Raw genomic sequence first — 144179 nt, forward strand, 5'->3', positions numbered from 1 at the left:
AGGACACTGGACCCCGGCTTGTTGGTAACAGGACCGGATGGTCTGGACGATCCACCTGGATAAAGAAGCAGAAGAGGCCGGCCAACTCTTCTTGGGTCCCGCAAAGCAAACAAATAAAGAATCTGATTTCCTAATATTCTTTGTACGCTGTAAATAATATAATAAAGCCCTCTTGATATCAAGAGAATGCAAAGTCTTTTCCGCTGGGGAAGAAGGCTGAGGAAAGAAAACTGGTAAGGAAACAGTCTGGGATAGATGGAATGTGGAAACCACTTTAGGCAAAAACTCAAAGCTGGGTCTCAAGACCACCCTGTTTGGGAAAAATTGAATAAAGGGAGGAGAGGCCCTAAGGGCCGCCAGCTCACCCACTCGGCGAGCTGAAGTTATAGCCACTAAAAAACAAACCTTCTTAGTTAACATAGAGAGAGAGGAACCGTAGCCATAGGCTCAAATGGAGACAACATCAGTCTGGAAAGCACCAAAGATAAACACCATTGGTCAATTTTCTTAGGAACCGGGGGAAACAAATTGTTAAGACCTTTTAAGAACAGTTTGGACGTGTAATGCGAAAAAAGAGGGCCACCCTCTACCCACATATGGAAGGCAGAAATGGCGGCCATATGTACCTTGATAGAAGACGCAGCAAGGCCCGTCTCCTTCAGCATCAACAGATAGTCCAACACCTTGGGTAAAGGAGCTGAATGGGGACGCAAACCCTGAGCCTTAGCCCAAGCAGAAAAACGGTACCACTTGCAAGTGTAAGCATAACGGGTAGAGGGCTTCCTAGCACCCAGCAGTACCTTCAAAACCTTACTAGAAAAAACCACAACAGTGGCTTGATGAGCCAGGCCGTTAGTTGAAGCCTGTCGGGATCCTGGTGAGGAATCCCGTTGTGGGTCAGCAGGTCGGGTACAGGGGGGAACCGAAACCATGTGTCCTGCGAGAGGAACATGACCGTTGAGAACCAAACCTGTCTGGGCCAAAAGGGAGTTATCAAAATGCAACGGGTCTTGTACAACTGGAGCCGTTTGACCACTCTCACTAAAAGGGATAAAGGCGGGAAGGCGTAGAACAATCCCTTGTCCCAAGGGATCGCGAAGGCATCCCCTATGGAAAGAGGGTCGAATCCCGCTCTTGAGCAAAACACTGGAGCTTTGGTGTTGTCCCTGGTTGCGAACAAATTCACGTCAGGAAAACCCCAACGAAGAAACACCTGCTCTAGGCAAGGCCAATCCAGAGACCATTCGTGATGAGGAGTGAAGTTCCTGCTCAGATCGTCTGCTAACACATTTCTGGAACCTGCAATGTGAACTGCCTGCAAGGTAACGTTGTGATAATGAGTCCAATCCCATATTCTTGTAGCCTCCCTGCACAAAGATTGGGAGACAGTACCCCCTTGTCTGTTGATGTAACACAGAGCCGTGGTGTTGTCCGTCTGTAGGAGAACACGCTCGTCCCGCAGGAGTTCTGCCAAAGAGAAAAGAGCATACCGGATAGCCCGTAACTCCAACAAATTAATATGTAGGGCAGACTCAGACTAAGACCACTGGCCTTGAGCCGAGCAATCGTCACAATAGGCACCCCAACCCAATAAGGACGCATCAGTAGTAACCACCTTAGTGGGGACAAAGACCCCAAATGGGACCCCAGAAGCAAAATTCTCATTCTTAGACCACCAGGTAAGTGATCTAATGACCACTCTGGGGATGGAAAACTTCCTAGACTGTGCATGAACGCAAGGATTAAAATTCTGAACAAACCAATTCTGTAAGGGGCGCATGCAAAGCCTAGCATAAGGAACCACAGCTGTAGTGGAAGCCATCAAACCCAGGAGTACCTGGATGTCTTGTGCAGGCTGGAAATGGACAGCTTGAAAACTAAAAACCAGTTTCTTTAAGGCTTGACGCCTGTCATCAGGTAAGAAAGCTCTACCGAGTGAAGAGTCCAGGACAACTCCTATGAACTGGGTAAATCTAGTGGGCGTTAACGTAGATTTCTTGAAATTAACTAGAAAGCCTAAGGTCTGCAACAAATTGTAGTCTGGACCTGAGTATGTACCAACTCAGAAGTAGGGGCGGTAATAAGCCAGTCATCAAGGTAAGGAAAAATGGAAATACCCTGAGATCTAAGGGGAGCTACGACCACCGCCATACATTTAGTAAATACCCTAGGAGCTGTAGAAAGACCAAACGGGAGCACAGTGTACTGGAAGTAACGACCCCCAGCCTCGAATCGGAGATATTTACGATGCTCAGGAGATATTCCAATATGGAAGTAAGCATCCTTCAAATCAATCACAGCAAACCACCAACCAGGGTTCAATAAAGAAAGGACATGGTTTACTGTCAACATCCGAAACTTTTTAATAACCAAAAACTTATTCAAACATTGCAGATCAAGAATGGGCAGCAGGCCCCCATCTTTCTTTGGCACTGAGAACAATCTGGAATAAAACCCAAAACCCAGTGAGTCCATGGGCAAAAGTTGAACAGCCCCTTTTAAAACCAACTCCTGCAAAGCTTGACCTAACGAAGGTAACGGCAAGTGAGAAGGGCAAGGTGGAGATGAAAGAGGAGGTAACACAACAAACTCCAAACCATAACCAAACTCAATTATGTGTAAAACCTAAGTATCGGTAGTGATAACTTGCCAGGCCGACAAAAACGGGGCCAGGCGATCACCAAACTGAACTGTGGAGGGTACCCCCTCCCCCTCTAGTCAGAAAGCAGATTTCTGGCCCTGCTTGGGAGACGAAGGCTTGTGCCCCGAATTGCAAGACCTATTACGGCCACGTCTGTTCTGCTGGTAGGGTTGGTAAGGCTGGAAGGGCTGGTAGGGCCTGTTCTGCCAATACTGGGGTTGGTATTGCCCTTGCCGAGGCCCCCGATTTTGAGACTGGCGATCTCTGTAGGCAAAATGAGGACGCTGGTAGGTAGAAGGAGGAGGAGCCGAAACTCCCATGTACCTGGCCGTCTGCTTCTGAGCTTTCAGTTGTTTTAATGTTTCATCCGTTGAAGTAGCAAACAAAGTTTTGCCGTCAAATGGCAAGTCCTCAATATGATTTTTAACATCGTGCGAAAGGTTAGTCGACCGGAGCCAGGAAAATCTCCGAAGCGAGACAAAGGCAGCCATAGCCCTTGCAGCACAGTCCGAGCCATGGCGCCCAGCATTCATTTGGTTACCAGCCAACTTGATGCCCTCACCCATCACCACTCTAGCCAAAGAGCGTTGTTCATCAGGCAAAAACTCCATAAAGGCGCTCATTCGGTTCCATAAGTGACCTTGATATGCAGCCATAAACGCCTGGTAATTGGCTATACGGAACCCTAGGGCATCCGCAGTGTAGCCCTTTCGACTATGAATATCAATTTTCCTACTGTCCTTGTCCACAGGGGTAGAATTGATACCCTGGCGATGCTTAGCTTGGACCTCTGCAACTATCATAGAGGAAGGAGGAGGGTGAGAGAACAAAAACTCACAATCAGAAGGTTGAATTCTATCAATGTTTTTTACCTTCCGCGAAGTAGAGGAGCAGGTGGAGGGTTTTCCCCAAACTCGCTTAGCATTATCCATAAAGTCTGACAACACAGGCAAAGCGATAGTTAGAGGGGCGTCCAAATAAATAGGCGCCAGGATCTTCTCCTTCGGCTTAAGCGCAGAAGACGCAATGTCAACTTCCAAGGACTTAGCCAAGCGCAACATTTGGTCAGCAAAACCCCGAATATCCTCATTGGGGGAAAGAGGGAGACCACAAAAAGCCTCATCTGGGGATGGATCCGAGGGAGTCTCAGATCCAGGATCAGAACGGAGAGCTACCGAGTCCTTATCAGATTCTGATCCACTACCGTGGGCAGAAAACTGGGAGTCTCCAGCCGGACCTGGAACCAGAGGGGGACCTTGGAACGGAGCAGACCATGGTACCGGCTGCTGTTGGTACTGCGCTGGGAACCAAGACACACTATAAGGGTTCCATGGCACGGAGGTCTGCATCGGCCATTGCTGAGGCCACCAAGCTTGTGGACCCATGGACTGCTGAACTGGCACGGATCCAAGTGCCTGTGCAGACGTAGAAGGTTGGTTTGGAGCCGAAGACACAGGAGGCCAAAACGTGGATTTCGCCAACTCTAAGTCCGAGATAGAGAAATCAGGAAAAGCCACCTGGGAACCAGGAGATTCGGAGCCCAACTGTGGCGAGGGGGGTCCTAGGAGGAGGTGGAGTACCGGATTCCTCCAACCCAGTCGGATCCGTAGCGCTTGGAACCGAAGAAGCCGCAGCAGCGGTCTTAGTGGGCTTAGTAAGCTTCTCAGGCTTATCTAAGTGCTTTGTCTTGCGCTTAGCTTTCTTGCCCACAGGTTCAGTGGCACCTTTCTTGGGAGCTTTAGAATCAACAGAAGCAGTGTGCTTGCGCCCTGAAACAGGTGGATCCATAGCCATGGAACCAACAGGCTGCAATGTAGTCAAAAGCTCACGCCCGGCTGAAGAGGTCGAAGCTGGCGTCTTTGAGCCTAACAAAGCTTTTTCATAGAGCCAAGACTTGAGTTTGTCTGCTCTGGCATTTCTGGCTCTGGGTGTGAAGAGAACACAAATCGTACAGGCTGCCATATTATGGCCTTCACCCAGGCAATAAACACAAAGAGTGTGCTCATCGGACTTTGGCATCTTAGAGCCGCACTTCTGACATTTTTTAAAGACCGCGGACTCTGAAGGCGACATTTTAAACTGTGAGCTGTTTTACTTCAGAAGAAAATGGAAATACTTCACCACAGATCAGTCACAAAGACTAGCGAAGCTGGAAAGGTCCTTTCCCGAACGGCGGCAGAGAAAGAACTGAGGGAATACGGGGCCCCACTTCTAGAGGGCTCCGTTTTCGGCAGGAAATCGGACGCATGCGCAGATGGGCGGCGCCTATTCTAGCCTTTAGAAGCTATGGAATCTTCCCGGCGGCAGGTCTGCACGTGCGCAGTCCCCACAATGTGGGACTGCACAGAAGCCTGTAGACGAACCTCAGTTCAGTAATTGTGGGTAAGCATTTGTCATTTCTGGGCCAATGATGGGCAGAAACTTTCACCAGATCAAGCCATACTGGATTGTTCAGGAAGACCAAACACATTGGAGATAAGGAGAGAGCTTCTCTCACCATACAGAGATCAGCCACAGCAGCTGAGACTCTTCCCACCAGGAGCTTTTCAGCTGTGCCCCCTTCCCCGATGTGCTTTAGATGGGGAGGAGCTATGGCTCCGTGGTATAACACAGATGGCCAAGTCTCTTCAATCTCATTCTAAAGGGACCAGTTGCTTAGAAAGACCTTTCTTTGCCTGAGGACCCAGAGTACCATTGCCAGCCAGAGTAGCCAATAGTGAGCTTGTTAAGGGGAGACATGATAGAGGTCTATACAATTATGCATGGTATGGAGAGAGTGGACAGGGAGAAGCTTTTCTCCCTCTCTCATCATACTAGAACGCTGGAGGGTGAGAGATTCAAAATAGATAAAAGGAAGTATTTCTTCACAAAACACATAGTTAAATATGTGGAACTCCCTACCCCTGGATGTGGTGATGGCTGCCAACTTGGAAGGCTTTAAGAGGGGAGTGGACATCTGTCCCGGGACGGGCCTCCCGGCCAGCTCCCGGGCCGCTACCTCCCCAAGGCAGAACCCCCGGGCCCCGGGACACTCACCGGATGGGCGGGGGAGGCGCGCTGAGGCGGCTGAGCCCTTGGGGGGAGTCGGGGGGGGCCTCATCGCCGGTTCCTTTCTTCCCCCAGGCAACCAGCGGGACGAGGCGCGACGGCCCGGGAGAGAGGCGGCCCGGCCAGGAGCAGCCAGCCCCGACGCAGCCGGAGTGACGCGGCCCGGCGAACCCCGCCCCTCTCCCCAGCTGATGGTCGGGAGGGCGCGGCCGGGCCGGGGGAGAGCCGCCGCAGCCGCAGGCGAGCTCGTTAGAGCCGGCAGGGGCGGCTACTCAGCGAGGAGGGGGGAGGGGGGAGGAACGGGGGCGGTAGCGGGGAAGGGGCGGGGACTCTCTGGCCGGGGAAGGTTAAGAAGCGAGAGGGGAGCCGGGGCCGGGGAGGAAGCCAGAGAAGGGTTGCAGTGAGGCCGAAGGAGGTTTTTGGCCAGCAACCTGGCAACATCCGAGGAGGAAGAAAGTGCTGACTTCCCCTCGGACGAGTCTGAGGCCAGCAAGGCTCCTCCGCTTCCACCCCTCTCCAGGGCAGAGACCCCAGGGGCTACTGGGGGCCAGACGCGGCGCGACACTGTGGTGGAGAATGCGGGCATTGGGGCTAGCGTGACGCGGCCCCCACCCCGCCTACCTACGCCGCCTGGGTGGCGGTCCAGTCGCTCTCTACTACGGCCCCCAGTCTTGCAGCTTTCAGCCGCTCCCAAGATGGAACCCACAGATCCAGCCGCCGGCAACACCGGAAACCTTGACCAGTTTGGCCGTTGGCTCACGGAGCATCATGGGCGCATGATGCATGACTTGCTACAACGGCAGCAGGAAGCCCAACAACGCCTGGTCCATGAAATGACCCTGCAGCATCAGGAGGCGCAGGCAGCTCTCTTTCGGGAACTCCGACACACGCTGGAAACCACCCGACCAACTAATCCCACCTCCTCAGTAGAAACTACCGCCCGGGTACCCGCTGTGTTGCTGACAAAACTAGGCCCGGAAGATGACATCGATGGCTATCTCGAAGCTTTCGAGAGGACAGCCGAGGCCTCAGGATGGCCTAAAGAGAAGTGGTCTATTATTGTGGGTCCCTACTTGACGGGCCCGGCACAAGCCGCTCTTAAGGCCTTACCCAAAGAAGAGAGTAAAAGTTATGACCGATTGAAGGCAGCCGTCTTAGAGAGATATGCCATATCCCCCGAGACGTACCGCTGTAAGTTCCGGGCTATACAATGGAAGAAAGGGGAACCCCCCAGAGCGTTTGTGACGGCTTTGAAAGACTTGGCCTATCGTTGGTTGCGGCCTAAGACGGCTGAAAGCAAAGAGGTGGCTGATCAAGTCGTCTTGGAGCAGCTGCTTTCCGTGCTACCCCCAAGAGCACGGGATTGGGTCTTGTGGAATAAACCGGCGACTCTTGACATCGCTATGACCTTACTGGAGAATGTGCTAGCAAGCGAACCCAGAGAAAACCCTCGGGAGACGGGCCGCGTGGAGGGAAGATTTAAAAGCCCTGACGGCACCCTGCGAGTGGGTCGGGCTCGGCTAGCCCCTCGAATTCCAAACGTCCCCGGCCCAAGACCCCGGTGGGGAGGGCCGGGTATAGCGGCCCCAGCAGGACACCTTCCAAGCGAGGGAGGGCGGAATCCCCCCAAAGACGAAAGCCGCGGCACAGAAAGCAAAGCGTTGGGCCCCTGCTTTACGTGCGGACAATGGGGGCATTTGAAGCGGGAGTGTCCTATGATGGAATGTGACCTTGGGTGGGAGGAGACCATGCAAGCCGAGAGTGCCCAGCCTCGCCCGGTGGCCCTTTTTGCGACCCTTTTGTTGGGCGAGAAACCACTCAAAGCCCTGGTGGACAGTGGTTCCTCCATCTCCATGGTGAGGTCCCCGCTGGTCTCAGCCCAATTGCCCGTGGTTAGGACGGCAACAGTCGCATGTTTTCACAAGCACGTGGAACATTACGCAGTTGTCCAAGTGTCAGTGACGTGGAAGAATCGACGCTACGCCATGGAGGTGGCCAAAGTCCCAGACTTGCCATACCCCATGTTGATTGGAAGGGACGCCCCGTTCTTTAAGGTTCTCTTAGGGGACCAGGAGGTCACCCACCCAAAGAGCGAAAGTCTGGCCATTGAGGCAAATGATGATGAGCACCCTGGGACGTCTGCTGCTTCGCAGCCCCCGCCAGCACCTTCACGACAGATGACGGATGAGGCTGAGGTTGCCCGGTGGGAAAGTGATCCCGAGTTCCAACGGGCTCAGGAGCAAGACGACTCCTTGTTAAGGCTGCGAGAGTTGGTGGCGGTGAGTGATGGGACGGTGGTGGACGGGAGACGAGCAGGTAGGTGGCCCCAGATCCACCGGGTTCGGGGCTTGTGGTATAGGGTAGTGGTTGAGAAGGGGGCGGAAGTGACCCAGCTCTTGGTGCCCCAGGGATATAGGCAAATGCTGTTAGAATTCGGCCATGATCACTCTTGGGCTGGGCACCAAGGAGTGAAAAACACCCTGGCCCGTTTACAAGCCCGGGTTTTTTGGCCCGCTATTTCCCGGGATGTCAAGCGCTTCTGCAGAGCCTGCCCCCAATGTCAGAAATGGGACGGCCGACCACCCCCCCGGGCTCCTCTTCATCCCTCACCCATCATCAACACGCCGTTTGAGTGGATCGCTATGGATTTTGTGGGTCCTCTTCCTCGCACACCAAGAGGGTTTCGTTACCTACTTGTTATTATTGACTATGCCACAAGATATCCAGAAGCGATACCGCTGCGCACTCTACAGGCTCCAGGTGTGTGTCGGGCCTTGATACACCTCTTTGCCCAGGTGGGACTACCCCGGGAGATAGTGACCGACCGAGGATCGTCTTTCACGGCTGCTATCACTAAGGCCTTATGCAAGGAATTGGGCATTCGCCAGATTTTTGCAGCCATTGCCCATCCACAAACGGATGGGTTGGTGGAGCGCTTGAATCAAACTATCAAGACGATGCTCCGGAAGTTAGCAGCCGATCATCCTCATCAGTGGGATCTGTATGTGGACCCCGTCTTGTTCGCCATTAGGGAGACACCCCAAGCATCCACTGGCTATGCCCCGTTTGAGCTCTTGTACGGGAGGAAACCGCGGGGTATCTTGCAAGTAGTGGAAGGCCAAATGGCCGGACCCGAGACCGGACGATCCCAAGGTCAGGCGGTTTCCGAGTATGTACGCCAGCTCCGAGAGAGGCTGACTGCAGCCCAAGCGACCGCTGCCCAAAATTTGGCCTTGGCCCAGCTAAAGCAGAAAGACCGTTATGATAGAGGCACACACGACCGACAGATACCGAATGGGTCACAAGTACTTGTCCGGGGTAGAATATTCGGGCCAGGGGAAAAGGAGTTGTGGAAAGGTCCCTTTATGGTAACAAAGATCCTAGGCCCGTGTTCCTATGAGGTCCGCTGCGGACCTGGACCGCGTCAACTGAAGAGGCTACATATAAATGACTTAAAAGAATGGATCGACACAGACACCCCCACAGGGGAATGCCACCTTGGAGATGAACCCCTTAGCCTGGCTGAGGGGGAGGTTCCCTGGGATACGGAGCATCAACGCGCAGAAGGCCCAAAGATAGGAGCTTCCCTCACAGAACAGCAACGTCACCAGTTGCAAGAGGTGATGACCCACCTTCCTCCCGTCTTTTCCTCTACTCCGGGACGCATCACTGACGTCTTCCACACTATTCGGACCTCTCCCGGACAAGTAGCTCGAGCTCACTGGTGGCCGGTGCCTCAGAAGAGGTGGGATGAAGTGGAACAGGAAGTCGACAAAATGCGACGGCTGGGAGTCATAGAACCATCTACAAGCGCCTGGCGGAGTCCCATCGTTCTGGTGCCGAAACCAGACGGGAGCATCCGATTCTGTGTTGACTATCGGGCCGTCAACCAGATAGCCGACTTTGACGCCTACCCCATGCCTCGAGCGGACATGCTCATCGACCAGTTAGGAACGGCACAATACCTGTCTGCCCTGGACCTCACGAAAGGGTACTGGCAGATCCCGATGAGGCCCGAAGATAAGGAAAAAACAGCCTTTGCGACTACCTCGGGCCTCTATCAATTTACTGTAATGCCCTTTGGCCTCCATGGGGCCGCCGCAACCTTCCAGCGAATGGTTGACCGTGTGTTGTCTCACTGTAAGGGTTTCACGGTCGCCTATATAGACGATATCGTCATCTTCAGCCCTGATTGGGAGTCCCACCTACACCACTTGACACAAGTCTGTCAAGCCATTTATGACGCCGGCCTGAGGGCCAATCCCACGAAAAGCCATCTGGGGTTCCAGGAAATCAAGTACCTGGGGTATATCGTGGGGCACGGAACTCTACGACCTATTCCGGAAAAGGTAACAACTCTGGAACAAACTCCACTTCCTCGGACGAAACGGCAACTGCGACGGTTTCTCGGGCTGGTCGGCTATTATAGTAAGTTCATACCCCACTTTGCCACAAAGGCCTCCCCCTTAACCGATTGCCTCAAAAAGGAGAGACCGAACCAGTTGAGGTGGGACCCTACAGCCCTCGCGGCTTTCCAAGGATTGCGGGCGGAGTTGTCGCGGAACCCGGTGTTGCAGAACCCAAACTTCGACAAGCCTTTTATAGTCCACACAGATGCGTCCGCTACGGGCGTAGGCGCTGTCCTATTACAGGAGCACGACGGTAAAGAACACCCTGTATTGTTTCTTAGCCGTAAACTACTCCCGGCTGAAAGAAACTACGCTACTGTAGAAAAAGAAGCCCTGGCTGTCAAATGAGCTATAGGTTCGCTCCAATACTATTTGACCAACAACCCGTTTACTCTTGTTACGGACCACGCTCCGCTCCTCTGGATGAGGAGGATGAAGGATCACAACGCTCGGGTCCTTCGGTGGTACCTCTCCCTGCTCCCGTTCTCCTTTACGGTACACCACGCCCCTGGATCCCTCCACGTCCCCGCCGATTATATGTCCCGGGTATTCGAGGATGACGACTCCGATCAGCAGCCGTTAAGGGAGGGGATGTGTCCCGGGACGGGCCTCCCGGCCAGCTCCCGGACCGCTACCTCCCCAAGGCAGAACCCCCGGGCCCCGGGACACTCACCGGATGGGCGGGGGAGGCGCGCTGAGGCGGCCGAGCCCTTGGGGGGAGTCGGGGGGGGGCCTCATCGCCGGTTCCCTTCTTCCCCCAGGCAACCAGCGGGACGAGGCGCGACGGCCCGGGAGAGAGGCGGCCCGGCCAGGAGCAGCCAGCCCCGACGCAGCCGGAGTGACGCGGCCCGGCGAACCCCGCCCCTCTCCCCAGCTGATGGTCGGGAGGGCGCGGCCGGGCCGGGGGAGAGCCGCCGCAGCCGCAGGCGAGCTCGTTAGAGCCGGCAGGGGCGGCTACTCAGCGAGGAGGGGGGAGGGGGGAGGAACGGGGGCGGTAGCGGGGAAGGGGCGGGGACTCTCTGGCCGGGGAAGGTTAAGAAGCGAGAGGGGAGCCGGGGCCGGGGAGGAAGCCAGAGAAGGGTTGCAGTGAGGCCGAAGGAGGTTTTTGGCCAGCAACCTGGCAACATCCGAGGAGGAAGAAAGTGCTGACTTCCCCTCGGACGAGTCTGAGGCCAGCAAGGCTCCTCCGCTTCCACCCCTCTCCAGGGCAGAGACCCCAGGGGCTACTGGGGGCCAGACGCGGCGCGACAACATCTTCATGGAGGAGAAGGGCTATTCATGGCTTCTAGTCAAAATGGATACTAGTCACGATGCATATACCTATTTTCTCCAGTGTCAGAGGAGCGTGCCTATTATATTAGGTGCTTTGGAACACAGGCAGGATAATGCTGCTGCAGTCGTCTTGTTTGTGGGCTTCCTGGAGGCACCTGGTTATTAAGAGACAAGGGATCCCAGTGGCAAGATTTATTTCAGTCCTCATATCCCTCAAACATTAGATTTAAAATCACGCTGCTCAAGATCAATGGATCAAGGAGCTTCTAAGGGATAAAGGAGAGAGGCACCTGGTTGGCCACTGTGTGAACAGACTGCTGGACTTGATGGACCTTGGTCTGATCCAGCACAGCCTTTCTTATGTTCTTATGATTTTCTGATTCTGTGTATGGCACCCTCACAAGTAGGGATACAAGTTGGTAGGAGTGCCCTTACAGAGGGGCAACTGATAGGCATCCACTTATCCATGTAATATGTAAACAGACCTTTGTAGAAAGCTTAAAGCAGATTCTGAGGATTCATCAAGACAGGAAGGAACAGGGGTGGCAAAACTTTCCTTGTATCAACAGGAACTACCTCTGGAATTACTTTAAAAAGATACAGGTGCAGACACCTGCAATTCAAGATGTGCTACATCAGGACAGAGAGAAAAATTGTGTTTGATGAAAACGACAGATGCCAGTCCAAAGAAGATACACCTTCACTGGAAGTTACCCTTCCTTAGGCAGCATTAATTTGTGGTTTGTACACTTAACATTACACGCTGGAAGCTGCCAACAGAGACCAGCAAGTCTGAAAAGACGCAAATTGTAGAATCAGGGTCAGTGCCACAAAACAGGCTTAGACTGCACCCCATTTACAGTATTTTACAATTTTGTATTTCTACTAGTCGGCTGGCGGGGGGAGGAAATATTGGGAACAGTCCACCAGAGAAGCTCTCCGACATAAGCCCCCACTTAAATGAATGGAAGCTGTGCTCTTGTGGAATTGCTGGATTCCACAAACTTTGTAAGCATGTACAGAGCCCTCCCCTTCTTTTTTGGTACAGAGAACGCTCAAGCACTTGATATGACGTGTTTCCCTTGTGCATCTTCACAGAACATTTCACGAGGAAGAATACGGAGCCGCTGTACACGTGAAGCTTCTATATATGCCCATTGTCTCTACCAATTCGGTAATTTGGTGTAGACTGCATTATTTCAAGAAGGCTCCTGATCTTACATTTCACAGATCAGTTTGATCATTCCTAACGAGTTAGTAGAAGCCTATAAGCAGTCAGCTACTTAGCACTTCTCCAGGTGCTTAGCCACTTCTGGGGAGTAAGAATCATCTTGAGGCAAGCAGGCAACAAAGCTCTGAAGAAAATATGAAGCTGGCAGTCCTTGACATAAGATAAAACAATACGGGCAGGAAGGTCGGACCAGAACCAACGGGTGTACATTAAATCAAAAGTGTTTCCAGCTAAACATTAAGAACTTTCTAACAGTTAGAGCGGTTCCTCAGTGGAACAGGCTTCCTCGGGAGGTGGTAAGCTCTCCTTCCCTGGAGGTTTTTAAGAAGAGTTTAGATGGCCATCTGACAGCAAGGCTGATTCTGTGAACTTAGGCAGAACATGAGAGGGAGGGCAGGAAGGGTTGTGTCAGTGTTTGACTCTCGTGGCCCTTTCCTTACATGCCTAGGGTAATGCCGATCGCCACTTTGAGGTCAGGAAGCAGTTTTCCTCCAGGCCAGAATGGCCAGGAATCCTGGAGGGGAGGTTTGTTTTGTTTTGTTTGTTTTTGGGGCATTTTCTGGGCATGGAGTAGGGGTCACTGGGGGTGTGGGGGGAAGATAGTTGTGAATTTCCTGCATTGTGCAGAGGGTTGGACTAGATGACAATGGTGGTCCATCCCAACTCTATGAATTTAGGAGGATCAGTAAAAAAAAACTTGTGGACTAGTAACTTGTGTGGATTTATTAGGAAAGCTGTATTTCACACCACTTGTGAGCAGCATATTTCTACCTATCATTTGAGTTTTGCTGCTAAAGACATTGGTAATTCTGATCAAATCTTACCAGCAATATTAAATTGTGCAAATTATGTGTTACCTGGTGGATACACAAAAGCTTATTTTTGGTTAAACACACAAACAACCCCCCTGTACATGAACCACAATAATCCGAGCCACTAGCAAAAAGCTATCTGCAAGAAAATGTTTATTTTTTTTGTAAACCCCACAGAAAAAAAAAGAATGCAGCCAAGACTGAGTATTTGAACAAAAGTAGTGCCCAGAAGGCAGCCCAAAAAGGAGAAAAAAAAGGGGGAAAGGAAAAAAGGGGGGAACCTCAACACGAAGTCAGTGACAATATTCCATGTTCTGCACAAAGATGAAAACCTATGACATTTCTGAGTAACACTTTCATGGTGACAATTACACAAGATGAATCAAAAATGCAAAATGACAGCAACATGCACACCTGGCTAAAGCTAGAAGTTTTATCTCAAAAAAAAATCTCTGATTAAAATGATGGATCTTTAATACTCCTATTTTTGACTTGTTTGTCCTACTTAATTTTTTTTAAACAAGGCATATCTGCCAATTATTACGAAACCCTTAAAAATGTTTTTTTTAAGAAGAACGTTGTCCTTCCAGAGCCCACTGCATGTTTTGTTGCAAAATCATAAACTGTTTTGGTTTTATAATTTTGCTAGTTAAATAATATGTTTTTTGTATCCCTGTTCCCATTTTCGCCCTCCCGCCCAAGCCCAAACACTTCAAAAGTCGCCAGTGCAACACACTTTCCTACCAATGTACAATATACATTTCAACTTAAATCTGTGCAATTTTAATGAGTTTCTATTTAAAAACTCTTTTTTTTTAAAAAAACACACGTAAATCCTTGGCACAACTGCTGAGATTTAGTCAGCCCCACTGAAATTATGTTGTCAAAACACAAGATGATGTAAAGCGAAATCGCAGTTGACTTTTTTTTAAAAAGAAAGAACCAAAACTGCGGCTTTGATGAGCCGCTTGACAGTCTCTTGTATACGGTACATTGAACAACCTCTGCCTTCCCTAGAACGCTCCCTGTCACTGAGACCTCTACAGCACATCCTAAAATCAAGTCAAGTTACTGAACACTGTTGATTTTGTACCAAAAAAGACCACAACAACATAGAGATGTGACCTTGGGGGGTTGCAGTGGGCATCCAATTCTGCAGTAGACTCTGTGAAACGAACTCGGGTGTCTTAAGCTAGATGACAGCAAGGGGGAAGGGGTGTTAGGAGAAAACTGTTTGAACTACCAAGTTTCCTCTTGAAATGTTTTTTTCCCAAGGCACTGTTGAACACGACTGGTAGCAAATTTTCAAAATGACTAACACACACCAATGGGAATCTAAACACTTCACACAACCAACGTCGCATTTTCGTTCCTCTGTTCTGCTTTGCTTCTTTCCTTCTCTTAAAACTGATGCGCCCCTTTGAATATGTTTGGTCCTTAGAGGGGTAAGCAAATGGACGTCTCTCGCACATGCCCTTTTCCGCCCTCCCTGTAATAATACACCGACGTAGCAAAGCTTTGTGTGAGATTAAACCCTTTCGCAAGAACGAAAGCAAAACAAAAACCCTACAGAATTTCCATCATTATTCCTTGCAACTCTCAATTTGCCATTTTGGCTTCATTATGTGTAAAGAAATGTGAAAGAAAGGGTTTAGAATCAAGCAAAACTCCAAGTTATAGTTTTGTCTTTTCAAGAGGAAACCTTGCAAGAGTGTTTTTTTAAAATTTGTTTAAAGAGGCAGAATTTGCTACAAGAAAACTAAGATTTGTGATTTTTTTTCCCTTAATGCATTGGCCAAGAACAAAATTGTAAAGTTCTGTGAGGTTTTCTAAAAATTTAGAAGAAAAACTGATGGGCAGTTCTAGCCAAACCTTGATGTTGGGGTTCTCTTCCCCCCACTTCCTTCTTTTTTATTTATTTTTCTTAAACAATAAATCAGTACAGTCTCACACAATACAAATTTCATCTTGACTGCAAGAGATTTTTCTGTGTGATGCCTTCTGTGTGACGGACCGGAAATTGGCATTTACTTCTTCAGAGGTTGATAAACTGAGGCGTTGGGATCAAGTCCAGAAGGGCTGGTCTCCACAAATTTGGAAGAATAATGGGGGGAAACCGGACTCAGCGTGCTGGTGGCCGGAGTGTACGTTATGCTGGGCATTACTGCCATAACTTCTGCTATCTTCTGTTTTAGGTCCTTGATTTCCTGATCTTTTTGAATTATTTGCCCTGCAAGATTCATTAAAAAAAAGGGGGGGGGAGAGAGCATGTTATTAACCAGCAACACATAACAGATTAGCCCTGTCGTCTGAACTGTTTTGGTGGCAAAACCTGAGAGTATGAGGGGCCACCGCTGTGAATCAATGAAAACATAATCTAAATAGAATCGATTATTAAATAATTCTGCAACATTTCAAATTTAAGAAGAGTTGTTTTTTATACGTGGTTGACTTTCTCTACCACTTAAGGGAGACTCAAACCAGCTTACAATCACCTTCCCTTCCCCTCCCCACAACAGACACCCTGTGAGGTAGGTGGGGCTGAGAGAGCTCTAACAGAGCTGTGACTTGCCCAAGGTCACCCAGCTGGCTTCATGTGGAGGAGTGGGAAAACAAATCCAGTTCACCAGATTAGCCTCTGCCGCTCATGTGGAGGAGTGGGGAATCAAACCCGGTTCTCCAGATCAGAGCCCACCACTCCAAACCACTATACCGTGTTGGCTCCAAGTTCTTACCCATCATCCCCAGTGCCTTTCCAAGCCAAGAAAGAAGATTCCTCCCGCAAGAAGGAAGGGGTGACAGAGCACATGGTTTAGTGATAGAGCACATCTATCACATGCAGAAGGCCCCAGGTGTGGTTCCCACTAACTGCAGTCAAAAGGATCTCAGGTAGGAGATATTGGAAAAGATTCTTCTTTGCCTGCTGTCCTACAGCATAGATGGTAATGAGCTATATATATATAGATCTGATTCTTAGTGCCAAAATTTTGTCCTTCCATCTTTCCATGCAGAAAGACTAGATAGTGTCTCCCCCACCCCCAACAGAAGCTGACAAATCAGGGAAGGGATCTGGAATATCTGAGAAGACACCCCTCTACTCCCCCCCCTTTGGCTACAAACTGGCCTTGAGTGTGATCCTCTAATCATTGCTTTTGAGAAACTCGCTTTGATTTTTAGAGGTTTACACTGAATTTGTGCATGGTGAATGAAGGCTGCACATCAGTAGTGCTCAATATACCAACTTCCCATTCCCTTCCAAGGTGATGGACTACCCAACTAGCAAAATATTTGCTGGTGACAAAATAAACCTTCCCCACAGTAGCATAAGCCACAAACTTGTGGGTTTAGGAAGACATACCACAGAACTCCATTTTGTTCCCAGAAGGGCTTTGCGGTACTCAACAACCATTTCTCATTTTTCTTCCACCTCTTTGCAAAATCACCATTCAAAAACCCCAAGGAGGTTTCTAACATACTGTTCTCCACGCAAATTAAAGTCTTATGCTTCAACTCAAGCTTTTTTTTTAAAGCTAGAAATGCCATTAGGAGCCCCGGGGTGCAGAGTGGTAAACTGCAGTACTGCAGTCCAAGCTCTGCTCACAACCTGAGTTCGATCCCAACGGAAGTCGGTTTCAGGTAGCCAGCTCAAGGTTGACTCAGCCTTCCATCCTTCTGAGGTCGGTAAAATGAGGACCCAGCTTGCTGGGAGTAAAGGGAAGGCGACTGGGGAAGGCAATGGCAAACCACCCCGTAAAACAAAGTCTGCCTAGGAAATGTCGGGATGTGATGTCACCCCATGGGTCAGGAATGACCCGGTGCTTGCACAGGGGACCTTTACCTTTAGAAATGCCGTTATTATCCAATTCAAAATTTGGTTGTTTTCACAGGTCTGTGCAAACCCACCTCTGGAGAAAAGTGATACAACAGCCTATACAGATGAGTGTTTTAACTTTTACCCTATACTCTGGATGGCTTTGCCAAGAGGTGTTAAATCAGCAAAAGTTTGATATGGGGGGGAAAGAAGGAAATTTCCAGCTTTAAAAAAAAGATCTGAGCAACATACTGAAATCAACACAACAATCTCGTTCACTTGTTTTGCGCAGGAAAACATGATTTGTGCAAAGCTGCCTTGATTGAACCGGGCACTTACAGGTTCCTTGAACACAGCAGCTGGCAGGGAACAAGGCTCTTTAGTTAAGTTTGTGCACCCTCTACTGGCCAAACTGGCAACGTACAGCTCAAAACTCATCAAAACCAGAACTGAAAAAGGGAGAGCTAAGCTATAGACATCTAAGCAGGGTCGGCCCTGGTTAGTACTTGGATGGGAGAATGCCCAGGAATACCAGGGTCGTTACGCAGAGGCAGGCAATGGCAAACCACCTCTCTAAGTCTCTTTGCCTTGAAAACCCCGCCAGGGGTTGCCATAAGCTGGAGGTGACTTGAAAGCACTTTACACGCACAAGCTATAGAAACATTTTCACATTCTCCTTCAAAGAGGAGGATGCCCTTTTGATAGCAATTTGGGGAGAGGAGGCTCAAAGGCAACAAAAATGTGCACGGGACAGCCTGCGTATTACTGTGCTGCAATGAATCTAATCACAGAAAAACGAGGAAATGGGATGTTCCTTCCACACGCGCCGATTTAAAACTGGGCAAGAAAGGTCGGCTTGCTTCCCACCCCCTTGGTGAAATCATCGGTGCAGCCCAATCAGACTGGCTAGAACATGCTGTGACATTACCACACTCCCTTTGTGATGCCCAATTGGCTGGATTCACTCTGGAAGCCCAAAACGGAGGGACGGGGCAGGGGAGGGAGGCTGACCTTGCCTTGAACAGCAGCAAAAGAGGTACTACTTGGACTCCCCCTCCTCCCCTCCCAACCCACTCTTGCCCTTCCCAAATGTTTAAGGATAAAAATTTAATGCAGTCTAATTGCAGCTTCCACCTATTCCATTTTTATAGGTGTTTGCCCTCGTAGGTCATCTCCCTAAGATTTAAAAACATCAGCTTGTATCCAATCATCTGCAGACAAGTTGGAACAGGATTCTTTCACACACACTGTACCACTGCAGCCCACTGAGAACCCTGAAAACTCTCCTCCTGGGGGTGTCAATGGACACTCAGGAACAGAATTGGGGGCAAAGTGAGGATGAGGGAATTGGTGGAAGCTACCATCCCCTCTTCAAAACACAGGCACTCAAATCTTCAGAAATTTGTAGTTCTAGCGATAGCCAGAGACAATTTACACGATTTAAACAAGTATCTATATTTATGGGTTCTCTCTTACCTCTCCCTCTTGCATTTAACTTTCCTGGACAGTGTGCGCAAAATTAGGAATTCCAGCTGTGCCCCGAACTGTTAATTTCCCACTACATTACATTTCTGCAGTGTTTGCACTCAACGATCCAATAGAACAATTTAAACCCTATTCTTCCCCCGCTGCTGTGAGCAAGTCAAATGCAGTCAGATGCAGCTCCTTTCCTTGGAACGGTGCTGAATTTGACTAGGGCAGTCTGGCCAACTAAGTACTGTTCATATGGATCACAGGCATCCGTATGACATCCGTATTCGTTCTCTCTACCCAGACTCCACGGAGAGTCTCAGTTATGGTTAGATACCCAAACAGCAGTTAACCTGATTTAACAGTGCAGCCCCACGGGGTCAACTGTTGACTCTGAGGTGGCAAACAGATGCTGCTGAATTTTTCCCTGCAGTGAGGTGAGAGGAACCTTCAGGAATTTCAGGGGAAGCTAGAAGGCTAGGGAAATTTCTCAAGGGGGGAGGGGTTTCAAGATATGCCATATGTTGTTGGCGTTTAAGCAGAATTCTAAACTATTTACAGATTTATTAAATACAGTCATTGACCAGCATAACAATATTAAAAAGCGATCCCAATAGTACACAATCGTACAGTAGTGTGGTTAGAGAGCTGTATCACATTGCAACAACGATCTCCGTATTCTGGTAGCAATATAGCAAAACTTTGCCACTGTATGTGAGATGGTGGGATTCTTGTCTTCAAGAAGACAATTCACCATTAAAACACTATCCTGACTGGAGGGGCGAGTGTATCCAGGGAACCTGGACAGCAGAGTCCAGATTAGGTGATTTCTGAGATCCCTATGAAATTCAAAGTTCAGTCAAATATGAACAATTGACTTGATCACGTTTGCACTGCATGGGCATAACAGCACCTCCATAGGCCAGCATTGGAAAATTCTAAATGAATCTGAAGGTTCCTTCCCAAGTGAGGCATTAAAGGAAACGCAAGGGAAGATGAAACAGTTTGGTTACGACAGGCCGGATCTCTCAGAGGAAGGAAGGGGGAAGAAGCCCCCCCCCCAATTCCTTCCATGGATAATTCCAGGGGCAGTTCTGGTTGCTAAAGCCAGAACTTCATGATGTGAGAACTGCCCTATGCTTTATTGGAGCTGTTCTGGCCTCCCCCCAACCACTGGAGCAGGATCTGATGTGCAGCTAGAAGGGAAAAATTGCCTGCTACGGCCGCCCCCCTCAAAATGTAAGCATGGAAGCAATTTCCATTTACACACCGGGGAGCTTCACCAGCCACAAGTTGCAAAAAGTCACCCTCCTCGATTTCCACCATTGTGCCCATTCGTGTCAGGAGAATCCAAAATTACCTTGGGCGATCTCAAGTTGTCTTTTTGCATCTCCTAACGCCGAGAACAGGTCCAACTTGATCCTCGTCTCTGCGCTCAAGCTGTTTTCTAAGTGCTGCGTCTTATCCTGCATGGCTGAAAGTGCTGACATTAACACCTCTGTGTCCTTTTCGTTCTCTTTGTATTTCCGCAGTTCCTTGGAGAGAAATTGAAGCAGGACTGTTACAAACTGGGTCTTGATTCTGAGACATGATCAACTTGTCCCAATCTCTAGCGTTCTCAAGGATTACCTGGGAGAATCTGAGGCATGCTGTGTTTTAAGACTACTTGTTTATATTGTCAGACATAATCTGTCAAATATGCTCCCCATCCACATCTAAAAGGTAACTTACTTAAGATCTGCCGAAGCAGCATCTTAGAATACATCATATTCAGGTGTAATTATAGTCTCTTTTATGTTGTTTATGCATGGGTCGTTTTACCTGGGGTTCATTGCTCGCTTGGACCCACGCTTTCCTGTCGGGAATCTACACACCAGCAGTCACCAAGCTCAAATCAAGTCCCCACCCCTTTAAATGCTGCTTTGTAATTGGCTTACTTAGCAGTGCTTACTGTGAGAAAAAATCCACCCCTCCCAATCCAATTGCCACATAAAAAAGCATTTTAAGAACAAAAAAACAACAAAAAAACAGAGCAATCTGAAAGGATGAAGGGGGGGGGGATCCAAGCCTCGTTTTTTAAAAGCCTTTCTTCTGCTCAGAAAGAGCTCCCAGGAAGCATGTGAATCCCCGCCTCTTTGCATGCTGCTTTGTAATTGGCCGTGAGAGAAACCAAGCTTGCGTGTTTCACACTTTGCCTTATGCACGGAGATTTCACCCGGGCTGAGATGAAAGGAGATGGAAGAATCGGGTTAACAGAGGAATGGGAAGACCCAGGATTTGTGAGGGCTGGCAGCAAGGTCGTCTCTAATGGATGGGAAACTCATGCATAACTCCAAAGAACAACCGAGACAGACCGGGGGTGAACGTGAGTGAAAGTACCCATGCATAAACAACCTTACTCACCCTTCTTTTCACAGGAATGGAAGAGATTGGCAAGGCATTCTTATCATAAAATGTTTTACTCTAAAAAATTATCCATTCCAGAACACATTTCAACCTCTGATTTGTTTTAGTGTTTATGAGGTGAAGCGGAGCCTGAAGTGCATCAAGTCTGCTAGCCTTGGTAAGGTGAGGACTGTCAAATTCCTTGTTCACACAGAGGAGGTCTTATCTCCAGATATAAGATCCTGAGATGACCCATTTCTGAATCTCAACAGGACCATTATATACTGGGGTGTGTTAAAGGAAGCTCAACTCCGTAAATGCCAAGAAACAGCCAGTTTCCACACTGTGACATACTGGTGCCTATAAACTCATATATGTAGAAACATCAGTCTACACAGGAATCCAACATAAAGTCACAGGATTATGGCTGAGCAAGTTATACTAATGCAACATTACAATGTGCACACAGCCAATCAAAATCACTCTGGGGTATATTCCCTAGAGATGTTACAATGGTTAGGCAATAGGCATGTTCAGTCTAAGTTGCTGGGTTAACCCTCACAACATCTTTTTGTCTGCAGTGCAAAAATAGCTGGTAGATGGGCAACACTAATGGTCAACTGAATATAAGAACTAGACCTTGGAGCTTAAGAGAAATGATTAATCATTACTGTACTTAATCAAGTTGGTGGCTTCTGCCAGTCACAAAAGAAGCAAATTGCAGCCACCCATAGACAAGGGAGAGGGAAAATATAAAGAAAAGAGGATATAAATTAACCGAGAAACAATGACCCCATCTTCCCAAATAGACTGATGAGGACTGAGCATGGGCCATGAGGCATGGAATGTTAAAAATAGTCAAAGGAAAAACAAACAGACGGATATGAGGGAAATTAGCCTACTCAAGCCTGAAAGGATATATAGAAATGCGGAGAGGTTGATTTGGGTGAGTGTATGGGTTGGGTGCATGGGAACATTTCCAGTTTGTTTGTCTTCCCATCCCACTGTGATTCCTTGAGAGCCTCCAACTCACTCCTGTTAATGAATGTGGTGTTCAAGTGAATATCACTAAGGGAATGAAACAAGGTAGATGATTCTGCATACTTGGAAAAGCCCACAGGCATGCAGAAAAATGCTGCTTGGCAAATCCAAGAAAATCCACACAAAGGGATCGACTCTTGGTTTGTTCTAGGAGGCACTGAAAGCTGGAGGCAGCTGAGGATCAGTTAGAGAAAGCGACAGAGGAAAACAGAGGGGAGTGGGGCAAAGATATGGCCTGTTCACGTAAGAACATAAGAAATGCCATGCTGGATCAGACCAAGACCCATCAAGTCCAGCAGCCTGTTCACACAGTGGCCAACTAGGTGCCTCTAGGAAGCCCACAAACAAGACGACTGCAGCAGCACCATCCTGCTTGTGTTCCACAGCACCTAATATAATAGGCATGCTTCTCTGATCCTGGAGAGAATAGGTATGCATCATGACTAGTATACATTTTGACTAGTAGCCATGAATAGCCCTCTCCTCCATGAACATGTCCACTCCCCTCCTAGCCTTCCAAGTTGGCAGCCATCACCACATCCTGGGGCAGGGAGTTCCACAATTTAGCTATGCGTTGTGTGAAGAAATACTTCCTTTTATCTGTTTTGAATCTCTCACCCTCCAGCTTCAGCAGATGACCCCGTATTCTAATATTATGACACTGGGAGAAACGCTTCTCCTTGTCCAATCTCTCTATACCGTACATAGTTATAACAACATAAGAAAGTCCCTGGCCGCATTTACATGGGGGCTTGGCCGCTTCTACACGAGGGTATGAGTGCCCTCGCCACGGCAGCAGCAAGGGGGACGAGATAATCCATTCACACCCAATTCCTGTACTGTCTGCTGATGCCATCCCACCTTTGCTTCTGCCCCCTTTCCCTGCACAAGAGTGCACATGTAGCAGCGATTCCACCGAGACTTGAATCCCACCCCCGCTTCTCCTTGCCAAGCAACATTAATGCTGCAGTGTCGCTCGGCAGAGAAAAAAGCCTTCTAAAGGGCTAAAGGGGGTGGTGGTGGTGCATAGCTGTTAGCTGCCCAGTGACGTTTCGCCCCACAGAGACACCCCCTTGCAGCAGCTCAGAGGATTCCCCTTTAAGTTGGAGAAAAAACAGTTGTTGTTTTTCTCCAGCTTGAAGGGGAAAGCCCCAGGATCTCCACGAGTTGTACTTGGCGGAAACACAACTTCATGTGGATGCTCCACTTGGTCCCTGTGTGGAAGCAGCCCCACAGGAGCATTCTGGGAGAATTCTGATCAGGGGGAAATTTCCCAACAATTCATCACAGATGGACCCCCCCCCACCTTGTAATCTCTGATTTCCTAACAGATGGAAGAAAGGATTTTCTAACTCTCTCTCTCAAGTTAAATTTCTGTGCTTGCTAAATGTTTTTTTTTTTTGTGACAAGCTTATTTACTCACCAAACCAGTAAAGGCTTAAAGCCAAGGGTGGGGCGCTTTTGATCCAACTATTTTAAGCTTTAAGAGTTGAATGCACTCGAGAACTCCATTTAAAAGGTCCTACTTAAAAGTCCGTAAAATCCCATGTCAAACTTTTGTTGTTGTTCTTAAACCAGAAATGGTAAAGCTTGTGATTATAAAGAAAACATTTATTTGCATTTCCTGCAACTCTCTGCATATCAAATTAAGCGCTCTGCTACTTTTCCTCCACCAGTTTGATTATATGGGCCATCGACGCAGCATGAAGGGGTGAGCGGGGGAGAACAGCAAAAAGGCAGAAATGTTTAGCTGGAAGTCTACAAAACAGATGAAATAGAAATAAATCAAGAGCCAGCTCAGAAGCTGATGCAGAACTTGAGTCTATTTTTACAGCTTTTTAAGAAGCGAACCTCTATATAAAGTTCACGGTCAGGGGACCTTGTTTTTCCTAACTATTGCTCAAGGAAATTATAGAAGTGGGCTTAACAGTTTAAGGGCATTTTCACAGTAGAGCTACACATGACAAAGAAAACATAGGGCTCCAATCATCAAGTTTGTCGCAAAACATTAACAGAGGTATGTGGGGAGTGGGGGGAGCGAACTAGCAGGCACAGCTGGGGCGAAGCTAATTTCCCACCAATTCTCCCCTAGAAAAACCCCATCTTCTGATTACTGTTACTGCAGCAAACACAAGTCTGGGAACTCAAATGTGTCAGGCTGATGTACATTTTTGTCTCCTGCACCACCTTTTTAAAGCCTGCCTGGAAGCCCAGATTCAGACAATACTTGCCTGTAAGTGTCTGAACTGCAATCTGGGCAGCCAGCAGTTCAAATCATAGAATCGTAGGGTTGGAAGGTACCACCGGGGTCATCTAGTCCAACCCCCTGCACAATGCAGGAAATTCACAACTACCTCCCCCTCCTCAGTGACCCCTACTCCATGCCCAGAAGATGGCCAAGATGCCCTCCATCATGGGCTTACGGTCATAGAATCAACATTGCTGGCAAATGGCCATCTAGCCTCTTCTTAAAAATCTCCAGGGAAGGAGAGCTCACCACCTCCCGAGGAAGCCTGTTCCACTGAGGAACCGCTTCAACGGTTATAAAATTCTTCCTAATGTCTAGACAGAAACTCTTTTGATTTAATTTCAACCTGTTGGTTCTGGTCCGAACTTCTGGGGCAACATAAAACAACTTGGCACCATCCTCTATGTGACAGCCCTTTAAGTACTTGAAGATGGTTAAGTTATAGGTTGGCTCTTGTGGAAAAGACCCCCATACACAAGACAGTGGTGTTTTTGGCTGATTCTCCATCACAGCAGCCCTTCAGTTCCATACTGCTCTGGGTGCCCCCCCCCCCCCGTCCCCGCCGTCCCTAGGAGCAGCATTTTGGACTCCATTGGGAGGCTGGAGGCAGGGAAACTGAGTTTCTGTGCGTGGCATTTAGACATGATCCAACCGTATGTCTCTGCCATGAACTCACAAGGCAGCTTTAGGCACGCCATTCTTCCATCTCCTCCCTCAGCAGCATGGGAACAACAAGGCTAGCCTACCTTGCAAGGCTGAGGTATGCATCACAACAAGCACTTTGAACATCTGAATGGAGGGAGGTGTCCAGTGGGGTGCCACAGGGTTCAGTTCTGGGCTTGGTACTTTTCAATATTTTTATAAATGATCTGGATGAGGGTGTGGAGGGACTACTCATTAAATTTGTGGAGGACACCAAATTGGGAGAAGCAGCGAACACACCAGAAGACAGAGATCGAATTCAACGAGATCTGAACACACTGGAAAAGGGGGCAGATGTGAACAAGATGCAATTCAACAAGGATACGTGCCGAGTTCTACATCTGGGTGACCAAAATGAGGGACATGCATACTGGATGGGGGATATACTTCTGGGTAACAGCATGTGTGAACAAGATCTTGGGGTACTGGTGGACCGTAAGTTCAATATGAGCAGCCGGTGTGATGCAGCGACAAAAAAAGCTAATGCGATCTTAGGGTGCATCAACAGAGGCATAACATCCAAATCGCAAGATGTCATCGTTCCACTGTATACGGCATTGGTCAGACCACACCTGGAGTATTGTGTGCAGTTCTGGAGGCCTCATTTCAAAAAGGATGTAGACAGAATGTAGAGGGTGCAGAGGAGAGCAGCGGGGATGATCAGGGGCCTGGAGACCAAGCCCTATGAGGAAAGGTAGATGGAGTTGGGAATGTTTAGTCTGGAGAAGAGGATGTTGAGGGGGGACATGATTGCTCTCTTTAAGTATTTGAAGGGCTGTCATGTAGACGACGGCAGGGAGCTGCTGCTGTTGGCAGCAAAGGACAGGACTTGCAATAATGGGTTTAAAGTGCAGGCAGAGAGGTACCGGCTGGATATTAGGAATTTGTTTTTACGGTAAGAGATGTTTGGTGGTGGAATCAGCTACCTAGGGAGGAGGTGAGCTCCCCCTCACTGGCAGTCTTTAAGAAGATGTTGGACAAACACTTGTCAGGGATGCTCTAGGCTGATCCTGCATTGAGCAGGAGGTTGGACTAGATGGCCTTTATGGCCCGTCCAACTTTATGATTCTACTGAAAGCACTATGCATGCATCATTTCCCACGTAGTACACAAATATTTCTTCTGTTAAATGGTTGTTTCTGGCCAAACAGGCTTTTGGGACAGTACAAACACCTGCAGAACCTGTTTACCAGAGGTGAAAGTGAGTCTAGCATCATCTCCACAAGAAGTGGTGTCTTTCAAGCTGCCTTCAACTCTGTTTGTGTGTGTGGGGGGAATTGTCTGACCCGACCATTAGCCATTTTCCATGCAGATCAGCTCCTCCTATAGAGACGCTGTAGCTCCTGCCAACCTAGATTGGCCAACTTTGGTTTGCCGGAACATAACGTGTGACTCAGCCTGAAAGAGGATGATGTCTATCAGAGTGCAAGTAGATGAGGCACCACTTCCACCCCATTCCAAGAAAGGAAACTGTGTTGTAAAGAAAAATTAGCTGTCAGTTTACAGAAGAACACAAGGCACATCGGTGCTCATTCATTACCTGAACTTTCATTTCTAGATCTCGTATCTGATCTTCTTTCAGCTTTATGTCGATGGTTAACTTCTTGCACTCTGTCTCCAGGTCTCTGATGCGATTCCGTAAAGTTTCGGTGCACTCTCCTCTGCCCGGCAAAACAAATCAGAACACACAGAATGAAAGAACTTTTCAGTGTGTCACATGAGCACATGAAGCCACCTTATGCTGAATCAGACCCTTGGGTCCATCGAAGTCAGTATTGTCTACTCAGACTGGCAGCGGCTCTCCAGGTTCTCAGGCAGAGGTCTTTCACATCACCTACTTGCCTAGTCCCATTCAACTGGAGATGCCGGGGATTGAACTTGGGACCTTCTGCATGCCAATCAGATGCTCTATCACTGAGCCACGGCCCCCACCCAACTGTACACATGAACATACAAAGCTGCCTTATACTGTATCAGACCCCTGGTCCACCACAGTCAGTATTGTCTACTCAGACAGCTCTCCAGGGTCTCAGGCAGGGGTCTTTTCTTATCACCTACTTGCCTAGTCCCATTCAACTGGAGATGCCGGGGATTGAACCTGGGACCTTCTGCATGCCGAACAGATGCTGTACCACTGAGCCATGGCCCCTCCCCATACAATTCCATATAAGCAGCATGAACTGTGCAAGGCCAAAAATAATGGGGCAAATGGGGCAGTTAGGCCTGTTGTTTTTTACGAACAGCTCAGCAACAGGCAAGGGCAACAGCTGGTTGCTGGGGCTCCTCGTGAGCCACAAAACTCTCAGATACCTTTTCAGCTGCTGGCCCCAAATGCCAGATTCAGCTCAATGGGAGTCAGCGACACTCCTCTCCTGATGAGGGAAGGAATACTTCTTTGTTTTCTTTTCTAGATCTTCCTGTTGAGTTTGTACTCTCCCTCTACCACCACAGCGTTTGCTTGAATGCTCAGCAAGGAAACCGAACTAGCAAACTTGTGTTTAGTCACCCAGCATTATGTCAAACAACATCATCAAGTACGGGATGGGATTACACAATCATTTGGTTAGCTAACATATCAACTAGACATAGATAGCGATTACTTTCTGTATATGTCATTTATATAATCAGCCCAAGTGATGAAAAATTATGGCAATGTTATTTGCCTGTTCTGTGTAAGAATTCTTATTTTCTGGGGTTTTTTGTCACCGTTATGTTTGATGTTCATATTTTCCCTTTTCCTGTTTTCCTTCTGTACCCCTGTCATATTTTATACACTAAAAATGTATAAAAATGGGGGGGGGAGTATGGGATGGGATCCCTGTCACTAACGTTGCTGTGGAAAACAATGGAGACTGAAACATTCAGTAGAAACAAAGTTTGCTTAGATTATGCACGTTCAAGGGAAGGAGAAAGGAGTGGTTTGAAACTGTGCATGTAGAAAACTAGCATTTCAGAGGAAAGGAACAAGCTTTCCCCCTCATATGGTATTTTTCTACATGCAGGAAGATTTAAAAAAACAAAGAGGAGTGGAATACAAAACTGTGGTATCCAGTGTGGAGACCCAAAAAACCAAACCAGCGCTCAAGTCTGAGATGGAGGAAAACAAGGAAACTAAGTACCTGGTAGCAGCAGCAAAAGCTACAGCCCGCGCAGCGGTCGCTTCTTCCAACTTCTTCCTTTTTTTTTCTTCCATCAACTGTTTTTCTACAAAGGTTCGTGCCTCTTGCTCCGCTTTCAGCTTTTTCTCCAACTGGCCAATGGTCTGCTTGTCTTTTTGTTTCATCTGCACAGCGTTATGCAGTCTGGTGGGTGTGTGGTGGGGGGAGAAAAGAGTTGCACATTATTAGTGCTGCTGTTACCATCTTCAGCATTAAAAGAAAAAAAAAGTGTAAATTCTTGCATGTTTAAGCCCTTCTGGGCGAAACGGAGACAGGCCTCCAACTCTGAGCAAAACAATTTATTTATTTAATTGGATGTTTAGGCTGCTCTCCCTGACCAGGTCAGGCTCAGAGTGGCTTACAACCATTTAAAGCAATTAAAACAATCTTAGTTTTACAACAAAATTATCATCAATATTAAAACTGCCGCCTTCTATCCTACTCTTTAATCTATATCTAATTATCTACCTTACTATCTATTCCTCATCTAATACTATTCTTTTTAGTTTTCTGTCCTTAGGAGATATAGAAGGGATAGTTTTTAATTAGCAGGATCCCTTCCCGCCAAAACAAAATGGCGGATCGGCAAGGAGATAATTTTATTGCATCTGCCGATCTGGATCCTAGCCTACTAACGGCTATGCCTCTACCATCCGAGGCCATCCACCCCTCTACAAGTCAGCAGATTGACTTGAGGGCAAAAACAAAAAGAAAAAACGGCACAGGCAGCGGAGGAAAGCGCAAACGAGCCGTCTCGGCCGGCAACAAGCACGCGAAACGCCTCGTAGAGGCAGCCCGCTCTGCAGCCACGCCGAACCGAAGCGGTAAAAAGCCCGCGGCGGCGGGCGACGCAAAGAGTTCAGCAGCGCCTGCTGCTCCTTCCTCTAAGCGCTTTCGGGTGCACAGCCTGGAGACTGGCGGCTCGCCTTTGTCTCAAACTACCCTGATTTTGGGCGCGGATCACACAATGGCGCCGGACGCCCAGTCCTGACAACTGCTCAGGGAGCAGACCCAAGAGGCCGGCGGCTCACACATGCCTCATGCCGTTTCGTCCTTAGGCAGCTCGCCTCTGAATCAAGGACGAGAAGCGACAGCGGAGACTTTGCCTAATGGTAGGATCTCCCTTCCCCCGTTGCAAGATGACGGGCTAATGTTTCTTAAAGAGGAGCTCTCTGCCCTTATTAGGGATGCCTTCACGGAAGGTCTGAGAGCAGCTCAACCCATTCCTATACCAAATTTCCCTCATTGCTACCCAATCCAGGGAATGATTAATCAGGGAACGCATAACCAGATCTGTGCCAACATGGGACCTCATTCAAGCCAGGTTATTACAGGGAATGAGGCCGGTACCTCACTTGGGGAGGGCAGATGGCCCACTAAAGCAGCCCTTAAGGACAGTTCTGTCCAACGAACTATGCAAGGGGAAGAGGAGGATGATTCTGTGTACTCAGGGGATGATAACAATTAAAGGGAAGATGAACAATTCAGTTCAGATGGGGAAGATATCATTGAACAACCCAAACAGTCCAGAGTTTTTAACACAGAGGAATTTCCTCTATTACTATCAAAAACTCTTTAGCACTTGATCTTTCAGATGACACTGAATCAAGTACTCAGAGAAAAAAGGGAACAACAGAATTTTTCCACATGCATGACATCCCTGTTAAAGTAGTGCCAGTACCAGAGTACTTTCTATCCCTCATAAAATCAGAATGGGAGAAACCTATGGCCTCCAAACAATGGCCTATAACATCAAAGAAGTTTTACAACTTAGATCAAAACACATCAGACATACTCAAGGTTCCCCCGGTGGAAACACCGGTCACTACACTACACACATCAGACCTGGTTACAGAGGAAGACCAGACATTGATCAGGGATCCTGCTGATAGAAAGGCAGAACTAGCCTGCAAAAAGTCCCACGAGGCTTCAGCCTTGGCAATCAAGGCATCAGTGACGTCAGCACTGGTTTCCAGAGCTGCAATAATATGGGCTAGAAAATTAACACAGCTCATTCCACAGGAGGAAAAACAAGCCTGTGAGGGAGTGACCAGACTTTTAAGAGCAGTATCCTTCCTGGCCGACGCAACATTAGACACTATGACATACGCAGCCAGAGCCATGGCAACCACAGCCGCCGCTAGGAGAGCGCTTTGGCTACGCCCATGGCAAGCAACACACAGATCAAAATCAGTTTTAATGGGTTTCCCCTATCAAGGAAAAAGACAAGTTAGACCCCATACTGGTGGAAACTAAAGATAAAAAGAAAGCATTACCCAAGAGTCTCCAAAAAGAATTCAAAAATACCTCAAGCTACACTCCATTTCGGACTTACCACACACTGCAAAGATATAGGCCAGACCAACGTAGAGGCCAATGGAACCAGAACCGTAACTCCTTTCGTAGAGGAGGAAGGTTTAATAGAGGAGCAAAATTTCACACATTCCAAGGCGACAAAGGGAATAAACCCGGCCGCCAAACAAAACAATGACGACACACTTCAACCTGTGGGAGGAAGGCTCAATCTTTTTCAACCACAATGGTCAGCCTCCCAACCAGACCAATGGGTACTCAACACAATAACGCAGGGCTACCAAATAGAATTTTCCCGCATTCCAACAAACAGACTGGTAACATCGCCAACATCCAAAAACAAGGACAAACTTCAGAGAACTGCACAGGCAATACAACATCTGTTGGACATAACAGCTTTAGAAACAGTGCCTCTATCGGAACACTCATTTGGAATCTATTCAGTATTCTTCATGGTTCCCAAAAAAGATGGAGGATGGAGAGCCATCCTAGATCTGAAGTTTCTGAACAGATTTATCCCACTGAGACATTTCCGAATGGAGACACTAAAGTCAATCACAGAGGCACTAAGACCCATGGACTTTCTAACGTCCATAGACTTCACAGAAGCATATCTACATATCCTCATATATCCACAGCATCGCCGATTCCTGAGGTTCCTATATCAAGGATCACACTACCAGTTCAGGGCCCTCCCCTTCGGGTTAACATCAGCCCCAAGGGTATTCACCAAAGTACTAGTTACTCTGGTAGCAGACCTGCGCAAAGAGGGAATAAGAATACATCCCTATTTAGACGACATACTGATATGTGCAGATTCAAGACAATAAAGCGCTTTACACACGCAATTAGTGATAGAAAAATTGACAACACATGGATTCCTTATCAATTACAAAAAGAGCAAATTGATCCCCTCTCAACGACTGACACATTTAGGGGCAGAGATAGACACTCAACAGAACACACTATTTCTCACAAGAGAAAAAATCAATCTCATCTCGTCTCTAGCAAAAAAGATTTACATTACCAGGTCTTCAAAACTCATGTCCCTTGCCAAGTTACAGGGTCACATGGTGGCCTGCATACCCACTGTCCAATGGGCTCGACTCCATGTGAGACCGTTACAATGGCTTCTCAGACCCTACCAACAGGATATACAAAGGAAAAGGGATATCAACATTCTCCTCTCCAAAGAAGCCAAGAGCAGGCTACTATGGTGATCACACCATGACAACCTGTCAAAGGGCCTCAGATACATCTACCCTGTTCCGGAACAGATTTACACGGATGCTTGCACGACAGGGTGGGGGGCCACATTCCACACTCACATAGCCCAAGGCACCTGGACACCCCAGGAGCAGAAATTACACATAAACGCATTGGAGATCAGAGCGATTTACAGAGCCCTGCAGAGCTTCAAACAACAAGTTCAGGGCAAGGACATACTGATCAGGACAGACAATGTAGCCGCCAAGGCACATTTAAACAAACAGGGGGGATCCAGATCATCAATTCTTCACAAGGAAGTGTTACCAATTCTACAGTGGGCAGAGTCCAATCTAACATCACTCTCTGCAGAGCACATACAGGGAGTTACCAATGTGCAGGCAGATTGGCTCAGCAGGGAGACACTCAGTGAGACGGAATGGTCTCTACATCCAGACATATTCCATCTTATCACACAGAGATTCGGAACTCCGATAGTAGACCTATTTGCAAACAGTACGAACCACCAGCTTCCATGTTACTTCTCCAGATACAAACAAGTAAGGGCGGATCAGACGGATGCACTGACAGCACCCTGGCCCAAGGGAATGTTATACGCCTTCCCACCCCTTCCACTCATTCCAAGAGTGCTAAGGAGGATACAAACATTGAAGGCGCACGTCTTGTTCATAGCACCGTATTGGCCCAGACGCCCATGGTTCCCCACATTAATACAGATGTCACACAATCATCTCTGGAGGCTTCCAGACTCTCCGGACCTACTGATACAGGGACCAGTTCACCATCCCGACCCAGGATGGTACAAAATGACCGTTTGGGTATTGAAAGGGGGAGATTGTACAAATTAGGTTACACCGAGGACATAATTAACACTATTCAGGCCGCAAGCAGACCCTCAACACAGAGAATTTATAATTCAACCTGGAGGGCATTCACCAGATGGTGCAGGCGCAAAAATATCAACCCACTCAAACCTCGAACCCTAGGCATTCTCTCCTTTTTACAAGAGGGTCACAGAATCGGTTTAGCCACATCCACACTGAAAAGACAGCTAGCGTCGATAGCCACTATCGTTCCAAGAGTGGCAGGGTATAAAGTGACCAAACATCCTCACATAAAATAATTCTTGAGAGGCATGACTATTATCGCTCCTCCTGTAAGACACAGGTTTCCCACCTGGAGCCTACATACCGTACTGACTGCACTCACAAAACCGCCATTCGAACCTCTTGAAAGGTTGGTTTAAAATGGCTAAGGATGAAAGTGCTGTTCCTCACTGCTGTAACTTCGGCATGTAGAGTCTCGGAGATAGGAGCTCTATCGGTTAGATCAGGACTGCTCACATTTCACAAGGTCAAGGTGGTACTTAGACACGACCACTCATTCATTCCAAAGTGCAACACAAAATTCCATAGAGAGCAGGACATAATACTCCCATCATTCTGTCTCAATCCAAAAACACCTATGGAAAAGACATGGCACTTGCTAGATCTCCGAAGAGCCTTACATATTTTCATATCTAGAACAAAGGACATCAGAGCATCTCAATCACTATTCATCAACATTTCACAACCAAAAAAGGGTAAACCCATGTCGAAGGCGTCTCTCAGTCGCACCATTGCCTCTTGTATAAAGACGGCATATAAGGAAAGCAAATTACCCGTACCCGGAGGCATAACTGCCCACTTGGTTCAAAGCGCGGCCACCTCAACGGCCTTCAACAGACAGGCTCCCATTGAGGAGATTTGTAAGGCGGCCACATGGTCGTCGGTGTCTACCTTTGTAAGACACTACAAGCTAAACCTTTACTCGTCTGCAGATGCCGCATTTGGTAGATGAGTGTTGCAGAGCATATTACAGGACGTCTAACCCTCCCAGGGCGGGGGCAGCTCTTGTACGTCCCGTCATAAAGATGCCCTTTGTCCCTCTGAGCCGAGAAAGAGCCTTGGCTACTTATCGTGAAGGCTTCTTCTGCTCAGAGGGACAAAGGGCATCTTGCCCTCCCAGACGTCTATTACTAGTTGAGTTATAGTATTACAGTTAGTTGAAATTCAAGTTTGTGTACTTAACATTACAGTTCATGAAAATACCAGGTTCAGTATAATACCACATGTTTTTCTTAGCTTTTTCTACTAACCTCTAAGGCTTGGAAAGTTTTGTAACTGGCCATAGGGGGCGTTTACCCTCAGAAGCCAGGAAAAAAATTAAATATGAAATTCTGCCTCCCGAGCTAAGAGGAAAAAGAAACACCCATCATGAAGATGCCCTTCATCCCTCTGAGCAGAAGAAGCCTTCACGGTAAGTAGCCAAGGCTCTTTTTCGGGCTAGGGATCACCAGTAGATTTTCTCCAGCTGACAAAGAACTCTTCGAGGGGTGTATCGGGAGAGGCGGTCCCAAAGGACGACGGTCAAAGCGGAGAAAGCCCAGTTAAAAAGACCAGACTCTGTGAAAAGTTTCTGCAGGAGCTAAATAACAGCAGTCTTGCACAATATATTTGATTCCTCTGAGCAAAGTCACTCCCTCCTCCAAAGAACTTCTCAAAGAGTGCAAGACACTGAGTTATTTAATACATTTCCACTTTGACCCAGACAGACAACATCTATGGAATTATCTCCCTTCCCTTTCATGCAGGCCTGCTCTTTTGAGCTTCAGGTGCCAGGTGAAGACATGTTTATTTCCACAGATCTCTGGAGATCATTAACATTATTTTGTTTTGTCATTATGGCCAATTAGCTCCTGCTTTGTCATCTGGCTGCTACTGCTGACAATTTAATGCAGTCGCCCACTGACATTTGTGGAATCTGTTCCTGAGATTCCTGTGAACAGCAAAATCTGCAAACACTGCTCCAAACCCACAAAGTTTCCTGCAAAATTCAACAATTTATAGATTATCATGGCAAGGGGGTGGGTGGGGGGTGGAGACCATGTCCCGGGTTCAGATTTACAGGCTGCAAGTAAGTAAAAAATGTGAGTCATAAATCTTTCATTGGCAAGGGTCTACTATATTGCTTGTATTTTTAGTTTTGTTATGGTTTGTTGTTTTTATGGTACTCCTCTGAGCTTGAGCTGCAAGGAAGACTATAAACTTTTTAAAAACAACGAACAAGTTTTTAAAAAAATCCCAAGCTAATTACACAGAGGCTGGACTAAAGATGGTGGCCAAGATGTTTCATAGAAGTCTTTGCCACGTGTTGAAAAGGAAGGATTCCCTTTCGGAAATTTTGCAGCAGTTTGCTACTGTTAAGAGTGAACCCTGATTGGCTTAATTCTCACCAGCTGAAACAAGGAATTGAAACACTTTCTTTGGGGCTGGATTGTGTCCCTACATTTAAAAATCCTAACATGTGAAGTATAAAGGTAACATTACAAAAACCAGATTATGAAAATAAAAAGACTGGCAGAGATGGCCTACCATCTTGTGGGGTAGCAAAGGTTAAGCTTACTTGTTCTGAAGCAGCTCATTTTCTTGTCGGAGCTGCCCAATTTCAGATCGAATCCCCCGCTCTGTGCTGGTCAGAGACCCAATCTGACTACGCAGCTCTTGTTCAATTTGCCTGCTTGCCTGAAGGTCAGCCTTTAACTTCTTAATATCTTGCTCCAACCTAGGATAAAAAACAAGGTTTTTTTAAACAGAAAATTTCAACCACTTACAGAAGGCTCAAGCTTTGGCTTTGGGCTTTCCCCCTCACCTTTGCTTTAAAAATCATCTTTCCCCTACCCGCCATTTATCCCAAATCTTTCCACCGGCATCTTCTCCTCCTGTGTGACCCCTGGTGGCCACATGACACATCAACGTGGTAGTTCTGTATCTTTAAATGCCGATCTGTGCACAGGAAGGCAGGGATGCAATTTAAAATACAAAAAGGGTGCTGAACCCTCTATCCAGCCAGCTACTTTCTCCTCTCTGGTCCTTCCCCAACTGGGCTCATATATGGTCCTGGAACTTAACTGGGTTGAGTGTAGATAGTTACCTCAATGGACAGACAGCCTGTATGTGTGTCTAGCAACTGGTATAACAGTCCAGCATCTCATGCCCCCACGCTTTAACATAGTGCCTAGTACCCAACTCTGCCTTACATACTGGTGCAGAACCAGTTAATGACACAGTCCTGTTGCTGTTATGTGTAGTTTTGCCCTCACTGAGGACAAGAAAAGGGCTGCCAATTACACGTGCAAGTACATTTGGAGGCAGATAGTAGATTTTTGAAAACCGAAAGACCCTTTTGGGCCCTGAGACTGTGTGCAATAAAAGGGCAGCACACGGAGGTCCAACATTAGGAAGCTCCAGCTTCCAATTCTGAGCGCTGGAATGCTCATACGATTTTCAAGGGAAACATTTTGGCAAGTTTTTGTTCGTTTGTTTGGCAGTCGTCTTGCTTGTGGGCTTCCTAGAGGCACCTGGTTGGCCACTGTGTGAACAGACTGCTGGATTTGATGGGCCTAGGTCTGATCCAGCAGAGCTTTTCTAATTTTCTTATGCCTGGTTATTGCAGAACTATGCCCCCCCCCCAACAGAAGTGAAACAGGGAGGGAGGGAGAGGCAGAAAAAGAAACAGCACTAGATGTCCAAGAAAATGAATGTTTACTTTTCCTGCCAAGGCAGTTCATTAGTTCATATTTTAGCCCTTCAGGTCTTGATTTAAATGTCAATTTCTCCTTAGTCTTACAATGTGAAGTCGGAACATGACAGAATTTATTTAAAAATCTATATTCTACTTTTCTTCTGGAACAACAATTAAAACCACACACCAAGTAGGTACTGAAGTCAAGGAGGGAAGACAAGGACAGGAGACCACTGGGACAGAAATATTAAAAAGAAAATAAGAAAAGCACATCCTAACTTACACTGCTTTACAAAGACTAAGACAAAAATCCTGATCCAGAGATCCTCAAGCGGAGAAAGAGGCTATGCTCCCCCACCAAAGGTAAAGGTAGTCTCCTGTGCAAGCACCAGGTCATTACTGACCCATGGGGTGATGTCACATCCCAACATTTACTAGGCAGACTCTGTTTACAGGGTGGTTTGCAATTTCCTTCCCCAGTCATCTATACTTTACCCCCAGCAGCAAGCTGGGTACTCCTTTCACCAACCTCGGAAGTACGGAAGGCTGAGTCAACCTTGACCCAGCTACCTGAACTTTACTTCCGTCGGGATTGAACTCAGGCTGTGAGCAGAGCTTTTGACTGCAGTATTGCGGCTTACCACTCTGTGCCACAGGGCTCCTACGTGCTCCCCCCCCCCCCCGCTTACTGGGTACATAATGACCCTCTTTGCTGAACTGGAAAGGGACTGAATCCCTCACTCCCATCCAGACCCTCGGTCGCTGTGACACCTATACTTGCATGGGTGCCACCACAAGCACATCTGCTGCACGCTGGATTATTACCTGCACAGCACCCCAACCAGCAGGACAAACCTGATCCTGCACATCCACCCTGCTTGCTGGATATGGACAGTTTTAACCGCGCTTGGATAAAGAAACAGCAACACGGAAGTCTAACTGTCAACAATGCACAGGGGGGAAAAAAGGTAATTCAGACCATTCTGTATGGTAAACAGAGAAGCTTGTTTTTAAAAGGCCATTCAATCTCTTTTACTGAGGCCAACCAAAATAACAAAACACGGTGTGCAAGCTTCTGAGTTCTCCAGAACTCTTCAATAGGCTGGATGTTAAACAAACAAAGAGGGAGAGAGGACAGCAGAGGAGTGGAGGTAAAAGGTAAAGGTAGCCCCCCTGTGCAAGCGCAGGGTCATTCCTGACCCATGGGGTGACGTCACATCCCGACATTTACTAGGCAGACTATGTTTATGGGGTGGTTTGCCATTGCCTTCCCCAGTCATTTACGCTTTACCCCCAGCAAGCTGGGTACTCATTTTACCGACCTTGGAAGGATGGAAGGCTGAGTCAACCCTGAGCCGGCTACCTGAAACCAACTTCCTTTGGGATCGATCTCAGGTCGTGAGCAGAGCTTTGGACTGCAGTACTGCAGCTTACCACTCTGTGCCATGGGGCAAACAAAGAGGGAGAGAGGACAGCAGAGGAGTGGAGGGGGAGATATTTCAGGCCGTGACATGAAAGCAGCCATCTGCATCTTGAGCAGACTGTTCGGCTGGATTCAGTGGATGCAGCAGGCTGTGGCTAGGATCAGGTTTCACTCCATGGCCTCCTGGGACAAAGGAGAACCCAGTTGAAAACACAAAAATCAACAGTGGAGAACCAAGATGCAGCTCTCTCCCTCGCTCTGCCACACACACACACACACTCAGTAAGAGATAAACACACAGCAATTGGGGAGGTTTAATTTTAATCTTTCCTGACCAGCAACCATCTGCTGCGTGTCATATTTAGAAGTAAAACGTTGTTTTGCATAGGAACATCTAACCTTTCACTGAAATGCAACTCAGAAAGTAGAAATATGAACAAGGCAAGGCGTACAAAACTATCTCGACTCTTTTTGCAAACCAAGACATTAACCCTGTGTTACCCAAAGTACATAACCATCGTGGCAGATAAACACTAATTTTGATATTATATTATTTATCACGTTCTAGAAAACCAATTGCTTTGTGTTAACGAGTGCCTATGGTGGACTTCACCAATGGAGATCCAGGTTCGAATTCTGCCTCTGCCATAAGATCGCTGGATAACCTGAAGCCTGTCTCAGATGAACCCATGAAGCTGCCTTATACTGAATCAGACCCTTAGTCCAGCAAAGTCAGTATTGCCTACTCAGACCGGCAGCGGCTCTCCAGGGTTTCAGGCAGAGGTCTTTCACATCACCTACTTGCCTAGTGCCTTTAACTGGAGATGCCGGGGATTGAACCTGGGACCTTCTGCATGCCAAAAAGATGCTCTACCACTGAGCCACCCCCCCCACACACACACACATACAAACACTCTTTCTCTCAGCCTAACCTCCCTCACAAGGTTGCTGAGAGGGCAAAACGGAGGAGAGGATAACCACGAATACCACCCTGAAATCCTTGTCGGAAGGGTGGAATACAAAATGCATTAAAGATGGGAGGACAGAGAGATATGGCAGGGGTACTGTTTGGACTTGCTATCTGAGGAACTGACAAGCTGTGCCAGATGAGAAAAATACATTGCTTGACTTTACACGCAATTCATCCATGCATGTTAGGCATGAGGATAATAGGGTGTTTCTGCTTGTGTATAAACAAGCCTCTGCAGGAATAAATTGTGTAGATTGCCATCCTGTGTAATCCAATATAGACCTTGCAGGCAGACAGTGGTCACAAAGACCCTGTCCTGAAAACCCCTTAAGCCAGGGCTCCACAAACATGCTTTGTAAGGAGCTAATTGTGACCCAGACTTTTGTTCTGGCAAACACTGACCTGAGCACAGAGAGAGGGTCTGGGGAGGGTGGTTTTGATTACAGCAAGCCTTGCCTCTCCTTCAATTACACATTTGGCCCGCTGCCCTGACGAAGCCCTCCCGGGGCTGTGTTTTCGAGAACCCTTTACCACTCCCTTCCCTTGGAGATTTGGCACAGTCTCTCCTCTCTTCTTAGAAGGGGGTGAAAATGTACCTTTCCCCCACTGTGCCTCGATTACATTACAAGCAAATTATTTTGCTGCTCTTCACCTCGGTCCGACACTCCGTTTTGATCATCCCGCTGCTGTTCTGTTTGCTTACCCTGTCTCCCTATGATTTTTTTGGAATTCACTTTAGACTTTTATTTTAGCTTTGCGTAGTTTTATTTTGTTTTTTATGCTTCACCCCCACCCCAAAAGTGAATGAAAAGTACTCTATAAATATAATAAAGAAACAAGAAACTTTACCCCCGTTTAAAAGTGACAAATTTAGCAACTTGCCTTTGCCTGCATCATAACTGAGTCTCCATCTCTCTCAACAGAATGGAACTATTTGGGGTGGTGGTGGTGGAGGATATATTTATTTATTTTATTGCACTTTTACCCTGCTCTCCCCAGCCCGAAGGCCGGGCTCAGGGCAACTCACAAACAGAATTACACTAAAAACAATAAAATATTAAAATGCAATTTAAAATACACTTGAAAACAGCCTGAACCATTTTAATAATAGGGCAATAATGCCCCCGATGGCGCAAGAATAAAAAATAATCATCTGCAGTTGGGCAATTAGATGTAATCACCTCCAAGATGGTACAAGTAGGGGGGAACTCAGCAGTGGGGGAGGAGAAGAGATTAGGGAGGCCACTATTTATAGGGAGAAACCGTCGCTGGCCTCAACTATAAGACAGATAGCTATCCCTCAGGATATGTCTACTGATGGTCCCCAGAGAATCTGAGGGCTTTAGGTTATGACAGAGCAAGACAAGCAGTAAAACAAAGAATAAAAGACTCTGAAAGGCAATTTGCTCTAGCTAGAGAGCCTTTTTTTAGGGCATCTGTCAAAACCAAGTACATCCCTTGCCTAGCGACATACCTTTCAATGTTAGAAGGAAATACTACTAGGAGTAGGGCTGTTAAAAAAAAATTCGGTAAAATTCGGATTCGGCAAAATATGGCCAATTTTTTTTCAGGCAATGTTGAAGTCCGAACTCCTCCTATTCGGATTCCTAGAATTCGGCATGAAATTTGTCATTCGCAAATAAATTCGGCCGAATAATGCCATTTAAGCACATTTGAGGCTTTCCGCGGCTCCGAAGGGCATTTTTGGAGGTAGAGATCCCAAACTTTCAGTGTAGCTTGAGGGGACCCTTCTTGCAAGAACCCCCAAGTTTGGTGCAGATTGGGTCAGGGTGTCCTGAGTTATGGGGTCTGGAAGGGGTCCCCCCCTCCGCCCATTGGAATGAAGAGGAGCCGGCAATCCTTAATGTGCATCAGAGAGCGGCAAATCCAAGGCAAAACCTCCCATTGTTTCTGGGGCAGCCAAAGAGAGACTCACCGACCCACACTGACCTCCAGGCGAAGGTGGCAACCAGTGAAAACAGCAACAATCACACTCGCAAAGAGGAGATCAAGCCCCCCCAGGACAGGTCACCCCCCCTTTGGCTCCCCCCCCCCACACAGTAGAAGCCAGTCCGTGGCTTCTAAGAGCCAATGTAACTACGCTGAAAGTGCATCCAACAACGCTCAAAGCGTAAGTAAACAGCATAAGTAGCATGGGTAACGTATCTTTTCATTTCAACACAGCCAAAGTGCATCTTATAACGCTACTAGCGTAAGTGCGATCTGCACAAATTCCGTATCTTCAGGATAGATTTCACTCGCAAAGAGGCAATCAGCCCCCCCAGGACAGGTAACCCCCCCAAATCACACTCCACAGAGGCAATCAAGCCCCCCCCCAGCAGAACAACCCCCCCTCAAACGAGTATGGCTCAGCTCAACCCCAAACAAACGAACCAAGGAGGAGGAGCGGGTGCCGAGCGGAGGGAGACTCACGCCGCACCGCCACACTGACTCAACTCCAGGCGAGGGTGGCAACGGGCAAAAAAGGCAGAATGCACACTCCCGCAGAGGAGAGCGGGCAACCCCCCCGGCAGAACAGGCAACAGCCCCCCCCTCAAACCAGGCTCTCAGCTCAACCCCAAACAAACGATCCAAGGAAGAGGAGGCGCGGGTGCCGAGCAGAGGGACACTCACGCCGCACCGCCACACTGACTCAACTCCAGGCAAGGGTGGCAACGGACAGAAAAAGGCAGAACACACACTTCCACAGAGGCGAGCGGGCACACTCCCCCGGCAGAACAGGCAACAGCCCCCCTTTGGCTTCCCCACCCCCAACCACAGAAACTGCTTCCCCACACACACACACAGAATCTGCTTTCCCCCCCCCACACACACACACACGAGAAAAGGTATAGAGAAAACCCCCAAAAATCAAACTTGTGTGGATGTCTTCCAGCAGGAGCAGGGAGTAAATCCAATTCTATTCCAGTAAGCAGCTCAGCTCAGGATCTCTCAGGAGCAGCACCACCAAAATGGAAGGAAATGAACTTGGGAGGGGACGGGACGGGAGGGACTCGGGAGTTTTTATACTCTTCTCCTGGCCAATTCAAAAGGGAGAATCCCTACTCTAATTAGCCAGAAGAAGACCCAGCTTGAGCCACCATTGGCCGCGGGAGAATGCTGATTCGGGGGCACCGAAGTTATATGAATTTATTTGGCGTCCGCCTGAACTTGCTGAGTTTGGCTCGTCGTTTTCACGCCTTTTTTTACTTTGGCTCTATCCAAACTCTATCGGGGAAAATTCGGCTGTTTTCCATGTCGGATGGAACCGAATCGACAGCCCTAACTTGGAGAGCATTTACTCTAACTCAATGTTCGGTTCTGCCCTCTGCAGTATTAGAAGGAAAATTCAAAAAGACTCCCCCTCTCACAAAGGTTCTGTCCCTGCAAATGGTGAACCAGAAACACTGGAACATGTCCTTCTCAGGTGTAGGTACTATAAGGAGGACAGGGAGAAGATTCTTGGCCCTCTTTTAAGAAAGAGCACTGGTTATCCTGAATCCGTTAAACATCTTTCTTAAGGATGAATTTTGTCAGGTAACAAAGTTAGTGGCCAAGTTTTGTAGAATAGTATTTAATTATAGGAAGTCTAAACAGGAATGAAAGGTTGTAGAGGGGACTAATTGTGTAAATGTATATTGTTGACCAGTTTTTAAAGAGTAATATTTTGTATAGTGTTTTAATCAAATGTATTGATTACAACAGACACCCTGTGAGGTAGATGGGGCTGAGAGCTCTTAATAGTACTGTGACTAGCCCAAGGTCACCCAGCTGGCTTCATGTGTAGGAGTGGGGAAACCAACCTGGTTCACCAGATTAGCCTCCGCCCCTCATGAGGAGGAGTGAGGATTCGAACCCGGTTCTCCAGATCACAGTCCACTGCTCCAAACCATCGCTTTTAACCACTACGCCACGCTGACTCTCAACTGCAAGCATTTTATGCTTGGTCTAAGGACCATAATAATAATAAATATTAATACAGTTAACAGCAGATGTAGACCTCAGAACAGAGGTACTTGCACTGTGGCTTGTGGAGAACCCCATTAGCCACATTACCATCAGCCAAAACAGCCACATTTACTTCCACTGCTGGCATGAGGCTGGCACCTCAGGGAGGCTTGCAGCTTATCTGTTTCTCCAGGTGCACCTGTTTCAAGGGGGAAACCATCTACCAACCATAAGCCTCAATGGGCAAAGGCTTTTCCTGCTTTCCTGACAGGTGTGTTGCTAAAGAACAGTGCTCAGAAGAGCTACAGGTAGCTCCTGAACCACTGAGTATCATTGCCTTAGAAAAAGGAGTTCCTTCCCTATTTCCCTACGACCCTGTAGGCTGCAGGGGTTGGGCAGCAGGGAAATTGCCATCACGAAATCAACATTTGATAATTATAGTCACCCAAATTGCTTGAACAAGCAGAGCTGAAAATATAATCTATTATTTCGTCACACCTGCCGAAGGTTAAATGCAGGGGCGGGGATGTGTTTTCATGCACTTGCTGGCTCCCTCAGCTGCACAGAGAACCAGCATGATGTAGTGGTTAAGAACAGTGGTTTGGAGCGGTGGACTCTGATCTGGAGAACTGGGTTCGATTCCCCACTCCTCCACATGAGTGGCGGATGCTAATCTGGTGAACCGGGTTGGTTTCCCCACTCCTCCACATGAAGCCAGCTGAGTGACTTTGGGCTAGTCACAGCTCTCTTAGAGCTCTCTCAGCCCCACCTTCCTCACTATGTGTCTGTTGTTGGGAAGGGAAGGTGATTGTAAGCTCCCTGTATGCAAGTCAAGACCTATTACACTGCTTGATGTATACACATCCTTAAGAGCCCGACATGCAACAGAAGGTGAGACATGGAAGCCACGTTCTAGTATATAAGAAATAAATAAACATACAGGGAGCTTCATTATACTAGAAGGGCTTTGATACATTTTTACTGTTCTTTATGATATAATTATATTATCAGGATGAGTGCTAAACTATAACTATATTACTGACGACTAAGGAAGGCCTTCTTAGGCCAAAACGCGTCTGGTCTTTTTTTGGATCCTACTTTGGTTAATATAAGATTGTACATCGCAGGTGTTCATGTTTGTATACATTGAATGTGGAAGTTTTGCCTTGTAGTCGCTTCCCAGACCTCAAACTGTGAGTCCCCTAGGATCACTGCCTTTCAAATCTCACATTGCAGCAGTTCTTCTGCCAGGCCTCAGACAGATATCTTCCAGAGACTGAAAACAGTAACCAGCCAGTGTAGGAAATAGAAGTAGACTGGCCCCGATATTGACATTCACTGCACAGACTGCTGAGGAATAACCATTTGTCTCTGTGATGACACAGTTAACCCTTTGAAATTGGAGCACTGACAGACACCTGACCCAAAGCACCAAGGACAGACAGGCAAACACAGCTATTAGAGGTAGGTGAGAAGCTAATGCAGGATCTTGAGATGCATGCAGGGGATTTTATTAAATTGCTTAATGAGAGTAAAAAATGAAATAAGGTAGCCTAAGAATGTGTGTCCTGGGGGAAGAAGAAGAGTTGGTTTTTATATGCCGACTTTCTCTACCACTTAAGGGAGACTCAACTCGTCTTACAATCACCTTCCCTTCCCCTCCCCACAAAACAGACACCATGTGAGGTAGGTGAGGCTGAGAGAGCTCTAACAGAGCTGTAACTTGCCCAAGGTCACCCAGCTGGCTTCATGTGGAGGAGTGGGGAAACAAACCTGGTTCTCCAGATCAAAGTCCACCGCTCCAAACCACCACTCTTAACCACTACACCACGCTGTCTCTCCAAAACACTTCGTCCCTTGCTCCACTATAGAAAGTGTCAGGAGGATTAAATTAAAAACTAAGAAGCATTAGAATATAGCCTTGGATACTCACCATGAGGGCTTATTCTCCTCTGAGGCGAAGGGCATCCTGAGCTGTGGGTTGTTTTCCTCTCCATCCGGGTAGGCAGGACTAAAGTTTCTGACTTCCTGTATCCCTTGGCGGGAAAACAGCCTGAGGAAGCCAGTTACCGTCTATACTAGCTACGTTGACAGAAACGAGACAAACTTGCGATAGAACTGTATTATAACATATAACTATAAGTAATCCAACAGAGAAACCAGATGTGTTACAATCCATGCTTATGCAAACTATGGGAACCTTATTGAAGTTGGCATGGGGAACTGCCTGTGTTCTGTTTATATTAGGAACTGTCGCTTAATTTGAGGTGCCTATGAGATCCTTATAAGGAATAAGGGAGGGGCAGGATGCCCTTCACCTCAGAGGAGAATAAGCCCTCACGGTGAGTATCCAAGGCTATATTCTCCACTGAGGCAAGGGCATCCTGAGCTGTGGGACTTATAAGAGCTCCCATAAGGGTGGGAAAAACTGATTACTCAACCACACTTTGTAGGACCCTGCGGCCGAAGGCCGCTTGTGCTGAAGACCAGGTATGGATCCTGTAATGCCTGACAAATGTCGAAACGGAGGACCAGGTGGCGGCCCGACATATCTCCTCCACCGGTGCCTGTTTGTCAAAGGCAGCTGTAGTGGTGGTGCTTCTAAGGGAATGTGCCGTAATGCCCTCCGGCACAGGCTTGCCGGTTACCTTGTACGCCTCTGCTATACATGATTTGATTGTGTAGCTAATAGCGGCGGCTGACATTCTTTGTCCCTTACCGGGGTTGGAAATCCCTATGAACATGAAGTCGGACTTCCTAATGTCTGCTGTGCGGTCAATGAAGATACGGACAGCCCTCCTTAAATCTAATGTGTGCCATGAGGTCTCCTTTGGACCAGTTGGTTTTGGACAGAATGAAGGAAGGTTGATTTCCTGAGTCCTGTGGAAATGCAAATTTATTTTTGGTTGGAAGGTGGGGTCAGGAGTTAGCACGACCCTGTCTTTATGGAAGACACATAGGCCTTTCCTAATAGAGAAAGCCCTAAGCTCAGATACCCTTCTAGCCGATGTGATTGCCGTAAGGAAAAGTACCTTCATGCGAAGGTATCTCATGGGTACTGTTCTGAGGGGCTCGAAGGGTGGGACCGTGAGAGCCTTCAGGACCAGGTTGAGGTTCCATGTAGGGAACCTGTGGATGACTGGGGGTTGAGTTTGAGAGACCCCTTTCAAAAAGGCAGAAATATGTCTATGTTGTGCTGTGGGATATCCGTCTGAAAAGGGGATCATGGTAGAAATGGCAGCCACCTGTCGTCTCAAGGTAGAAGCCTTGAAATTTTGCCTGACTCCCTCTTGTAGGAATTCCAAGATTCTGGGGATGCCTGGGTGAAGTGGGTCGAACTTCTTTCTCCTAGCCCATCGGGCGAAGGCTTTCCATGACGCATTGTATATACGGCGTGTGGATGGCCTCCGGGCTTCTATGATTGTACTGACCACTTCGTCAGGCTGTCAAACAAGCGCCAGGTGGTCAAACAGAACCATTGGGGGTTTGGGTGTATTATGGGCCCCTGGCGGAGAGTGGTCAATTCCGCTGGAATCTGCCACCGATCTTGGTAAGACATGCGTTTCAGGGTTACAAACCATGGTCTCCGAGGCCAGTAAGGAGCTATTAGAATTACATTGGCTCTGTGTTGATGAATTTTGCGGAGGACTTTGGGAAGGATGGGAATTGGGGGAAAGGCATAAAGCAGTCCCTTGGGCCATGGGCTGAGAAGAGCATCTGTGACTTCTGCTCTTGGGTGGAAGTACCTGGAATAAAATCTGGGAACCTTGTGATTTGACTCGGAAGCGAACAGATCTACGGAAGGGGTACCAAATATTTCTGTAAGCTGCTGAAATGTTTCTTGATCTAGCTCCCATTCTCCCTCGTCTACACACTGGCGACTTAGCCAGTCGGCGTGAAGGTTGAGGTTATCAACATATGTCAAAGTTATGTCTAGTCTGCAGTTTGCTAAACAGATCATACTGATCAGAGTGACAGCTAAGTCATGTGATGATGCTGGTCTGATCCAGTTTGTACAGCCAGGAATGGGGATTTCCAGAATGACTCATCTCAGGTGAACTGTGATTGGTCATAAATGTGTATATAAGTCTGTGTAGTGAATGTAAGTTACTTCTTGCCTGAAATATACGTGCTGGCGGAGCATGCTGATGCTCAGAGCTGTGAATGTTAACAGCCAAAGGACTCTGTGTAGATATTGTAAATAAACTGTACATAGCAGAACTGCGTGGTGTGAAGTTGCTACCAGGTAAACTCCTGAAGTCCAGACAAGCTGTGCGCGACAGAGGTCTCCCTTGATATGTTCCGCTCGGATCGATGGAACATTGGCTTGAGCCCACGTGAATATCGCCACCGCTTCCCTGTGCAGGGAAGAGGACTTGGAGCTGCCCTGTTTGTTGATATAGGCTTTTGTTGTAATATTGTCGGTTCTTATAAGGAGATGGTGGTTCCTGATTGTGTCTGTAAATTTCCGAAGAGCCAATTTTACGGCTCTCAGTTCCAGCAGGTTGATGTGGAGCCGTGATTCCTGTTGCGACCAACGCCCTTGGGCTATCTGGTCGCCTAGAGTGGCCCCCCAGCCCATGAGGCTGGCATCTGTGAAAATTTGGATGGGATCTTCGTGAATGTATTGTGCGGCCTTGCGGAGGTTCGATGGGTTGGTCCACCAGCGAAGGCTGTGACTGACCTTGGGAGGAATAGCTATCCTTTTTGATCTTTTTCTTTGTGATGTCTAGCTGGTGTGGGCGTAGAAGCCACTGCAGCGGGCGTGAGTGGAATCGTGCCCATGGTACTATTGCAATGCAAGAAACCATAAGACCCAATAGGGCCGCTAGGGACATGAGCATAGCAGTCTTGGACTTGGCCGTGTTGTATGCAAAGGACATCAGTTTGTTGATCGGTTCCTGAGGTAGGGATAGGGAGTTGTTTTTGGAGCTGATTTTGGCTCCCAGGTGCGTCATCATCTGTGATGGACGCAATGAGCTCTTTTGGAAATTTATGAGGTACCCATGTTCCTGAAGGACCTGGATAACCCTTTCTGTGTGAGTGCGAGATAGGATCGGTGTTGGGGCTTAGATCAGGATGTCGTCCAGGTACGGATGTACCTGGATTCCCTCCTGTCTGAGGGATGCAATGATGGTTACCAATATTTTGGTGAAGACCCTCGGGGCAGAGGTCAACCCGAATGGGAGGGCCTTGAATTGGTAGTAGTTGTTTCCATAAGCGAACCTTAGAAAGGGTCTGTGTAATGGATGGATGGGAATATGGAGGTAAGCCTCCATGAGGTCCACAGCCATCATAAAGGTGCCCGGGAGTAGCGATTCCACAATTGATTTGACCGTTTCCATACGGAAATGTCTATGGGCCATCCTGTTGTTGATGTACTTTAAATCGAGAATGGCCCTCCAGTCCCCTTTTTTCTTCGGGACGGTGAAGAAAATGGAATACACTCCCTGACCCTTCTGATGGCTGGGCACTGGTTCTATGGCCTTGATATGGACCAGATGCTGAATAGCTGTTAGTGTCCTTGAGTGTTTCCCTTTCTTGAATGATACTGGGGAGCATAGAAAGCGGTCCCGTGGCCGGGATGTAAACTCCAGGAGATAGTCGTTTGTTAAAATTTGTGAGACCCATTTGTCCGGCTTGGACATGGACCACCTTGTCGCAAACTCCTGAAGTCTTCCCCCCACCTGAATGTGACTGGCGTCACTGAGGGGTATTTTTTGTGAACTGGTCTCCTTTTTCTGATCTGGGCTGGAACCCCTGGGGTCTGGAGAATCTCCCCCCCCCCACACCGCGAAAGGATCTGGTATTGCCCCATGATCCCCAAGTTTGATCCCCAAGAACCTCTCCTGTATTCAGTCCTGAATTTAGGTGAGAACTTGGGGGAACAAAAGGAAGGTTATGAGGGAGGGCGATGGTCCTTTTTAATTTGCATAGGGAGAACTTACTTTTTATCTTTTGTTTCGACGAGTATGCTGTCAAGCTTCTCGCCAAATAGGCGTCCCTCTTTAACAGGGTATGCCATGAGGGTGGTTTTGGCCTTAAAGTCTGCAGGCCAAGCCCTAAGCCAGAGTCCCCTTCTAATGGAAGTGACTGATGCCATTGATCTTGCCACTGAAGACATTGTATCAAGAGAGGCATCAGCCATTAAGGTTATGGCATTTTTAACCCTTTCAAGGCCCCCTATGACCCTGAGATTGTCCTCTGGGACAAGTTGAATAATCTTTTTTATCCACAGGTAGGAAGCCCTAGTGAAAATAGACGTAGTGGCGCTGGCCTGGATAGCCATGGCCGATGCCTCATGCACGTTTCTCGCCAAATAGTCTGATTTTCTGTCTAGTTGGTCTCTCAATGAGCCCACTCCATCCTCTGGTACCAAACCAGGTGACTGCAGGTCCAGAACAGGAGCGTCTACCAGGGGAAATTTGAGCATTGTCATGGCATGAGGTGCCAGATTGTATAGTTTCCTAATATTCGTGGGGAGTTGCCTATTAGGAACTGGATGGTCCCACTCTTCTCTAACTGCATTGATAAAGAACTCTGGAAATGGAACTGTATTAGTGAGTGATTTTGGTCTAGGAAAACATTCTTTGACTCCCTTTTTCCATTTGGACTAGGGTTCGTCAGATTGGTCTATCTCCTCGTTAAGGTCAAGGGCGAGAATAGCCTTGGCCAAGAGGGCCTGATAATCCTCTCCCGAGAACAGCCTATTATGTTGGTCTGTCTCCTGAGGTGGATCGTCATCCGAATCAAATTCGCCTTCCTCTTTTTCTTCCTCCTCATATTCAACAGAAGAGTTAGGAGATTTAGAGTTTTCTATTTGAGCTTCCCTGGGCTCAGAGAACTTAGCCTTCGTGGCTGCTTTTGTGGGTCATGCGTTATTTCTCATGTTAGTAGAGGTACTAGGGCCGCAATCCTCCTCAGTAGAAGAAGTATTGCTTTGGTTAGGATGAGTCAAAGGGTTAGGGGGAGTCCCGTAGGGGCCCAAACCCATGGGAGGAGGAAGGCGGGCCTGGAAAGATTGGAAGGCCTGCCACTGGCGCTGTAGGGCATAATTAATCAATTCGTCAGCGTTCTGCCATGAAATAAAATGGCCGCCTTCTGCCGCCTGGTTGGGGGGGGGTTGCCAACTCCCGCCGGGAAAGCTCCCATTGCTGCCATTGTCGCGAAGTTACCAGTCCCCGTCGGGAAGAATGCAACCGCCGCCGCCTCAGACGCATCCTGTGCGCTAAGGGCTAGAGTTGAGGCTTTCGGCGAAGAGTCGGGTGTTTTGCGCCCGGCTTTCGGCCCGGTGCCTAGCTTGCCGCCGCGCCTCCTCTTCCTACCACCCAGTTGTGGCGGCGCGGTCTTTCGCGCCTTTTTAGACTTGACTTGGGCCGCGGAGGTTCTCCCGGTTCTATTATACTCCCTAATGGTCCGCCTGAGCGGCCGTTGGGAGATCCGGAGCCCTTGGGGGTGGTTTGGACCAGCCCCCTTTGGTAGTCCTTCTCGGAGAGAAGATCGTCGTCTCTTACTAAAATGGCGTCGGCCATTTTGAAGAAATCTACCCCAAGTCCCTTAACAGAGGAGGGAAGACGAAGGTGGGTAATGAGAGGGAAGGAGGGGGCTGACAAGGTGGGTAAAGATTAGGAGAGAAAAAACTCACAATACGTGGGAAGACAACAGAGACGAGTAAATCTGATTCTAAGTAGTCCTAATAGAGCCTCTGGCACGGAGCTGTGCAAGGTTGCCTGCTCTACCCGGATAGGCAGGACGGAAACTGGCTTCCTCAGGCTGTTTTCCCACCAAGGGATACAGGAAGTCAGAAACTTTAGTCCTGCCTACCCGGATGGAGAGGAAAACAACCCACAGCTCAGGATGCCCTTGCCTCAGTGGAGAATCCTTTCGTTATGGGAGGACACAACAGCTAGTGTTGAATATTAAAGTTTTAAAAAACTGGGGAAGTGGGCAAGCTCATTATAGGGGAAAAATAAGTGATATTTTATCGTTAGACTAGTATTAATTGAAATTTGAGGACATACTATCTAGCAAGAACCCACTCATTAAGGCAATGAAGCCACCAGCACGTGCCCACAACATTCTTCAATAGACTTTTAAGCCAGAGTGAGATTCTTCAACTTGAGGAAGATGTTCTGGGGTATGACTTTGCTTGGGAGGGAAGGCTGCCTGGTATAGCTTGATCTCGTCAGCTCTCGGAAGCTAAGCTGAGTCAGCCCTGGTTAGTATTTGGATGGGAGACCACCAAGGAATACCAGGGTTGCTGTGCAGAGGAAGGCACTGGCAAACCACCTCTGTTAGTCTCTTGCCATGAAAACCCCAAAAGGGGTCGCCATAATTCGGCTGCGACTTGACGGCACTTTACACACACACATTACTTTGCTGATTACTTTTCTTATCCTCCAACCACTATGTATTACCATGCTATTTGGTTCCATTTGCTTTGCACTTTAAAAAAAGGAAGGTTTTTTGGGGGAGGAGGCACCCTGAAATACGTAATTCTTACTTTTGTATCAAGCCTGAACTCAACAACATGAAACACATCATGTACAACTTAGCATATAAAAAATGGACTTTGGGACATATTTATGAAATTTAAAAGTGTAAATGGTTTATGTTTTCTACAAACAAAATTTCAAACTCACCCAGCAGGAAAAAGAGAACCAGGAAAACTGACGCATCCTATGCTACTCTACCACACATTGCTTATTTTTTTGTCATCTGAAGTGGTAAAAAAAAAACACCTTGAAAATAAAAAAACGCGCATTTTGCTATACATAATATAAAGCGTTAGTTGGAAAGAAACAGTCATAATAAAGCTAGCAGGATATCTAGACACTGCGTTAAACGTAACATTTAAAAATTGGACCATTTAACACTGCGGTACCACTATTAATTATGGGACAAATTAGTTAACTTTTAAACAGTAAACAAATCCTTGAAAATTCTAACATCACCTCCACCAAGGCAGGGCCATAAACTGCGTGTTTCCCAGTCTGTGGTAAGTCAGAGACTTTTCAGGACAACGTTGTAAATGTAGACAACATGGGGTTCAGGTTAACATGGCAACAGATTTCAGGGTACTACTGGCTTCTACATTCTCCAACAAGCTAGATCAAAGTCACCAAAGGTAACCAGGCAGCAAGTAAAGAAGGCCATGTCAGTTACCCTCATGAAAGCTTTTATAGCGTAGTTCAATTGTGGAACTCCCTGCCCCAGGATGTGGTGATGGCTGCCAACTTGGAAGGCTTTAAGAGGGGAGTGGACATGTTCATGGCGGAGAGGGCAATCCATGGCTAAGAGACAACATGAATACTAGTCATGATGCATACCTATTCTCTCAAGGATCAGAGGAGCATGGCGAGTATATTAGGTGCTGTGGAACACCGGCAGGAATAATGCTTACGCAGTCGTCTTGTTTGTGGGCTTCCTAGAGGCACCTGGTTGCCCACTGTGTGAACAGGCTGCTGGACATGATGGGCCTTGGTTTGATCCAACAGGGCCTTTTTTATGTTCTTATGAAGCTGGCAGCACTTTCTTGGTGCAGCAATGCATCTTGAATTTGAGAGTCTTATATGTCTAAAGCAACAATACCTGGTGGCTCAGGAGCCACCTGTGACTTTTCTGAAAGGTTCCCTAATGTGGCACCAGCCCCATGTTTCAGGAAAGTGGGCAGGGCACTTGCCCGATGGGGCTTCTGGTTAGAAGGTGGTTCCCACCTCAAAATGGCCACCGGCAGAAGAACAGGCAAGCTGCAAGCCTTCCTGAAGTGCCAGCAGCATGACATGAATGAAATAAATGCAGTTGCTTGGTTGATGTTAATTGCGAATGTGGCTCTCCATGAGCTGCAGAGCGAATACCGCTGTAAAGTATATACAGGAATAATTTTCTAATACAGTATATGCTTGTCTTAAAAACACATGAACACACATGAAGCTGCCTTATACTGAATCAGCCCCTTGGTCCATCAAAGTCAGAATTGTCTACTCAGACTGGCAGCGGCTCTCCAGGGTCTCAGGCAGAGGTCTTTCCCATCACCTACTTGCCTAGTCCCTTTAATTGGAGATGCCGATTGAACCTGGGACCCTTCTGCATGCCAAGCAGATGCTCTACCACTGAGCCACAGCCCCTTCCCTAATAAAAAAGAGAAACTATTTCATAAGAAGTTTCCCCCAGTGTTCCACAAAAAGCCTTTGGGAAAAACTGAACCCCCTCCGATTTTCCTGTTTTTCTCCAGGCAGAGAGATCATGAGTACACCTATGTGGTATAGTGGTTAAACTGGACTAGGACCTGGGAAATCCAAATCCCCATTGCCATGAAACTCAGTAGGCATTTATTTATTTTCTTTATTTATATCTCTCCTTTTTCTCCAGTGGGGACCCAATGTGGCTCGCATCATTCTCCTCTCCTGTTTTCATTGTCACAACAATCCTGTGGGGTAGGTTAGGCTGAGAGTGTGTGACTAGCCCACGTTCACCCGGCAAGCTGCCGTGACAGAGTGGGGATTCAAACCTGGGCTTCCCAGTTCCTCGTCTGACTACATCATGCTGGCTCTCATTCAGTCACTGTCTCAGCCTAATTTCCTCACAGGGCTGTATTGATAATAAAGTGGGGAAGGAAGAACCAAGCCTACTGCTCTGAGCGCTTCGGTGGAAGGATGAGACACATGCAATGGATATTTTGGCTCTTAATTTTTTGGGGGGATAAAACACAGAAAACTAAAAATTGTTCATAGAACTCCTGAATGAAGTTTCATTAAAATCTTTTAAATTGTAATTGGAGGAACAAACCGTTTTTAGCGGCTCGGTAAGCCCATACTCAGCAGAGAGTGTCTCAATCAAGCTGCATTCAGCTCTACTATGTTTACTATGGCTGTTCAGCAGGCCCCCGGCATCCAAAAATAGACACACCACACTGATTACTAGATAAACCTGCATTACACTAGCCCTTCTGTCACTGCTAGATAATCTGTCAAATACAAAAAGGCAAATGTTTTAGTCAACAGAAAGATGACAAAATAAATGTGGAAGATATTGCAAATCCTCAAGTCTAGCTTTGCCACGGGTCTTACATTATTTGCATTGTTCTAGCAGACTATATCTGCAATCCTGCGCACACTTACTTGTGAGTATTCTCTGTTGAAAACAGTTGAACTTACTTCTGAATAAATCTAGGATACAAGTTTCATCCCTCATTTTTAAATATGTTTGTGGCATAACCTGTGTGCCACCTTTTGGTTGTTCCCACACTTAGTGGCAGGCAGGGTATGATGGAACAGGAGGAAGTAGAAGAGGAAGAGGAGGAAGAGTTGGTTTTTATATGCCGACTTTCTCTACCACTTAACAAAGAATCAAACCAGCTTACAATCACCTTCCCTTCCCCTCCCCACAGCAGACACCCTGTGAGGTAGGGCTGAGAGAGCTCTAAGAGAGCTGTGACTAGCCCAAGGTCACCCAGTTAGCTTCATGTGGAGTGGGGAAACAAATCCAGTTCACCAGATTAGCGTCTACCGCTTACGTGGAGGAGTGGGGAATCAAACCTGCTTCTCCAGATCAGAGTCTACCGCTCCAAACCACTGCTTCTAACCACTACACCACGCTGGACAAGAGCCCAGGCTTTTCCTATTGTGCCTTCCACTCTGTGGAATGTTCTCACTGAAGAAGTGAGGGGAGCACCCTCAATGGAGATCTTTAGGAGGAGCTGAAAGGCTTTTGATGGGCTACAAAACAGCGGCGATCTTTTAGCAGGGGAGGGAAGTATTTGGAGTTTGTTGTTTTATTTTGGTTTTAATTTGTAACATTTTAATTATTACTATAAGCCACCTTGAACCAAGAGGAAAGGCAGGGTCAAAATATTTGAATGAATAAATAAATCCTAGTCCCAGGGATTCTGAAGCTATTCAAAAGCAGGGGTTCAGAAATTCTGGCTTGCTTTAGTCGCCAACCATCACCTGTGGTCTGCAGCATGCACAAAGGAGAATTTAATTTAATTTTTTTTAAGTATGCACATTCCCAGCAATGTGACAGCTCCAATTCATTCCATAGCTTCTTTCATTTATTTAGCATCAATGCTGCAATAAAGGAAAATCATTCATAAAGTAGCTTACAAACAAAGCTAATAGCACTGGGTAAAAATTATGGGGAAGGAAAATAAAGGTGATGTTCCGATTAACATTTACATCTCAGTATCTCACCACTGAGAACACGGTTCTTTGAATCCGTGGCTTTCCCAGTATCTATGCACGGATGAGGACTGGACGAGAAAAATTAAGAAAGCATCAGTAAAGACTAAAGCAACAATAACTGAAGGACTTATCAGTTGACGGGAGGGGACCGTGGCACAATGAAGGAGCCAGAGTTTTTGTGTCCTCTGTGCTTCCTCTTGGGGGTGGGGGTGGGTGCTCTTCAATTCACTGCCAATCTGGGGGCCCAGGTTGTTGCAATGGTCAGGAGTGCTTTTTCACCAATTCGTCACGACAGCACTGAAACAGGTATTATTTAGCTCAGACTAGGGATATGAGGAGAGAAGCAGCTTGTGAAGGATCATGCAGTAAATTCACCACAAAAGGTAAGATTTGAACCGTTTGCTTCCCATGCAACACTTCAGTTCTGTGATGGAATTTCCCATCATGCTTCTTGGTTGTTAGAAAGCAGATGCATGAGCCCCTCTCCCCCAATATGGATTAGGACTGTAGTGCAGGAGGGGGTATTAACTCTTCCTTGCCTACTTTCCAATAATTAAAAAGGTCATCCAAGGTTGCTAATTTTAATCCCAGTACAGGGGGGGGGGGGGAGGAGAGACCGCACCTGTGTTTTCCTCCCCTATCAGTCTGGAGAGCAGAACTGAGAACAGTGCAGGGGAAAGAATTAAAGACCCCTGACCCAGCACTATGGCCACAGTCCATATCAACCCCCCCCACTTATAAACTGTTTTAAGGCCAACACACATGCAATCAATTAACTCCATCACATGTGAACACATGAAGCTGCCTTATACTGAATCAGACCCTCAGTCCATCAAAGTCAGTATTGTCTATTCAGATGGGCAGCAGCTCTCCTGGGGCTCAGGCAAAGGTCTTTCACATCACCTTCTTGATGTGATTTGGGTTTTAGCTACTGCTAGCTTAGATAGCATAAAAAAACCTCTGTATTCTTTGCATACAGCTGTTCTCATACTACTGCTAATATCTGGCTGGTCTCTTATTTATAGTATTAATTAACATCATTTATATATAGTAACACAGTACATATTTGCTAATAGAGCACATACGAAACTACCCTCTGACACCAAATCAGACCACTAGTCCACCTATACCCAGACTCTCTACTCCAGTGGTTCATCAGCCTTCAAAGTAGAGATCTTTCCCAGTCTTTAACTAGAGAGGTTGGGGATTAAACCTGGGACCCTCCCTAGCATACATTTAATCTGTCCCTGGTAAGAGATACTTCATCAAAATAACCTGTGTGGCTGGTACAATATGCTGCCTTGCTAGGGAACCAGACCTCAAGTGATACTGAACTTTTAAATTATATTTAAAAAGTTATTTTCGGAGAAGACAGAATTGATGTATAGCAATCAAAAACTTAAGTGCACTTTCCAACAGAATCTCTGGAATAGCTTGTACGGTGTGCTACCATACTAGGAAAACTTTGTTCACTTAACTCCCTCCCTCCCCAAGCATCCTATTTTCTTGCCAAATATCAAGGACAGCTATAACACACAAATGAATGCACTGAAAACTCAGATGACTACTTCTATTACAGCAAACAGAGCTCAGAAAAGAGTGGCCGGAAGTGCAGAAGCAGCAGTGGGGAGAAAAGGGAGAGTTTAATCCTTGCTCCTACAGCCTGCCCACTGTGCAATTTTACCTCCTACAGGATTCCAGATATTTGTTCATCCTTGCAAATATGCATCTAGGACCCCAGGGGGAATAAGCAGTAGAGGAGAATAAGAATAATAGGAAGAGTTGGTTTTTATATGCTGACTTTCTCTACCACTTAAGGAGGAATCAAACCGGCTTACAATCCCCTTCCCTTCCCCTTCCCCCCTGTGAAGTAGGTGGGGCTGAGAGAGCTCTAAGAGAACTGTGACTAGCCCAAGGTCACCCAGCTGGCTTCACATGGAGGAGTGGGAAACCAACTGAGTTCACCAGATTAGGCTCCACTGCTCATGTGGAGGAGGGGGGAATCAAACCTGGTTCTCCAGTTCAGAGTCCACCGCTCCAAACCACCGCTCTTAACCACTAGATCACACTGGGTTAAGTATCCTTCCCTCAACCCAACTCCTTTTATTAGTGGGTCAGGGATCTGGCCTGACATACTTCTAAACTATTACAATTTATCCTTTGGGGGCAGCTGCAACAGACTGCAATTAAGCAGGAAAAAAATTAAATAGAAATTCTAAGAATATTTTCTGTGGCCTTTCAGAGTTCCCATGAAAATCAAAAAGCATTATTCCTATAAATTTGAAAAGTAGGATGCCTAAGAAAAGGGGCAGGTGAAGAATATGGTATCACATGTGAAACATGACAAGCCAGCCTCACAGCAAGGAAGCATCCCTCTTTCCTGCCCTGTGTTTTAATTATTTTTATGAATTTTATGATATGGTAGGTAAACGTTAGTTTTCAAGTGTTTTAACGATGTGTGTGTGTTTGGTTTTTATGGTTTTAAAGGTCTGTTTTATCACGTACATTTTAAATCTGTTAGCCACCCTGGTGGCCCTGAAGAAGGCAGAGTATAAATTTTGTAAATAAAATAATGAAAAACATGGTATAAAGATAACCAATCAGTAAATGAAAATTCCAATGTTGCCACTGAAACAAAGTAGCAATAAAGGCATTTTTCATTAAAATTACATGGATATCTTTCCTTTATTTGTACATTATTGTATAATTCAAATGCCTCATGGTTGCAGTTACACTCGCAGCAAGTATCGCTTGCTCCGTTAGTTGTGCCCGGAAGAGTCTACTGTGGGAGTAATAACGATCTTTAAATAGGCAACTTATTACAAGGTTTTTAGCTGATCTCATACAGTAAGTAGCCTAAACGGCACATTTCCTAAGATATCTCTCTCCAGCTGGAGGTCTCTAAGTTATATCTATAATACAGTTTGCTTTTAGGAGACACCAGAAGTATCTATCTACCAGAAAAAGAGAATTCTTCCCTTGTAACTAACAATAGCTTATGTGGCTTAAAGCACATAAAACTTCTCTTCAGCTCATAATATAGAGAACTGCTTTAAAACGGAGGGAGAATACATCCATCATTTGCCAACTTAATAGGAAATTTTTAGAATCCCCATATTGCTTCCTTTCTGTATAATTAAAGTCTTTAAGAAACACCTTCATTGTACTTGAATTTTTATTTTTTTAATAGAGCTACAGAAGCAAGACAATCTGGTCTCTGCCCGCAAGGAACTTACATTTCAACAGAGGCAAGGTGATTAAGCAGTGGCTGAATAGAAGCAACTGCAGTTATACATACGTACCACGATGTCATTGCTGGGGAAGAAGACTAAAAAAAGTAGATTATTTAGGGCTTGGAGGTCAGTTCTGAATGAATATTCTGAGAGGAGGTTCTAGGCATAAGGGGACAGTACTGAAGAAAAGGGAAAGAGAAGTTTACTGTGCAAAGGACTTTTGTTCTCTTAAAACAGAAGAACTGGTGGCAAGGGCAGGGACATATTGGCATACGAGAATATCTGCAAGAGAGAGACAGCACACATTCAGACATGTGCTGCTAGAATTGTAACTGGCTTTGGCTCGCCCCACGGTTAATGACATCTGTATCATCTTCCTTCAAGGACCACTGAGGAGCCTCAGAACTGATTTATCCAGGACACAGACCATATGCACACAAGCAGTGTCATGTTTAAATGCCCTTCTCATACGTGCAGGTTGAGCTGCAAGTAGCTTTAACATGCCAATCAGACCTTACTCTGACACTCCTTTGAGGCAGGTTAGGCTGCATTCAGACATCACAACAAGCAGCAATTAAACTGAAAAACTAGCACGAGAAACGCCATGCTCATGTGCCCCCACCTCCTCCCATCTCCCTCTGTGTGCGAAGACTGGTTAAAAATACCTGGTTTGCCCATGCTATAATCTCCTGTGGCATCCAAATGCAAGCACCTTGGCAAAGTGGACTTTGTTTATTCCCCCGCAGGCTGGGATTCTAAACCTCATTTTATTACCATCTTAGAATCATAATTTGTGGGGAATAAACAAACACCAGTTAGCCAAGGCACAGGAATGTGAACATCAAGGCAAACTGAAGCTTGATCAGACCACGAAGCTTTGAATCATGCCCCACACGTAAAGGGAGGAAAGAATGGATTGCATGAGCTCTGCAATAAACTGTCCTTTGTAAGCATCTGCAGCCTGGGTGGAATGCTGCCAGTACTGTCGCTTCCTATCAAGTGTATGAGCACACTACCAACAGTCTAGTCCAGGGATGTCAAACATAAGGCCCATAGGCTGGATCCGGCCCCTTGAGAGCTCTTATCCGGCCCACAAGCCAGCCAAGGCAGGCTCCCCGCCCCCCAACCTTGATCTGAGTTGGTGAGGCATAGCCTGGCCCGACCAAGTGACATTTATGTCATATCCAGTCCTCATAACAATTGAGTTCGACATCCCTGGTCTAGTCATTCTAGGCCACACAATATGAAGAAAACACCAGGGTGGAAACTTGCAAAGCATAATCAGCAGGCAGAAGGAAAGGGATGAACTCACTCTCTCCTGCATGTGTCTCCAGCATGGTGTAGTGGTTATAAGTGGTGCTTTGGAAGCGGTGGACTCTGATCTGGAGAAGAGGGTTTGATTCCCCACTCTTCTACATGAGCGGCGGATGCTAATCTGGTGAACTGGGTTGGTTGCCTCACTCCTACACACGAAGCCAGCTGGGTGACCTTGGGCTAGTCACAGCTCCCTTAGAGCTCTCTCAGCCCCACCTATCTCACAGGGTGTCTGTTGTGGGGAGGGGAAGGGAAGGGGATTGTAAGCCAGTTTGATTCAACCTTAAGTGGTAGAGAAAGTTGGCATATAAAAATCAACTCTTCTTCTTAAACAATTTATCAGGATGCAAGCTTGACTAAAGAAAAGAATGGCCCCAGGAAAAGCATTTACTATGCAGAACTGGAGAGTGTAGGAAGGGTCCATTCCCTCCTCCAAAGGCCTGTTCTCTCTCTCTCTCTCACACACACACACCGCCACATACATTTTGTTCTATCCCACCCTACAGTATGAAGTATTCAAAGCAAAACAAGATCACATACTTATGTAGTGTAGTGGTTAGAGTGTGGTACTAGGAGCTGGGAGACCCAGGTTCAAATCCCCTCTCTGACATGGAAGCCTGCTGGGTGATCTTGGGCCAGTCACACACACTCAGCACGGGGTGTGTTGTGAGGATAACATAGAGAAGAACCATGTCAGCTGCCCTTTGGGTCCTCACGGGGGAGAAAGGTGAGGTACAAATGAAACAAACACACACATACATAAGAATTTGCCATGCACAGAGTACACAGAAGCCCAGTTTTGCCTATTCTAACTGGCATCAACTCTTTAGGGTCTCATGCAGAGAAAGGTTTTCCCAAATCACATCATTTCAGACCCTTTTCAAATGCCATTGGCAAGGACTGAACCTGGGATCTTCTATGAGCAAAGCACATACTCTTCTGCTGAGCCACTGGCTCTCTGAAGGTAAAGATCTGCTGACTCTTATTAAGCTTGTTAATAACTTGTTTTTAGGAGGATCCTTTTTTTGGAAATTATAATTCATGTTGCTTAGTGGTCAGTTGTCCTGAGCTGATGACATTTCAGGCTTTCATCAATTATTTTACATGTATTTATTGAAACTTTTCATGGGCAAGCTGCTTCATAAACCCTGAGTGAGCTACCAAGTGTGACACATGTTCAGAACCATATGCATGGTCTACTACCAGCCCTGCATGCTCATGATAAACGTCTCTCAATATTTTGACCTTCACTCACTGAGGCACTCCTGATCATTTCAAAATAAAATGCAGAACTTATATAAAAAAAGGTGCTTTCATGCCATTCTGAGATGAAAAGTCACTTAGCTCATCAAATGGTACTTTCCTTGGCAAGAGTACTTGATTGAATAACTTTCTTGGAACACTGTTAATCTCTGGTAGTTCTTTATTGATATCCTGAAACCTAATAAATTGGCTATTAGACAAATGCCGCATTGGTACATAAAAGTTATCTGCCAGATTCCTTTTTCACTAGGCTGCACATGTATGTATAAAACTGCTGTTTTGAATTAAAGCATCTTTTGAGGATAATGTTTTACGGCAATTTCACATTTCGAATTGTAACCTGCCCTTACAGCTTCTAAAAAAACAAGACAAAACTGCTTGGAATCTGATTTTGCATCTAAGGAGTACTTAATATGAAAATATGAAAAAGATACATGTATTGTGGTTGTATACACTCACACATATTAGACAGACAACCTTTGAGCCCGTGTAGAACTGTCTGTCTTTTCTGCTGAGAAAAAGTGCTTGATTGAAACCTTAGAGATAACCTTGCCATGATGGGGGAAATCATATTTGTGATTCACTTTTGCATCCCATTCATGTGTAAAGTAGGGGGCGAGATATGTATGAGTGGAGAATGCCCATGCTTTGGATCCAGAACATCCCCAGTTTAGTCCCTGGCATCTCAGCTTAAAGAATTTTAGGAAATGTCCTACGATAGAAATTCAAAGGGGGAATCCAACAGAAAACTGCTGAATCAAAATTCATTAATAAATTCAGGATTATAGATTTTTCAGTCACTGGAGGTGCCAATATCTTGCATATTCCCACATTTCATAGATATTAATTAATTCTATCATACTTCTGTAACTTCTTTTGGGCCCCTCATTCTGAGTCAGTCGAAGCTATGGAGCAAAGGATCATTTGCGGATCTGCAGTATCACAAAGCATTAAACCTAAAACATAAAGGGCAAAGATAGCAAATGGACTTCCCAGATCTTTTCCCCATTCGCTCATGCTTTGCTATGTACTGGGCCCGGCACTCATGGACTGCCTGGATCCTTTTAGAGGGCCTGTCTCCCATTCTGCAGGTGTCGAAGAGCCTTCTTAGCAGTATTGCTAGAATTACAGAAATCTTTCCCCAGAAAGACCCATCGAGTGATGACATTATGCCACTCCAGATAAATGATGTATGTTTGTCTAAAGCCAGAGATCAGCTAGTGGTCTCACGTGATTAAATGTACTGATGCAGGTTTATCTGTGTTTTTTTAAGGCTGACGATTTTAACATTGTGATGTATAATTTTATACTGTTTGACTCCACTTTTTATGGAGAGCCTATTGAAGAGCAGCATCATTTCAAATGTAAGAATAAATCTTCTACAACAGGCTTCTTTCAGTATTAAGAAATAAGCCACAATTTAAGAATAATTTAACGTCATAGGCGTTCACTGCAATAAAGGAGAATCCTGCTAGTTTCTCTTCCTGGGGTTGGTGTATATGCAACATTCACTGTCCAATAAGAAACAGAACGACAGCTGGTTCCCTCCCAGAGAGACTGCCTTTGCTCCCTGAGTTCAGTACTTTTTCTGGTTAACACAAATTTGGGATGCTCTGAAACTTGCATTTAGAACACAGGACTGAACCAGAGCAAAATAAGAAGAGGTAAGGAGGGGATGAGCCCCGTGGCGCAGAGTGGTAAGCTGTAGTACTGCAGTCAAAGCTCTGCTCACGACCTGAGTTCGATCCCGACGGAAGTCGGTTTCAGGTAGCCGGCTCAAGGTTGACTCAGTCTTCCATCCTTCCGAGGTCGGTAAAATGAGGACCCAGCTTGCTAGGGGTAAAGCGTACATGACTGGGGAAGGCAATGACAAACCACCCCGTAAACAAAGTCTGCCTAGTAAACGTCGGGATGTGATGTCACCCCATGGGTCAGGAATGACCCAGTGCTTTCAAAGGGGACCTTTACCTTTTTAAGGAGGGGATGAAGAGAGGATATTCACAAACAGCAGGGTTAGGAAGCGCAGAAGCCCATGGCCTGCTCCCAACTCCTTTACCCTATCTGGACTGGTGCCTCATAATAACGTTTTAGGGATCATCCAGTTAATGAATTTCTTTCAATCAAGATCCAAGCTCTCTTGCTCGATGCCAAGCAGTATCCCCTTGCATCTGCCAGAAAATATATTTTCCTGTAGGGGTTCTCTGCTTGTGGCGCCTTAAAGGCTAGTAAAATTTATTCTAGAAATGAGTTAGGGCTCACTTCATCAGATGTCTTCAACGAATCTGTTTAGTTTTGCTGCTGCACACTAACACAGCTACCATTGGGCATTATCCTTAGTTCTACTCTCACAAATGTCACCTAGCTAAAAGTCTGCCACATCCTTCAGTGTTCTTTATCTGTCTTTCATCAGCAATGGTCTATTGGAACTTTCAAGTATATCACTTTTATGTAATTAACTGTCTCCAGCCTAGCAAATGAATGTTGTCAGTCTGGCATATCTACATGCTTGAGCCTATCCGCCAACAGGAAATCAGCTCCTGCGTGGGCCCCACGGGACTTGTGTTCTAGTTGACGCAAAAAAATGGACTGAAGGAGGTCGACTGTCTCAAGTTGTCACATAACATTTTATATAAAAAGGTGTGTCCTAAGCAACTTGCTTAGCCTCCAGTCTTCTACTACGTTATTTAAGCCATTACAATGCTGCAATTGGATACTGCCAACCTTGAACTTGCTCTCAGAAGCTTGGGGTGTAATTGTTTCTAAGAACTGACCTAGAAGGATGGGAAATTACGCAAGCGTTCAGAATCCACAAGGAGCACATCAAAGGGCCAATAAGTTATTGGAAAGGCACTTAATTGGGAACCGAATCCCTCTGATCTGCAGCTTACAAAATAAACCTTCCTTGGTTACGTATAACCAAGTGCTGCGTTTATTCCTTGAAATTCTTGTTTGCTCCGAACAAAAGTGAAGCATAGACTGCGAAACAAGAATTGTATTAAGTATTAAATATTAAGTATAGCTTTTATAGCCCGCTTGTAAAGTAGTGAAAATATGGATATTGGATATAACTAGACAATTGATTACATGAGTACTAATTTAAAATGAACTCCCTGAAAGACTGCTTATATTGTATATATACGAATGGTTGGGATAGGTATGTGTGTATGTTTGCATGTTTTTGACATTTTTTTTTTTTAAAGAAATTCTTGTTTGCTCCCACTTTTATTGCCAACATTTCTACACTGGGTAAATAATCAGAAGCTGGTTGTTTTTAATGGAATTTGGTGCTCGCATTTGAGTTAAAGATCCAATTCATCTTCTAATCCCATTTAATTATCATGGTTGGGTTGTGACTGAGTGGAAGTGGAGTAATTACTTTACAAGGACATCTTGCTTGACAACGTCTAAACCAGAGTCAAGTTATCATTGCTAGAATTCGACAGCACAACCGTTCAGCACCCAGCAGGTCACTACTGCTATGCTGCATGTGCTACTGGCTTGACTGCCACAGTTCTTCCTTGCTTCCATAAAGTATGCACATTGCTAACCCCTGACCTCGTATGCTTGGTTAGTTCAGGGACTTATTGCAGGAATGCTGAGCGATTAACACTGTGCAAGTATCAATAGGTTGCTGCTGGATGCATACTGAAACCCTAACAGCACAACTTTCCACATGTAAAATATTTTAAGAATAGTATATTCTCTCAAGCAAGATAGCTGGGAGGAGAATCCAGCCAAAGATACAGCTCTTTAAAGTCCAATAAACCTACTTGGGAACGGATTTCTGTTTAATGCCACTTTGTTCCCAGTCCACAACCAGAACTTCACAACTCCCACAAGAGTCAGTGTTCATACATCAATTTAATGCAGCGATCTTTTTGCATATTAGGATTTAGTCCTTTTATAATGCAGCTTTGTATCATGAAGGCAAACATCTTATTTGTTCAGTAGCTTTCTGTGAACTGACAAGTAGGGAAGCAGTTTTCACTGCTTTTCCATCACCCAGAGATGTTGCAATGAACTATGGAGTATGAAATAAATTGGTGCAGCTATACAGGCAACGGCAGCAGGATATTGTGACACAGTTTTGGTCAACATGCTCCCTGCACCACAGTGACCAAAGATCCAGTGGTGACCACCACTATTATGAACCGCGGACTGCTTGCTTCTACAGATAAACCACTATTACAAATACAATACATTGTATTGCTTTTCTATGTTAATTGCCAAAGGAAACTAGATGAAGAATTGGTTTTTATTTGCCGACTTTCTCTTCCACTTAAGAAAGACTCAAACTGGCTTACAATCACCTTCCCTTCCCCTCCCCACAACAGACACCCTGTGAGGTAGATGGGGCTGAGAGAGCTTTTAATAGTACTGTGACTAGCCCAAGGTCACCCAGCTGGCTTCATGTGGAGGAGTGGGGAAACAAATCCAGTTCACCAGATTAGCCTCCGCTACTCATGTGGAGGAGTGGGGAATTATTGGTGTTTTAAAGGATATTAGCGCACATACACTTGCAAAAGAGACTGTCTGGACTTCCTTGGAGATTCCTACACATGACTGGAAAACAAAATCCTGTTCAACTTATGCCACCTACTCAAGGCCAGGAGGATCCTGGGAGTCTCACTTCTCTAAAGCCCTGCATGCTGAATAACATTTGCATCCCAAACTAGGTTTCCCATTGGGCCTTATGGAAAGAAAAAATAACTTGCCATTAACTACTATATCTCATGAACACATGAAGTTGCCTTATACTGAACCAGACCCTTGGTCCATCAAAGTCAGTATTGTCTACTCAGACCGGCAGCGGCTCTCCATGGTCTCATGCAGAGAGGTCTTTTACATCACCTACTTGCCTAGTCCCTTTAACTGGAGATGCTGGGGATTGAACCTGGGACCTTCTGCACGCCAAGAAGATGCTCTACAAACTGAGCCACAGCCCCTCCCCTTCAGAAGATGTTTCATACAGTGTAATCCTATGCTTATTTACCCAACGTTACCAACAAATTCAATGTGATTTACATCCAAAGTAACAAAATTAATTCACAACATATAATTTTTTATGGTATTTTTAACAAGAAAAACAAAGGTCTATGTACATTCAGTTCACTTTTTTACCTCTACATATATGCATACAATAATGTATTACCTCCCTCAAGCCCTTTTTTAAAAAATCTACATATTTCAGCATTTATTTTTAGGATTCTGTCTTAACATGGGATGTAGCACAGCATAGTAGTTAGTGTTGGACTAGGATCTGGGAGACCCAGGTTCAAATCCCCATTCTGTTATGAAAGCCTGTTGGGTGACCTTGGGCCAGTCACACACACTCAGTCTAGCTCACCTCACAGGATTGTTGTGAGGATAAGACTGAGGGAGAATAAAACAGCATAAACCACTTTGAGTTCCCATTGGGGAAAATGCAGTGTTTGAATGAAGGAAATACTGTACATGAGAAGCAGTGTGATATTAGACTCTGGCTGGTAAGACCCAGGTTCAAAATTTTGTCAGTCACTCACTTAGCCTGAACTACTTATCACCATTGTTGATGAAATGAGGAAAGGGAGAATCATTTTTGCCACCTTGAACACCATGGAGAAAGGGTGGGCTACAAGTGAATATGTAAAAACATACTTTAGTAGCAATCCCCCCTCCCCAAATTGCAGACTAATGGGCAAAACGCACCATGCTTTCTACCCTGGTCAGCTGTGGGAGGGCGGTCGCCATGCGTTCAACTTTCTAAACTTGGGATAAAAAAGAGCGAGACAAGGGAGGAACAATCCAAGGACATTCTAGCCATGCATTATTGGCCTAAGTCTGTACACTCAAATTAATTGTAGGAGCCAAAATCAAAGCTTTGCAATTATTCTAACCGTATTTTCACTCACCTTTTCCCTTAGTGTGGATTTCATTCCATCAAGTGTACAAATATCTGCTGCAAGAAATATTAACACAAAATGGCAGCCAAAGCTTTCAGCTTTAGGTGCCTAGCATGTACCAAGTTTCAAGAATTTGCAAAATGTGATGCTCATGGGTCCCTATCACTTGCACATCACTGTATCAGGTTCTCTCCACTTCCCAAATGGTACACACATTGAGAGAGATATTCAACAATCAACTGTTAAGTCTCTTTATTCAAGAAGTATGACTTGAAGTGTTTTATTTCCACACACAGATACTCACGTATATGCCAGCATGTGCATCCACTCATCCCCAAGTGAATAATTCCTTCCTATGAGGTTAGTCAGAAAATGCACCTGTAATTCTGTACTTGCTCAGCCAATTGTAATTGTGGAATGTAGCAAGAAATAGAACTCAAGGAATCAGGAACCTAAAACAAATTCCACAGCAACCTATTCACTCCTTTAAATACTGATCCCATCACAAGATCTCAGGGCTGGAATGGCACCTTGCAACCCAGACCATATCCTATTCTAACCCACAGTGCTTGCCTTCTCCTGAGTACCACAGCCTTCTCTTAAAAAGGAGTCTCAATTGGAAAAAAGCACAAAATCGCACAACAGCAAGCAAGACAACGAAGTGAGAGGAAACTAGGTCGCTAACATATCAAACTTACCTTACCAGTGCATCTGGTTTGCTTAGCTGGTTATTGGGAATACAGTTTTCCATTAAGTCTTTGTGTGCGCATGGGCTCTTGCTAGCGCACTTCTGTTTTTTTTCATTCTTAGCAGATGAGGAAGGAATGCTCCCATTGGTTGCACTGTGGCTGCGGGGCGAGGAGTTTACAACGCCGCTGGCATTTTTGTAGTTTTTGGACGAGGCAGTGCATGAGTCCTCTTTTAAGAGGTTTTCTGTACTTCCCACAAGATCGTTATTCAATCTTTTGCTATTGATATGGTTCTCCATGTACTCGATCTCCTGTATTTTAGAGTCTACAGGTTGCAAAATATTGTTATTTATTCCAAGGTTATGTTTTTTGGCATCTTTGTCTTTTTCTTTCCCCTTTTCCCTGTATTCCAGTTCCGGTAATGCTGTAGATATTTTTTTACTGGCTGGAATACCCCCATTGTGCTGCAAAAGTATTGAGGAATCCATATCAGACAATCCTTTGGCTGCTGGAAAAAAGTCAAAAGGAAAAAAAATGATTAATGTTTTTAAATATACAAACAACAGTAATTTTTGTCCTCTTTTTCTAGGTATGTACCGTACTTATTTTAAAGAGAAAAAAAACCTGGGAGTCAGACCGAATGGTTCTGAAGTGGGAGAAGAACAGAACCTTGGATACTTACCACGAAAGTTCATTCTGCTCTGAGGTAAGGAGGGCATTTTGAATTTGGGTGTTTCCTACCAGCCGTTCAGGGAGGCAGGACTAAAACGTGTCACTTCCTATCTCGCAGGCGGTAGCTCCCGAGCCCAGTTTAAATACTTTCCGAGCTAATAAGGAAGGACAGGAAGGAAAACAATGAACACAGAACATTAACAAGAGCAGGTGAAACAACACTGTCGTAGTGAAAAGGTGCTAGAACAATGGAAAGAAAAATGAGCTGGTTTTGAAGAAGGGGATGGATCAAGTCTTTTTTTCCTTTTGGTTCTTAGGTATGTAATTGTTTGTAGTCAAGGTCGTACTCTTGCCCTGCTTCTTGGTTCTGCATACTGTCAGAAGTCATTTATGCATAGGTACTTTCACTCACGTTTGCCCCCAGTCTGTCTCGGTTGTTCCTTGGAGTTATGCATGAGTTTTCCGTCCATTAGAGATTACCTCGCTGCCCAGCCCTCGCAATGTCCGGGTCTTATCTGATCCTCCTCTTCTCTTATTCCTTTTGGGTGGGCAAGATGCTATTCTTACCTCAGAGTAGAATGAACCCTCACGGTAAATATCCAAGGTTCCGTTCTCGCTCTGAGAAGGAGGGCATCTTGAATTTGGGTCTTCCAATAGCTGTGTCCCTCTCTATCCAGGGTCCACCACATGCTGCAATACTGTCTGCCCAAAGGCCACATCGGTTGAAGAGAATGAATTGAGCTTGTAATGCCTAATGAAGGTCGAGATGGAAGACCATGTGGCCACCTTACATATCTCTTCTACTGATACTTGATGGTTGAGGGCAGTGTTGGTGGCTGCACTTCGTACTGAATGAGCTGTGATGCTTGGAGGAATGTTGCTGGCCTTATAGGCCTGGAAAATACATTGCCTGATGATATAGCTTATGGCTGATCTAGACAGCCTTTCCTTGTTTGGAGCTGTCAAGGAAATGAATATAGAGTCCATTTTCCTGATAATCTCTGAATGCCTGATATATATCTTCAGTGCCTTTCACAGCTCTAATGTGTGCCAAGCTTTCTCTTTGGCATGTTTAAGTCATGGACAGAATGATGATAAATGAATCTCTTGCCTTCTATGGAAAAGAGTTAACCTTGGGTATAAAGGTGGGGTCCGGTCGAAGCTTTCCACAAGGAGTTGTATATGCATCGGGTGGAAAGCTTTCTGGAAGCCTTGATGGTGTCAGCAACTTCTGGGGCATAATCTAGTTTCATCAACTGGTTCCTTTCAAGAGCGACGCGGTCAGATGGAACCACTCTGGGTCCGGGTGCCTTACTGGACCTTGCTGCAGCATGTCTCATTTCACAAGAATACGCCATGGCTCTTGTATTGATAATTCCACCAGAGATGGGAACCACAGTCTGGGGGGCCACAAAGATGATCAAGGCCCGTTCTTGATGTACCTTCCTTAGTGCCTTTGAAATTACTGGTAGTGGCGGAAAGGCATACAGTAGTCCTTGAGGCCATGGGGAGGTTAGTGCATTCACTTGTTCCGCCTGCGGATGATGGTACCTGGAAAAGAATTGTGGCAGTAATGATTGGAAGCTGAGGAGAAGAGGTCCACCCTGAGGGCCCCAAATCTGTCTGAGATCTGGTGGAAGATTCGCTCTCTTGAGGAACTTGTTCTTGTCTATGGTCTTCCTGCTCAACCAATCAGCTTGCTTGTTGAGGGATCCCTAAACGTGTTCTGCAGATATGGATTGTAGGTGTATTTCCGCTCATGAGAGGATGCTGTTTGCTTCCCGATGTAAGACAGAAGATCTGGACCCTCCTTATTTGTTAATATGGGCCTTGGTAGAGATATTGTCGGTCCTGATGAATACATGCTGACCCCAAATTGTTGACTGGAATTCTAGAATCTTGATGGCCCTGAGCTCTAGGACATTGATGTTTAGCCTCTTTTCCTCCTTCACCCAGAAACCTTGGGCTGGTTATCCTCATAGGTAGGCTCCCCAATCAACCAGGCTGGCACTCATGAAGATCTGCACTGGATTCCTCTGAATATACAACTGTCCCCACTTCAGTCAGCTGAACTTGGTCTACCAGATGAAGTTTTGTTTGACCGACAGAGACAAGGTCAATCTCTTGTCCCTTTTCTGTAACATCGCAGACTGGTGGGGACAAAGGAACCACTGAAGAGGTCTGGAGTGCAGATGGGCCCACGGAACTGACCCTATGCATGATATCATAAGTCCCCGTAGACTGGTCAGAGACATTAGCTGTGCTGACTTGGCCTTGGCAGTGGATTTTGGCCAAGCTCGACATCTTGTTGACTTTTTCCTTTGGAAGAAATATCACATTCTTTTGGGTATCGATGATGACCCCTAGATGCTGCAGTCTCTTGAGTTGGGGAGAGATTGCTTTTGTCTCCATTCAAAAGATAGCCATGAGTTTCCAATAACTGTATGATACAGCTTGTATCCTTGATTGGGGAACAAATCAGGGCATCGTCCAGGTATGGATGAATCTGGATTCCTTGTTTCCATGCAAGAGCCACCAGTGTCACCATCTTGGAAAACACTCAAGGAGCTGAAGCCGGTCCAAAGCATAGAGATCTGAATTGGAAATGTTGATCTTGGTAGGAGAATCTGAGGAACCTGTGGTGACCTGCGTAAATAGGAATGTGTAAGTATGCCTCTGTGGTATTGATGGGAGTCATAAGGGCCCCAGAAATGAGGGCCTTGTGATTGGGAGCATGGTCTCCACATGGATGTGTGTTTGTGCCACAAACCTGTTGACATATTTGAGATCTAGATTGGCTCTCCAGTCCCTTTTTGGGAATCATGAAGAATATGGAGTAGACTGCTGAGCAGTTAAGGCCCTTGCGTGTTTTTCCTTCTTAAGAGAACTGGGAAAGGAAGAAACTGGGCTAAGAGAAGACTGGTAAACTCTATGACATAGCTGAATTGAATGATCTGTTGCACCCAGAGGTCTGATTGTGACTGTAACCATTGAAATTGGGACTGTTGTAGTCTTCCCCCACACCAGCATTGCTGTTTTCCTTGTTTGATAGAGGTCTGTCATTCTTGACAGATCTATAGGATTGGAACTGGGTTGACTTGTTGAAGTGCGATCATCTGCAAAAGGGACCTCTGCTATTTGATCACTAAGTTCTCCCCCCTAGTCAGGTCTGGACAGAGATAGGGTGTGGCAGCGTCGAAAAGAGGACTACGAGAAGGCTCTCTAGTCATCCTTCCATAGATTTCTTGGCATAGCCTTCGTCTTATCTCTGGTCTCTACCAGGATTTTATCTAGTTTGTCTCTTAACAGTCTGCTGCCTTGGAAGAGGGAAGCCATCACTATCAACATGGGGTGAAGGTCAGCTTGCCATGCTTTCAGTCACAGGGCACGTCTAATGGTAGCTGCCGCAGCCATGAAGCAGGCTGCAAAAGTCATAGTTTCTAAGGGTGCATCTGCTAGGAAGGTGATGGCTTTGAGGATGCAATTTGCTCCCTCTGTTACTCTTCTATTGCTGCTAGGGATTAGCTGACTCAGTTTTCGGGCCCAGGCGATGAAGACCCTAGAGATGAGAGCTGCCATGGCCTCTGCTCTTATTGCTAGTGCCAAGGCCTCATGGGACTTCTGGGAAGCGAAGTCTGCTTTTCGATCTAAGGAATCTTTTATAGATCTCATTCGGTCTTCCGATAGGTCTGTGGATTGCAGGGCTGTAATGGGGGGAATCCAATAATGGGGCTAAGGAATAAAGCATGCGGGGCTAAAGAATAAAGTTTTTTGGTAGCATTAGGGAACTGTCTATTAGCCAAAGGTTGTAATTCTGCCTTCACTATTTCAAATACTCAGGAAAAGGAACTGATCTGTCTGAGGATGGTAACTTTGGAAAGAACTCTTTGGTCCCCTTAGGTCTAGATCTACTCTCTTAGGTTTCTTTCCAGGAACAGGGAAGATTCCAATGCCAAAAGGGCCTTTGTCAACAGTGACTGATAGTCTAGTTGGTTGCTCCTCCACTGCTGGTTCATCCTCATAGGAGAGTTCTCCTTCCTCCTTTTCATTGTCTTATAGGGAGGAGGGAGCAATGTTGGAATGGCTGTAATAGATGTCTGAGAATGAGGCCTTCCTTGCTGTCCTAGTGGGCCACTGCCTGGAATACTCCCTGTATGGGGCAGCCTGTCCCTCCCCAAACCCATGTCAATTGATAGGAGTGTGCGGGGGAGATCCTAGGGGGAATTGTGGGAACCCCTGGATGAGGATGGAGGGGAAGGCATCTGAATGTTCTTCAGCTCTTCCCTTAGGGCCCGCCTGACTACCTCCATAATATCACTGGAACAAGATGGCTGCCCTCCCACAACATTGGGAGAGGGGCAGTGGAAGTATGTTACTCCTTCAAAGGTGCTACATCTCCTTCAGCTGTTTAGGGGAGATATCCTCCAAAGGGTTGGACTTGCCATCACTGTCGCTCAGGGCTGAACTGGCAGTCATTGGGGCCGCTTTTTCCAGGAAGGCCCTTTTTGAGCCATTTTTCTGTGGCGTGGTTTGTCACTTTTGTTTTGGCGCCAAGTCCTCTTCTGCCCGTTCTTGCTCTCCTTTGCCGCCTCTGAGCCTTTTGGAGACCGTGTTGTCTCCTAGCAGCAAAGAGGACAGCAGCCCTGGGTCTGCGTCCTCACTGGAAAGAAAGCCGTCCCCGCTGAATTCCTCCCGAGCCTCGGTGTCCTCCATGAGTGTGGGGGAAGGGGAGAAGTAACAACAGGAGAAGTCAAGAACAAGTACAGGCGCGAGAGAGATTAAGGGTGAGAATTTAGATCTCTCTGTCAATGATAACAATAGACCTTGGAAAGGGTTGGAAGAAACTTTTTTGTAGAAATTGAATAGAAAGGATAGTTGCTGTGGAAGAGCTAGTTCCCAGCTGCTCTCCCTGTGTGAGGCAGGAAATAAACAGAGGTCAGGAGCTACCACCTGGGAGACAGGGAGTGACAAATTTTAGTCCTGCTTCCCTGAGTGGCCAGTAGGAAACACCCAAAATTCAAGATGCCCTCCTCCTCAGAGTGAGAAGAGCTTCTTTTTTCAGTGGAATATCCTCACTGAGCAGAAAGGAACCATCCATGGTTTTCTCTCTGGTAAGCAGTGTATAGATCTCAAATTAAATAGAGGTTTTAATAATGGAGCATGCTTCTGATCAAACAACTCATGAAGAACAATTCTGAGCCACTTGACTGGTTGTTTTCTGGCTCCAACAACACAGTTAGTCTTTTGTAAAGCTTAAAAAGAATTCAGAACGCTCAATTACCTCACTTTTTTTGCAGAAGGTAATTTATTCATCTGATGCAAATGGCTTCATGTATGTCTAGGTCCCCAATTATTCTGCAAGCATCTATTTTACTGTTTTGACTACAGAACTCAGGAAATGCCTTTCAAACTAATTCTGGTAAGGCTAATGTTCAGAACACGAGAGTAAAGTGCTTAGAAAAATACAATCGCTAGGGTTAGGAAGCAATTGCACAAGCACAACGGCACCTCAATATAACCAGGTATGAGGCTGTTGTTCGGCGGCAGCAGCCCAGCTTCACAGTAGTTACATGAACATTTTAGCCACCTATAAGCCACCATGTCAAGTTACTTTTAACACTAAACAATGATGTTCAAATATCAAGTTTGCCATTTAAATTAATTTATTTAAAAAATTAAAAGTATTTTGGTTTCACTTCTTTCATTTTATGTTCAGTATTTATAGTATGAAGCAGTGGTTCCCAAACTGTGCTCCATGGAGCACTTGGTGTTCCGTGAAACATCTCCTAGTGCTCCGTGAAGAGACTGGAAAGAAAAATACTACTGTAATTTGGTTTAGTATATAGGTGCTAGGTGAAAATTAGTGCTCCGTGACGAATTTCTCTCCTGAAAAGTACTCCATGACTCAAAAAGTTGGGGAACCGCTGCTCTAAAAGTTACTTGTGACAAAATCCCATGGTTTTCAACAAGGCACACAGTTTGATCCTACACATGTTTACCTAAGGGGGGGGGGAAATCAGCTGCTTTCAACCGAACCTTCCTACTATGCTTAGAACTGTTGCCTTAGCCATACTTGACTTTTGCTGGACTGAGACCCTTGTTTAAAAGGACAATCACTCAAAGCAGTTGTTATAAATTTGAGCAAGAAGCTTAACAAAATAGCCAGGCTCTAGCTTATCAGGCTTGTACCCTCCCATTCCATTCAGTAAACTTTGAAACACTCCCCCAATTTCTGGCTATTCCTTTGGTGGAAAAGCCACTGTAGCCGGAGGAAGGCTCAAACTTTGCAGAGCTGAGTAGTACAATATGCATTACTGCACTTACAAGAATTGTTCTTTTCAATTTAGTAATACTAGATAGTGCTGTGATATGTATAACATATACACCTAACACTAATTGAACATTCTACTTAATACCTGGGCAAGTGGACAAACAGTTACTCTGAACATTAGTGAAAGAAATTTAATCACATTAAGAATCCACTGTATTATTCTATCATTTCTGATGGAGAATTCTTGACTTCATTCAGTTCTTCTAATTGCATAGGATAATGAAATACTGAGCATGATCTGCTGGATTCTCCCCCATGGGCTCTCTGAAATATTATGGCATGCAAATCAGGAGTTGGCCTCTAGATTGTGCCTTCCTTTTCACTCTCACAAAAGCTATTTCCCTTTCTGCTCCCAATGATGTGTACACAGACAAAAGTTTAAAAATCATGGCTAATGGAAAAAACAACAACAGATTCCTTTGTAGCAAATGCTTTGCAAACCACCGTTAACAAACCATTGTTTCAGTCTCTGGTTTGCGAGGGGGAAATCAGTTACATTTCAGTAATTAGCACTCTTCAATTTGCCATGTATGAAATCAAACAACCTGTGTCTGGGCACTGCACTGCTGGAAACTTGTACATCTTTAGTTAAGGAGATAGCTCTCCAGCCCCTCCTCTTAGAAAGAAGTACTCCATGTACTATCATGTCTCCCCTTAATCGCCTTCTTTCCAGGCTAAACAACTTGGAAGGCTTTAAGAGGGGAGTGGACATGTTCATGGCAGGATAATGCTGCTGCAGTCATCTTGTTTGTGGGCTTGCTAGAGGCACCTGGTTGGCCACTGTGTGAACAGACCGCTGGACTTGATGGGCCTTGGTATGATCCAGCATGGCTTTTTTATGTTCTTATGTTCACCCCTTCTAGCATACCCTGAGGGGCGGGATGAGGGTTATCCTGCTCAGTTTCCCCTGCCCAGCCATGTAAGAGCCCGCTTATAAATGAGTTCCCAGCACTGGGAAAGGACACTGTCACCAGCACCCACTTGCACATATGTTAGTTTACCAGCCACCTAACTGAAGGATTGCACAGACAGACTCAAAAGAATACTAGCCACAGGCAAGCAAGCCTTCTTTTCCATGGCCTCTGTACAGTCTCACAATTGGATGGGTAGTACCTTAAACATGCCTGGGAGGTGGATGCTCACAAGTTAAGCTAGTCTGAAGAACAGGTCTTCCAAACTGTGTGTCAGTAGGATTCCTGATCCTAAGGGCATAATGTTTGACAAACACGGAAAAGACTGCCCATGTGGTAGCTTTGCAGAGTTCGGAAAGGGACATTCCTCTGAAACATGCAGATGGTGTAATAATCTCTGTGTCCAAGTCAAATGGTTGCTCAGAAGGGCTGCTTGACCAAGTAGCAGAGAGAGTCTTACAGCCCATTCCTGACGTTGGGGGCTGAAAGCGGAGTGGAGGCAGCGTGACCCTGCCTGGGAGCTGCAAAGCTTCATGGTCCTCCGACGCAGAAGCCTCTCTGGGACCTAAATCCCGGAAGAGAAATGCGGCGCCGGTGTGGGGGTGTTCCCAGGGGCGGAGCTGACTAGTCAGCTTCCTAAGCCTCTCCAGCTGCTGCGCCGGGTTTTTCTTGGCACAGCATCGCAGTTTTCAGTGAAGCTTCCCCTCCCCCCCCATTTTTTATTTTTATTTTTAAAAATGGGGGTTTTAAGCCTTGCAGCAGCTGGGAAACCTCTTTGTAGGCACTGCTACAGCGCCTCGGCCACCCCGTCCCCGGCTGCTGCAAGGCTTAGGAATGAGCTGTGAGAAAAAAGAACACTCTTACTAGGGGAGCCATAACAAGTAAACAATTTTTGTCCTTCTTGCCAAGAAGACAAATAGAACCTTTCCCAAGGAAACTAAACTTGGTGGCATAGCCAAAAAAAAAAAAAAAAAAATACAGCACAGCAAGGATACTCTAACTATAAGAAGATGGGAGCTCTTAGAAAAAAACCTCAGAGAACATGCCTGATGACGTTGCTATCATGGCAAGGTCAGGAGAGAACAGAATGGCTCTTGAAGTATGCTCAGAAAGGCCAGTTGTTCTATGCAGGAAGAGGACAAGAGTGCCAGCTCCTCAACTCGTGAACTCTAACAGCCCATTCCTGAGGGGGAAGGAGGTTTCCCCCCCCCCCACCAAAGCCGAAACCTGGCCCTTACTTGCAAGCCCCATGGAACCGCTCCATAGGGTTTCACAGGGCCATGCCACCTCCACAGGTAGTGTAAGTGCAAGTAAGGGCAAAGGGGGCATTCCGGGGCCGAAAGGGCTTAGGAGGCCGCCTAAACGTGGCTTCTCCCCTGGACTGGACTGGAAATGCCCCTGGAACACCCCAGTGAGGCTCCCCTGGGCAGCACTGCCATGGCAGTGCCATGAGGATGGTGTGTGCGCCCCCCGCCGGCATCCCCCTGGGCGGCGTAAGTGGCAAGGGGGCCGGTGCAGGGGGTTCGGACACCAGCACAGCCCCTTCCTGGCCTCCTCAGGACTTTTGTCCTTTCGGCTCAGGAATGGGCTGAAAATGTTTCTGAAGAAGTTCTACAGAGGCAGAGAACATAATTATGGGAATGCACAGAGACCATGAAGAAGCATAGTTTGCAAGAATCATGGTCAGTGCACATGTAAAAGAAAACAGGGTTACCACTGCATAGAGAAGGTAGAGAAACTGATTCAGAGAGGAAACACATGTCCACAAGGGTGGCACCAAATTTAAAAAAACACCATGATTTGAAGGGAACCATTACTAGCATTAACTCTGTGCCTTGCCTGTGGAAAAGCAGCAACTTACCTTCCTCTGCTTCCTTCTCTTGTCTTTGTAGCATCTGCTGCTCTGGGGGTAAAGCTTGCTGAAGAAGTTGCATGTAAAACTCATTCTCTTTCTGCACCTCCTTTTGTTTTCTTAGTCGCATTTTATAGCTGACATAACTTTTGAAGCCAAAGCCCAAAGTCACAACAGGATAGCCAATACTGGGGTACAGGGTGAAAGACAAAAAAGACAACTGTTAATAGAGACAAAAGCCCATTGGTAAACTACTGAGATGTTCAGGATATAACAAAATGTATCACAATTACAATCCTCGTCGGAAATTATGGCCCTCACAGAAAGGCGCAAGCATGACTTTGATATTTACTCCCAATTTTAAAATGGTGATTATTTACATGTCAAGACAAACAACAAAGTCTTGGAAAAAAGCAATGATTATCACCCCCGCGGGACATCAAGAGAAACGATAATGCAATTATCTCACATGTATCATTTCAGTGATGAAGTAACCTTATTGGTCATGGGAAAACGTTCAGATCTGAGCGCTACGACTTGATGATGCTTAATACAAAGCAAAAGGGAAACAAACTACAAGCAGGCAGCACAGGCTGAACACGCTGAAATGAGTTAGCGATTGAGAGATTCTTTCTCTACTCAACCAGTTTGAGTACTCACTCTCCAAATTTCTGGTCAACTAAGTCTTCACCCTGACAATCATTAAAGGAACTGCTTTCACCCAGGAACCTTTTCTGCAGCCAAGCTGCTGAGCTTCAGCAGATCCACATTTCTCTGCATAGGTGCAGACTGCATGACTGCAAAAATGCCCAACTTGAAGTATACTAATCACTGGTAAGCTGTTGTTCTTTCCCCCTTGTAAAGCGGATATATGAAATGATCATGTAAGTTCTATGTTGGGCAACCCTTGAAGACAACCCAGATATTACGGCTGGTTCAGAACGAGGCAGCCCAATTACTGTTCAGGGCTGACTATCAGAAACACATCTTGTCTATTTTAAAAGCTTCATTGGCTGCCACTTAATTTCCAGGCTCGGCTCAAGGTGCTGGTTATGACTTTAAAAGCCCTTCACAGCCACAGACCCACATATCTAAAGATCCCTGTATGTCCCCATAGGCCAGTTATAGTCTTCGGCCTGCTACCGTCTGGGTATTCCCTCACTACATTAGGCATCAATGAAGGCCCACGGTTTCTCAGTACTGTTCCCATTATATGGAACGGGCTCCATAGAGGAGATGAGGGCGGCACTGTCCTTGGAAACTTTTAGGAAGCACTGTAAGGCTATTTTATTAACCAGAGCTTTTAATGGAATGTAAGTTGCAGGCATTTATTAGGTGGGGAAGCATGGAGTTTTGTTATTTTATGTTTTTGTTACGGGGAGGGGCTGTGGCTCAGTGGTAGAGCATCTGCTCGGCATGCAGAAGGTCCCAGGTTCAATCCCCAGCATCTCCAGTTAAAGGGACCAGGCAGGTAGGTTTGTGAAAGACCACTGCCTGAGACCCTGGAGAGCTGCTGCCAGTCAGAGTAGACAATACTGACTTTGATGGACCGAGGGTCTGATTCAGTATAAGGCAGCTTCATGTGTACATTTGTTACATATCATAGGCTGCCTCGAGGCATGAGGAAAAGTGGGATATAGGTGTTTTAACATATAAGTCAGAAGACTTGTTTGCACAGTCGGTCCCCATCTTAAAGCTGCAGTCAAGTCAGGAGGGTAAGTTCACACATAATCTTTCCAGTTTTCCAAACTACGAGCCTTGTGCTCCCTTCTCCCTTTCCAGCCTGAGTTGCTCAGTTATTTCCTGGTTTAGGCAATGCATTGTTTGCTGTCACACCCCAATTGGCAAACTGTGGCTTGAATCCCACCTAGAATTTCCTCGAGAGGGTGTCTGTATAGAGATGGTGAGATTTTTTGCAGTTTCCCCTCTCAAAGGCAATCCAAAATGCTCCTTGAAATGCTGCTCCTGGGGAATGGAGGACCCCATGGGAAGAGGAATCAAAGATCTCCTAAAGAAGAAGGAACTGGCAAAAATCACCCTCCCCCTTGGGAATTCTTGGTGGAATCCAAGCCTAGGGGACACACTTGCCCATGGCAAGCCAACTCGGATTTCCAGTGACAAGTGCAAACTACAGTTTGCCAATTTGGATGCAGCAGAAAACTACTGGTACATGAAAGCAGGAAGTAATGAGTGGATATGTCCATGCAAGGAAGAAGAAGAAGAGTTGGTTTTTATAAGCTGACTTTCTCTCCCACTTAAGGCAGAATAAAACCGGCTTACAATCACCTTCCCTTCTCCTCCCCACAACAGACACCCTGTGAGCTATGTGGGGCTGAGAGAGCTGTGACTAGCCCAAGGTCACCCAGCTGGCTTCGTGCAGAGGAGTGGAGAAACAAATCCAGTTCACCAGATTAGCCTCCGCAGCTCATGTGGAGGAGTGGGGAATCAAACCCGGTTCTCCAGATCAGAGGAGACTCCTCTAAACCAGGAAAGGAGGAAAGGCATAAGACATGCTCATAGGTACCTCCCCCCTCCCCCCAAAAAAGGTTTATAAGATTGGAAATGCTATGTATGCACTGGCATATAATTTGTGCAAGTGGACAGCAATGACCCTTTCCTTCAAGATGTCCAAGAGTTCTATGCTACCTTTATGAAAAGGATTTCCCACACGCATGGAAGTTATGGGGTTGGATGCCCATGAGCTTCAATTAGCCCAAAATGCTGAATACAGTCTGACCTGAATGGTAGGAGAAAGCGTTCTTGCAGAACAGCCCTCAGTTAACAAAAGGCTTGGGCAGAAAGTGACTGCCCAGAGAACAGCCACATTTCCAGCATGTATCCTCCACTGTACCTTCACAATACCGGAACACTTATGTTATATTAAAGCAACACATGAATTCTTGGCTACGGGCAATATTAGTTACTCTAATTAATTACAGTTCAATAGTCCACTAATTCCATTAAAGCAACAGTCCTGGGCACTCTTCTGCCAGCTGAACCTTGTTGACTTCAGCGGAGCTCCTTCGGCAATTAATATGCTTTCAGTCATGAACTTCAAAAAAATTAATTTAGCAGCTGTTTTAAAATCACAACTGCAAAGCAAGTAAAGGGCTGCAAAAAAATAATAATGAAATGGCACATTAAAAAAGGGACTTTGTGGTTCTAACAATTCTCTATAAAACTACCCGGACTATCCATATAACCACCTACCCCCAAATTGTCAGTACCAAAAACCTCACTGAACAAGGAAGTCTAAGGAAGTGTTGACATTATCAAAGTGCAAGGGTATGCCATTCTATGAAGGAATGCACATATACTAAAGGAAGTGGGAGTTCCTTCCCACCTTCTTGCCGTTATTGTGCAGCCGTGGCCCAAAGAACAACACGTGTACAGAAAGTGCTTCTGGAGGATCAGCTTGCGTATTTGCCACCATCCTGATTTAGTCACTACATATGGCTGAAACCAACCCCCACCCAACAGACAAAGCTACAACCCTTAGACTTGTTGCTTCCACAACAGGTGTTATACACACACAAAAAGATGCCACTGGAGAGAAGAACCGAGGCCACAAGAAGTCTCCTTCTGTAGCTGAAAGCTTCAGACTCATGAAGATTTGAAGGACAACCCTCCCAACCATTTCTGATTTGCGAGCTTGCATGGGGCCCTCAGAGCCATGTGGCTCAGAGTGGTAAGCTGCAGTGCTGCAGTCCAAGCTCTGCTCATGACTTGAGTTCGATCCCAACGGAAGTCGGTTTCAGGTAGTCGGCTCAAGGTTGACGCAGTCTTCCATCCTGCCGAGATTGGTGAAACAAGTACCCAGCTTGCTGGGGGTGAAGGGAAGATGACTGGGGAAGGTAATGGCAAACCACCCCATAAATATAGTCTGCCTAGTAAACATTGGGATGTGATGTCACCCCATGGGTCAGGAATAACCTGGTGCTTGAACAAGGGACTACCTTTTACCTAAGGGGTCCTCACAGCCAGCTTAGTTGTACATCAGTTCCAAGTCTTTGCAAAATTAAGGATTCACAAATACAACTGGCTGCACATCTGAAGCATATGAAGACTGAAATTCCATCTGCTTTGTAATGGGAAACAAGGTCATGAATTCTGATTTAAAAAATCTAAAGAAAACTAAAATATCTGCAGAATACTTACCAGTGTGCAGCGAAAGGTCGACAAAGATCTACATGAAAGTTTTTGAGATCTTTAAATCTAATTGCTGCTTCAATATAAACAAATAGTATCCACAGCGATACTGTTGGTAAACACACTCCCCTCTCTGTTGGGGACAGACAGAAAGAAAGCCAAGTATCATTAACATATAACAAGAAACCAGAATTCCTAAGACAGCGCTTTTAGCAATTAAGAAATCAACAGCACTTTGTTATGACACATCTAGAACTGAGCTAAAATAAGATGCCCTTTCTAAAATACATTTTAAAAACCTGTACGTTTGGTCTTGTGTTCAATTTATTCTGAGTTATGTTTAAGAGAGAGCTGTTCATTTACTTAAAATATTTCTCCCGCCATTTCAGACCTAACAGGTCCTGAAGGCAGATTAGCACTTTAATATAAATAAATTTTAAAAATAAAACCATATCAAAATTAAAAAGAAAACCTATAAAAAAAGAACACCACAGTTACCCATTCAAAATAAAGTTAACCAAACTCAGACCCCTGGTAAACCAACCAACGCCACCCTGTTTCTTGAATGACATCAGTGAACAGGAAGCCATATGGGCCATCCTCGGGAAGGTGTCCTACAAATTTGGTGCCACACTAAGGAGGCCCTTTATTGTGTTCCCAAAGCACAGATGGTGGGGGCACACGCAGCAGAGCCACTAACAGAACCACATGTCAGGGAGCGGCTTTGGCTCAGTGGTAGAGCATCTGCTTGATGTGCAGAAGGTCCCAGGTTCAATACCTGGCATCGCCAGTTAAAGGAACCAGGCGAGTAGGTCATGAGAAAGACGTCTACCTGAGACTCTGGAGAGCTGCTGCCAACCTGAGTAGACAATAGTGACTTCGATGGACCATATACTGATTCAGTATAAGGCAGCTTCGTGTGTTTATGTGGGAAGAGTCATATGGAAGGAGCAGATACTTAACTTACGGTGAACGGTACCTACCCAGTGCTATTCCCATTCCGCACCTCCCTCAAAAAGTTCAGACCAGAGTTACATACTTATACATCCATGGAAGTTGTTGGGCATAGAAGGGTACAACTCTGCTTAGGTCTGCACTGATAATCACTTATGCATCCATCCTACATCTAGAATTCTGCCACCAGACAGGCATGAGATGGCACAGTTACTGAGACTCAACCCAAAGTCCAGAAACCCTCCAGAGGCAAGCAGCCCTTTCTCAGCCTCATCCCCACTTTCTGCAATATGGGAGTAATGATGCAGTTTTATATTTCAGGAGTCTAAGGATTATACAAGAGTGCTTCGGACACTTGGAAACGCCAAAGAAACCCTAAATATTATATAATACTTTGCGCCAAGGCCTCCAGATCTGAATAAACTTCACCTGTACCCAATAAGTGAACTTTTGCAAAATTCGAACATGTTTTGCCAAAAGGCAACTTGAAAAGAAGGGGAAGTGATTTGAGGAAGGGTGGAGAAAGATGTGAAAAAGAATGGAAATAAACCCTGGCTTGATTAATACTTCCAGTAATGAAACCTATTTTAAACCCATGGTGTCAAGCTGACTTTGTTCATACTAAGAATGGGGAATCAAAACACATGAGGGGAGGAAGAAGCCACATGGACATAGTTCCCACATTACAGTGGCTAATCCCCTTTAGTGGGGTTCTTCCTTTCACATATTGGCTTGGTTCAGATGTCACATTCCTAATCTTCCAAAACACCCTAGTAACACCTGGTTGCAGGAATCACACATTAAAGACTGAATTGGGTTTTTCCTTAAAATCCAACCACAGGAAGCTGCCAGTCTAAAACAAGACTTTTGCAACCATAAACATACACATCTTACATGCAGTCACTTATTAACATTTATAAAGTACAATGTTAACAAATTAGATTACCTACCTGTATGCCAGACATACTGTACCCAAACATAAGTGCTGGCAGCGAAAAACAGCCACTGTATCGGTATGAAGAGTAGGCATATAATATTGGATGTGAATGCTACACAAACAAAAAATACTGAAAAGGCCTAAAGGAAAAAGGGGGGAAGGGAGAATAATGTTAACATTATGCACTGTAATGATCTTTTATTTAAGCTTTTCAAAATGTCTTATATTTCTAAGGTAACTTTATGAACAGCAACACAGTAGCCAAACCATATTTCTATTAGTATTATCAAAAGAAAGGGGTTGCTTTTAGAAAGGTATAGGTTAAAGAAGAGTTGGTTTTTATATGCCGACTTTCTCTACCACTTAAGGAAGACTCAAACCGGCTTACAATTACCTTCCCCTCCCCACAACAGACACCCTGGGAGGTAGGTGGGGCTGAAAGAACTGTGACTAGTCCAAGGTCACCCAGCAGGCTTCATGTGTAAGAGTGGGGAAACCAATCTGGTTCACCAGATTAGAGTCCGCCGCTCATGGTGAGGAATCAAACCTTGTTCTCCAGATTATAGTCCACTGCTCTTAACCACGCTGGCTCCATGTTGCTTATGGATTAAGATCTGTCATTCCATCTTAACCTTTTCACAAAGAGAGCCAATGAGCTCCAGTAGTATGAACATTTGTTTCAGGGATACTTTATGCATCTATCACCACAATATTTACCGGTGTGCTGATATATCTAACAAACAGGATAAAGAGAAAAGAAAGCAGTTTCCTGTTCTACATACCAGTCCCTGGTATCTGAAGGAATCATAAACACTCCTGATGAAAAGCCAGAATGGCCAAAGATATTCAAATCTGAAGTCCAACACAAAATCAGCCAGCAGGACAAGGGCCCAGACTACCAGGAATTTCAGGTACAAAAAAGTACTGAAAAGAGAGAAGAAAGAAAAGGAAAACATTAATATAGATAGAATATATACACAACTACTTCATAAACGTTATCAAACCATGGATCATCCCAAGCCACCTGCTACCCGACACCCAAGCTGGAACATGTCCAGAGGAGGGCAACAAAGATGGTGAGGGGTCTGGAGACCAAGTCCTATGAGGAAAGGTTGAAGGAGCTGGGTATGTTTAGCCTGAAGAGAAGACTGAGAGGGGATATGATAACTATCTTCAAGTACTTGAAGGGCTATCATATAGAGGATGGTGCAGAGTTGTTTTCTGTTGCCCCAGAAGGTCGGACCAGAACCAACAGGTTGAAATTAGATCAAAAGAGTTTCCATCTAGAGACATTAGGAAGAATTTTCTAACAGTTAGAGCGGTTCCTCAGTAGGCTTCCTCGGGAGGTGGTTAGCTTTCCTTCCCTGGAGGTTTTTAAGCAGAGACTAGATGGCCATCTGTCAACAATGCTGATTCTATGACCTTAGGCAGATCATGAGAGGGAGGTCATCTTGGCCATCTTCAGGGCATGGAGTAGGGGTCACTGGGGGTGTGGGGAGGGGAGGCAGTTGCAAATTTTCTGCATTGTTTAGGGGGTTGGACTAGATGACCCTGATGGTCCCTTCCAACTCTATGATTCTAATTTTTATTGTGAGCCCTTTAAGAGATATAGATCCAAACCAATAGGGGGACCATTAGCCATTCTCACAGCCCTTAAGACACAGAGGCAGAAGGATATACATCCGAATAAAATACATTTACAGTCAATCACAGCATCACTAGTGGTAAGGAATTACACAGGAAAATACCTTTGTACATGAACACAGCCTGTAAAGGAATGACAACAGATACACATGTGTTGTCTGTTTTCAGCACTTCCGTTTCAAAATCCCAATGAATGGATAGATGAATTTACTACCATGACGTTTGTGTTATTTCTCCATGCTTTTCCAATATGCAAGTTAGAACTCCAAGAAACATATGAGGTGTAAATTCAAGAGTGAGCTCATTAATGCAAAAATCGTAAGAAGCTGATATACATATTACCACTGTCCCAAACCTTGCTATCTCAGTGCCAAATATTCAGGCCTGTGAATACTTTTTCAAATAGCTATTTATTGATAAAAAGGCAGTGTTATTAATAAATTATCCATTACATTTAATAATGTCAAAATATGTAACATTGTCAACTCAAATAATTAGTAGCATAACAGCTTTTTAGTATCAAGAATATGCAAATTTATTTCCTCCCCAGATACTTTGAAAGAGGAGTCAATAAGAGACTCAGAGATTTTATATGAAGGAGGCCATTAATCTATGAAGTTTCTTTATGTGCTATATATTGTTTAAAAAGTCTAATACATAGATCTTCAAAGGCAGAAATTCAAACTTCCTAAGTCTATTCCTATAGAATCTTAAGCACTGTGAATAGTTTCTGTCTTGAAGTTCTCTAAATGCTGCGGGTGCTTCTTTTTAAAATAGTCATATGATCACGAAAAGCGGGCTGTGTTGGATAAAAAAGGTTATTGATAAATCTGAACAGCCCTCCGGGAGGACTCCGCTGCCAATACACAACAGAAGGTACTTCTCCCCTTTGACAAGAATAAAAACACCACACTCACTCTTCAGTTACTGCATATTTCTGGACGTTATTTCAGTGAAACAGTACATACATTACATTACACAGGTTGTTAATAATAACAATAATATTTATTACGTCAATTGACCAGTCTCACATAAAATTTCAAGGTCTAAAACAGTCACACTACCATCAACCAAGAAGTACAAACCCGGGAATGCGTACTAATAGTTAAAATTAGGTTTTTACAGAAACAAAAAAAATTAGGTTGTTACAGCAACAAAACAGAAAGCCAAGAGAGCTTTTCAAGCAGTTATCAAACACCCAGCTATCAAGTAAGTGCCTTCCTGATCTCAAACACTGACAGCCCCTCACAGAGAGAGCATGTGCAACAGTATTTTGCTTTTCCACAGCTCTCCTCTTCCCAGGACAAAGCCTAAAAAGCCATTCGCTGTAGGCACTTGGAAATGGAAAGTTTAGACTTCCGGTAACGAGCTGGTCCCAAGCACACGTCCCTGGGAAAAGCTCCCAAGGGAATCCAAGAAATGATTCGATTTGGTGTGTTCTTAAACACACCAACCCGGTCCTAAATAGTGGACTGGGACTCAGGAATTCCTCTGCAGCCCGAAGAAAAGCGGTGTGACTCCCATACTCCCCGAGGGAGCTTTTTTAAGTCCCCCGGGGGTGTGGATGTTTGTCCCGCTTGGCATCGAGGGGAGAATCATCGCCGCGAACATCTCTTGGCATTAGGCTTGGACCTCCATTACCTACAACCAACTTATGAACCATCTAAAGAAGAAAATACCTCACCCCCGAAATCTTTGTGAGTTACAAGAATACTTTTGAGCTTACCGGGAAAAGGAGATTGATCTGGCAAGCAGAAAATAACTGGAAACTCCGCATGCTCCCCCCCCATCAGATAAGACTCTTTTTGTAAAGATAAGAAGTCAGATATAGCGGCAAGGACTCTATCAAGTTGATCTGTGGGTAGACTAAACAACCGCCCGGTTTGATGGACATGGCAAGCACCAATTAGACTTTGTGACGTTTGAGGGGAAAGGAGGCATAAAACACTCCCTCCCCTTGGTCACGCTATCTTTTCCGGCTGAGAAGATCCTTTTGCCACGTCTCTAAAAAATCCATCAGTTCCGGAAGACCTCTAGGATTACTATTCTATTGCAGCAAGTGTGCTGGTATCGGGGGAAAAGGAAGCAAAGAATCACGCAGGACCGGAAACGAGCCCCTTGGGTGCAGCAACAAAGAGGTCAGCTACAGAAAACTACAAAAAGGGGACGTTGGAAGGTCCGCGGCAGTACCACTTCTAGCTAACTTCCTACTTCCTGATCTGTGCCGACCTAGAGCGTCTGTAAAAACTCGCTGGTAACCTAAATTTTAAAAACCCTTTTTTATCTACTTATTGAAGATTTTCTACAAAAATAGCCAGCGATTGTGCTTGGCATGGACTAACAATCTACCCACACCCTGGAAAAAACTACTTTAAAGCCTGCCAAAATCACAAAAAAAAAGGCACTGAATTTAAATGTCTTCAACTCGTCAAAGATCTGGATCATTTCATACTGTGTCGCCTGCAATACCCAAACTTAAAGAACCCAAAGAACCCCTACAAGAGGCAACTATGGAGAAAAAAATTCAAGATATGCTAGCAAAGCAAAACGAGACCTTTGCAAAACAGCATGAACAGCTTTCAAAACAACAGGAGATGATGTCAAAGCAAATGGAACAAATGACTACCATGATGACTTCTTTAACTCAAACATTGAACCAGAGAATGGATGAGATGACAGGAGATCTTAAAGAAGTGAAAACCCAAGTTAATACAATAAAAACAGATGTGAGGACACTAGATGGATCCTTAAAGAAAGTGATGGAAGATCAGAAAGAAGTTAAGAAGAAGGTAGATAGCCATTAAAGACAAATAAATGCAATTTTGGTCCAGGAGGACACAGTGAAAGACCAATTGGCTATGATGGACATGAAAACCAGAGAATCTAACCTGCGTCTACGCAATCTTCATGAAGATCTAGGGGATACCAGAGATGCACTGATAAAGAACCTGGCAGAGTTAACCCAAATTGATGAACAGGAATTGGATCGTGCAGTGAATAAAATCTATAGGATTTCCCTGCCGGCAAGACTAAAGAAAACCAAACCAAGAGATGTGATGATTACCTTTTATGACATTAGGATGAAGGATGCAATTATGAAACTTCACTATGATAACCCAATGAAGGTAGGGGAAACAACTTTGATAATACTTAAAAGATATTCCAAGGCATTTAATGGCTAAAAGGAACATTTTTAAAGATTTTACTGCAACATTAAGGAAAAATGGAATAAAATACAGATGGATACTACCACAAGGATTAACCTTCATGCACAAGGGAGTAAGAACAACCGTCACTTCACTACAAGATGTGGGAAAGTTCCTGAGGAAATATAAAAGAGACTTTGCTGATGTTCCCTCTGAGGGACTAGAAGAGGAAGAAGAACAAGAAGATCTCTCGTTGAAGGGAGCAACTGGAGGAACTAGATTATAAGACTATTATATCACATTAGAGAATCACCATGGCTAAAGTAATTTCATGGAATGTTAATGGTTTGAATGAAAAAAATAAAAAGAGGAAGGGTCTTTACATTTTTACAAAAACAAAAATATACACTAATTTGCCTACAAGAAACTCACATCTCAAAAAAAGACAGAAAATATTTGGAACGGAAGCCATTAGGTCAAGCATTTATTTCGTCTTCTTGAACTAAAACTAAAGGAGTAGTCATTTATGCACGTGCCAGTTTGAGCCCTGAACTAGTATATAAAGATGAAGAAGGTCGTATATTGATAATAAGAACAAAAATTATGGGTCAAAAAACACTGGTTGTAGGAACTTATGCGCCTAACGAAGGGAAGGCCAAATTTCATGAACAATTGCATGAGATTTTACTTCAGTATGCTCAAGAACAGATGGGAGACTTTAATGGAATAGCCTCCCCACTTTTGGATAAAAAAACTAAAGCTAAAAGTGGAAAGGAAGGAATTTTGCCAAAGACATTTAATGATGGCAGATTTGAATTTACAGGATATTTGGAGAACAATGAATACGACGGCTAAAGAATTTACTTTCTATTCAGCAAGACATGATTCACATTCTTGGATAGATATGATCTGGGCAAGTAAATCTATTTTTACCCAATTACGTAAAATACACATTATACCAAGAACCTTCTCTGATCATAATCCGATTTCTTTTGAGTGGAATAACCGGCAAGTATTCAGATGGAAACTGAATGATAAATTTTTGAAAGACCAGAAACTGTTAGAGGAATTATTTGCTTTGATTAAAGAATATTTTGAGATTAACATGAATGGAGAAACCACCTTAAATACAGTTTGGGATGCCTTTAAAGCGGTGGTTAGAGGATTTATGATCCAGAAAAATGCGGCACGGAGGAAGCAGCAGTTACAAATGACAAATACCATACTCTGGGATTTACAAAAACTCGAACAAGATTTGATCATGGAACTACAAGAAGACCAGAAAGGCATCATTCTGGGGTAGATAAATGCCCTTAAGCATCAACTAAATATGGTGGTTTCTGAAAAAATGAATAAAAATCTGAAATATGCAAAACAAAGATATTTTGAACAGGCAAATAAACCCGGCAAGCTTCTGGCAACTCAACTTAGGGACTCTTTTCAAAAGCGTATTATAGCCAAATTACAAACACTGAATGGACCTGTTTATACCACAACAGACATTCAGAAGGAATTTGTCTCCTTTTATACCAAGTTATACCAAAAAGATGAAATATCAATTACAAAGATGGAAAAAATTTTACATGCTACAAACATTAAAAAATTATCATCAGCCCAACAAAAACCTATGGAGGAATCAATTACGGTAGAAGAAATAGAAGAAGCTTTTAATAAACAAAAAGTAGATAAAACTCCAGGACTGGATGGAATTACTGCTTTGTTTTACCGTACTTTTAAATCTCATTTGATGAAACCATTTTTGGAGCTCTGCAACTCAATAATGGATATGGGAATAATTCCAGAAACATGGACACATGCTTTTATTTCATTAATTCACAAGCCTGGAAGAGATCCTGAAAAAGTAACTAACTATAGACCTATATCGTTACTCAATGTGGATTACAAAATCTATGCTTCAGTTTTATCATCTAGAATTAAAAAATTGATTGAAGATTTAGTACACGAGGACCAAGCAGGTTTTGTTAAGGGAAGACAAATAAAGGACAATGTCAGAGTACTATTAGACGCTTTGGAGTATTATGAACATAACATTCAACATAAAGCAGCATTTGTTTTCTTAGATGCAGAAAAGGCTTTTGATATGGTTTCTTGGGATTATATGAAAAAGACCCTGGAAGTGATGAACTTTGGAGAAAAGTTTAAACGAGGTATAGCTGCTATATATACTAAACAGCAAGCGAAAATACTGGTTAATGAATCAATGTCAAGAGAATGTAATATACAGAAAGGGATGAGACAAGGATGTCCACTCTCGCCTAACTTTTTATTTTGGTTTTGGAGTCCCTATGTTGTAAGATTAGTGATTCGAAAGATTTGAAAGGATTAAAAATAAATAAACAGGAATATAAACTGAGGACATTTGCTGATGACCTATTATTGATTCTAGATGATCCTATTCAATCTGTGACTTTTGTGAAAGAGATATTGGACTCTTATGGTAAAGTTTCGGGTTTTAAAATTAATAAAGAGAAAACACATATGATCTTTAAAAATGTTACTGGTTCAGAACAACAGAATCTTATTACAATGACTAACTGGCAGAAAGCGACCAAAGTGAAATACTTAGGAATTTGGATCTCTACAAAAAATGCAGATATGATTACTAACAATTATATTAAACTATGGGAAGAAATAAAGAGAGGTATGGAGATTTGGACAAACAAGAATTTATCCCTGTTAGGCTGCATTTCTACAATACAAATGAATGTATTACCAAGATTATTATTTTTGTTTCAAAATCTTCCTATAGTTTCTCCAGCAAAGTATTTCAATACCTGGAAAAAAGACCTAATGTATTTTATATGGCAAGGCAAGAAACCAAGGATTGCATACAAATATTTGATTGATTTGAAAGAAAGAGGTGGATTAGCACTTCCTAATTTTAAACTATATGCTGAAGCGGCTGCTTTAGTTTGGTTGAAAGACTGGATGGATTTAAAAAATACTCGTTTACTGGATTTGGAGGGATATGACAATAGAAGTGGATGGCATGGTTATTTGTGGTACAATAAAATTAAAACTCATGCATCATTTCAGCAACACATGGTTAAATCATCTCTTTACAGGATATGGATTAGATACAAACATTTATTAGAAGAAAAAAACCCGCTATGGATTTCAGCACAAGAAATGTTAACATTGTGCCCACTAAGACCTGTTCAATTTATAACTTACCAGGAACTGTTGAAATGGAAAGGTACAAAATGTTCACTTAAAGATTATGAAGAAGTCAAAGATTCATTATCTTGGTTCCAGTATCATCAAATAAACTCAGTTTTTCTACAAGATTTGAAAATAGGATTCTCTAAGACTAAAACAACCTTACAAAAACTTTTACTGGATACAAATGATCATCTTATATCGAAGATGTATAAGCTGTTGTTAGAACTTCATTGTGAACAAGAACGGATAAAACCCACTATGATTAGTTGGGCGCAAATGCTGGGACATGATATAATGCTACAAAAATGGGAAAGACTATGGACAAAAGACTTGAAATGCATCTCTTCGCAATTATTAAGAGAAAATGTATACAAAATTATGTATAAGTGGTATCTAACTCCGAAGAAACTAGCGAAATCATTTCCCTCAATGTCAACTAATTGTTGGAAATGTAATAAAGAAGTAGGATCCTTTCATCATAGCTGGTGGACTTGTGAAAAAGCTAAGAAATTTTGGGAGATGATATACAATGAAATAAGAATGATTCTACAACAAAATATTTCAAAGACACCTGAAATGATGCTATTAACCATGATACCGGACACTATATTTACTCATCGAACATTTTTAATATATGCCACCACAGCAGCTCGAGTGATATATGCAGCTAAATGGAAGACTTGACGAGATACCGACAAAAAAAGACTGGATAAATAAGATGCTAGAATTGACAGAAATGGGGAAATTAACAGCTTTGATAAATCAGATGGACAATGCACAATTTATGGGGGAATAGGAGGCGTGGAGAATTTACTGTGAAAATCAATTTGTAATGGGTTCATTTAAAGGATATTCTTTGATTTAATCTTTATATATATATTATATTATGGTTATATTAAGGTAGTTGATTAATACATTTTTACCAAGACATTATACCTATATATCAATTAATTAATAATAATATAATATGAGGATTAACTTTGTTAGCAAAAGTATATACAATTTATTTTTAGGTGGAAGGGAGTGAGGGGGAAGTCATTATAAGTTTCAATTACTATTATTAATAGTTTGATATTCTTTTCATTAATTTTTAGGAATAGATGATGTATATGTTGTTATCTGAAATGAAGACAATAATAAAAAAAATATTAAAAAAAGAAAAAAAAGAAATGGAAAGTTTACATATCCAAATGGAAATAACCTTATTGGCACAGTTTAGGCGGCTTATATAATCATGTAATGAGATTGTCTTCCACAAAGGTAGCCTGATTTTTTGGCCTCAGATTCCATTTGTATACTTGGGTGGAATGTCTCCACCCACTAGAATATTTAAAATATTTACATGTCGTACTCTTGGCATGGCAGCTCTGAGGTGGCTTCTAATTGACAGTAATTAAAACAGTCAGCAAACAACACATATCATGAAATAAGGGCTAAAAAGCTTTCAAGATCGATAAGATCAACCACATTAAGTACAAGATCTGCAGCAAAAGCAGCAACAGCTATAAAACCACTCAGATCGCTTGTAAGACAACAGAACAATAGCATCAGCATTCACACCTAAAAAGCCACAGCAACAAAATCAAAAGAAAGCCATCCGGCGCCTGAAGCTCAATAATTTTTATTTCTATAGGAAGGCAGTTCCATACTCAAGGCTCCACAACAGAACAGTTCCATGTCTGGTAATTATCCAGCTTACTTTTGAAGTTGGCAGACAGCTGCATTTCGGGAGCAGGCTGCTTCTTAAATACTTTTTACAGCCCTGTCTGGGACCAGGGTCAGAAACAACCTCTGAATTGTGCCTGAAAACAAAGTGGTAGCCAGTACACCCCTTTCATTAGTTGGTGAGATGCACAAATAGCTCATGCGGCATTTTGCATTAGTTGAGGTTTCCAAAGTCTTCAAATAGCTGTAGTCATAAGTATAGAATCAAAGAATCATAGAGCTGGAAGGGACCACCAGGGTCATCTAGTCCAACCCCCTGCACAATGCAGGAAATTCACAACTACAAGTAGGGAGCTAAGAGCCTTACAAATGGAGAAGACTCTAGTCTGTGCAGTCTTAATACTCTTAATATTTAAGTAATACTTAATACTTAATAATGTCTTGAACACGGTTGTGAAATTGGATGTGTGCTACAAACTCACACACTTCTCCCTGCCCTGTACAAATTGCTCCATGGCTTGCATCACACATTACATGTGCAAGAATGCTATGGCTAATAATGCTAACAACGATTATCAGTGTACCCAGACCTTGAAACTGGGGTTTGAAGTAAATTTCAAGATTTCAATATTGTTCTCTTAGAGAACAATTCTGGTTACCATGGATGAAAATGTAACATTACACAATGGTTAAAACAAGCAAACAGAGGGACGGGGGGAACCGAGCAAGAGAGGTTGGCGGAAGAAAATACACAGTCCTGTGGCTTGCTCTCAATATGCTACCTATGGTGAGGGCTTAGGAGATACGTAATGTTCTTCCTACATAGTCAAGCCTTTATTTCTTCCTCCATTCTACAGTGGTAACACAGCAGAGTAAGCAGGAAAAAAAGAAAATTAACAATGAAAGACAGAAGGAAATTAAGGGAACATATCAAGGATGGCAATGATAGAGACAACACGGGGGGGAGGAACGACCCATACCTATTGAAACATGGTATAACATTAACCGGGTTAGCTCAAAGAGTCAAAAGAAAAAAGAAAAGAAGAGAAGAGGAAAAAAAGAAAAGAAGAAGAGCCTGAATGACAACACAGAAAAGGCATTTTAGTGATTAGAATATTTGGGGTGAACTTGCAGAATGGTGTCCAGCTGCATTTCACAGCATTAAAAAAAGGTCACTATATTAAGAACTGGCTCCCTCAGGTACAAAAATAGAGAGCATTTGAAAGACTGATTCGGTTCATTTGCAGATTTTGCATGACTTTATTACAGGCTCTGGTCATTTGCAAGTCCTTTCCCTTTTGTTGGTAGCCGTTTCTGTCACCCAAATCAATCATGCTAATCAGAAAACCTGCCCCCATATGCAAATCGTTATGGTAGGAAGAGGGAAATGGTGTCTTTCCTTGCTGGGAAACTCCCTTAGACCAAGGGATCCCTGGAAGATAGACTGGTCACCCACTGCCACAACTCAGGACCACCTGAGAACATCTAGACTCCCTCGCTGAGAAGGCACCCTTCCAGAACAGTACTAGAACAACAAAGTGACAGGGTAGAAACCCCAGAAAATACCTTATAACCAAACTCATAGGACTCATGCAGTTTGGCACATGGGGAAGAGATTAAGAAAAATATCCCAGAGAAAGACATGTCTTTATAAAAAAAGGTTTATTATAAAAGAGGGGGAAAAACGAAAAAGGTGGTTGGATTCCAAAAGGGGGTAGAAAAAGGGCAAAAAACAACAACAACCCAAGGAAAGGCATACAACAACAGCACAAAGAAGTTCAAATGAAAAGCAATCGAACTAGCTAAGCTGAACACACATTACCCAAGCTGTAGCAGGTTCTTCAGAGCATGTACAGAGATCGCTGCTGTAACAAAAGGTTGAAGGGGTTGTTAACTCCAACCCAACCTCCTGTGGACTTGTGATCAGTCACTGTGATCAGCAACACTTTAAGCTGCATGCCTTGCCTAAACTTTCAGGCTTTTAGGACAACAGCAATTCTCTAGAGATAAGGTTTTTCTTCATTCTCCGTTTCCTTTTTTTGTACTGTTCCACTGCACCTCCATTCCCAACATTAAACATTTTAGCCTCTCCATTTAGGCATTCTCATCCTCCTCTTTCTCTTTTTTATGCTGTTCAACCAGCTCCTCCTTTTTTGTGCACTATAAAGTAGCAAAACTGCCATTTCTGAGCACAGCTATGCGGAACCTCAAAAACTACAGCAGCATCAAGACTTGTTCAAATGCCACTCCAAAGAAGAAGAGTTGTTTTTTATATGCCGACTTTCTCTACCACTTAAGGAAGAATCAAACCGGCTTACAATCACCATCCTTCCCCCTCCCCATAACAGACACCCTGTGAGGTAGGTGGAGCTGAAAGAGTGTGACTAGCCCAAGATCACCCAGCTGGCTTCATGTGGAGGAGTGGGGAATCAACCCTGTCATCTAGATTAGAGTGCACTGCTCCAAACCACTACACCATGCTGGCTTCAGCATAACGGAAATAAGAGTTAGAATGGTTCTTGTGTACACTCTGGCATTCCCATTGCACCTGCAGAGCCATCTGCAGTCACCACACAAAATATAGTTGTGTAAAAGAACTGGAAGAGAGCTGGGTCAATTTTAATGACAAACAATGATTAGGCATGATGAACACAAGTCCTGCGCTCGTATGCTCCTTCCTTCCTCCCCCTAGGTGCTGTGACTTAGTTCCTGCAGGGAGAGAAGGTTCAGAGAACATCTTCCTCTGATAACCAGAACTAGAGCTTGAGAACACCCAGTGAAACTGACTGGCAGTGGGTTCAAGACAGGTTTAAGAGACGTCTTCACCAAACATATGCAACCACAAGAAACCACAATGGCTGGTGGCTCAGACATTTTTTCAGGATTAGACTAATTCATAGAGAGACTGCTGAATTACAACTAATAATGAAGCTCAAGACTATGCATTCTCCAGGACTTAATAGAGATCTGGGATTCCAGTCTCATTACCAATGCAGATTTCTCCACGCCTACTACCCCTCTAGAGCCCCGTGGCGCAGAGTGGTAAGCTGCAGTACTGCAGTCTAAGCTCTGCTCACGACCTGAGTTCGATCCCAACGGTTTGGTTTTAGGTAGCCGGCTCAAGGTTGACTCAGCCTTTCATCCTTCTGAGGTCGGTAAAATGAGTACCCAGCTTGCTGGGGGTAAAGGGAAGATGACTGGGGAAGGCACTGGCAAACCACCAAGTAAACACAGTCTGCCTAGTAAATGTCGGGATGTGACGTCACCCCATGGGTGGTGCTTGCACAGGGGACCTTTACATTTACTACCCCCTCTACATATCACACCTAATCCAATCATGCCTGCTAATGTCATTTACTTGCCTTTTACATTTACGTTGCCATTGTGTGTCTAATTCGCTCGTCTCTTCTTAAGGATAGATGGAATTGCATTCTAGCTGTATCTGAAGAAGTGAGCTGTGGCACACGAAAGCTCATACCCTGCCAGACGTTTTGTTAGTCTTTAAGGTACTACTGGACTCCTACTCTTTTCTACTGCTAGTGACAGACTAACATGGCTACCCATCATGATCTATCTTCATAGAGAATTAGCTGTCTTTGTCTATTACCTTTGACAGCTTTTAGTGGAACCTATCCTCAGTATACCTATGAGTTCTGGCTATAGGGATAAATGAGAGTGGGCCTCACCAGGGCTGTGCACCTCCCCACCCCCCAGATATTTTTTGGGTTCGGGTTTAATAAACCCGGACATTTTTGAAAAATTTGAAAAGCCAAATATAATGGATTCAGAAAAATTCAGGTTTATTAAACTCGAAACCTGAAAAATACCAGGTGCAGAACTGAACGCTGGGCTCTGAGGAGGCCAGCTTTCAATTCTGCACCGCTGGGGCATTCAAGACCATGCTGCCTGCCGGATCAGACCTCCATGTGGAGGTCCATGCTGCTTGCAGGCTCCGAACTCCAGGTGAAGTTTGGAGCTGGCAGGCAGCGTGGATTTGATTCGGATAAGTGAGGGGGAGGAAGGGGGGAAATGGTGGCAAGGCCAAAGTGGCCCGAATAATGCCCCCAAAAATGGCATTATTCAGGATCTGCTTTTTTGGCTACCTTTATTGCTGCCTTTTTTTATACCGGCAACCAGTTCAGCTTTAGCCAAATGCACACCCCTAGGCATCACCCTTATGCCAAAGGGTTCTGGCTGGCTGCTTCTTTTATTAAACCTTTGACTGATTCTACAAGACAGTTCATATAGAAGCGAAATTTTCTATACTGGTTAATAAAGGAATGTCAGAGTACTGAGTACTCTGTAGAGTACTGAGCATTCTCTGAAAGCAATGACTTTTAACACAGCAGATGCCAAAATAAAAAGGCCATGTGGATATGCTTAGAAAGACAGTGAAACATAACATCTATCAACTGTACTTTGCAACTATGAATTTGCAACTGTCTGAAATGGCAAAATCCATCTGCGAACGATTGTTAAAGTGCATTGAAAGTGCACTATTCAGTGTCCGTGAAAGCAGGCATAGTCTGAATATAACAGATGACATTAGATGCTGACAGAGGTCTAACCATGTGAATTGTAGGATCACTGTACTGGCAGCAAGGATAGTGGGAGGCAGTGCTCAGTTAATGGTGTCTATGTAGATGATAGTATCCATACAGTGACAGCAAGAAGTTGGAGAAATCAAGGAAACAAACATTTTTGGCAGGAAAAGTCTACTCTAGGTGCCGAACACTGTAAACAAGAATTTTTACAAAGGGTCAGAGTCAACAGAATAATGACTACATTGATAAGCCAAGAGGTTGAGGGCTGACGACAAACGTGAACCTAGTGTGCCTGTGAGTGGAGAGAAAGAAATTAGTCATTCGGTTTTTATTGTTGGTTTATTGTGTTTTAACATAAATAGTAAGCTACCTTGAACATTATTGTAATGAAGAGGCAAGATAATTGACTTAAATGAATTTAAGTTTGTTAAGCATGCCTTTCTAGGGTATAATCTAAGAGTACATGATGAAGAAGCTTTGCGGGCCTGGATCTGGTCGGTGTGTGGGTGGGAATGCTGCATGCGCAACCATGACTGGAGAAAGGCAGGCTATAAGGTAATTAATAAATCAATCAATGGCTGCTGAAGTGGACATACTGAGGCTGAAAAAGTGTGGCTGACCGGAAATTCAGTTTCCCAGATCATTGCTTTCTGCCCTCCAAGAGAATAACGATCCTGCTTTGATGTATCCACATGTGTTTCCAGCACTTCAGACTTTCTGGAGTAAATAAAGAGGTTTTATTCAGGAAGGCCTTTGAGAATATTTCATGATACAATTGGTGTATTTTAGACAATTTCTTCATCACCTCTCCAGTGGCTTTTTTTAATCTCCCAAATCGTATGACCGGGTTTTTACTTTCACCCTGCTTTAACAATGGGCTGTTTTATTTTGTTTTTGTTTTAATTTCATTCTCTACTTTTGTTTTCCTATCTCTTGATACGCTGATCTGATTTTGTTTTACTGATATATTTACTATTGTTTATGGAATTTTAGTTTACTTAGGTTTTTTGTGGAAGGTGAAACCCAAAAAGGATATCTAATATTGTTTGATAGTATGATGTGACTTCATTTTCATTCAACCTCAGAATCCCTTTCCAGGGCAGATAGGTAGTAATATAAATTACACCGCTGTTCAAGGTACAGTTGATAGGTTCCAAGCATATGAGTTCATGTTAAAGGTTGACTAGCATATTTACTCCATTTATACCTCACCTTTCTCCACAGTAGGGACTCCAAGCAGCTTACATTGTTCCCCTGTCCTCAATTTTATCCTCAGAACAACCCTGTGAGGTAGGTTCATCTGAGAGAATGCAACCAGCCCAAGGTCAACCCGGCAAGCAGAATGGGGATGCAACCCTGGGTTTCCCAGATCCTAGTCCAACCACTACACCATCAGAATACTTTAAGAATAAGGGCCAAAAGCAACATTTAACCACGGTTTATTCTACATGACAGGCCCTGTGCTCTCCTTAAATGTGTAGTCAAGCAGCAAATTCAACTTTAGTGCAAACTGAAGTTTGCTGTTATATCCAGACTGGCAAAATGTAATGTTTCCTCTTCAAACAAGGGCTGCAAGGTATGATTTGAAGACGAATTGCAACCCTTAGAGATGGGGTGAAACCATAGTTGGCCAATTTGGATGTAACAGCCATGGATGCACAAGAGATGGCCCGTGGGATGCATGTGGTCCAGTGGAGCAATTTTATGCAAACTGTATTCCCCCTCCCCCACATATACACACCCGCGATGGGGGAAGGAAGCACTGGCACAGTGACGCTCCAATCCCTCCCCCAAAAAACGTGGTCGTGTCCCTGGCTTTGGTGGTGTTCTAACTTGAAGAATGGGAAACCCCCACAAAAGGACTGGAACAATCAGAATATGAAAACAAGACAACCAAACTCTGATCCCTTAAGGAAATCCTTGTGATAGATTTCATGGCTCATACTGCCCCACAACAAGCATAGACAAAGACCTAGTTTGTGTTCCTGTTCCTTTTTAAAGCTACTAATTCTATTCCTCTCAGCCCCACACCCAATTTTATATACTGGAACATTTTTTGGGGGGGGGGCAGTACTGCCAGATCTACATTTTTAAGGGGGCGAAATTACAAAATGATGCCCCCATATATTATATACATTTTTGTTAAGTATACATATATAATCAATGTATATAATATATATATGATTAACAACTCTTTTAAACAATAGAATAAGTATCAAGTCACGTATGACATGGTGACCCCTGGTGGGGTTTTCAAGGCAAGAGACGTTCAGAGGTGGTTTGCCATTTATCTCATACTGGGTCTTCTGCTTTCCCTGCTGCAACCGTGGCTTTTCATGACCCACACAGTCAAAAGCTTTGCCGTAATCTATGAAACGCCCTGACCTGGATGGCCCAGGCTAGCCTGATCTCGTCAGATCTCAGAAGCTAAGCAGGGTCAGCCCTGCTTAGTATTTGGATGGGAGACCACCAAGGAATACCAGGGTTGCTGTGCAGAGGAAGGCACTGGCAAACCACCTCTGTTCGTCTCTTGCCATGAAAACCCCAAAAGGGGCCGCCATAAGTCGGCTGCGACTTGAAGGCACTATACACACACAATCTATGAAACACAAGCTGGTTTTCTTCTGAAATTCTCTTGTATGCTCCAGGAACAAATGTAAATTCGCAATATGATCTCTGGTGCCTCTTCCTTTTCTGTATATGAATGCTGTATATGAATGTGTTATAGAAATATGGAGGGGCCATGGCTCAGTGGCAGAGCATCTGCTTGGCATGCAGAAGGTCCTAGGTTCAATCCCTGGAATCTCCAGGTAAAGGATGAAGCAGTAGGTAATGGGAAAGACCTCTGCCTGAGACGCTGGAGTAGATGATATTGATTTTGATAGATCAAGGGTCTGATTCAGTGTAAGGCAGCTTTATGTGTTCATATGTACTTTGTGAAGTGGTGATATATGGGGGAAAGGGAGAAACCTGTTTGTTAGGAGGGCTCTCTCTCTCTTTACATGCAGTAAATTCCCCTAATCTACTTTATCTCCTTTTTTCTCCTCAAAATCTGTTTCTTATGAGAAGCTTAACTAGATTTTAGTGAATTTATTAATGTTTGGGGCACGTAAGCAACTTACAAATACTGCGTACCATGAGTCGAGAGTGGCTAAGAGTGCTGATCCAATTCATGTTTACTCTCAAGTCAACCCCACTTTATTTCATAGGGTTTCCTCCCTGGCAAGTGTGCATGCGTATAGCAGTGCTGCAACTGAACTCTTGCCTCTGGCACCAACAACTTCTCTGACCTGAGGAAAGCCACTCTCAGCTCTCCCCTCCCAATATGGAGATAATACTGACCCTATGTAAAGGCTAGCGGAGATAATGTACGAGCAGGAAGTGCTTAGACTGCCCAAAAGTGGCACTTAATGGCTGAGGCGGCTTATGCGGGACTGCTGAGCAAGTGGCATTGAGGGCCCAGGTGCACATGTGTGTCTGGGGGGGGGGGTACCTTTCTGCTTCCTCTCACCTGAAAAATGCCAATGTTTCTTCGGCTGGGGCCCGCACACATCCCCCGCTCCTTCCACTGTGCCTGGCTCCACTGCACCAAACTGCCTCCACACACACTGCCTGAGCACAGGGGGTTGCGACTCATTTATACATTCAGTGCCTGTGCGTGATGGGTTTGTTGCGCGAGCACGCCACTCTGCCTTGGAGGAGAGGAGGGGGTGAGAGAGCGTGAGCGGCCCTAGTGTGTGTGTGGGCGACTGGTGAAGATGAGCAAGGCAGGCTTTCTGCTCCCTCCTGCCTGAAAAAAAATGCCACTGTTTCTGTGGCCGGGGCATACGCATATCCCTGCTCTTTCCATTGCACCAAAGCCACCTCTATGTGCACTGCCTGAGTGCAGGGGACTGTGCGCTGTTTTAATGCCTGGTGCCACGCGTGATGGCTTGCAGGCACGAACCACTCATCCTAGTGACTCGGGTGGGGGGGCAGCGACTGGCGAAGGCGAGTGAGGCAACAATGGGGAAGGGAAGGTGATTGTAAGCCGGTTTGAGTCTTCCTTAAGTGGCAGAGAAAGTTGGCATATAAAAACCAACTTCTCCCTAGATCTGGCCCTGGTGCTGCAAGATTATTTCTCTTCCTTCTCCCAAATATCAGAACCGTCTCGTTTGCTCATAGAGCGGTTCCTACTTTTTAACATTACTGCCATATGGCCTGTATACTTCCAAGACCTTTATTGGTGCATTCAAAAACTGAGCTTTTAGCTCTACCTGTATAGTTTCTCTCACACAAGCAAGAGAAGATTCTGCTCAGAACTGATCATCTATGTTTAGTTTATGAACTACATCATACCACAGAAAGAAGCACAGATGGAGTGACACAAACAGTATACTAGCTGGCCCCTGTGTGGATAATGAAAGTGACACAATAGGGTCGTCCAAAGAAAAGGTACAGGTAACCAAGGAAAGGGTACAGGCAATCCACCTACTCAGGGGATTCCCCCAAGTATGCAGAAAAATGTGACTTTTTAAAATTAACCAAAAAGAAAAAGAAACCCATACACGCAAAGCCCAACAAAGACTGAAAAATCTCCAAAAGGGATGGAAAGTTGAAAGCAAAGTAATAGATATAGGGGAAAGAGGGGGAGAGGGAGGAAAAATCTATGTGCTTAAGCCCCTGGAAGTTTATGAGATCATGAAGGGAGGAGTGGGATTTCTAAGAAAGAGCCAGTATGGTGTAGTGGTTAAGGGCAGCGGACTCTAATCTGGAGAACAGGGTTTGATTCTCTACTCTTCCATGTGAAGCCCGCTGGGTGACCTTGGGCTAGTCACAGTATGAATTCTCTTAGCCCCATCTACCTCACAAGGTGCCTGTTGTTGGGGGGGGGGAGGTGATTTCAAGCCACTTTGAGACTCCTAACAATAGAGAAAAGCAAAGTATAAAAACCAACTCTTCTTCTAAGTTGCCCCCCCTTTCCTCATAGGCCCCAAGCTTCTAGTATCTATTACCAAAATATCAATCCAGTGTCTCCAAACTGATCCTGCCCAAGCTTACATGACAACAAGTTACAATTGTGAAGTATGAAAGAGTATACTATATGGATACAGCTTTTAGTTAAGAAAGGGTCACCCAAATGAAATCTTAACTCTTTTAGAAAGAGAATGCATATAGAAAGCTTTTAGAAAGCTGTATGCATATAGCTTACTCTTTTAGAATGAGTAAGTTACCGTATATGCATACCGCTTTTAGTTGAGTGGGAAACAGAAACCGGCAAGGGCAGAAAGCAGAAATGCTGGAGACTGGCTATAGGTATAGATTAAAAATGAGTTAATTATCAATAAGACAGAATCTATTTTCTTTAAAAAAAAGTCAACCTGAGGAATATGAAGTGTGGGACGACCCCTGTATTACAGGAAAGTGCACACAGTAAGAATGAATAAACCAACTGCATTCCTTACCCTAAGGCTCCTTTGGCAGTATATAGCTGTCCTCCTATATTTAGGCTAAGTTAGAGGTTGCATACAACTTATTAAACAGGGCGATCTGGTCAGTACAGAAGATGTTACTGGAGAATTCAGTAGTTGGGCAAGAAGGATTGTAGACCAAACCCTGCCTTGCTATAAGCCAATGGAAAAGTTAAAATTTCAGTGTTGTTGTTTTTTGGCAGAAACAATGGAGATTCAATGCAGATAAGGCAGTATCTTAGTGTAAGATCTATTGGTAGGTGCTAATATAATCTTGTGAGTTACACTGTACACTGACTAGAAAACATGTTGTATTAAAATGACCACCCTGAGGCAGGTTAAAAAAAGCTACACTCATTTTAATTTAGCTCAGCCACTGACCATTAGTCCATACAGAATGGGACAACAGCAGTTCAATGATGCTTAATCTTAGAGGAAATCTCCAGTGGCAGAAAGTCCCACAGCAGTAAGATGTGAAATATTTTTCCAGGTCTCTAAAACGATGCTAGAACAAGCAGCATTAGGTTGGCAACAAATAATGTTCCTCCAAAGCCGATCTGCTTAGATAAAAATTGCAACTCAGCTGAAAAAAACATAAGTTCAGAAAAGATAAAGAATCAGGAGGAGTAAGGAAGCAGACTATGAAGAAACATCAGGAAGCAATACTCCTGAAGCAGGTGTTAACACAGTGTGACATGTTTACACTGCAATTTACCTTGCTGCTAGTCTTTAAGGTAAAGCTAAGGTTTGAAAATGTGGCAGAGTTAAAGAGAATGAATGCCCCAAGATGGAAAGAGAAAAAGTCTTGATGGGAAGATAGGACTAAAGGGCGCAACATATATTATAGTAGAAATTGATAAACACTGAAATATGGCACATACTCAATGCTACCCTGCCACCATGAGAATGTTACATATTACCTTTATGCATCCCAAAAATACATGCCCTGGAACTTCCTGAGGTATCCATACTGCAAGATACAGTACTTGTACACCGGACTATCACAGTGAAAAGAGAACATGTAGCCTCATGCTACAGGTACACTTTTAATGTGTACCCACTTCCACTGTCAAGCGGTCTTCTATACTGTGTTCTTCCAGCATGTCTTTAATACCTTACTGAGTGATTTGGTCAATGCTGAAGCCTTGCCTAAAAATTGTGGCATATTTAAAGAAATTACCTGCAATTACTAAGGAGAAGGCTGGTAAGCCCTGTTTGGAAAACGAGGACAGTCCCCACTGGGGAGAAAAGCAGGGTAAAAAGGAAATAAATAATTAACAAGGCCTCATTTGACGGCCTGAGTATGCTTGATGCCTTCAATGGAAAATATATTTCATACACATCGAAGTCAGGCCCACTGGTCCATCTTGCCCATTCTAAGAGCGCAATCCTAAGGGGAGGATAGTTGAGAAGCGCCCAGAGCAGCCACACTGCCTCCTGAGCAGCTTGCTGCCAAGCGCAGTAAATAGAAAATGCTTTTCTCAAGAAAAGCCCGTGAAACTCCCCACTGAGTTCCATGGGGCTATGCCTGCCTTTCTGCAGGTGTAACTCGGCGCCTACAAAAAGGGACATTCCTGAGCCGAATGGGCTTAGGGAGCTGAATGCCCTGGGAATGCTCCCTTTGATGCCAGCACAACCTCTTGCGCCAGGAAAATGCCAGCAAGGTGGCTTAGTGCCATAAGGGGCCCAGGGCCAGCGTTGGTGCCAGTTTAGCCAGCATGTGTGGCACTAATGCTGCCGCTGGGGTCATGCCGGCTCCTATCCCCTTTCAGGCCTCCCCATTAGGATTGGGCTGCCCTTGTCTGCAGTTTTCAGGCAGAGAAAGTCTTCCCCAACCTCTGCTACCTGAGATTTAGCTATATGCCAGGGACAGAGCTTGGGACCTTCTGCATAGCCCGCCTCTGAGCCACAGTCTCTCATTTACCATGTTAAGTGGCCAAAGCACTTCAAATACATAATCACTGTAAGGATTAATGAGATAAGGCCAAGACAAATCAGTATTGTCCTCATATTGTAGATGTGAAAGAGGGGCTGAGGATGAAACAAAACAGCTCTCCCGTGGCTAACTAGAGATGCTGTGATAACATTGGATTTGAAGTGGGAATCCCCTAGCTTGGTCAGTAGAGATGTACGGGCTTAATAATCCTCAGGGAAACCAATATGATTTCCAAGTGACCCACCCTGGCTGGATCATGCCCCTCTCCCAATTTTATTTTACACAGAACTCAACTGTTAAGCACTGTAATATCTGCCTCCCTACCTTTCTGTCAGCCTTTGGAGTTGCCTAGCAATTCCCCAAATGGCAGCTGTGATCTTGCCATATAGTGTCAAGAGATCTCATGCGGGAGCTGGGATTCTTTAAGTTGCGATATCTGTGCCTGCACAATTTTGTGGCTGCTGTAACCCCTCGTTTTGGTTTTTTTAAAAATGTTTTTTTCCTGAAAACCTGGCGATTTTCCTGGGTGTGTAGAAAAATCCCTTCTCATCAATCAACTTCCAAATTAAACACGAAACCTATGTCTCAGTCTAGGCTTAATGCAAAGGAACTCACCCAATATCAGTTATGCAGGGTGGGAGGGTTCCCACAAACCAAACCTTTGATACGCTGAACGGTCAGGAATGTTTCATCCAAAGGATGTAATCACAAGAAAGAATATGAGCTCTGAGCAACACACAGTATTCACTACATATGTAAAATTCAAATTAACAGTCCATTAGATATCTACACTTCCTCCTGGCACAATAGCGAAAGCTCAAGCCATTGAGAGCACGGTTGGTATATAAAAAAAATGTAAAATTAATGCAGATGGTGAGAACAACAGCATGGAATCCTATGGTACACTGCACAAGGAGCACACACTCAATGGAAAGTACTCTATCAGTTTAATTTAGAATTGGTCTCAAAACTAAGCCTGTAGATATCTGCTATCACAGTTATGTGACGATACAAAGAACCATTAACAATGAAGCTGAAGGCTTTATTGCAGACATCAAAAATGGGGACCCCGGAGAACAATTTTTTTTAACAAAAATTAGAAGCCACATGCTAAAACCCACTCTGAGCCCGGCTTGCCGGGAATGAGGGAGGGAGATAGATAGATAGATATTATAACAAAGACAAAACATATTTAACTGCAACATGCCATTGTAAGATGAAGAATGTAATACACAGAGTCCTGATCCACTTAAGAAGAGTGAAAGATTCCATGCACATTTTTGGCAGGAAACTCCACTCACTACCTATGAAGGAACTGACAACAAGTAACTATGAAGTGGTACATGCCAAGTTCTTAACCAAATAGATGGGGGGAGGGGGTTTCCAGTAAAACACTGGAAATAACCCATTAATATTTGGCAATATAATTTGGCAAAGCCAACATTTAATGGATTATGTATTCGTCACTAACAAAATCTTTAGCGTCTGAATGGCGATTTAAGAAAGCAGCCAGTTCTTATCAGAGCAGACTTGCCAATAGTTCCACAAACGTTACATGTCTGAAAACTTTTAAAAAACAACAACATATGGGGGATAAATGCGTTTAACATTTGTGGCCTAATACCAGGGGCCAGTGTGGAATAGTGGCTGGAGTAGAACTGGGGAGTTTCAGGTTCAAATCCACTAGGTGACCTCAGACCAGTCACACTGACTCTTGTCCTAAGGTACCTCACAGTGTTGCTGCAAAGGTCAAGTGGAGGAGAAAAGAACCATGTACCTACCCAGAGCTCCTTGGAGCAAGGCAGGATAAAAGTTGTAAATCTTGGTCAGTTCTCTTGCAGCCAATCATGAGAGCCCATTTGGAGACACTGATATCCCCATTTGCTCAGCAGCAGTTAAAGTGGTCCCTTAGGAATGAGCTATCCAAAGAATTAGTTGAAGACTATTATAGGCAGTATCCAGTTGTGACTAGGGAGGAAACAACTCCCTTCTCTTTCTTTCTCAACACAGTTCAAAGCAGCTCCCTTATTGTACAGCTTGCATTTAAACATATATCTATGACATTATTGGCATGCTACGCAAAGATTGCTACCGCTTTAAGGACAATCGAAACATAGTGTCACATGAATAACTCCATCCTCTGCAGCTTCCTTCTCATGCCCTGACATACTGAGCAGGCCAGGGGGCAGAAGATAAGAAACAAGGAAAGGGGACGAACATTCACATTTTGAGACACCTCTGATACCTATCAAAAAAAGTTAATCATCCATTAGCACACAACCTTCCTCTTTCTAGAATGACAATTTTCGACCTGCCAAGGAGGTATCGCCTGCAGAAACTGTCAATAAGAAATGAAATGCCGAGGTGGTAGCAAAAATTACAGTCCAGGTGAAATTAATTAATAAAACCTGTGGCAGGTATCCCACCTTAGGCTGGAGGAAGTCCCTCCAGCCCAAGGAGCCTTCCTCCAACCCAAGTGGCTCTTGCATTGAAGGAAGAGTCACTTCAGCTGTAAGAAGGCTCCTTAGGCTCAGTGGAGTACATGCCAACGCGATGCCTCATCCTGGAGACGGAGGTAAGGCACGTTCAGCCATTTACAAAAGTAACCACTATCAAAGACCTCTGGCATGACATCCCTACAAGGCAGCAGCTGAGAAGAAACTCTAGTGCATTCTAGAAGAACCACCAAAGAAGAAGAACTGGTTTTTATACCCTGCTTTTTCTCTACCTTTAAGGGGTCTCAAAGCGGCTTCCAATCAATCGCCTTCCCTTCTCCCTCCCCAACAGACACCTTGTGAAGTAGGTGGAGCTGAGAGAGTTCCGAGAAAACTGTGACTAGTCCAAGGTCACCCAGCAGGCTTCGTGTGGGGGAGTGAAGAATCGAACCTGGTTCCAACAAATTCAACAGGATGTGCCTTATGACGCTATGCAAAACTGGCAGAAAAGCAGCTCATCAGATTAGATATACTTCCTACCCTTTTGGTCAGCAAACACACACTGTGGGGGACATTTTATTAATGTGAATAATCCAGTACTCAAGATAAAACAGTACACGCAAGAAGGGAAGGGCTGTGCCTTAGTAGTACAGCATCTGCTTGGCACGCAGAAGGCCCCAGGTTCAATCCCCGGCATCTCCAGTTAAAGGGACTAGGCAAGTAGGTGATGTGAAAGACCTCTGCCTGAGACCCTGGAGAGACCCTGGTCTGAGTAGACGATACTGACTTTGATGGACCAAGTGTCTCAGTATAAGGCAGCTTCATGTGTTTAACTGACATGGAGGATGAGGTTGCACAATTGGCTAAAGCAATCAATCTATCTACAGATGCTTATAGGAACCTCTAAATATATGATTTAGGTAAGAGATGGCAAACTGGCAGCCTGTGCACTGTATCCAGTTCTTTAACACCTGCAAGAAATGGTCTGAGAGACGTTGTCCAGACTGACAGCAGCATGGCAGATGCCAGCAGCTCTGTTCAAAGCACCATTTATTAACTGGCAGACCAGCCACGTCTCCATTTTCTCAGTGCTGAAAGGAGACGCCCATTGGACCTCTGTGTTATCACAAGCCTTCTCGAGTATCCCTCCCTTCAGAATCTGGCAGCCGAGGGCCAGTCTCTCTCGGAAACGATATCTGACTCTCAGGTGCATTGCACCGAGCTTAGGCTGAACTGGTCCCCAGTTGTCAAGCAATCGGACTAAGGAAAATTCAGACCACCTGAACTGAAAAAAAGAGGGCCATCCCTGATTTTGATATAAAGAAATTCAGAATGTAAAGTATACTTGCCATATTAGGTAATAAGAGGAATTTCCCAGAGCACAAGAACTGCTCACAGATGAATTGCAGTTTGCACATTACACTGAGAAGACCGAGGCAGGAGTTTCAGTTCATTCGTGTTAGCTTAAAAGGTTTCTTGCAAGATTCTATTATCTATTTTATATGCATTTGCTTCTACCTACCACCTACTGCATATACAGATCCAGAGTGAACTATAAATAGAACCAGTACATTATCACAGCCCATGATTTTCAGCAATCTGCTCTTCAGCTTTCTCTGAACATCCAAAATTCTTCCTTCAAGAATGTTTTAGCTGTACTGTTGAATTCAGCATTTCCCTTACTTTCTATAACTCGTTTATGGGGAAATTTTTGGCTCCACCATCAATAGAGCTCCATTTTGACTTCAGGAAGTTCAGAATTGTGTGTCTAGAAGAGCATCACTTACTGATTTGACATTCAAGCAAGCAATAAAAACCAGTTCTTAAAACACAACTCTTTTGGATTTGCTCTTGATACAATACGGACTATATAAAGTTATTTTGCCACTCCAGAACACATACAATGTAAAGTACATTTGCCTTTGAAATTCAGAATATAATTTTAAAACACTAATTTCTTCATTAAGTAATCTATAAACACAAATAAAACTGGGGAAATTGTAACTTTATAATTTATAAGTGGCAAACTGGTGGCAATGGTAGAGACACAGCTGCAATTTGTTGCACTTCAGGCTAGGAGGATAAAGACCTGTGAGGCTGGCTATGGGGCAGGTCTTGCTTCATCCCTGCTTGGTGTAGAGCTAGTGTGGTGTAGTGGTTAAGAGCGGTGGTTTGGAGCGGGGAACTCTGATCCGGAGAACCAGGTTTGATTCTCCATTCCTCCACATGAGCTGCGGAGGCTAATCTGGTGAACCAGGTTGGTTTCCCCACTCCTCCACACGAAGCCAGCTGGGTGACCTTGGGCAAGTCACAGCTCTCTCAGCCCCACATACCTCACAGGGTGTCTGTCGTGGGGAAGGGAAGGCAATTGTAAGCCGGTTTGAGTCTTCCTTAAGTGGGAGAGAAAATCGACATATAAAAACCAACTCTTCTGCTTGCTTCATCCCACAAAACAAGACACAAAACCTCTCAAGGCACTGTATGTAACAGGTATTAGAAGAAGCAACATCTAATACCTTGGTTGTGACTTGTGGGCCAAAAGGTTTGGCAAATTATTATGAACACAATCATTGCTGAAATCGCATCGTTCAAGTTCTCTACCTTGATACGTTTAATGCAGCTTTTATAGCTTGTGTCCTCTTAATGTTTTATGGTATGCTATTCATGTTTTTTTATTATGATGCTACATTTTATTGGATTTTATTGATTTCAGTGTTGCTGAACTACATTATCATTGGTTTTAAGTGTTGTATATCATCTTTGCCTTGAGGCTGAGGCAATTTATAAATACATAAAAATGGCCATTTGTATAACATCAAGAGCAGGCCATACTTGGTACACATGTTGCTATCTGTTGCAAGCTGAAAAAATATTCCATACGTTAAAAACAAACAAACCCCAACCGTAGTACTATGGTTTTCTACATTGATTTTCCAAGTCTCATCCACTCATGATTCTCAATGCAGAAAAGCAATCAAATTAAGGGAACTTCACAGTGAAGAACACTTGAAAAGTTGAGCCATTTATTTTTAAAAATATTGCTTTGTGCCAGAATTGTTTTCCTTAATTGTAAAGTAATTAGTACTTTCACGGCTTTGATAAAACGTTAATCTGCAAAACAGAATAGTTATAAGCCTCTCTTCTGTACGGAACCAGTTTGGGAAAAACAATTCTACAAGGGTAGCCACATTAATCTGTGGTAGCAAAATTAAACAAGAGACCAGTAGAACCTTAGAGACTAACACAATATTTCCAGCATAAGCTTTTTGTGAGTGAGTGCTGACTCACAAAAACCTTATGTTGGGATAAATGGTGTTAGTCTTTAAGGTCCTACTGGACTCCATTTATGACAGGAAAAACAATCCTGTCAGGAGCCTAACAACAATGCTATTAATCTCATGAGTCCAAGGAGGCTTTGGACTTGTTTTCTCTTGAACAGCAATTCCATTGCAACCTAACCCCCCCCCCGCCCCCCGGCCACGTAGCAATCTACTTTAGAAATTGAGGAGAAATTTCAAATATTGTTTGTAGTGTGACGGTGATGCGAAGGGGGGAGCAGTAAGAGAGTAAAAAGCTCTTTGGATTTCAGCCTTCAAATTTGTAGGCACCAGCCTTGCACAGACTTACTACATTTTTTAAATTTCGAAATGCCAATTTTGTGATTTTTCTAGCCTTGATGGAAGACAACTTGTTGTTATAGTACTGGCACTTATTTATATAGTGTTTTGAATGTCTGCAGCACTTCACATATTTAACTTCAGTAACACAACAACCCTGTGAGGAGTGTCCGCATGACCCTCATGGCTGAGGCAGAAAGAATAGCAGCTTCACTACAGCTTCCTGGTATTTTTACAGCAAAGGAAAAATTTGAACTAGGGACGTTCTCAACTCACACACTCACTAAGTATGCAATACCAAACATTAGCTGAAAAACAAACAAACCCCTTTACAACAGCAGCAGCAGAAGAGTTGGTTTTTATATGCCGACTTTCTCTACCACTTAAGGAAGAATCAAACTGGCTTACAATCACCTTCCCTTCCCCTCCCCACAACAGACACCCTGTGAGGCAGGAGAGGCTGAGAGAGTGAGACTAGCCCAACGTCACCCAGCTGGCTTCATGTGTAGGAGTGGGGAAATGAATCCAGTTCACCAGATTAGCATCCGCTGCTCATGTGGAGGAGTGGGGAATCAAACCCGGTTCTCCAGCTCAGAGACCACCGCTCCAAACCACAGCTCTTAACCACCACACCATGCTGGCTCTCATAAACTAATATACAAGACCTACAAAAATTTAAAAAGCCTCCCTAGTTCCTAGTTAGTGGCTGCTATCAAGAAACAAATTCTCATTTGCTCTCTTGTCATCCGGTTGGAGCGTAGACATGTAATAATGGCGCCTCAGCTGGAAGCCAAGGCAATATACTCTAGAAATAAAATCAGTGAAAGATGATAGCTCATTCAACTTGTTACTGTTTACCCCAAACATCTTTAGGATCAGGCAGACCTCACAATGACACATGGATCCCCCTGAACATTTTCCTCAATTGACCCGTTAATCAACAGTATTTTGTTCAAGTTTGACCCACAAGTTTCCCCCCCCCTTCCACCTCTCCGTCAGCTGCACAGTGGCCATTCCCCCAGGATTATTTCTGCAGGATTATTCAAAATAAAGCCAAACAGACTTTGCTTTTGGCATGGAAGAATAAACTTCCAGGTATCAAATATATATTCACATTAGGGTTAAGTAGGTGTGGTGAGCCACTATGGGAAAGGTTAATGTCACAAATTAATCTGCTCGCTAAATTAATCAAATGTCGACAGCGTATGCCAACCAGCTTACTTGTGTTCAGTGAGCAAAAGTCAATCAAAAGCTGACTGCAAGTATTTGTGATGCTGAGCATGGGCAGCAGAAGGGGAGGGAGCAGAGAAACAACTAAATAAAATTTGTACAGGCAGCACAGTAGAATCTACACTGCTACATGTGGACAGCACATGCCACAATTTCAAGATTTGCATAAGCATTGTGTCTGCATCGTACACGCTGTAATCTTTACTCCTGTCTTCACCGGCATCTGAAAGGGACAAAGGTGGGCATCCAGGGCAAAGTGCATGCACAAGCAACCCTTGGGCACTTAATCGCTTGCCAACAAGTCTGCTGGTCAATCTGTAATGCTCTCATCATTCACTATTTGGAGAACACTGTGACTTGACAGATCTCACAGAGAATTTCTATAGGCAGAAGGGGAGCTGTGATTTTTGCTGATTCTCCCCCTTGATGCTGTTCAGGGGGATGTCTTCTGCCCCCTCAGAAACAGCCTTTCAAGGTGTATTTCATACTGCAGTGGGATGAGGGAGGAGAGAAAGTTGTGTTCTATGTAGATGTAAAATCTGCGGAAATTTTGAAGCTACAGTAAAAAAAAATTTCCCCTTTTTTCCAGAAAAAATATATATAGACATTTTGGGGGAAATAGAAATATATGCAGTAATATTCCAATCAAACCTAAACTAATTTTACTGCTTTAACAACATAAAATGCATCATTTATGCAGTAATATTCCAATCAAACCTAAACTAATTTTACTGATTTAACAACATAAAATGCATCATTATGCGTCTGATACACTCTATGTGCCTTAATTTTTGCTATCTGAAAAGTAGAAAAAAAGGAAGTTAAACAGGAAGCACAAGCTTTGTGGAAAAAAACAACGTAAAATATATGTAATATTTAGTCAGAAAAAGGGTAACACAAAGGGTCAGTAATAATATCTGCAAAGCTAGATGCTGTCGTCTTCCTTTTGTGGCTACAGGGTAGCAATAGATCAGTTCTAAGTGAAACTTTCAGCGTTTTCTTCTGAGGCTTTGGTGCAGTTCCTGCCCCACCTCCTTCTGATCCCGCCCCCAGCAAGGTATGGCAAAAAGCTACTTGTTACCCAAACTGTGGGTATATGCCTCACAGTGGTTTGAGGGAGAGGTGAAAAGGTCAACCAGGATGAGTCAAGTCAAAAGGGCAACAGAAGGCATGCATTAAGAAGCAATGAAAGCATTCCATGCTTCCCTCACAAAGGTTAGGTATCCTTCTAGGTGCAGAAATGCATCTTGCATTTAAGAGCTATATATGTCTACAGTATGCTGCCCTTCCATTTAAAAGCATTTCACTCATTCTAAAAGAAAAAATATTTCACTAGAGCTTTTTCAGGTTTGAGATGTTCAGAGGTGGTTTGCCATTGCCTGCCTCCGAATCACAGCCCCGGTAATCCTTGGAGGTCTCCCATCCAAATACTAGCCAGGGTCAGGGCTGAGAGTGTGTGACTGGCCAAAGGTCACCCAGCAAGCTGCCATGGCGCAAGTCGGGATTTGAACCTGGGTTTCCCAGGTCCGACCTAGTCCAACATCACTACACCATGCTGGCTCTCTATTTTTTATTACTCCCCCAAATTTCCAGTTTTTCCACTGGAAGAAACTGAAAGAAGGACTTGGAAAAAATGAGGGGGAACTAGTTTTCACAAATTTTCCCTTTCCCCCCTAGACCTTCACACCTCTAGTTCTGTGGGTGGTACCCCTTCCATCCATGGAGATCCTCTGTGGGACCCAAGCATGTACCGTATTTTAAAACATTCAACTAGCATTGAGTTTTAAAGGGAAAATGCCAGCTCAAAATGATTAAAACTAACAAGCAAGCTTCATAGGCTCATTTCACACATAAATACCCAGAGTTCCTCTCTGTCCCATTCTGCTGCTGGAAGTGACCATCACAGCACAGCATAAGCATACCAGCAACTATGCAAAGAAGCATGGCAACCTATCCTGGAATGCCAACAGCCTTCTATAACCCATGGGTCTGTTAAGGACCAATGGTTTGCAAAGTGGACGGTTGCCAGTTACTAACCCTGTGATCTTTTATAATGTGTGTTCTGACTGCGCTGGAAGGCAAAAATGCCAACCTTCCCCTCATGATCAATTCCCTGAAGAAGGCTGCATCATCACTGAAGACAGAAGTCATACTGCATGTCACCCTGGGTATTAATCTGAACTTTTCCTTACTGCTCTTTTCCAATCTTGTATGAATCCAAAGCTCCTTAAGGCCTTGCTAAAGACAAGTACAATTTATCTGCCAAAACTCTGCCTCTATAATGCCCCTTTTAATTGTACAAAGTGGCTGCATCACAGCACTTGGGAACTATGAACTGCAAGTCCTGTCTGTGAACAAAGCAAACTGCTGGGTACTTATCCCATGATCATTCACATAGACTTTTTTTAAAAGCCTATATCGACTATTATAGTAACTCCCCTAAGAGCTATTTATTCATGGATGTGAAATTGCCATGAAAAATCTCCTTAAATATCTCCCTCATCAGAGAACCCCAAGATTCCAGCCCATATCTTCAACTCTCTCACATTTTTTTAAAACAAATGCCCTTGGTTTAACATAAAGCAGGAGAAAAGATATAGGACAAGAAATAAAATGAAGGAGGAAAACCCCATTGCCCAATGCTGTGCATACAAGCTGGGGAGTAGATACAAACTGAGGAATCTTCTGAAGGAAAACAGTATTTGCAGGGACTGGAAGAACAAGCAGGTTCCAAGAACAAGACAGGTGAACCTTTGGTCCCTGAAGAAATATAATAAGGTGACTTGGAGTGATGCAGAGATGCAAATGGGAAGATCAGCACAAGAGGGAAAGTGAAAAACAGAAAGCAGTAGCAGCCTTGAAGAAGGAATGACCCTCTGAAAAGAGGCAAGAAAATGAAAGACGGTGTTAGAAAAAATGTAAAAGTTTTGGAGAAAAGGAAGCAAGAACAAAATTGGACAAAGTGTTTTCCTGAACACAATTGTGTGACTTGCTTCAAGCCTGAGTTGATAGTGAAATATTTTAAACACATGCATAAGGAGGGGGCACTGAATGGAGCTCGTGGATGGCTCTAGCAGTCTAGAGCAGTATGAACTGATACACTCAGGAGAAACAGAACTGCCATAATAGGATGGCAATGGATAGGGATGGGGGGGGGAAAGCGAGGAGCAGTTAGCAAGGAACAGTTGACTGTGGGGGTGGGGAGAGTCTTGTGATTCTCAGGTCTAGGGGAAAATGTCTAGATACTGAAGAAGAGAGAACAGCAGGTAGAGGACCTCCAGAGGACCATTAATGCAGAAGGTGTAGCCACAGGAGTGGGAGTTTCCAAGGCAGGCCCTAGAACCACTGTGGTGTTGGGGGACAACCCAACTGGCTGCAAGAAAACCCACTGCACTGGAGGAGGATCCTCGGGCAAGAGATCTGCCAGGAAGAAAAGGATCGTGTGGTATATTTTAATGGGGGGGGGGGGTACAGGCCACCCAAACTGATCGTTGAGGACAATTTGTGTGTGGAGGGGGGCATAAAGTTCCCAGAGGGAAATCATTTAATAGATAAGGAGAACAGAAATCACTTAATATATATGGGGAACGGAAATCACTTAATATATATGGGGATGGGTTATTTTAAGGATGCCAAAGAAAGCCCCCTGTACTGGAGGTGGGTCCTCTGGGAAGAGATCTGTCAGGAAAATAAGTATCATGTGGTATATTTTAAGGGGAGGGTTGAGGCCACCCAAACTGATCCAGAGGGAAATCACTTAAGTGTGACATATATGAGGAAGGGTTATTTTAAGGATGCCAAAGTGAAGTGGGGGGCGGCCTGTGAGAATTGGGAGAGGATACTGAAATTCCCTGAAGGAACTAAGCAGCATGATGTACGTACACACACATACACATATACACACACACGTACGCTCATGTATATACATACCTACACACACACACACATATATACACACACACACAAACATATATATATATACACACACACACATTTAGAGAACTATTTTGAGGGTGCTAAGGGGAGTTTTCTCTCTCTCATACATGTGTGTAAAGTGCCGTCAAGTCACAGTCAATTATTGCAACCCTTCATGGGGTTTTCAAGGCAAGAGACATTCAGAGGTGGTTTGCCAGTGCCTTCCTCTGCACAGCAACCCTGGACTTCCTTGGTGGTCTCCCATCCAAGTACTAACCAGGGCTGAACCTGCTTAGCTTCTGAGCTCTGACCAGATCAGGCTAGCCTGGGCCATTCAGGTCAGGTCAGGGCATACACACACACATCTATATAAAGAACTATTTTGAGGGTGCTAAGGGGAGTTCTCTCTCTCATATATACATACACACATATACATATAATTCACAGTGGGTAGCCGTGTTAGTCTGTCTGTAGTAGTAGAAAAGAGCAAGAGTCCTGTAGCGCCTTAAAGACTAACAAAAATATTTTCTGGCAGGGTATGAGCTTTCGTGAGCCACAGCTCACTTCTTCAGATCTGCAGTAGTAGAAAAGGGCAAGAGTCTAGTAGCACCTTAAAGACTAACAAAAATATTTTCTGGCAGGTGTATGAGCTTTCGTGAGCCACAGCTCACTTCTTCAGATCTGCAGTAGTAGAAAAGGGCAAGAGTCTAGTAGCACCTTAAAGACTAACAAAAATATTTTCTGGCAGGGTGTGAGCTTTCGTGAGCCACAGCTCACTTCTTCAGATCTGCAGTAGTAGAAAAGGGCAAGAGTCCAGTAGCACCTTAAAGACTAACAAAAATATTTTCTGGCAGGTGTATGAGCTTTCGTGAGCCACAGCTCACTTCTTCAGATACCTGAAGATACCAGATATCTGAAGAAGTGAGCTGTGGCTCACGAAAGCTCATACCCTGCCAGAAAATATTTTTGTTAGTCTTTAAGGTGCTACAGGACTCTTGCTCTTTTCTACACACACACACACACACACACACACACACACATCTATATACAGAACTATGTAGCCAAATTTCTTGGTGATGTAATTAAGAGGCAAGGTAAAATGATGTATGGTGGCTGGGTTTACTCTTTTTGGTTGTCCTTGGTAGGCCAATAAAGGTACTGAAACTGAAACAAAGAACTATTTTGAGGGTGCTACGGGGAGAAGTCTGTGAGAAGGATGCATGTGTATTCGGGGCGGGGGGGGCACACTCAGCTTCAACTGACCATTAAACGCCTATTTGGGGGGGGGGAGTATGAGGCGAAGGCCTACGGAAAGCGAAAGTCTCGCGCGGCATGTCTGGGGTCGAGGGTTGTCCCGAGGGGCCTGTCAGGAGAATTACCCGTGTATTTATTTGGAATTGGGGGGGGGGGGGAGAGAGAAGTGACACGCCGACTGAGGCCTGAGGGGACCGAACAGACTGGGTCTCCCAGGCGGGGCCGTGAGGAGGCTGGGGGGGGGGGGGGAGCGAGGCAGCGGCGGACAATGGGGCGGGCCAGCGGCGTGTGAGGGGGAGCCGCGGCGTGGAAGCGGCGGAGGGGAGGCCTGTGGGAGACAATGGGGGGGGGGAGAGAAGGCAAGAGACGCGCGTGAGGAGGAGGAGGAGCCCCGCCAGGTTCGCGTGGCTGTGAGGCGACGGCCCGAAAGAGCCGCCGCGATGCTGAGGGGCCGCCGGGGCCCTCGGCTCTCCCCCGCCCGCCAGGCCCGAGGCAGGTGCGCGGGGGGCCTTACCTGCCGTAGATGCCTTCGGTGATGCGGTTCCGCTTCAGCGGCCGCCGGAGTTTGCTGCAGTCGGCGCTCCGGCGCTTCATCCTTTCCCCGCGACCCGGCTCGGCCTAGCCCGGCCCGCTTCCTCGGCTCCTGCCCCGCCCGGGTCACGGCGACAGCATCCGAGCGCGTCCTGGGGGCTGCCCGCGCGGAGGGAGGCGAGGCGCTTTTGGGGGGGGGGGGCTTTTTTTGTTGTTGTGGCGGAGGGGGATGTTTTTGTTTAACGTCCTTTCATGCTCCCCTTTTTTGAATTTGGGTTTTCTCTTCTTCTGTTTTCCCTCCCTCCTCCTCCCCCGCCTCTCTTTTTTTTTGGGCGCCCTCCCGCCTAGGAAACAAAGAAATAAAAAATAATTTCAAGAGGTGTCCCTCCCCGCCGCCGCGTCCCCGCGCGCAGCCTCCGCGCCCTGCCCCGCCTCCTTTCAAGAGGCGAGCCAATGGGCGGCAGAGAAAACAGGAGGTCGACGGGCGAGAGGATCAATCAACTCGAGGGGAAAGGGAAGAAAGGCGGGCCGGGGAGCCAATGGAGGGGCCGGCTCCTGTCGCCCCGCCTTCTGGGAGGATGGCGAAAGCCTGCCCATAGCCGCGAGCGGCGTTTGCGGCAGCCCGTCGGAGTAGGGAATTGGGGGACTGATCGCAAAGTTGCCCAATAGCTGAATAGGGATTCGGGGGTGGGTGGGACAATCTAGCTATTTCCCAATGGAAGAAAAGGGAAGAATAGAGGTTTTTGGGATATTTCCCCCCCCCCCGCTGTATCCCACCCTTTTCTTTGACATTAGAGGAAGGTCCTAAATTTGATTGAAGGGACCGCGCGCCAATAAGCTCTGAGCAAAGGGCTATTGAAACCCTTAGGACCGAGGCAGTCCGTTTGCATTCTAACCCAGCTTTGTCATAGCCCCGCCTTCAAATGTGACTGATAAGGAATTTGTCCAATGAAGATCAGGCCGTAAGAAACATGGCAACAAAAGCAAACCAATAGGAAAGTGGGGAAAAGGGGTAGCTTGGAAGTACAGCCAAATAAAGCGACATGGGAAACAGAGCTGTAGCCAATCAGAGTTTTCTGTATTCATTTGGTAGGATAGAAAGTGGTGTTCCTATGGCCAGCAGTCAGGCTTTGCTCTAATAAAGCCAATGTTGCCTGGATAAATTTTTTAGCAGCTAGCAAAACATTTTAACGCCCAAAATCTGAGCACATTTTTTTTTGTAAGTAAGTGCAATTAGCTTTAATGGAACATACTTCCAGATATGCATGCTTGCACAAGGATAATATGATTTTTTTAAAGCTGCCTTTTGTGGGTTGTTTTTGGCTTCTGTCATTATTTCTATTTTTCATTTGTTAGTTTTTACATGTTGGTTTTAGGTTGGTTTTAGACTTTATCTTGCAAACTGTTGGGAGCAGCATGCTGAGAGAGAGTTTACTGTCTTTTAAATAAAAACATGTAAAGAACCACAGTCTGACAGCCCAGTTCTATATAATACATGAACATGTTTTTTTGCATAAAACAAATTGTGCAATGATTGATTCTTTGCTGCTAGTAGGGTTGCCAACTTCCAGGTACTAGCTGGAAATCTGCTATTAAAACTGATCTCCAAACAATAGAGATCAGTTCCTAGGGTTGCCAGATCCTTCTTCGCCATGGGCGGGAGGTTTTTGGAGGGTGGGGTTTGGGGAGGGACGGGACTTCAATGCCACAGAGTCCAATTGCCAAAGCGGCCATTTTCTCCAGGGGAACTGATCTCTATCGGCTGGAGATCAATTGTAATAGCAGGAGATCGCCAGCTACTACGTGGAGGTTGGCAACCCTATCAGTTACCCTGTAGAAAATGGCTTCATTGGCAATTGGACTCTATGCCATTGAAGTCCCTCCCCAAACCCCACCCTTTTCATGTCCTGCCCCAAAAATCTCCAGGTATTTTCCAGCCCAGAGCTGGCAACCTTAGCTGCTAGTTAGGCTTGATTTATGGAAGAGTGAACTAAAAATGTCTATAACTTAGATGTTAGATACTATCTCTGTCTTGTTCATACAACAATCGGTGTACTTCTAAGCAGAGCTGTACCCCTTCTAGGAGCCCCGTGGCGCAGAGTGGTAAGCTGCAGTACTGCAGTCCAAAGCTCTGCTCACACCCTGAGTTCAATCCTGACGGAAGTCGGTTTCAGGTAGCCGGCTCAAGGTTGACTCAGCCTTCCATCCTTCCCAGGTCGGTCAAATGAGTACCCAGCTTTCTTGGGGGTAAAGTGTAGATAACTGGGGAAAGCACTGGCAAACCACCCCGTAAACAAAGTCTGCCCAGTAAACATCAGGATGTGACGTCACCCCATGGGTCAAGAATGATCTGGTGCTTGCACAGGGGACCTTTATCTTTACCTTTTTATACCCCTTCTAAGTCCCATAAAGCACATTAATTTAAAAGGGTGTAACTATTTAGGATATCACTGGAAGAGTTTAATGGCACCTTAAAGACTGATGAATGGATCTTATGCATTTGTCAGCAGGAGTTGACTGTCAGACACTTTTAGTGTTCAAAACACTTCGGGGACATTATTTTGTTGTAATTTCTGCAACAGCCCTGTAAGGTAGACCAGTATGACACTGAAGCTGAGACAAAGTGGCTTGCCCAAGACCAAGCCGCCAAATGAATTATTGCCTAAGTGAACCATTCCAACTGAGGAGCCAATATTTGTGCAAAACAGATGCAGTAGGGTTGCCAGTTCCGGGTTGGGAATTACCTGGAGATTGGGGGGGGGGTAGAGCCTGAAGAGGGTGAGGTTTGGGGAGGGGAGGGACCTCAATGCCATAGAGTCCAATTGCCAAAGCGGCCATTTTTCTCCAGGTGACCTGATCTCTATCGGCTGGAGGTCAGTTGTAATCTTGGCCATCTTCTGGACATCTAGGGGTCACTGGGGGTGTGGGGAGGGGAGGTAGTTGTGAATTTCCTGCATTGTGCAGAGGGTTGGACTAGATAACCCTGGTGATCCCTTCCAACTCTATGGTTCTATGATTCTTAGGGTTGCCAACTGCCAGGTAGTAGCAGGAGATCTCCTGCTAATACAACTGGTCTCCAGCTGATAGAGATCAGATCAACTGGAGAAAAATGGCCGCTTTGGCAATTGGACTCTATGGCATTGGAGTCCCTCCCCTTCCCAAACCCCGCCCTCCTCAGGCTCCGCCCCAAAAATCTCCCGCCGGTGGCGAAGAGGCACCTGGCAACCCTAATGATTCTAGTCACAGTTCCGTCAGAACTCTCTCAGCCTCACCTACCTAACAAGGTGCCTGTTGTGGCGGCGGCGGGTGTGTGTGTGTGATTGTAAGCCACTTTGTGACTGGTTGGGCATTCCTCTCCAAGGGGCAGTAGAGAAAAGTGGGGTATAAAAGCCAACTCTTCTTCTTCTTCAGACCAGTGCCTGGATGAAGGCCAACACACTGTAGCCCAATCTAGAAAACATGGAGGTGCAGTTAGTAGATTCCATACCAAATCAGAGATTGAGGAGTCTGTGGTAAACAGGGACACTTGGAACCTATGCACTCTGCTGCCTGTATTGATATTCAAAATGTGTCACTGGAGATGGTTGCCTCCTTCGTCCCTTGAGGATATCCCCGCATCCAGGTCCACGACCCTTTCTGTTGTTTCTGTGACGATTCATTCACTTTCAAATCGCTCCGTTCAACCAGTGCCTAAGGTCCACCAAGAGGATGACTGACACACATAAGTAGTGCCATACGGAGGCATTTCTAGCCGTTACGCCTGCGATAACCACCCAATTTCAGGGAGAACGTGTCCTCTGACTGCAGGGCATGAAACAACTCGATAGCTGCCGACACCCATCAATGCAAGCCAGACCTGCTCTCCCGCTGCTTCAGATAAGGAATTAAGGAGGCTGCTGCCTGGCGCTAATGCCTTCAGGACTCCTTTATCACATTCAGACTTTCTCTGCTACTTTTCTTTCTCTTTTCATTTGAGGCTGATGAAACATTGAAACAGAAGGAAAGACATTAATGCCTGCTGGTCTTTCTTTTTAATGCCGTACAATGGCTTCGCAGTACCCTCCAAGTCTCCGGATCCATCTCTCGGCTCTGATCCTGGTGTATGAAATCTCGTTCGTCCTCATATTTTATTTTTTTGTTTCGTATGACCATCAAAGAGACCTTGCTATCTATCCGGGTAAGTCTGCAGAGGCATTTTTACGGGTGCCCTGACCTTGATTCACCTCAATTGGTAGTTTAATTTAGTTTAATTAACAGGAAATGTAGTTCAATCGACTCACGCTTTAGTGGATGCTAGTATTTTGTGGAGGATCCTTCTGCCAGCCCGAGGACTTTCAAGACTCGTTGTCATGATGGGGAACTCTGGCTTGTCATTATCTTGAAGTTATCTCAAGTCCTTCAGTGTCTCAAAAAGTCATCCCTTGGGAGTTCCTGGTTATATGCACAGTCATTGAATTTTAATTTCTCAAGTAGCAGGTAAATAATTGAGAAAATTCAAGTAATGGCTAAATAATCGACCAAGTTTTCTCCCTCTGTCATAATACCAGAACGCGGGTTCATCTGCTGAAGCTGGAGGGTGAGAGATTCAAAATAGATAAAAGGAAGTATTTTGTCACACAGCACATAGTTAAATTGTGGAACTCTTGCCCCAGGATGTGGTGACGGCTGCCAACTGGGAAGGCTTTAAGAGGGGAGTGGACATGTTCATGGATGAGAGGGGTATCATGGCTACTAGTAAAAATGGATACTAGTCATGATGCATACCTATTCTTTCCAGGATCAGAGGAGCATGCCTATTATATTAGGTGCTGTGGAACACAGGCAGGACAATGCTGCTGCAGTTGTCTTATTAGTGGGCTTCCTAGAGGCACCTGGTTGGCCACTGTGTGAACAGACTGCTGGACTTGATGGACTTTGGTGTGATCCAGCATGGCCTTTCTTATGTTCTTATGACCAACTAACATATTTCATTGTGCCATTCTTATACAAAGATCATGTTGACACCGGGCTGAATCTTATCAGCTTTTCTAACAGGAACAAAGGGAGAAAGGCAGAAGCCCCCCCCCCCCCTTCAACCACTGAAAAGGCTATGCAGGGGATCATAGAACCCACGTGGACAAAAGCTAGGAAGGTCAGGAGCTATAGTGGAGAGGAGAATTTGGCAAGATGCGTGGAAAAGCTGATAGGGACTCCGGCACCGTCTGAGACTGCCTTGTCAATGGATTTTTCAGCAATGGGGAAATCAAGAGGTGTTTCCCTAGTGGGGAAATAACGGAAGGTGGACTCTATGGCATTATACCCCATTGAAGGCCCTCCCCTCCCCAATAGGGTTTCCAAGCTCCAGGTAGTAGCTGGAGATCTCCTATTATTACAACTGATCTCCAGCCAACAGAGATCAGTTCCCCTGGAGAAAATGGCTGATTTGGCAATTGGACTCTATGGCACTGAAGTCCCTCCCCTCCCCAAACCCCACCCTCCTCAGGCTCCGCCCCAAAAACCTCCTGCCGGTGGCGAAGAGCAACCTACTCTGGCAACCCTACTCCCCAAACCCCACCCTCCCCAGGACCCATCCCTGAAATCTCCAGGTATTTCCCAATCTGGAGCTGGCAACCCTAGTTAGAAGGCTCAAGCAAAGCAGGTTTAGGTCTGGTTGATGCCTGAGGGGGGACCCAACAGGGCTTTTTTAAATGGGCGACTGGGCACAAAATGGGTAGTTCCAAAATGTGTAGCTCAAAAAAAAAAAGAAGTCTCCTGCATTTCTACCAACAAATCCCTAGTTCTGAAGACTTTCTCCTCCCTGGAGTTAAGCTTCTAGAATGATGCGGTATGCAGCTTTAAGCCACAAAGCACGCACACACACAAAGGAAAATGAACAGGTAGGTTGTTGTGGTGTGAACTATACTCACACACCACTGGTGCAGTTACAGTGTTTCTTTAAATAACAACAACCCTGAACATGGAGATTTTGGGAGCGGGCCTGAGGAGGGCGGGGTTTGTAGAGGGACTTCAATGCCATAGAGTCCAATTGCCAAAGCGGCCATTTTCTTCTGGTGAACTGATCTCTATTGGTCGGAGATCAGTTGTAATAGCAGGAGATCTCCAGCTACTACCTGGAGGTTGGCAACTCTAAGGATGGAAGAAAGGGGAGGGGGATACAAATGGAGAATGTAAATTAATAGTATTTTAAACAACACAATTCTTCTTTTCCTAGCCCATTTTTCTCCTGGGTGTCCTGAATAACACATTCCCTGACATTTTCTACTAAGAGAGGAACATTAGGGGTGCCAGCTCCGGGTTGGGAAATACCTGGAGATTTTGGAAGGGGAGCCACAGAGTCCAACTGCCAAAGCAACCATTTTCTCCAGGGGAACTGATCTCTATCGGCTGGAGAACCGTTGTGATAGCGGGAGATCTCCAGCTAGTATCTGGAGGTTGGCAACCCTGAACACCATATATTTTCAGCAATAACATGCTGACTAAAACTGATCTGGTCTCTAAAACTGATCTGGTCTCTGCACCTTGCCTGCTACAGAGCTCTTCCTCCAAAGCAGAAACAGCTGGACATGATAACGGCCTGCTTATCACTGGTGTGGGTGGAGCATCTGTGCTCTGTGCTGGTTGGAGAGCCAGCGTGGTGTAGTGGTTAAGAGCGGTGGACTCTAATCTGGAGAACCGGGTTTGATGCCCCACATGAGCGGCGGATCTGGTGAACCTTGTTGGTTTCCCCACTCCTACACATGAAGGCAGCTGGGTGACCTTGGGCTAGTCACAGTTCTCTTAGGGCTCTCTCAGCTTCACCTACCTCCCAAGTTGTATGTTGTGGGGAGGGGAAGGAGGTTGTAGGCCGGTAGAGAAAGTCGGTATATAAAAACCAACTCTCCTTCTTCTTCTCCTTCTTCTCCTTCTCATGAAGCCTCCCAAGCCTCTTTGGTGGGATTTGCCATGCAGTTGGCACAAAGGCAGGGTGTAGTTAGGGTTGCCAACCTCCAGGTACTAGCTGGAGATCTACTATTACAACTGATCTCGTTCCCCTGGAGAAAATGGCCGCTTTGGCCATTGGACGCTATGGCACTGAAGTCCCTCCTCTCCCCAAACCCCGCCCTCCTTTGGCTCCACCCCAAAATCCAGAGATCAGGAGAAAATGGGAATTTTAGAGTGTGGGCTGTGTGGCATTATACCACGCTGAGGTTCCTCTCCTCCTCAAGCCCCACCATCATCAGGCTTCACCCCAAAATCTCCAGGAATTTCCCGACCCAATGTTGGCAACCTTAGGATGGACACTAAAAAGGAGGTGACCCCTAATGAACCCACGCAACACAAGCAGGTAGGCCTGCAGCAGCTACCCCAGTGAGACACGTCATGTGGGACTAGAGCAACTGTCCTACCTTATCCAAAGGGGCTATGATATCGTCTATTGGCAAAGTTTGTCTACACCAGGGGTGTCAAACATATGGCCCAGGGGCTGGATTCAACCCCTTGAGAGCTTTTATCCGGCTGGCGAGCCAGCCAAGGCAGCCACCCCTCCTTGATCTGGGCTGGCAAGGCATGGACCAGTCTGACCAAATGACATTAATATATCCCACCCTCGTAACAAATGAGTTTGACACCCCTGGTCTACACTGCTGTTAGTATTAAGTCGCACCTGAATGCTGCCCTGCTGCCCTTGTGTCCAACATGACATCCATCTCTGCCACACAGTATTTCAAGATGTCAACGTCATGGTGTTTTTTGGTTTCGGCTTCCTCCTGGCTTTCTTGAGAAGATATGGCTTCAGTAGCACTGGGTTCGGCCTTCTTCTCGCCGCCCTGGGAGTGCAGTGGGCTGTGATCGTGGACGGATTCCTGTTCCATTTCTTAGATGGGAAAGTGAGGATCTCTCTTCAAAGGTAGTCGATGTGATCTAGAGTGCCTTTTAAAAACAGTGAGCAGATCTGAGATGGGGGGCCCCCTCCAACCATCCTCCAAGTAGCCTTCCTCCCGCCCCCCAAAATCTCCAGGTATTTCCCAACCCAGAGCTGGCAATCCTACTCCAGTGTAATTCCAGGAATCTTATGAGAAGGCTGGATTTTCTCCATTACTACTGAGAAAAGGAAAGGGCAAAAAGGATTTCCTCCCTATGACTCATTCTGCTTTGGGATCAGAAACAGGACAGTCTGGGGTAGTTGGACAGACATGAAGTCCCGTTGCTGAGAGAGCACCGGATCCAGTTTGTTAAGTTAACCCCAACCCTGGCTGATACTCAATAGCTAGGGTTGCCCACCTCCAAGTACTAGCTGGAGATATCCTGCTATTACAACTGATCTCCAGCCAATAGAGATCAGTTCACCTGGAGAACATGGCCGCTTTGGCAATTGGACTCTATGGCATTGAAGTCCCTCCCCTCCCCAAACCCCACCCTCCTCAGGCTCGGCCCCAAAAACCTCCCGCCGGTGGAGAATAGGGACCTGGCAACCCTATCAATAGCCTTGATCCATCTACCTCTGAAAGGATAGCTAGATTCCTTCCCTGTCTCTTGAGAGCGATCAGCTGATACCTGGATGCAAGTTCCTTGAACAACTGACATTTTTGCGTAGCTGCCTGTATTATTGATGATCTCAAAATTAATGGCCTTGTCTCCTGTTTTAATCAGATACTCCATCTTCTTTCCCTGAAGCCCTTCACAAAATAATAATAATAATAATAATAATAATGATGATGATGATGATGAATGTTTCCATTAGCTAGGGAATGAGCATTTGAGTGGGTGGATTAACCAACACATGTAGTTTATTGTGAAGGTATTTACAACTGTTTGCCTCTCTGTTGTCGCTTAAGCCTCAATTGATTTCCTTTTTAAAGAAAAGGCAAGCAAGATTTTTCAGTGTTCAACACTATTAGCATAGTCAAACAGGATCGGGGACAGCCTGCCAGTCTTGTGGGAATTACGAGAATCTCAGTGTACTCACTCATTCAGATATTTATACCCTGGTTTACACCCCAATGGGAACCTAAAGCTGCTTACAGCATAATTCTCCTCCATTTATCCTCACAACCTTCCTGTGCAGTAGCTTAGGCTGAGAGTGTGTGACTGGCCCAAGGTCACCCATAGGGTGGAGCCTGAGGAGGGCAGGGTTTGGGGAGGGAAGGGTCTTCAATGCCATAAAGTCCAATTGCCAAAGCAGCCGTTTTCTCCAGGTGAACTGATCTCTATCGGCTGGAGATCAATTATAATAGCAGGAGATTTCCAGCTTCTACCTGGAGGTTGGCAACTCTGCAGACCCCCCAAGAAATTATGATGTTTAGCATTCATGCCTGACCCCCTAGGGTTGCCAGGTCCCTCTTCGCCACTGACAGGAGGTTTTGGGGTCAGAGCCTCAGGACGGCAGGGTTTGGGGAGGGACTTCAATGCCATAGAGTCCAATTGCCAAAGCGGCCATTTTCTCCAGGTACTTCTATCAGCTGGAGATCATTTGTAATAGCAGAAGATCTCCAGCTAGTACCAGGAGGGCAAAAAACATAGATTGGAGGGGAGAACTATCCTATAAGTCACAGTGGGTCCCTATTGGGGAGAAAAGCGAGGCAGAAATATTTAAATAAATACATAGATAATAGAGAAGATGAGGGACAGACAAGGAATGGCATGAAGTACAAGAGTGATGACTGATATGTGCCCTTGTTGGAACTGGATATTGCTAGAGACGCGTGGCCACGACTGAAAGCAACACCTTTGTGCCTTTCCTCCGCAGTGTTTAGCAAACAAACAGGCAAAGAGCCTGATTTCAGCCTGCTTCAAGTTTCACCCCCCACCTATGGGTGGGAGTCAACGACTTGGTGCAGGGGTGGGGAAATTCAGAACAAAACAATGGCATTTCCTTTGTTTTCACTGTTTTCAGCAGCAGCCACCCTTGATGTCCAGGTCTGTGTTCAGCCTCCGACTGATTTTGTTGGATGTAAATATACACTCTCCTCTGTGACCAGATTTATTATCACAAAGTAGAGACGACGCCAGGTTTAAGAAGCAAAGGGAGAAAAAAGCTTTTTTTATTTTGCCAGGCAAAAGAGGAAGACATTTCAGCCCTTTTCGGGTTCAAAAGTGAAAATCTCCTAACAGACTCCACCTAGTCCTCATATTTATACTTCTCCAGAGTTCTTTGTTCTAAGAGGATTTGAATATCTCCTCCTCTCAAATCCACCCTAACTCTGATCTCATCTTTGTGGTCACATGCATATGATCTCATCTGTTATTTGGTGATATCCTGTACCAGATACGAAAAATCACCTGCTTTGTTCAGTTTAAGTTAGACAGGACTATTTTCTACTGACTTATATAAATAACCACAGCTTACAAATATAATAGAAAAATAACATTTTTCTAATATGCTAGAATTAAATTAATTAAAATCTTACACATCCCACAATTTGTCCTTGTTCTCTCAGGGCGAAAACGCATGGTCGCTTTAGCCTCCTTTATTCCCTGTTTCAGCCAGGATTCAGCCGGGATTGAACGCATGCGTTTTCGCCTAATGTGCGTTCGATCCTGGCTAAAACAGGGAATAACGGAGGCTAAAGCGACCGTGCGTTTTCGCCCTCAGTAACGGTGTGCCACCAGGCGACAAGGGCGAAGCAAACCACATGTACCCAGCCAGGGGTGCATGCTTAACTCAGAAAGCGTGTTGAAGAAAGGGGGTCAAACAATGCTGCTAGGGTTGCCAGGTCCCTCTTCACCGCTGGCGGGAGGTTTTTGGGGAGGAGCCTGAGGAGGGTGGGGTTTGGGGAGGGGAGGGACTTCAATGTCATAGAGTCCAATTGCCAAAGCGGCCATTTTCTCCAGGGGAAATGATCTCTATTGGTTGGAGACAAGTTATCTCCAGCTAGTACCTGGAGGCTGGCAAGCCTAAATGCTGCTAAGATCAGCCTTCTCTCCCTCTCCTGCCTGACCTGCAGAAAAATCCCTTCCAGGCTCTGAATCAAGGTTAATTTTTCTTTCTTTCCCTGTTGTTCCTCCCTGAAAGCATGTTAACAGCTGTTATGAGCATCCCCACGGTGTTGATTTCGGCTGGAGCTGTCCTTGGGAAAGCCAACCCGATCCAGTTGGTCTTCATGGCTCTGATAGAGGTGACCGTTTTCGCCACTAACCGATGGATCGCTGTGGGCGTTTTGCAGGTACAGTAGCCTCCCTCATTGCTACAGAGACGCGGCATAAATTAAAAAGGATTCACCCTCAACTTTCTGAGGACTTTGCATCTTGGGAATTATGTATAGGTAGCTGGGCTGCTCTGTTTTCACTCTCTCTTGGTCTCTAATGAAGAAGAAGAAGAGTTGGCTTTTATATGCCGACTTTCTCTGCCTCTTAAGGGAGACTCAAACTGGTTTACAATCACCTTCCCCCCCCCCTCCCCACACAGGCACCCTGTGAGATAGGTGGGGCTAAGAGAGTGTGACTAGCCCAAGGTCACCCAGCTGGCTTCATTTGTAGGAGTGGGGAAACCAACTCAGTTCACCAGATTAGTCTCTGCTGCTCATGTGGAGGAGTGGGGAATCAAACCTGGTTCTCCAGATCAGACTCCACCTCTTCAAACCACTGCTCTTAACCACTACACCACGCTGCTATATAAGCAGGACAGTTGAGCTGGGCCAACATACATGGGAGGCTGGAAATCTGCGCCTGGAACTCAGATGTGTAATTTGGTCCTTTAAAAAAGGTCATTCAGTAGGAGGCGTAATGTTATGGTTGCCAGCCCTTCACTGATAACCGGTAGGAGATAGGGGGGCAAAGACTTACAAAATCAGTCACACAACTCTTTAGGAATTTCCCCAATCTCTGTGGTAATGGCCATAGAGATTTAGAGGATTCCTAGAGCGTTGTTCAACATGTTGACGTCACTTTTAGGTCTCCGCTCGGAACTGACATCACTACATCCCCCTGCCATTTCCCCCCACTGCTTCAGTGTATACCTGTGGGGAACAGGGGATCATTGTTGGAGATTTGCCCACCAATAGCAGGCAAACGGCATCCCAACTAAAATGGATTGAGGCCGCAGCTCTTGGGAAGACTCTTTGCCACCTTGAACTGTTTCCATGGTTGAAAATGCCTAGGGATACCAGGTCCCTCTTTGCTACCGGTGGGAGGTTGTTTTTTTTGGCGGAGACTGAAGAGGACAGGGTTTGGGGAGGAGAGGGACTTCAATGCCATAGATTCCAATTGCCAAAGCGGCCATTTTCTCCAGGGGAACTGATCTCTATCGGCTGGAGATCAGTTGTAATAGCAGGAGATCTCCAGCTAGTACCTGGAGGTTGGCAACTTTAAAAATGCCCCTTCTCAGGCTATCTTTTTTCCTAACAGAGCCAAGAGGCGGGGAAAGTTTTTTAATTGGAGAAAGGGTTTTATTTGGGGGGGGGGGAGTTGTTAATCCCTCCTTTCCCCAGCATCACAGCCTGGATTCAGATTGTCCCCCACCCACACACACTGCTTTTAGGGCCAATTCATATTTCTGGGCTCCGTATGACATGTTGTTTGGTCATTTTCCTTGTGAGAGGACAATACTGGAGACACATAATGCCTTTTGTAATGAATTCTAAGCTTAGAAATGGATGGATTGAGCTGGTGAGAAGCAGGCACTGATCGCCGGGAGATCAGTTGTAGTAGCGGGAGAGATCTCCAGCCACCATCTGGAGGTTGGCACCCATAATGGGGAGAGGGTTACCTGCCTGAATCAAGCAATGGGCGAGGGATGTGTTGATTGTCCCTCTTTGCCACCGGTGGGAGGTGTTTGGGGCGGAGCCTGAGGAGGGCAGGATTTGGGAAGGGGAGGGACTTCAATGCCATAGAGTCCAATTGCCAAAGCGGCCATTTTCTCCAGGTGAACTGATCTCTATCGCCTGGAAATCAGTTGCAATAGCAGGAGATCTCCAGCTAGTACCTGGAGGTTGGCGACCCTAATAATTATTCCACTGCAAGGGTTCCCCCTGACCACTTGTTCACAGTATATCCATCTCTGGCTTTGAATGAAACAAGGACTGTCTTTACCCCTGGCAGGTGTCAGAACCCTTAAGCCTGATGTACGTCCATCTGTTTGGGGCTTACTTTGGGCTGATGATAGCCTGGTGGCTGTATCATCCATCCCTGAGCCAGAAAGTGGAGAAGGAGACGTCAAAGCCGGTCTCCCATTTGTTTGCAATGCTGGGTAAGTCCCTGAGTTGTGCAGTTGGGGGGTGGGACTGGTTTTTTTTTATTATTATTAAAATGTCAAGCCATTTGTTTGTGGTATTCAGCTTGTTTTCTATTACCGCTGGTTTTTATGGAAAACTTCTCTTCCCCAACTTGGTTGCAGTGGAAGAGAATGGACACCTCCCTTACCCCAGGGATCCCCCTCCCTGTCAAATTTGGCCAGGATGGCTAATTGGAACCTCCACATTCAGAGGCAGTATACCTCAGAATGCCAGTCGCCAGGAGACAATGACAAGGGGGGGATACTTGGCTCTTGGGGCCCCAATTTCTGGACCTTCCAGGGTATCCAGTTGTTCCCTGTCCCATTCATTACCAGCCTGGTCTGACAGCTGAGGGGCTCTGGGAACGGGCCAAAATCATACCAAGCTGAAGGTGATCCTCAGTGTTGGCACAGAAACCTCACTGTGGGGAGCTGCCCAGGCCTTGGCACAAGCTAGGATGGAAAGTGGTTAAAACCACCAAGGGCTGGAGTTCAGCTGAAGGCTTATGACAGGAAAGACCTCTCCCTGAGACCCTGGAGAGCTGCTGCCAGCCTGAATGGACAATACTGGCTTTGTTGGACTGATGGTCTGATTCATTCGGTCGTTTATGCATGGGAGTTTTCCCTGAGGTTCATTGCTCGCTGGACCCACACTTTCCTTGTCAGGAATGTATGCACCAGCAGTCTCCAAGCTTAAACAAGTCCCTGCCCCTTTAAATGCTGCTTTGTAATTGGCTTACATTGTAGTGTTTACTGTGAGAGAAAATCCACCCCCTCAAACCCAATTGCCGTACGAACACATGTGAGCACATAAAGCTGCCTTATACCCCTTGGTCCATCAAAGTCAGTATTGTCTGCTCAGACTGGCAGTGGCTCTCCAGGGTCTCAGGCAGGGGTCTTTCACATCACCTACCTGCCTAGTCCCTAACTGGAGATGCCGGGGATTGAACCTGGGACCTTCTGCATGCCAAGCAGATGCTCTACCACTGGGCCACAGCCAGTGGCATAAAAAAGCATTTTAAGAACAAAAAAGAAAAAAAAGGAGCGCGTGTGTGTGGGAGAAATCGAAGCCTCATTTTTAAAAAGCCTTTCTTCTGCTCAGAAAGAGCTCCATGGAAGCATTTGAATCCCCGCCTATTTACACACTGCTTTGTAATTGGCTGTGAGAGAAACCATTCTTGTGTGTCCCACACTTTGCCTTATGCACGGGAATTTCCCCTGGGCTCAGATGGCAGGAGAGGGAAGAATCGGGTTAACAGAGGAACAGGAAGACCCGGGATTTGTGAGGGCTGGCAGCGAAGTCATCTCTAATGGATGGAAAACTCAAGCATAACTCCAAGGAACAACTGAGACAGACGGGGGGAAACGCAAGTGAAAGTACCCATGCATAAATGACCTAAAGCAGCTTCATGTGCGATCCAGACACTGACTATCTTCTATTTGGGGCCTGGTGGAGACTCTGGAGATGCTGGAGGTGGACGGTCCGCTAAGGGCTGCTTGTCCCACTGATGCCTGAGTGGGAGCCTGCTGCGGTGGAGAAGGCAGGTGTCTTCTCCAGGAGACTCTTGGGTTGCAGGGATCCCTGGATATTTGGGGGGCTTCTCAGACCTGCCCCTTGAGGAGTGTTCCTCAGAGGAATCTTCCTTCCAGGTCAAAGCAGGATCAGGGCAGAACCTGACAGCCACTGGGGATGTTTTTAGGAACAGTTGGTATTGACGGTTTTTCATATAGTTTGTTTTTATATGTTCACATTCTTGTAAACTGCTTTGATTAGAAAAGCAGCTCTGAAATTAAGTAAATAAATGATAAAAAGAACAAGAAAGCCAAGGGCTAGATCCTGTGAGTCTATTCCACAATGGTAAGAGCCAGTCTGGTGTAGTGGTTAAGAGTGTCCCAGACTAGTATCTGGAAGCTCCAGGTTCGAATTCCCACTCATGACATGGAAGCTTACTGGGTGACCATGGGGCAGTCACCCTCTCTTGACCTAACTTACTTCCTAGGGTTGTTGTTGCACATATAAAATGGAGCAGGAGAGAACAATGTTGTCAGCAGTGCTGGGGGCGGGAAACAATGTACGAATATCTAAATAAGTACACTTTGTGTGGTTTGTCAATTAAAATAACCCCCAGATTAGGGTTGCCAACCGCCAGGTAGTAGCTGGAGATCTCCTGCTATTACAACTGATCTCCAGCCGATAGAGATCAGTTCACCTGGAGAAAAATGGCCGCTATGTCAATTGGACTCTATGGCATTGAAGTCCCTCCCCTCCCCAAGCCCCACCCTCCTCAGGCTCCACCCCAAAAATCTCCCAGATGCTGGCAACCCTACCCCAGATGCTGTTATTAGACATCCAATAAAGAAAAACAGGCCCCTCGGACTCCCGCTCCTCCCTGCTCCACCCTCAGTCCCGTATCCAAATTGTGTGCATTTTTAAAATGCTGGGCGGATTCTCCTAGCACCGTGCATAGCCGGACCCTGCGTCAGGGCAGAGGGACAGAGAAAGGAAGATCAGGAGCTTTTCCAGGAGCAGCTTGGAGCTAGCTCCTTCCTTTGCTAGACAAGCCAGCGGCACAGCAGTTTGCTGTTGGCTCAGCCTCTTCCGGCCGGATTCCTGCCTACCTCCCATGCCTGAAATAAATTACAAGCCAACGGCACCTGTTGTTTCTTTGCAAGGGAAATATTGCTGAGGGAGATATATTTACATACTCCGTTGACGCATGTGGCCATTGGGTGACACCGAGGCTGGGTTTCTCTCTCTCTCTGTGTGTATATATAGAGTGGCCTGGCTCACTCCTGGCACGTAGGGAGACAGCACTGGAAAAATAATGAACAGGGATTCATGCACATAACAGGGTCCTTGCCTGTATCCAACCGAGGGTATCCAACCTCAAGGTGGGGCCTGGCGTTCCCAAGGAGTGTCCCCATGACAAAGGTCAGTTCCCTTGTAGGAAATGGCAGGTTTGGAGGGCAGGCTGTATGGTTAGGGTTGCCAACCTCCAGGTACTAGTTGGAGGTCTCCTCCTATGACAACTGATCTCCAGCCGAGAGAGATCAGTTCCCCTGGAGAAAACGGCCGCTTTGGCAATTGGACTCTATGGCATTGTAGTCCCGCCCTCCTCAGGCTCCGCCCCAAAAACCTCCCACCGGTGGCGAAGAGGGACCTGGCAACCCTATGTATTGTATACAGAACTCCTGTAGTGCCATCAGGTCTCTGATGAGTTCCTTCTAATCCTGAGACCCTGTCCTCCAAGGCCCCCCTTCCCAATCACCGGTAATTTCCCAAGCCAGGGTGGGCACCCTAATGAATGCATTTGATGGAGAGGGGAGGTGTCAATTTCCACTGATTCTCCCCTCCCACTGCACCCCACCGAGCGCCACCATGAAATTTTACCTGGTCGACAAAGCAGTGCATCACGGCTGCTCTCCAGCAATAGAGAGCAGGGACCCAGGATTAGAAAACCTCCACCCCATTTAGGGTTTCCAACCTCCAGAGGGAGCCTGGGGGCCCTCCAGATGAAAGAGATCAGTTCTCCTGGAGAAGATGGCTGCTTTGGGGGTGGGCTTTATGGCATTGTATCCTGCTGAGGTCCCTCCCCTCCCCAAACCCCAGCCTCCCCAGGCTTCACCCCCAAAACCTGTTATTTCCCAACCCAGAACTGGCAACCCTAACCCGTATGGGATAATGGTGTCCATTGCGTGATCCATGCCCTGAAAGGGTCATATTCTCAGCCCTGTGCATCCTGCACCAAAGACAAAGGTGTTGTTTGTTTGCCAAGAAAGCCCCCCAAAATAAGCTGAATAAATTGAGCTAATCCTCTTGCTTGGCCAAATTCAGCCAGCTACTAATATTGATTTTTGCTTAGAAAATGCCAGTCATTGTGAGTAGGGTTGCTAGGTCCCTCTTCGCCACCAGCGGGAGGTTTTTTGGGGCGGAGCCTGAGGAGGGCAGGGTTTGGGGAGGGGAGGGACTTCAATGCCATAGTGTCCAATTGCCAAAATGGCCATTTTCTCCAGGGGAACTGATCTCTATCGGCTGGAGATCAGCTGTAATAGCAGGAAACCTCCAGCTGGTACCTGGAGGTTGGCAACCCTATCTCTCAGGTCCCAGCCCGACACTCAAACCACTACATTACAAAAGTGAGTTTGATATCGGCACAGTTAATGGAGTTTCAGGTGGCAGGATTTTAGCACGGAAATGGCAGCCTCTTGGTGGCTGATCTGTAGGGTTGCCAGGTCCCTTTGCTATTGGCAGGAGGTTTTTGGGGCAGAGCCTGAGGAGGACGGGGTTTGGGGAAAGGAGGGACTTCAATGCCATAGAGTCCAATTGCCAAAACGGCCATTTTCTCCAGGCGAACTGATCTCTATCGGCTGAGATCAGTTGTAATAGCAGCTGATCTCCAGCTACTACCTGGAAGTTGGCAACCCTACTGATCTGTAATATTGGCTCTGTGCAGAGTGGGTGTTGGTGGGTGTTCGAAGTGAAGAGGGCTGCCTCAAGCAAGACTTTGACCAGTTCGAAGGCTTGCCAGGGCACTGACGATAACCCTTCGCCTTGGGGTGGGGGATTCTGCCAGGTACTCTCTTCCTCTGGATGTTCTGGCCCAGCTTCAATTCGGTCCTGATCAACAATGTGGGGGACAAAAGCGTTGCCGTCTACAACACCTATTTTGCAATTGCTTCGAGCACCGTCGCTGCCTTTGCACTCTCGGCGGCGACCAGCAAAGATGGAAAACTCAGCATGGTGAGTGAGAACAGTCTCCCTTCCACAAAAAGCTGCACCGGCTAATTTCTGTACATCATTAGGCTGCTGTTCAAGGTTGGCGAGTGAGTTTTCTTCTTTTGTTTATTCCAAAGACCCGCATCCACAATGCTACTCTGGCCGGTGGAGTTGCTGTTGGCTTTTCGGCTTCCAGCATCCAACATCCTTGGATCGCAATAACTTTGGGCCTGCTGGCTGGGACCGTCTCTGTACTGGGGTCTGTCTTTCTGCAGGTAAACACATCACAACGTTCAAGCAGTCTGGTTCAGGGAAGGTGGGAACCACTAGCCCTGGGATTCCTGGATTCTTTTGCTGATGGGAGGAGATCTGTTATCATAGGTAGGGTTCCCAAGTCCCTCTTTGCCGACGGTGGGAGGTTTTTGGGGTGGAACCAGAGGAGGGCGGGGCTTGGGGAGGGGAGGGACTTCAATGCCATGGAGTCCAATTGCCAAAAGCAGCCATTTTCTCCAGGTGAACTGATCTCTATCGGCTGGAGATCAGTTGTAATAGCAGATCTCCAGCCGCTACATGGAGGTTGGCAACCCTGCGGGGCACCTTTAAGTGCCACTAGTCTGTTGAAGGGAGGTGGGGCTTGTGGCAATAAGGGCTAGAAACTTGTCCTTTAAACAAATTAAAGCTGAGGTTATCTGGAAAGTGTATTTTGAACCCCACGGTTCTGCATCAGTGTGATGCACACACAAACAAACACAGTTAGAGCGGTTCCTCAGTGGGACAGGCTTCCTCAGGAGGTGGTAAGCTTTCCTTCCCTGGAGGTTTTTAAGCAGAGGCAAGATGGCCATCTGTCAGCAATGCTGATTCTATGACCTTAGGGAGATCATGAGGGAGGGCATCTTGGCCATCTACTGGGCATGGAGTAGGGGTCACAGGGTGTGTGTATGGGGAAGTAGTTGTGAATTTCCTGCATTGTGCAGGGGGTTGGACTAGATGACCCTGGTGGTCCCTTCCAACTCTATGATTCTAAGATCCTGTGATCCTGTTTCCATGTTCCGTTAAACTGATTGTTTTTGACCTGCAATTTAAGCTCCTAATTCAATATCTTTTCCTGTATTTTTTAACATATCCCGTCCAAATCCAGAAACCCTTGAATACTTACCTGAGGATCCATGATACCTGCGGAGTCCATTCCACATTTGGCTTGCCCAGCTTGCTTGGTGTGGTAGCCCACACCATTCTTACCGTAGCAGACCACTGGGGATCCAGTGACCAGTCTCAGTAAGTTGAGCCTTAAAGTTTGCACAGGCTCAGCCAAATCTGGCATCCCACGTGTATAGGGTTGCCAGGTCCCTCTTTGCCACCAGCGGGAGGTTTTGGTGGCAGAGCTTCAATGCCATAGAGTCCAATTGCCAAAGTGGCCATTTTCTCCAGGTGAACTGATTTTTATCAGCTACAGATCAGTTGTAATAGCAGGAGATCTCCAGCTAGTACCTGGAGGTTCTAAAGTTGGTTGGGAAATTCCAGACTTCTGATGAGGCTAATGCTATTAGCGAAACAAGGATAAGATTCGCGAAAACCATGTAAACTTGCATAGATTGTTTTGTTCCATAATTTGATTTATTGGAAATCACATTTTTGAAAGTACACAAACCATTATATTCAGTGTATCAGTGGTACTTTATGTATATGTGAGTACCTAGAGGTTGGCAACCCTACACATTGCAAGGCCAGAGCCACACTTTTCCTTGTTTTGGCAACAGCAACAAGTGATTCACACTTTAGATAGGGTTGCCAACCTCCAGGTACTAGCTGGAGATCTTCTGTTATTACAACTGATCTCCAGCCGATAGAGATCAGTTCCCCTGGAGAAAATGGCCGCTAGGCAATTGGACTCTATGGCATTGAAGTCCCTCCCCTCCCCAAACCCCCTTCCTCAGGATCCACCCAAAAAAACTCCCTCTGGTGGCGAAGAGGGACCTGGCAACCCTAACTTTAGAGCTTTGTTGGTTTCTGAACGTTTTTTTTTTCCTAAATTTGCAGATGGGGTTACATGGCTTTGATGGAACTGGGTGCACTGTCTCTGAGCATTGTCCTAAGTTTGGTTGCTGGAATTATTACAGGTTTGTATCGTCCCAACTTTCTCTGGAGTATGAACAAGCAATTGAAGATGTAGGACTGGATGGTGGTGCAGAGTGGGAATCCAGAATAGAGAGATTTAGGTGGAAACCATTGGTATGTTGGTGATGAAGAGAACGGTGAGCTTTGATAAGGGTCAATCAAAGACAACGTGTAGAGAAAGTAGATTTGATGGAATTGTCAGCAGCCCCAGGCAGCTATTAACACCTAGTCATGAGTGCTAACAGTGGCCTGTAGCTTTAACCCTGGCTAACCCGTCCCTATGTACATATGCTTTAAGTTGCCAAGTTAAGGCCTGGAGACACCTTGCAAGCAGAGAGACCATGGCTTTGGCTGATGTGCCCCAGAAGCAAGGGAAATACAGAGCAATGCTGGTGTCTAGGAAGACTCCCAATGCTTAGAAAGCCTAGCCCTCTTCCACTCATGGCTTTACATCCTGAGAGCCAGCGTGGTATAGTGGTTAAGAGCGGTGGTTTGGAGCCAGGGACTCTAATCTGGTGAACCGGGTTGGTTTCCCCACTCCTACATGAAGCCAGCTGGGTGACGTTGGGCTAGTCACAGCTCTCTTAGAGCTCTCTCAGCCCCACCTACCTCATTGGTTATCTGTTTTAGGGAAGGGAAGGTGATTGTGAGCTGGTTTGATTCTTCCTTAAGTGGTAGAGAAAGTTGGCATATAAAAAACCATCTCCTCTTCTTCTTCTCCAGTCAGTCTGTAACCACATGATGGCTGCAGAAAGCCAATATATCTTAATGTCTTACTATCAACTTCTATGATTTTCAGAATTCCAGGTCTCTGGAGTTATTTGAGTACTGAAGCAAAATGCTCTTATTCTAAAAGCCAAACGGTTTAAACTGTTCCAATATTATTAAAGCTATTTGAGTGAATTTGCTTGCACCCCCCCCCCAAAAAAGTCTTTTCGTTTAAACCCAGGTTTCTTGTTAATTTGTAAATTGTGGAAAGCGCCCCCTGTAACCAAGTACTTCGACGACCAAGCTTATTGGGAGGTAAGATTTAACTTTATGCCGGCTTTACAGCATCACGCAACTCAGAAAGCACAAGCCACCATCTAAATCCACAGCCTTTCCTGCAGATTCGGGGCAGATACCTCCAGGAAAGAGGCACTATCAGCCAACCACCATTCTCTTGTGGGTAGCAGAGAAAGGCAATCCAAAGGATGGGGAAGCTTACAGACCTAGATGAGGACACCCTTGGCATTTTTTCACTATATTGAACTGATTTAAGAGACATTCCCTTTTCCAAGTGACTCAGGAATGGCAGCGGGGCCGTGGCTCAGTGGTAGAGCATCTGCTTGGCATGCAGAAGGTCCCAGGTTCAATCCCCGGCATCTCCAGTTAAAGGGACTAGGCTGGTAGGTGATGTGAAAGACCCCTTGCCTGAGACCCTGGAGAGCCACTGCCGGTCTGAGCAGACAATACAGACTTTGATGGACCGAGGGTCTGGTTCGGTATAAGGCAGCTTCATGTGTTCAGAGCAAGATCCAGGTCTAGTAGCACCTTAAAAGACCAATAAGATTGTGAGGATATAAGGCAGGTGTAGCAAGCCTGTAATAGGTAAAGCAATGGTGGATATAAAACGTGGTTAAGCAAACCAATACATGTAGTTTAATGAAAATAGGCTTTTTTCTTTATTTTTTAAAGTATGGTTATATATGTATAGGTATATTAGGTTTTATTATTACAAATTGGCAGGGTTATTCGCAGTGCACTTTTAATTAGGCAAAGTGCGATATAAACTCCAGGGGTGGACAGCCAGGGGAGGGGTGTGTGTGCTATGATTGTCCACCTGAAAGTCATGAGTCTTCAGGTTACCCTATTCCTGGAATAAACCTACAAGATCTAGGTTTGTCTCCGCTCCTTAGACCACAAGTGCTTTAGGAACAGTCCTGTTCACATCGAGGTGGAGGTAACTGAAGTAAATGTTTAAGAATGTGGTATGAATGAGTGAAGAGCTATAAAGAGTGAGAGTTTTAAAGGGTTGAACATGGCTACGAAGTTGAAGATATTTATCCCCACCGTAGGGTTTTTTTCCCCTCACCTCACCAATATTCTTTCATTTCTAGTTCCCCCACTTAGCTGTTGGATACTGAATACAGATGTCCAGACTGCCACAAACCAGACACCGGAGAGAGTATTTTTCTGTTACTGTGAGACTGTGAAGAATTAGTATCATTATGAGACTTCATAGCTGTTTTATTGAAACCACTAGCACTTCTGTGTTAAACTTTTCTCATTAAACATTTGTTTGCAATGCTAAATGAACTACATTATTTATATTCGACTTTTCTCCCAATGGGGACCCAGAAGTGGGTTACAACATTCTCCCTTTGTTCATTTTATCCTTACAACCGCTCCGCAAGGTAGGTTAGGCTCAGTGTGTGTGACTGGCCCAAGGTCACCTAGCAAACTTCCATGGCAGAGTGAGGATTTGAACCTGGGTCTTCCAGATCCTAGTCAGAACTTCTAACTACTCTAACCACACTAGCTTCACGGCTCCTTAGGAATGCTACCAACGTGGTGTAGTGGTTAAGAGCAGTGGGTTGAAGCGGTGGACTATAATTTGGAGAACCGGGTTTGATGCCCCACTCCTCCACATGAGAGGTGGATGCTAATCCAGTGAACTGAGTTGGTTTTCCCATTCCTCCACATGAAGCCAGCTGGGTGACCTTGGACTAGTCACAGCTCTCTTAGAGCTCTCTCAGCCCCACCAACCTCACAGGGTGTCTGTTGAGGGGAGGGGAAGGGAAGGTGATTGTGAGCCGGTTTGATTCTTCCTTAAGTGGTAGAGAAAGTCGGCATATAAAAAATCAACTCTTCTTCTACTATTCATATTCTCTTCTGTAATCTGTACTTCATTAGGGCATCTTTGAAGACGGTTAATTAATTAATTAATTAATTAAGAGATTTAGAAACTTCTTATAACGGGGTTTATTAAAGTTGGACACTTTCACTACCCTAGCTGATATAGAACGTAGTTAACGTAAGGCACTTCTTGGAAGGCGGGATATATTGTATGTTTGGTTTGTGTGAGTTCACATATCATGCTGGGTATGACTACAGCTCCCACCCATGAGCTTGGCATGCCTGAAAACATACCTTACCCTGTGGTTGCACATTTACAAGGAAAAACTGGCAGTACTGACCTTCATTCTGAACCCCCACCCCGATGAAGTTCTAAGGTGTAGTGTCCCCTCCTATGTGTGTGTGTGTGTGTTAAGTGCCATCAAGTCACTTCCGACTCATGGCGACCCTATGAATGAAAGTCCTCCGAAATGACAGCCCTGCTCAGATCTTGCAAATTGAAGGCTGTGGCTTCCTTTATTGAGTCAATCCATCTCTTGTTGGGTCTTCCTCTTTTCCTGCTGCCCTCAACTTTTCCTAGCATGACTGTCTTTTCCAGTGACTCTTGTCGTCTCATGATGTGACCAAAATACGACAGCCTCAGTTTAGTCATTTTAGCTTCTAGGGTCAGTTCAGGCTTGATTTGATCTATAACCCACTGGTTTGTTTTTTTGGCAGTCCACGGAATCAGTAACACTCTCCTCCAATACATCTTTGAAAATGTGATGTTGGTAAGGCAAACACTCTCTCATCTGTGGGACTCTGCATATTCAAAAACAGCAATTATACTCTGAAAACACACCACATATTGTAAGAGGCTGTGTTGTTTAGTATTAATTTATTTATAAAAAGTGAAAGGGATTCACAATATTACCCTTTCCTTCTCAGTTTTAACATTTTCATCACATGCTACATTATTGGAGAGCCAAGAACAGAAAGTTGTTTTAAAGACAGAGAGAGAAAAAAAAATGGGGAAATGTGTTTCATGATTTTTAAAGTGCAGACCATTTTCATCTTCACCGGTGACCAGAGCAAGAGCTTTTTATAAAAAACGGGAATGGGAAATTAAACAGGTAAACAGACACTCCATCACTTACTGCCACAAATCTTCAGTGCGACCAAATTTAAACACCAGACCGCTGTTAATTAAAGAGACACAAGATGGTCAGTACAAGGAAAGCAGGGTCTTTACTGTTCCTAACAGCAATGGGAGCCCAGAAAAACAGATAAGAGCCACAATAAAGACATACTTTTGATTATGAGGGGCATAGGAGCCCCGTGGCGCAGAGTGGTAAGCTGCAGTACTGCAGTCAAAAGCTCTACTCATGACCTGAGTTCGATCCCGACTGAAGTCTGTTTCAGGTAGCCGGCTCAAGGTTGACTCAGCCTTCCATCCTTCCAGGGTGGACAAAATGAGTACCCAGCTTGCTGGGGGTAAAGTGTAGGCGACTAGGGAAGGCAATAGCAAACCACCCCGTAAACCGTTTATGCTTGGCAATTAGCAGCGCATTCCAGGCTGAAGTGCCCCACATATTTTTTAATTTCTTCATGTTGAACCGTTATTCCAGCCGTCACTGCGAAGCCCATGCATACCTGCTTCACATTTCTTAACAGTCCCTTTAATGTGACCTTTTGTATTTGCTCCGTCCCCGCATCGAAGCATTTACTGAAGGAACCATGGAAAATCACAGCCGTGGCTTAGCTATGCAAACAACCATTGCTAATGGCTATGCGAATGAAGGAACTAGCGAGTGGGGGTGGGGTGGAATTTGGTTGACTTTCTCCTCTTGCATCGGAACCATGAATAGTCATTTTAAAGGGCGGGTTTAAAAAAGCAGTTTTGAGCGAGCATCAAAATCGACCCTGCATAAATGGCCATAGTCTGCCTAGTAAACGTTGGGATGTGACATCACCCCATGGGTCAGTAATGACCCAGTGCTTGCACAGGGGACTACCTTTACCTTTAGAGGCTAACTACTGCACAGACTCTGCATCGCAAAGAAAGACGGACAGAAGCCATGTCCTTTAGGTACCTCTATTTCTCACCAAGTTTTTATGTACAGCAAAGGCTGAGAGATCATTGTAACCTACGCCCGTCACCTACAGCAATGGTTCCCAACCCTTTTGGGGTGGTGACCCAATTGAAAAGGGAGTAGGCCCACATCAATAAAACTGCAGAAGCCTGTCACCTACTTTCACAGGCTTCATGACCCACAAATGGGGAAACACTGACCTACAGGATAAGCATAAACAACCGTTGAATCATAGAATTGGAAGGGACCACCAGGGTCATCTAGTCCAACCCCCTGCACAATCCAGGAATTTTACAACCTCTTGCATTTGCCCACTTCATGCTTTGGCCACACCCATTTACCATCTCCCCTTCCTTATCTTTGCCCAGGCCCCTTCTTCCAAGAGTATAAAAGTAGTGTGAAAAATACCTCTGAGTGTGTACAGGGTATGTTAGCCACACTACTGAACGACTGCAGCTTGGAACCACCCTATTGGGCTGCATTCAAGCAACATAATAATCCACCCCTTTGGCCAAACCAGCATTAGTTTTGACATCTGAGTGCAAAATGCCGCCAAACTAGAATTGGGCAGATGTTACCAAACTGGGCATTCAAACTATGGTTTGCAGATGATTTCCAGACTACAGTCTGAATGACCTGGAATTTTTTTTTTTTAAGCTGTCTGAATTCATAGACTGTAGTTATTTGCGCGGCACTGACCCTTGTATCTGCCTGGGCCCTAAAACGGCAGCACAGAGGTGACCCCCACTGAGAGGAAAACAAACCAGGGCTCGTGCGCGAATTGGAATTTTTACATAGATCTGGCAGACTAACCTGAGTTTGATGCCCAAACTGCCACTTATTGTGATGTTTGAACGCAGCATGAGCTAAGGAGCAAGGCTGTTCAACAGACCTGAGCCCTAACCCCACTTCCCTTGAGAACACAATTCAAACAACAAATTTTAAGCACACATGAATATAGAACATATGCTTACCCAAAAAAGATAAAAGCATTCTGGAAGAAGACTGCTATTCCTGGGTATACCTCTTGTTTTTCTAAGAGAAAAAGGTGTCTCATTCAACATCCAGAAAGTCTACCCAGAAGTGAGTTTTATTTAGGACTGCATTTCGATTGATTTAGCTTTTATTATTGGCTGTCTTAATTGCAGTTTCTAATATGTGACTTTTATAGGTTTTATAATTGCTCATTTCATTGTGTTCTCTAATGTTTTACGTATATTGTAAGCCACCTCGAGTGTCACAAGGAAGAAAGACGGCTAACAAATGTTTTAAATAAATACCTCCCTCCAATGTCCAACTTCTGCAGGCATCATTAGAATCAGTACTGTCACAATCTTGCAAATATATAGCTAGCCCACAAATACGTTTACTTGCCTTCACAGAACCACAGAGTTGGACCACCAGGGTCATCTAGTCCAGGGGTCTGCAAACTGCAGCTCCCGAGCCGCATGCGGCTCTTTGGGCCGCTGAGTGCGGATCTCCGAACTTGGTTCAGAGCCCCTGCTCTCGCACCCACTCACGCGAGAGAGCAGGCGAGCGGGCACGCTGTCTCTTCCCCCACCCCCCGCCGCCGTGGAGAATGGCCGGGTCCCCCTTTCCCTAGCCCTCAATGGTTGGGAGGCTAAAGCTTAATTTTTATCAATAAATAAGATCACTATTA

The 144179-nt window shown here is 45.4% G+C and overlaps 3 protein-coding genes and 1 non-coding gene across 4 annotated transcripts in view; 2 read left to right on the top strand and 2 right to left on the bottom strand.

Moving 5' to 3' along the window:
• Window positions 1–15142: 15142 nt before the first annotated feature.
• On the bottom strand, window positions 15143–117655 carry MACO1 (macoilin 1). Its single transcript, XM_056846935.1, has 11 exons — window positions 117575–117655; window positions 83824–83965; window positions 83055–83181; window positions 81160–81283; window positions 77011–77189; window positions 67245–67743; window positions 35213–35371; window positions 28190–28372; window positions 26611–26731; window positions 20055–20229; window positions 15143–15643 (listed from the first exon to the last, which is right to left on the bottom strand). The coding sequence occupies exons 1-11, from the start codon at window positions 117652–117654 to the stop codon at window positions 15441–15443; spliced, it is 1992 nt and encodes a 663-aa protein (XP_056702913.1). The 5' UTR covers window position 117655; the 3' UTR covers window positions 15143–15440.
• TRNAI-GAU (transfer RNA isoleucine (anticodon GAU)) lies at window positions 81871–81940 on the top strand. The gene has a single exon. It is a non-coding gene; the product is annotated as a tRNA-Ile (tRNA).
• A 3947-nt stretch (window positions 117656–121602) lies between the features above and the next one.
• Window positions 121603–139765, top strand: LOC130475197 (RH-like protein). The gene is given in 10 exon segments (XM_056846938.1): window positions 121603–121768; window positions 125290–125476; window positions 128582–128732; window positions 130606–130753; window positions 135352–135518; window positions 135632–135769; window positions 136633–136769; window positions 137532–137611; window positions 138559–138632; window positions 139709–139765. Coding segments are annotated over 10 exon segments (1275 nt in total). The 3' UTR covers window positions 139736–139765.
• A 1710-nt stretch (window positions 139766–141475) lies between these two features.
• TMEM50A (transmembrane protein 50A) overlaps window positions 141476–144179 on the bottom strand; it is a 6172-nt gene continuing 3468 nt past the window's right edge. Inside the window, exons 5-6 of the mRNA XM_056846937.1 lie at window positions 143494–143554; window positions 141476–141625 (exon numbers count right to left, since the gene is read on the bottom strand). Coding sequence (XP_056702915.1) covers window positions 141580–141625; window positions 143494–143554 — 107 coding nt within the window. The 3' untranslated portion in view covers window positions 141476–141579. The remainder of the gene's footprint in view (window positions 141626–143493; window positions 143555–144179) is intronic.

Source organism: Euleptes europaea, chromosome 3, assembly GCF_029931775.1.
Source record: "Euleptes europaea isolate rEulEur1 chromosome 3, rEulEur1.hap1, whole genome shotgun sequence".
Lineage (NCBI taxonomy): Eukaryota > Metazoa > Chordata > Lepidosauria > Squamata > Sphaerodactylidae > Euleptes > Euleptes europaea.

What these genes read in the sequence shown, in the direction of transcription:
- MACO1 (XM_056846935.1), bottom strand. Translation starts at nt 117,654, where the DNA reads ATGAAGCGCCGGAGCGCCGACTGCAGCAAACTCCGGCGGCCGCTGAAG. An exon ending in AAACCAGATGCACTGGTAAG is followed by an intron (nt 35,372 to 67,244) that starts GTAAGTTTGATA and finishes TTTTTATCCTAG; the next exon opens with GTTGGAGCAAGATATTAAGA. An exon ending in GCTTTTGCTGCTGCTACCAG is followed by an intron (nt 26,732 to 28,189) that starts GTACTTAGTTTC and finishes TTTGCCGGGCAG; the next exon opens with AGGAGAGTGCACCGAAACTT.